The 144,179-nt window shown below is 34.9% G+C and overlaps 9 protein-coding genes and 1 long non-coding RNA gene across 10 annotated transcripts; 2 read left to right on the forward strand and 8 right to left on the reverse strand.

Moving 5' to 3' along the window:
• Positions 1-230: 230 nt before the first annotated feature.
• LOC130625514 (urocanate hydratase-like) lies at positions 231-30,835 on the reverse strand. Its single transcript, XM_057440617.1, has 24 exons — positions 30,643-30,835; positions 28,268-28,402; positions 27,920-28,050; positions 26,623-26,716; positions 26,272-26,331; positions 25,623-25,751; positions 24,797-24,925; positions 24,505-24,561; positions 24,341-24,427; positions 23,512-23,549; positions 23,265-23,315; positions 22,981-23,043; positions 22,398-22,506; positions 21,965-22,035; positions 21,461-21,558; positions 20,202-20,274; positions 19,715-19,747; positions 19,448-19,539; positions 18,391-18,461; positions 3,632-3,730; positions 3,071-3,170; positions 2,808-2,938; positions 1,164-1,214; positions 231-461 (listed from the first exon to the last, which is right to left on the reverse strand). The coding sequence occupies exons 2-24, from the start codon at positions 28,394-28,396 to the stop codon at positions 312-314; spliced, it is 2,046 nt and encodes a 681-aa protein (XP_057296600.1). The 5' UTR covers positions 28,397-28,402; positions 30,643-30,835; the 3' UTR covers positions 231-311.
• Positions 30,836-31,416: 581 nt separating this feature from the next.
• LOC130625779 (splicing factor 45-like) lies at positions 31,417-39,706 on the reverse strand. Its single transcript, XM_057440884.1, has 10 exons — positions 39,516-39,706; positions 36,478-36,557; positions 35,245-35,292; positions 34,719-34,948; positions 34,021-34,100; positions 33,818-33,929; positions 32,962-33,232; positions 32,771-32,872; positions 32,229-32,301; positions 31,417-32,119 (listed from the first exon to the last, which is right to left on the reverse strand). The coding sequence occupies exons 1-10, from the start codon at positions 39,595-39,597 to the stop codon at positions 32,022-32,024; spliced, it is 1,176 nt and encodes a 391-aa protein (XP_057296867.1). The 5' UTR covers positions 39,598-39,706; the 3' UTR covers positions 31,417-32,021.
• Positions 39,707-46,067: 6,361 nt separating this feature from the next.
• LOC130625222 (short-wave-sensitive opsin 1-like) lies at positions 46,068-47,087 on the forward strand. The gene has a single exon (XM_057440281.1). It carries the CDS (start codon positions 46,068-46,070, stop codon positions 47,085-47,087), a length of 1,020 nt encoding a protein of 339 aa, XP_057296264.1.
• A 10,241-nt stretch (positions 47,088-57,328) lies between these two features.
• LOC130625936 (zinc metalloproteinase nas-6-like) lies at positions 57,329-64,257 on the reverse strand. Its single transcript, XM_057441062.1, has 6 exons — positions 64,099-64,257; positions 60,434-60,595; positions 59,673-59,790; positions 59,289-59,464; positions 58,713-58,955; positions 57,329-58,007 (listed from the first exon to the last, which is right to left on the reverse strand). The coding sequence occupies exons 1-6, from the start codon at positions 64,157-64,159 to the stop codon at positions 57,898-57,900; spliced, it is 870 nt and encodes a 289-aa protein (XP_057297045.1). The 5' UTR covers positions 64,160-64,257; the 3' UTR covers positions 57,329-57,897.
• A 3,763-nt stretch (positions 64,258-68,020) lies between these two features.
• On the forward strand, positions 68,021-69,499 carry LOC130626053 (uncharacterized). Its single transcript, XR_008981800.1, has 2 exons — positions 68,021-68,145; positions 69,173-69,499. It is a non-coding gene; the product is annotated as an uncharacterized LOC130626053 (long non-coding RNA).
• A 4,314-nt stretch (positions 69,500-73,813) lies between these two features.
• LOC130625770 (uncharacterized) lies at positions 73,814-76,957 on the reverse strand. Its single transcript, XM_057440871.1, has one exon. It carries the CDS (start codon positions 76,469-76,471, stop codon positions 75,401-75,403), a length of 1,071 nt encoding a protein of 356 aa, XP_057296854.1. The 5' UTR covers positions 76,472-76,957; the 3' UTR covers positions 73,814-75,400.
• Positions 76,958-83,958: 7,001 nt separating this feature from the next.
• On the reverse strand, positions 83,959-84,660 carry LOC130625223 (uncharacterized). The gene has a single exon (XM_057440282.1). The coding sequence runs from the start codon at positions 84,658-84,660 to the stop codon at positions 83,959-83,961; it is 702 nt and encodes a 233-aa protein (XP_057296265.1).
• A 387-nt stretch (positions 84,661-85,047) lies between these two features.
• LOC130625224 (uncharacterized) lies at positions 85,048-86,986 on the reverse strand. Its single transcript, XM_057440283.1, has 3 exons — positions 86,021-86,986; positions 85,405-85,752; positions 85,048-85,269 (listed from the first exon to the last, which is right to left on the reverse strand). The coding sequence occupies exons 1-3, from the start codon at positions 86,984-86,986 to the stop codon at positions 85,048-85,050; spliced, it is 1,536 nt and encodes a 511-aa protein (XP_057296266.1).
• A 5,232-nt stretch (positions 86,987-92,218) lies between these two features.
• Positions 92,219-102,579, reverse strand: LOC130625711 (guanine nucleotide-binding protein-like 3 homolog). Its single transcript, XM_057440813.1, has 14 exons — positions 102,427-102,579; positions 97,603-97,652; positions 97,359-97,413; positions 97,085-97,167; positions 96,343-96,789; positions 95,853-96,085; positions 95,598-95,709; positions 95,328-95,481; positions 94,548-94,602; positions 94,383-94,479; positions 94,152-94,265; positions 93,877-93,960; positions 93,348-93,507; positions 92,219-92,425 (listed from the first exon to the last, which is right to left on the reverse strand). The coding sequence occupies exons 1-14, from the start codon at positions 102,440-102,442 to the stop codon at positions 92,343-92,345; spliced, it is 1,743 nt and encodes a 580-aa protein (XP_057296796.1). The 5' UTR covers positions 102,443-102,579; the 3' UTR covers positions 92,219-92,342.
• A 33,379-nt stretch (positions 102,580-135,958) lies between these two features.
• On the reverse strand, positions 135,959-143,652 carry LOC130625858 (pleckstrin homology domain-containing family A member 1-like). Its single transcript, XM_057440972.1, has 4 exons — positions 142,483-143,652; positions 140,393-140,607; positions 139,954-140,009; positions 135,959-139,766 (listed from the first exon to the last, which is right to left on the reverse strand). The coding sequence occupies exons 1-4, from the start codon at positions 142,739-142,741 to the stop codon at positions 139,322-139,324; spliced, it is 975 nt and encodes a 324-aa protein (XP_057296955.1). The 5' UTR covers positions 142,742-143,652; the 3' UTR covers positions 135,959-139,321.
• Positions 143,653-144,179: the final 527 nt, after the last annotated feature.

The following is a 144,179-nucleotide window of genomic DNA, read 5'->3' on the forward strand; positions in this document are numbered from 1 at the left end:
GAGCAGAAAATTGACAAACCTTTTCCACTAGAGTTAGCAAAACAAATTCTAATTTTAATAATTTTGATAATGTCACTGTTTGAATGGTCTACATTTGTCCTTAGTAACATGCTAAAAGCAAAATAACTGAAGTCATCACCTGGAACTGCTGTTTGCTTATTAAGAGAAATATCTAAAAAAGGACAATTTCCCTAAAGTCCAGAGGTACGCTTTGAAATAAAAATCCAAACTTTTTTCTGTTGATAATATTTTCGATTTTAATAATTTTAAAATATAAAAGTAAAAAAGAATTCGCGTTAAAAACATGGTGTTTACTTCCCAAGTGAGACAAAAGCTTTTGCCAGAACATCTAGATCTTCGACTTTATAAGCGTTTGTGACAACCAAGTTCTCATTTTCTCTCATTGCTCTACTAATAGCTTCCTGCGCATAAGAATTTCCACACCAAGCTCGACGTGCAACCTAAAAGACAAAAAAAGGAACTTATTGTTGTGATTAAAAGACCTGAAATGGAAATTTTGCAGATCAAATTACCTTAGAGGTAAAAAAAAAAGTCGGCAAAGTGACTAAATTTTGGTTAGGTGACTAATATGTTTTGGCGACTAAAACTAAAAGTCGGCTAAAGTCTTTAGCCGACTTTTTTATTACAGATCAAACTTTTTTCCGACCATTTTTTGCCGTTTTTTCTTTCTTGTTGCTAATTTTTATCAGTTTTATGCAGTTATTCTTTATTAATGATTAAATTCAAAAATTTAGTTATCAAAAAGTGACTAAATTCAAAAATTTAGTCGGCAAAGTGACTAAATTTTGTCCAAGTGACTAATATTTTTGCCGACTAATTTTTTTGCCCCCTTTTTTTTTACTGATAAGGTATGCAATAAGTTTTTATGTAAAATGCGAAAATTATTAATTTGCGATTGGTAGCTTTCACTAGGAAACTGCGAAACTAACTAATCTTTGTAAATGGTTTGCATATTTCCCAAGTAAAATGGTAACATTTTTTCGAATAATCAATCTTATTTTCCCGATTTTCTCTTTAAAATGACATTTTGCGAATAGCGTGCAAAATCACAAAAATAACTTCTGCAATAATTTCCCCTCTTGAGGAACGTTCTTTGTTTGTACTTGGACAAAACGCCGTTTTAATATCTTTCAACAACTTACACCATTGGAAACGTCCCATGCAAGCATTTTCTTCGCCCTCTCTCCTGCTCCCTAAAAAATAGAAAGCTACCATTGAACTTTTATTCTCCCTTATTAAATACACATAAATAAAGTGCTCTACAAATTTTTGGCAACTTTATGTTCTACGTCGTGTGTCGGGTCCACTTAGCCCAGTGCTAAATGAAGTCATTGCCAAATTCTTGGGTGTTGCATTGAACATATGCATGTGTATTTTTTTGATAAAAGCTTAAAATAACAAATAGGCAGGGAAGATTTTTCAACACACACTGCTTTATGAACCCGATGTACGTATTTTATACTACATATTAGAGCTGTAGTTTTGTGATTTTCCTACTTAGTCTACTAAGCTCTTCAGCCCTACTTACACTACAAAAATCATTCAGTTGCAATTTATGTGCTAAAATTCAAATATCAGGCATACTAGACCTTTCGAAAACATTTATTCCTATCTATGTCCCTTTCAGCGTGTTTAGGGCTGCATTGTTTCTGTGCAAGATTTTTGCCAAAAATTGGGCAAAAAATATATGCAGTGTAAAATTAGCTGTACTTGTACTTCATGTACTTCGTTATTCTCAGCAGTTCTTTTATTTTAATTGCTAGGCTAAAGGAACTCAGGATATTAAGACTTTTTTGAAATGGCTGTATCTCTCATATCTTTTATCAAACTCAGCATTTTTATGTCGCTCTAGACAACATTTTTAAGGCTTTGAGGGTTTTTATTCTTTTTAGCAACCATCTGTTTATGTCTGTATATTTTTTAACAATTTTGTAAAAAAGTTGTACAGCCTTCAGAAAATGTATAGGCTTTCATGTTATCTGTTATATCAATTTCGAGATATAAGGAAAGGGATCTATAATTTTTCTTAAAAATTGCCGAAATAATAAAGTACATAGAATCCCTAGGAGAATGTTAAACAGACCGAAAGGTTACATTGGCTAAACATTTAAAATTTTAGAAGGAGACCAAGCATAATTTTTCTTACCACCAGAAAATCGAAATAGCTAAGGTGGGAAAAATTACGCTGGGTCTCAAACGATTTTTCTGCGGTCAGAATACTAACAGCGCTTTTTGATTGGCTAATTTTATTGTTCTTTGCTGACGTGGTCAATATCGGGAAATTGTTTTAAGCGCGAATGGCCTCACTCACCCGAACAAATATAATTAGTTCTTATATTATTTAAAATGGTAATATGCGACCACGCCGACTTCGTGTTTAATGATTTGATTGTAATTCGGGGTTTACTATGACGGGGATTTGAATTTTAGGGATTTACTCTGCAATGTGTTTGCGCCTAAGCTTTTGTTTGAGAGAAACTGAATTTGATATCCTCGATGAAAGCTTAGTCAACTAGGCTAAAAAATGCGTTATGACGAGATAACATATGACAACCGAACAGAACTGTTTTTGTAAACATTCATATTTAGTTTTTCACGGTTTTTCTCCAGAGAATCAAAAATATTAGGATTTTCAGGGTTAAAAATGACGCTTTTCAAGGTCCGGCAGACATTCCGAAACTGAAGATGAGTAAAATAGGAACAGCCATACTACAGCTGATATATGAAAATATCCGAAATTTTAAAAGCATTGTCTTCTCCTATACACGGATTGAAATTTGACATACCTCCGAACCATCAAGGACAAGACCAAATCCACCGTTAATTACTTCACCCCAGCCACACCCACCGCCATTATGAAGTGCCACCCATGTGGCGCCACGAAATGCGTCTCCGATACAATTCTGCACAGCCATGTCTACATATAAATTATGTTACATCATAAGAGAGGCCTCATACGTCACCCAGAAAAGTGACCTTTTTCTTTTTTAGGGTGCTTGTTGATAATACTCATGACTTGAAAATGATTTTTTTCAAAATGTAATCTCACCTGCACAAAACGACGAGCCGTCATAAATATTTGACGTTTCGCGAAATGGGCTATCTGTGCCGCTGACGTCATGATGGTCACGGCTGATCACTATAGCACCCTAAATTAAAAACAGTGAAACATGTGGCAAGAATTGAAACACCTTAAGATCAATATTTCGTTAATAATTATTCGTGTGAATTGGTCCAATATCACACAGTCAACTCGCCGTAACTAGAATCTCCAAGAGATTGAGGAAAATGACTCCCGTGAAATTGAAATTTAAGGCGTTCGAGATACCGCAATTTTGGACTATTGTTTCTAGGAAAAGGTGAAATTTTGACGATCGAGAAGACAAGCAAACCCTTATATGTAGACAGTATATGTTTGGACACTATAACGACAAGAGTGAAAAATGGTAAAAATTGAAAAAAATGTAATTATTATTTACTTTCTCTATGAAATTTAATTATTGCGAAATATTAGGACTTGTTAACTTTACAAAAATTAGTTTTCGCGAACTCTTTTATTTTGCTAAAACAATTCCCAAACAACGAAAAAAGCTCCTTATCAAATTCTTACCTTAATTCTACCAGTAGCAATAGCTTTATTAAATGCATCAGCTACTTCGGAGCGTCCTTTTTGATCACAGTAAAGTATTCTCGCCTGCGAACCAACAACCTAGAATGAAACATGTATCAACAACTCAATAAACTTGATCAATGTATCAAACCAATTTAATTCTCTCTCCTTCAAAAGCACATGTTTAGATACTAAATGTCGGTTTGTCGTCAAAAGATGTCTGTCGTCTGGTTGTGCGTGAAAAAAAACGTCGTGCTTGTGGAGACACAAAGTCATTACACGAAATAACAATAGCGATATATTTTAACAAGTTTGTTGTAAACCAATCACTAATCAGGAAGTTTTTTCGCGCCAATTACATGCAAGCAAACGATCAAAGCTAGGGACGACAGCCATGTTGACAAACTTTTGTGTTTAGGTTTTTAAGTCTCTTGATGACTTTTTAAAGGGTTTGTATTTTAGGAATTTTTTTGTGTTTTATTTATTTACCTTTTTTGTATCTGTTTGAGAAAAGAAAAAGCAATAATTGTCTTTTGAGTTATAATTCTTTTCAAGTCATCTTAATTGACCCACTTTCTAGCATCTCTTTTACGCTATTACATGCAAAAATACCGTAAAAACACGGCCCTTTTTTTAAAAAATACACTAAGAATATTCAAGATGAAATTAGACCAAAGTTAAGAATATTCTAAGGCTATGCTGAACTTGAAATTTTACATGCACCCTTAATGAAATATAACCGAAAAACAACAAGTTTATGTATTGGTAACGGTATTGATATTGATGAAGAATTGATGCAGGAAAACATGAAAGACACTTACAACCTCATGCAAATGGTAATCTCTCCAACAAATGTTGGGCAACAACAGGCTACCTAATCAGTGCTGATGGTTCAAATGGCGACAAGATGAAACCAGAAGGCCTTCCATGCTATAAAGTACCCCCACCCAAAAAGTTCAGTATTCTCCGTCTTTCAACGATCTGTTCACACATGAAACAAACTATTTTCTGGACATATAGTAATGGAACTTCAGAACGGATAAAAAAAGTTCATTATACAACGACAACAAGGCGAAGAAAATTTGCAACTTCCAATACTTTTACAGAAATCCAACTGATGATGTTGATAGTCATCACACTGACAATTGCTTTTTCTCCCGCGGACAAATGTTTCATCTCTTTTTCAAAATGAAATGAATTACATCAACAATAACAAGCCAGATCATACAAAGAGTTTTTCTTAACTCACACTCTGTGACATTTGTGAAACATTTCCGAATCCACGCCTAGTATGTATGAATCAAGGTTAGTTGTCCGTTGAAATAGATCCTCAAAAGAAATAAGGGTTATCCTAGGAAATAGATCAGCAGATGGTGGAAAAGATGGCCTCGTTTTACAGATCTTGGCATAGACGTGTGTCTGTGCGTCCGTGCTTAGTGTTGATTCATGTATTGAGGGTGCAATTAAGAAAATCATTGACATTGACATAAAAAACAGTATATATAGTGTTGATATTAACTAAATAAAGCAGTATAACATAAGGGTCGCCAGCAATGTACTCGTCGACCATAACGGACATGCGTCCTTGATGGCAACATTAGGAACACTGGATATATTTAAACGTTCTGTACTAAAACGAAATCTTATGATGTACAAAACTTCTATTGGTGATGGCTTATTAATGATGACATTGAGCAGATCCATATCAATGTAAAACTATTGAAAAAGGCGAGTGCACTGACCATGTAAAGAAGCGAGTGGGAAGGAATTTATGTCTTACGTAAAGATTTGCCAAAGAATCAAACGAAGCTGATATTTAATCTTGCAAAATTAATCGATGGCGCAATAAAATATACCCAGATTTGCTATGGGAACTTTTAAATGAAGTAAAATACAAGCGTAGTTATGTCGAATTGTTCAAATATTAAACCAGCTTTAGAAAAACACAAATGGTGTTCTTGTGCAGCTGACTCCTAGTTTTTGTACTGCAATGCTTCAAAGAAAACAAAAAATAAATTCAAAATACCTAGTAATACTGAAGATAACCTGAGATGCAAACATCATTAGGCACCTTACACAAAGTAGGAGTTCTGTACGATAGAGAACGACATTATTTGTATCCACAACGCATGCGCATGGTAGGGAAAACCCCAGTTCGGCGTATTCCACAAAAACCCTGGACGTGGGAAGAGGTGTTTTGTCGTTGTGGCTAGTACGTGAGTATATCTTTTTTATTTCCCACAATATTTTTACCACACTGAAGTTTTAAGTGCAAGAGAAATGTTTTTTTAGTTTAATAGGACGTATTGTCATGGAAAGAAAAGAGGAAACAGCTAATCAAGATTTAACAAATACTTCTAGAAAAAGACAGAAATTCTAGCGAAAAAGCAAACATCAGTATAATTTTTTGTTCAGTTTAACCCCACAATAGTTTTCTTTCTGAATTAAAGAGTTTTCTAGTACCTAATAGTCCCTTGTTATGTGCATATAATATAGATATGTTTATTAGTGATTTTCAAAATCTTAAAACACAGTATTACATCACCAGCAAGTCAAACTTTGCTAAATTAGTTTATTTTTTACTATTTTATATTGTAGATGCCCTATGGAATGGACAAGTGAACACGACCAAACTTTGGTTCGTGAAATACTCACTGTTTAACCTTACCTGGTTAAACCTTTCACTCTGAAACGAGGTCAAACTTGGACAAAAATTGCAGATATATTATGTTCCATACCTAATCCTGTGTTTCGGGTAAACCAAAGATATGCGAGAGAACGATATAAGTTTCTAGAGAAAGCATTTATGCGGAAAAATGCAAATGAAGAAAAGTCCACAGGTACTAATGACCCTGAATTAACTTAGGTTAAAAATGGTATAGAGGAAATTTTCCAAAATGGCAAAAAAGCTGCTTGACATTATGACGATGAAACCCAAAATGTAGAAAATGAGAGGAAAAAAGCGCAATATGTGCAAGAAATGTGCTTAGAAAGATGTAGTGAAACCAGGAAACGTACAGATTCCATATATAGTGAAGAAAGTCCTCGTATCAAAAAATAGCTTAAAAGGATGGTGATATAAGGACGAAAGAGTTAGAGGTGCGTAAAGTAAAAATAGATCAAAGAACAAAGGCAGCTGAAGACCAACAGAAAGTACTTGTTGAATTGCTAACAATGCAGAAAAAACAAATCGATGACAAGATGCAGCAACAACAAACAACACAACAACAACAGCATGCCTTGTTATTAGCACAACAACAAGCTCAGCAACAACAAATGCAACCATTTGTTAAAATGATGGACAATTAAAAAAAAGATTAGACTGATTTACATGTGCATATATATATATTATCGTTACCATTACCTCGAAAAAAAATCTATAAATACTTGGAACTTGATGTTTTTGTTAGCTTTTATTTTTACAGGAAATACTGTTGTAATATTGAAGGATCACAGTTAAAATAATGATGTTGTTGATTTATACAGACGTGTGTGAATTTCTGATTATTGCACAAGAAACATACATTGCCCTCACAGCACGTAAGCCTATTTTTAAATCTTTTTTAAAATCCAAAAATGCAAAATAATTTACAACGTCTCCAAATACCCATTTTACGGCAAATTCGTACTTTGCTCATGGCTTTATTATATAAAACCTGGTTCCGAGTCAACGCTGGACCTCTAATGGTTGTTTGTGCACGTAAAGGGTAGGCTGGATCCCCATATATGCACAGTGAGTTGCCAAATCTGCCATAGGAGTGTTACTGCAACCGTTGCAAAAGTGTAGATTCATTCAGCATACCAGAGTCATGTTTTCTACCTTCATAGGACCAAATAGACTAGCACTTATCCCATCAGGTGGGACAACGGATTGGAATTTAATGCCATGAACCTTCTTATGTTCATTGTACACAACACGTTGGTTTTTATTTGGGCGACATATAGCCTGGACTTTCCCATCAATAAAGCCCCAGCAGTTATCCAGTGGGGAACCTTTACTATAAACAGCATTTGCATACGACTGTAGATGGTTGGGCGATAATCGTGGATGATAAAGGTCTTGCAATAGGTTTTTAAAATTTCCATAAATATGGTCCATTATTTGATTAGAAATATTGGACAGTTGAGGTATTGGACGACCAAATCGGGGCATGTCACGATACCTACAGGGATAAGCAAATCTTTCCAACTGATGATGTTGATAGTCATCACACTGATAATTGCTTTTTCTTCCGCGGACAAATGTTTCATCTTTTTTTCAAAATGAAATGAATAATATCAACAATAACAAGCCAGATCATACAAAGAGTTTTTCTTAACTCACACTTCTGATATTCTGTGACATTTGTGAAACATTTCCAAATCCATGCCTAGTATGTATGAATTAAGGTTAGTTGTCTGTTGAAATAGATCCTCAGAGAAAAAAGGGTTATCCTAGGAAATAGATCAGCAGATGGTGGAAAAGATGGCGTCGTTTGACAGATCTTGGCATAGACGTGTGTCTGTGCGTCCGTGCTTAGTGTTGATTCATGTATTGAGGGTGCAAATAGGAAAATCATTGACATTGTCATAAAAAACAGTGTAAGTCGTGTTTATACTAACTAAATAACGCAGTATGACGTAAGGGTCGCCAGCAATGTACTCGTTGAACATAACGGACATGCGTCCTCGATGGCAACATTAGGAACACTGGATATATTTAAACGTTCTGTACTAAAACGAAATCTTATGCTGTACAAAACTTCTATTGGTGATGGCTATTTAATGATGACATTGAGCAGATCCATATCAATGTAAAACTATTGAAAAAGTCGAGTGCATTGAACATGTAAAGAAGCGAGTGGGAAGGAATTTATGTCTTACGTAAAGATTTGCCAAAGGATCAAACGAAGCTGATATTTAATCTTTTAAAATTAATCGATGGCGCAATAAAATATACCCAGATTTCCTATGGCAACTTTTAAATGAAGTAAAAGACAAGCGTAATTATGTCGAATTGTTTAAATATTAAACCAGCTTTAGAAAAACACAAATGGTGTTCTCGTGCAGCTGACTCCTAGTTTTTGTACTGTAATGCTTCAAAGAAAACAAAAAATAAATTCAAAATACCTTGTTATACTGAAGATAACCTGAGATGCAAACATCATTAGGCACCTTACACAAAGTAGGACGGAGTTCTCTACGATAGAGAACAACATTATTTGTATCCACAACGCATGCGCATTATAGGAAAAACCCCAGCTCGGCGTATTCCACAAAATCCCTGGACGTAAGAAGAGGTGTTTTGTCGTTGTGGTTAGTGCGTGAGTATATTTTTTTTATTTCCCACATTATTTTTACCACGGTGAAGTTTTATGTGCAAGAGAAATGTTTTTTTAGTTAAATAGGACGTATTGTCATGGAAAGAAAAGAGGAAACAGCTATTCAAGATTTAACAAATACTTCTAGAAAAAGACAGAAATTCTAGCAAGATAGCAAACATCAGTATAATTTTTTGTTCAGTTTAACCCCACAATAGTTTTCTTTCTGAATTAAAGAGTTTTCTAGTACCTAATAGTCCCTTGATATGTGCATATAATATAGATATGTTTATTAGTGACTTTCAAAATCTTAAAACACAGTATTACATCACCAGCAAGTCAAACTTTGCTAAATTAGTTTATTTTTTACTATTTTATTTTGTAGATGCCCTATGGAATGGACAAGTGAACACGACCAAACTTTGGTTCGTGAAATACTCACTGTTTAACCTTACCTGGTTAAACCTTTCACTCTGAAACGAGGTCAAACTTGGACAAAAATTGCAGATATATTATGTTCCATACCTAATCCTGTGTTTCGGGTAAACCAAAGATATGTGAGAGAACGATATAAGTTTCTAGAGAAAGCAATTGTGCGGAAAAATGCAAATGAAGAAAAGTCCACAGGTACTAATGACCCTGAATTAACTGAGGTTAAAAATGGTATAGAGGAAATTTTCTAAAATGGCAAAAAAGCTGCTTGACATTATGACGATGAAACCCAAAATGTAGAAAATGAGAGGAAAAAAGCGCAATATGTGCAAGAAATGTGCTTAGAAAGATGAAACGTACAGATTCCATACATAGTGAAGAAATTTCTCGTATCAAAAAATAGCTTAAAAGGATGGTGATATAAGGACGAAAGAGTTAGAGGTGCGTAAAGTAAAAATAGATCAAAGAACAAAGGCAGCTGAAGACCAAAAAAAAGTACTTGTTGATTTGCTAACAATGCAGAAAAAACAAATCGATGACATGGTGCAGCAACAACTAACGACACAACAACAACAGCATGCCTTGTTATTAGCACAACAACAATCTCAGCAACAACAAATGCAACCATTTGTTAAAATGATGGACAATTAAAAAAAGATTAGACGGATTTACATGTGCATATATATATTATCGTTACCATTACCTCGAAAAAAAATCTATAAATACTTGGAACTTGATGTTTTTGTTAGCTATTTTTTTTTACTAGAAATACTGTTGTAATATTGAAGGATCACAGTTAAAATAATGGTGTTGTTGATTTATACAGACGTGTGTGAATTTCTGATTATTGCACAAGAAACATACATTGCCCTCACAACACGTAAGCCTATTTTTAAATCTTTTTTAAAATCCAAAAATGCAAAATAATTTACAACGTCTCCAAATACCCATTTTACGGCAAATTCGTACTTTGCTCGTGGCTTTATTATATAAAACCTGGTTCCGAGTCAACGCTGGACCTCTAATGGTTGTTTGTGCACGCAAAGGGTAGGCTGGATCCCCATATATGCACAGTGAGTTGCCAAATCTGCCATAGGAGTGTTACTGCAACCGTTGCAAAAGTGTAGATTCATTCAGCATACCAGAGTCATGTTTTCTACCTTCATAGGGACCAAATAGACTAGCAATCATCCCATCAGGTGGGACAACGGATTGGAATTTAATGCTATGAACCCTCTTATGTTCATTGTACACAACACGTTGGTTTTTATTTGGGCGACATATAGCCTGGACTTTCCCATCAATAAAGCCCCAGCAGTTATCCAGTGTGGAACCTTTATTATAAACAGCATTTGCATACGACTGTAGATGGTTAGCCGATAATCGTGGATGATTAAGGTCTTGCAATAGGTTTTTAAAATCTCTATAAATATGGTCCATTATTTGATTAGAAATATTGGACAATTGAGGTATTGGACGACCAAATCGGAGCATAATGTCACAATACCTGAAGGATAAGCAACTCTTTAAAGGAAAATGCACAGAACTTCTATACCACTTACTTTGATTCGATTGTACTTAGAAACGACTTCAGGTGTACGTAAAAGATTTCCAAGATAATAAATATCGTTTTTTAGAAAAGGAAATTTTGTTTTACATTCATCGTCTGTCAGATTTTCAAGTTCAAATTTATCATACGCCCAATAAGGTAAATCTATACTTTTCGATAAGTTGATATCGAAAAGCAACAAAAATTCCTCTTCATAAATTAAATCGTCTGAATGTGCTAATAACAAACATTCACGTGTATTTCTGTAGGTTGCCATTTTTCGACTTTGGCGCTTAAATTTTGGATTTGTTTACATCGCCGCCTGTAAAATTCTTGCGTAAGCTTCTGTCAGCATCGTAACGAAGACGTAAAAATTATTCCGAACCACGCCGTCGTGGAAAACTCTGTCCTACTTTGCGTAAGGTGCTATTAGACTGACTAAGAGACGACGATCTTTTTTGGGACAACGCAAGATGTAAATGAATCTCCTAACAAGTTTACAAGAGAAAAACTCTTGAAATTGGTTTGCATTCTGATGTTTCAGAGTTTAATGAAGAAAAAGAGAGATTGAGAATGTCACGCAGATAGCAGGCCTGGTAATAGAGAATTTACAATCTATGTTGAATGAAAAAAAAATCGATTAATGACATTTTATCGAGTCACTTCACTGATTTAGTAATGACGACCTACCACGTAAGTGATTCCACGAAAAAACAAAAAATGGATTACTAATGTAATCTTGTCTTGGCGCTCTTAAAATGTGTATCTGAAGAAAAATGGGAAAACAGCGGAGCTAAAAAGTTTTTTTCTGCGGTTTCTTATGACATACCTACCCAATAACGTCATGAGACGTTCGCTCGGAACGGAGATTACGATTATTCTTTTATTCTTTTTTATTAAGCCTACAAGAACTTTGCAATATTCGTGAAAGTGGAAAAAGCACCTCGCGAACTTTGTACTTTCCTAAATCCATTCCTTCTTAGCTTTAACAAGATTACGTCACGTTTTCTTCATTAACTTAGGGTAAAAAGAAAAAAATAATGCTGGATAAAATTCTTTTATTCTGTAGCCAAAAAAGGTCTGTGATTATGCATTTACAAGCTGCATATCGACAACTAATATGCTTCTCTCTTGCAGCCGCCATTTGTTTATAACATAGTGAAATTGCACAACACAGTTGTTTTTATCAGTACTTAATATATAGAAATTTTTAGCAGGAATCTCTGGTTTCACTCACATCGTATTAAATAGAGGCAATACGCACTACAATTTAAATTATCTTGTTCATTGCCTTACGCACAAGGATTTGTTCACCAAGATTGACATTTTCAAGTAAAGAAAATACTTTCATACCGAGCTAAATTTTTCTTTTGTTCATCGCTTTATACAAAATTTTCTCAAATTAGGTAAAGTTGCTTCGTTTGGGTTCGTTTTTCCATTTCATTTTACCTTTAGAATAGCTACGAAAGGAGCACCACCTCCATAATTTTAACAATGTTAGGTGGCATTATCTTATTTCAACGTTCTTAAGGTAGGCGCCCTTACCTTGCGGATGTATGGCGCATATAAAATTCACACAAAAAACCTCACACACGCACCAAAAATACACAGCAAGTTAATAGGAGAGAAGAGGTCCGCAAAACAAAGTCAACAAAAACAACAGCAACCTTAACTGATTTTGGTTAGAACCTTGCGTGCATCATTGTAGGTTGATTAACTAAACTATTGCGATGACAAACACACATCAAACAGCAGGTGGCGCGAATGAAAAAAACGCCTTGGTCTACTCGTAACTCTACTGCACGATTTTAAAATAAGTAGACAACAAGAACTTCTTACAGTTTTTAAATAACTTTCAGCGTTTTCTCATAGAACAGAGAAACAAATAATTAAGGCGAAATGTGCACTAAAGTGTAAGAAAGCGATAAAGAACTGATTAGCTTTCTAGACATCAGTGTCGCAGGGAGTGTGAAATGAAATCTATCGTAAAATCGAGCTTATTATGAGGATATTGATATATTCTAAGCACAGGAAACTCACATAAAGTATAAAATGTACTTAAAGTTTGCATAGCATTTCAGTTCTGCCACTCATCACAGTGCCTTTTATGCAAAATACCTTACCTGTAAATAAATGCACTTGTATAAGTTTACACGTTAGTTAATGCCGTGCCAGTGACCCTCACTCTAATCTCACTTGCATGGTTGTACAGTCAAGTTAATACCCTGGCAGTAACCCTCACTGTAATCACACACGCATGGGTTTACAGGTAAGTTAATACCGTGCCAGTGACCCTCACTCTAATCACACACGCATGAGTTTACGGGTAAGCTAATACCGTGGCAGTGACCCTCACTCTAATCACACACGCATGGGTTTACAGGTAAGCTAATACCGTGCCAGTGACCCTCACTCTAATCGCACACGCATGGGTTTACAGGTAAGTTAATACCGTGCCAGTGACTCTCACTATAATCACACACGCATGGGTTTACAGGTAAGTTAATTCCGTGCCAGTGACCCTCATTCTAATCACACACGCATGGGTTTACAGGTAAGTTAATACCGTGCCAGTGACCCTCACTCTAATCTCACTTGCATGGGTTTACAGGTAAGTTAATACCACGCCAGTGACCCTCACCCTAATCACACACGCATAGGTTTACAGGTAAGTTAATGCCGTGCCAGTGAACCTCACTCTAATCACAAACGCATGGGTTTACAGGTAAGTTAATACCGTAGCAGTGACCCTCAATCCAATCACACATGCATGGGTTTACAGGTAAGTTTATACCGTACCAGTGACCTCACCGTAATCGCACACGCATGGGTTTAGAGGTAAGTTAATACCGTGCCAGTGACCCTCACTCTAAAACACACGCATGTGTTTACAGGTAAGTTAATACCGCGCCAGTGACCCTCACTCTAATCACACACGCATGGGTTTACAGGTAAGCTAATACCGTGGCAGTGACCCTCACTCTAATCACACACGCATGGGTTTACAGGTAAGCTAATACTGTGCCAGTGACCCTCAGTCTAATAGCACAGGCATGGGTTTACAGGTACGTTAATACCGTGCCAGTGACGCTCACTCTAATCACAAACGCATGTGTTTACAGGTAAGGTAATACCGTGCCAGTGACCCTCACTCTAATAGCACACACATGGGTTTACAGGTAAGTTAATACCGTGCCAGTGACTCTCACTATAATCACACACGCATGGGTTTACAGGTAAGCTAATACCGTGCCAGTGACCCTCACTCTAAAACACACGCATGGGTTTACAGGTAAGTTAATTCCGTGCCAGTGACCCTCACTCTAATCACACACGCATGGGTTTACAGGTATGTTAATACCGTGCCAGTGACCCTCACTCTAATCTCACTTGCATGGGTTTACAGGTAAGTTAATACCATGCCAGTGACCCTCACCCTAATCACACACGCATGGGTTTACAGGTAAGCAAATACCGTGCCAGTGACCCTCACTTTAATCGCACACGCATGGGTTTACAGGTAAGTTAATGCCGTGCCAGTGAACCTCACTCTAATCACAAACGCATGGGTTTACAGGTAAGTTAATACCGTAGCAGTGACCCTCAATCCAATCACACATGTATGGGTTTACAGGTAAGTTTATACCGTACCAGTGACCTCACTGTAATCATACACGCATGGGTTTACAGGTAAGCTAATACCGTGCCAGTGACCCTCACTCTAATCACACACGCATGGGTTTACAGGTAAGTTTATGTCACACACGCATGGGTATAGGAGTAAGTTAATATGGTGCCAGTGACCCTTACTTCAACACACACACTTGGCTTACAGATTAAATAAGGAACATTAAATTAAATGAAATAGGGAACAATTAGGTCTTCAATCAAAATTATTGGATGAACAAAATAACAATAACTTGTGTATAGAGTGGCTTACACGTCATCATCAATGCTTTTTTACGTTTATTTTTTTTTGTGAGGGTTCATACAGTAAAGGGGACACCATTGGGCTAAAAAATGTGCAGTTAATAAAGATTGCACCTTCACCAAATCCAATTGAGACGAAATTTCGATTAAAAAAAAGAAGAATATTTCATACTTTCATTTATAATGAGGCGAAATTTTAAGTAAAAGAAAAAGAAGAAGATTTCATACTTTTATTTATAAGGATTGTAAATGAGAGAGTAGGTACATGTACATGTATAAGTATTCCTGGGCAAGGGATTGACTCTTTGTAACATAACAAGTCTCCATTCTTGTCATTGTTTGTCATCATCAAAAAAATTATTTGAATTTCTGGATTAATGTTGTCCTCTTTGACCAAATTCGCCAATCGATTTCAAATTCATTGTTCCTTGGCTCATACTCTGGAACATTGTTGACAAAACAGAGGTATTTTGTAGCATATAGTTATGACAATGGCTTCAAATTCCAAATTGCCAGCTTCTTTGACTTCCATCTGTTCGTTGCCTCCATGCCCAGTTTTCTTAAACAATTTGGTTTCGTTAGTTATATCTCTGCACTCTTCTTTGGGCCATTGAATAGCCACAAGAGTTTCCTTGATAATTTGTGTTGCAGATGCATGTACCTGGATCCCTGCAAGCGCATATGTATCCAGGCCTTTTCGGTATTTGACCTTGAAATATTGGATGCCAACATCCAGTGGATGTAGCCTCAAAGTTGTATTTTTTGGTAATAAAATAGTTTGAATTGCGAAAAAAATGACTAATTCATAGATTATAGATGATACGTAGTCTTATTGAGAAAAAGGATGGCTTTTCTGTCTTGATATACAAGTTTTTTGTTAAAACGTGACAGTGCAGCTTTTATTACTTTAGATATTAATTTAAAATTTTGAATATTACCTAGGTGTGACGAATCATGCAATTTCTTAAAATAGCGTGGGAGTTAACTTTTAAACTTTTCCCGAGCTGCATTAATAAAGAAGCAACATTTAATCGTTGTTTCGATTTTTGGCCACTCTCTGCTCGTTTTCCTTTTGTCTGGTAAAGCATTACAAAAGACAGCCAGATTCGTCTATCTTACAAATGTTTTCCAATGATTAGCCTTTAATCAATTCGTTTATCTCTTCCATCCAGGAAGTAACTATTTCTGTGAACATGCCTTTTTTTTGCAACAACAGGTTTTTCAGTGATTCAGCCCACTATCCGAGGCGCTAAAGTCAGCAAAGTCCCAATTCTTAAATTTCGTTTTTACAACATTTTTTTTTAATTGCGTAGATAATAAGAGGACATATGTTGTACCATTTGAATAAAATCTCGTGTAACTTGCAGTAACACGTGACAATTTCAAAACATTTCATGTTATTTACCAATTTCTTTATTCTTTAAAATATTCGCTGCCTTTTCGATATAAAATATATATGTTAAAATATGTAAATGCCATTTAACCAGCTGCTACCTCGACAGCCTCAACATTGCCGTGTTGCATGTCTTGCTTCTAAAAAACTTTTTAATTGGTTTTCAGTTCAAAACAGTAGAAAATTCGTAACACATTGAGGTCTTCATATACAAGAATAACCAGCATTCAAGCACAAACATGTCTGCCATTTAAAAGATGTTGTTTAAAAACATGTATCAACATATTGAAATATTTCTTACAAAACAGAAACAATGCGGTTTAGATTCCTTGGTCCAAGAATACCACTCTCACATGGACATATGGAAACCCAAAGCTGTTGAGGATGACAACTTCGCAGTTGCTAATAGTTTCAAATTAGATGTTTTATAACAGACGGCGGTAGTCTGCATTTCTTTTTTCATGCTGCTACGTTTATCAAAAAAATCACTTAATCCTACTGTTAAACTGTTAAATTGTACAAAGACAAGTTTTACCATTTGTCAGTAAAATATTTTGAGCTCCCGTGTGACTCAAAGTTTCCAATAAAATGCTTTTGTACTTTCGAGCAAACTTTCTACTCGTATTTCTGACACTATGGTTTACGGGTGCACAAACTACATCTTCTCGATTTGGACGTTTTCATGGATAATCGAGCAGAATTTATCAAAGAACAGCATAAATGCCTACAGAAAAAAAAATTAGAAAAGGAATTGGATTCATTTGCTGAGGACAGCGATGAAAACTTTAGCAGAGGAAGAAATAATTTTAAAGAAAATCATTCAAAAATTAATTCGGAAAACGAGCCGAAGGTAAGTTTGGTGGTAAAAAATACAAAATTGATCATAAAATGGTGGAAACTCATGGATAAGACCTTCATTATAGATGCCCCAAAAGAAACTGCAAAGACAATCCTGAACTCAGACCGAACAGTTTAAGAAATGAAATTGAATGTTAACCTTTGTCACAAAAAATTTATCCATTTTCAAACTGAATTATACAACAACAAATGTCAACACAGATTGTGAAAATTCAAAAAATGTAACTAAAAATGTTGTGGAATTGGCTACGCGCAGTATGAATTGGCACCTAGGCACCTAGGATTGGTTTTATTGACAATAGCATGAATGTAAACTTGTTTGCTAACATATTGGGTTATGTCTTTTAATGACAACTTCTATGTTTAGCCTTAGCATCATACGTAGCTTTATATTATCAGCAGATTTGAAGAGCTGACGATTTAGTGACAATTACCTTATTTGAATTGCTTATTTGCGGCAGTGGATAGTAACCATGGTCAAAATTATGAAAGTCGTTGTTGTGGTCAGGAACTTATACTTAATTTAAAGAAATTAGGATTTATACCATTCTGTTTGGAACCTCACAGGGAGAACACTCACGTATAGGTCTCGATATTTGCTACAATAGTACACCATTTGTGAGGGAATGTGTATACCTTGGAAATGTTACTGACTGTAGTCTCACACTTAATAACAACTTCTACTGGGCCTATAAACAGGAAAGTGTGCATTTATGGCTGTTACAGAACATTAAGTCTAACTGTAAATGCTGCAACAAAATTTCATTCAAAGATTATTCAACGTAGTTTAACTAACAAGATTGCTTTCACTGCAAAGCTAAGCTAAATAGGTGTCTAAAAACATAATGGATGTGATTCGAAAGTATGAAATGTCTTCGGAAGGAAGCAAATTTTAACCTTTGATACGTTTTTCGAAAAAAACAGGTTATATTAATTTTCAGAAAACTTCAAAGTTGAGAAACATCCAGGCTGAATCATAAAAGCAGGTTTTGTGATAAAAGAAGAGTTTGTTGTGAGAAGGGAGTTCTTATATAATTTTTACACGCCTTAACGAAAGATGCTTTCTGAATTTTCCTAAAGTTCAACCATTGACCCCTACCCTGAAAGATGCGGTTTGGCATTTGTCTGTTCAACATTTTAGAGCTGATGTTAATGGATGCTATGAACCTTTGAACGGCGAATATTTCCAGTGCATTTTTTATGTATATTAAAAAAGTTCAATTTTCTAAATATATTGTGCACTGGAATGGCTAACAGAGCCAACAGCGAACAAACATAATCAACAAAAGAGTCCTACTAATTTGTGTTTTCCGGCTTCTTCAATCCATTTCAAGTTGTCTCTAAACTGTCCTGCTACGCACTCTGGAACTAGAACAGTGAGAAGATAAAAATGATTATTTTTAACTATTTTAAAATCAAAGCAAAACATTGGCGACACGCTTGGATTTGGCCTACTCGAATACAAAAAAATAAATAAATAAGGTCCCATGAAAAACTTTTGCGATTAAGAGAAATAACATAAATTATAAATGAATACTTATTACTTAAAAAAAATTCAGAAACACCCTCATTAGACTTAACTTTCAGTACTTTACTTTGACAAAATGCCTAGCGTTAATGTAATGCCTACAACTGCATTAACGTTAAAGTTCGCTTTTATATATAAAAAAGAAGAATCAAAGTATCCGAACGGTAAAAATTTAAGGGTCTCAAAATTAGGCTGAAATGAATTAGCCAAAAAAAAATCTCTAACAATCTCACAAGGAAGAAAATTGACATGAATTGTTTACTATAAAATCATTCAGAATAAAAAGGAACAAAAGCTGAGGATGCAACTGATTTTTATAATGCATTAATCAGGGATAATGTTTAACATATAATCCTGAACGAAAATATTTGGAAAGCTTTTTTGGCTATTCTCTGAAATCCACATTTGCATTAATCGGCCAAATCATTAATGCTGCATATACATATAACAGGTACATACTGAAAAAAACACTAGCTGTATATTTTTACATGCGTGCATTGTGAAAAACTCTTTTTTTTCAAGCCTGCAAATGTAACCAAATAACCTAAGATCGTATCAAGTTCGAAATGTGGTTGTAACGTCACAAGCGCATTAATAGCCACTTGAAAGATAAACTTTTCAAATTTGCCACAATGTCCACTGATATTATTAATACGTTTGCAGTTTTTACATTTGTTGCTGTGTCAGGAAATGTGCAAGGCTTAAACCATTGTTAGTTAGCTGATAGTGCATTTGATTTCAACAGTCTTAGGCTGTAAAATTTGAGCAATTTTCACAGCTGTAAAATACCATCAAACTAATCACTGCAAGAAAGAAAGCTACTCACTTTTTTCGTCAGATGCCAATCTTTTCAAAATTTCGGCAGCAATTTTATCACTTTCAGCAAGATCAGATTCAAGGCAACTTGTGCAAACCCACCTAACAAAAACAGTTAATCCTTTGGATAGGTCTTTTCTGGTAAATTATTTGATCACAAATAATTTGATTAATATTGCCCAATCAAATTCTACACATCTCGCACAAAAACCTTTTTGGTAAAGTAAACAATTTTCTTTTCAACAATACACACAAAGCAAAATTGAAATTTTTTTACCTGAAAGGTCCAAAACCCATTGAAAAGATATCGCTAAAATAGATGAAATACTTGACAATTAATAGTTTTTATAACAACTACTATAAAAACTTAAAAAAAAAACTAGAAACTACACACAAGAGTGGTACACAGAAAATTTCCTATTTATAATTAATATTTTAACCATAAATTTAAAATTAACATTTTAAATAACACTATTTTTAATTTAGGGAGAAAATTTGCTACTGGTGTTAATTTATAGTTCAAAAATTAAGTTGACATTAATTGAATTTTGAATAATTATAAAAACCCATTAAAAAAGGGTGTGCTCGAGCACTAGCAACATTTAAATCATATGTTTAATGTTTGTATCAGACTGTGCTCGCTAACCTTATGGTTTCTTAAAGGCGATTTCTTTCTTAAGAAGAAAAAAGCTTAAAATTATCTGACGTAGTTAATATTAGCAGCCCCTTAATCAAAGTAGTAGTAAGTAAAAAATAAATCTCACCCCATTATATCTTGAACATATGTGGGATATTTAAAGACTCCAGTAGCTGCCCCAGGCTTCATCACATCAGCACCTAGAAGATGAGGTACACACATGCAAATTTCCGTTTGCTGGCAATGTAAACATTTTTACTAATTTATTAGAAAATTTCCCAGAAAAAAAACAAGAAACCGAATCAGTTTGAACACTAGCAGCACAAGGGAGAGAATTTTGTCACTAAAGCATTCACCTTAAAATTCACCCTGAGTATTTTCCCTAAACATTTGTGAATTATAGAAAAGACGTTATCAATTGCTTGCAGTTATGACATTCAAAATTTTGCCTTTGTTTTCATGGCTAGATATAGCTAAGGGTATAGCTAGCTAGAGAACAACCATTAAAACCACACTAACTATCTGAAAGTTCTAGGCATTATATACTTTCACTTTTTTATACTAAAATCGCAGGTAGTTAAACACCATAAAAATGAAACAATAAGCTAATAAAGTTACTTCTGAATCTCTTATTAAGTCAAATTTTCAGGTAGCTCAAAACTTCAAAATAAATATAATTAAGTATCAATAATCAATAAAACAGTTGGTTAAAAAACACTTGATAATGTAACTTAGATTACGAAAAGCTTCGTAAAAATAAAATTGTGTTTTAACCAAGCGTTTTATTGATTAATGATACTTATTTATGGCTGAAGACTTACACAAAATATAATTAAGATTTGTATGTAGCCAACGTATTAACAAAGATTTCACCATTGGTTAAAATTAAATAGAAATAAAAAGGAGGGAAAGAAAGAGCTGCAAAAAGACGAGAAATGGTCAAGCATAAACAAAAAGGCATTTGTTGTTACCTGACAATTTGCGCTGCGTTGCGTTTCAACACTCACTATTTTGTGTGTATATATGTATATATATTAATTAAAATAAATTAACAGTTAAAAGATGATACATGAGAACAGATATTTGTTATTTTTTTTCTGCAAAATTTCATCATCCAGAGGACATCTGGAAACTCACAGTTGTTAGTTATATACTGCAAAATGGGTGAAAAAATATATATTAGGAGTTCGGACTATGTTGTTAAATGAATGTTTAACCCCTCACTGTATTATATTATATTTTATTTATTATTATAATATTTATATTATTTATTATATTTATAGAGATGTTTTAAAATATCCTTCCGTTTGCACATTTCTGTGCAAGTCTTTACATAATCTTAGCTCATCTCAGGACAGAAAACGGTTTAAAAATATGAAATCTCACCAGCTCTGCTAGCTTGCAATAAAAATGCATTTCCATAATCCCAAAAATACATCCCGGCAGATGCGAGTGTGTTGATTGCATTTACTTGCCGACACAAGCTATAATGACGTTGATGAAATTGACATTAAAAATTATACTCAAAAGCTTACATCCAACTATTTCCTCAAAAAAGACTCACAGAAGTACTATTGTTAATATTTTTAGACTATTGCTTCCTATATTTCATTTTCTCTTTAAAAATTTTTATGGTTAAATTGTAAATCCTAATGCTGTCTAGTAGAGCAACAGGATTTACAAATTAAGTAATCACACAGAATGAGTTAGGCAACAGTTTTGGCATGTTTTTACTAATTGGAAGGATTAAATTTGTTTAATTGAAAGAATAGATTTCAATTCTGCAAATCAGGGAGAATTTCTGCACTTTTAAAAGCACATAAATCATACAAACAAAAACTTTCTAACAACAGCAAAAGGGAGTAGTTATGTGAATTGTGGAAAACCTACCTCTCACGAACTAAAGTTTTAAATTGATCTGGATCAGCATGCATCAACTTATTTGCTTCTTCAAATGATATCTTGGAAGAAAAGCAATAATAATGGTATAACAATTCACATTTATTTAGCATGTAAAACAACTTTTCAACTACACTTCAAATAAAAACAAGTTTTTCCGACTTGTGGGTATCAACACCCATTATCAAGTTACAACTGAATTAAAAAAAAATTGCAAAAATATAAACTGAAGACACTCAAATGCGTCGATAATTTTGTTGCTTTTTTTCATTCTTGTTGCTGTTACCACTTTAATAAGAGTATGTTTATTAGTAATGGGGCAGATTCAGTTTCAACAAAATGAAACAAAAAAACTATAATATCAATCATGTATCAGGTCTGTATCTTGGCGACAACAAATATTTATTCACAACAAACAACTAACCTGTACAGGGTAGTATCCGCCATTAAATGGATTGTGTAATGAAGTTTGATCTGAACCCAAATCAACCAATCTTTCTCCTGTTTCTTTATAGATTTTAGCCAGATATTCCCTAAAAAAAGTCATTCCCAACACAGATCAAGCAACATAATAACATACTAAAAGACTACTAGGTAAAGAATATACTTTGTTTTTTTTCAAGACAAAATAGTTTGAGATTCGAGGACAATTCTACGATGGCAAACCATGTCAAATTCCAGGAATGTTTTGCATTTATAACTTTTAAGCGCACTGTGATCGGAAGCCGCATTTTACTTGAGAGTAAAGTGTTTACAGGAAAATCTCACACAAATTCGCATCAGTAAATTTCGGCTAAGTGACACCACTAACCGAAGTTCATATATTGATAAAATTTCAGGATAATCCAGATTAATTTTTAGGAATCTTAAGGAATTTCTAGAAACGTGGTCTAAGGTGCGTTAGTTTTTAAAGTATTTGTTCCTATTTAAATGTTTTTGTTTGTTCGCTTTTTTGCTTGCAAATTTTATGTTTATAAAAAACAATTTAAACAAAGAAAAAAACCTACCACACTTCCACCACATTGCCATGGTAACCAATACTAACAGGTCTTTTCTGGTCTCTCGAGTTTCTGTAAAAACATTAAATACAAAATTTTATTTACAAATCAATGGAAAGCCAAAGAAAGCATGAATAGGAATAAATAAGAAAGACATTTGATTTTTGATGTAATAAAATTTTAAGAACAACAAATAAGTGTATTCTAAGTGTATTGTGCAATCTTTATAAGCCACTTTTACGTAGTAAGCGATGGACACAGTGTAGACGTTTAAACTGAATGTCACCTTTTACCTTATTCTTTTGACCAAATCATCAATATCATCTGCTATCTCAATCAACCAGCTAAAATGAAGTTAACAAAGATCATAGATTTATCCAATACAGTCGATTTGTTTTCTATTTAATTTAACACCCTTCACTTATTAATACCAACTCATTGCCAAACTTTTTAAGAAACAAATGAAAAAACTCCTAACAAAAGATGTGTGACAAAATTGACATATTTCAGGAATATGCACTAAAAAAATTATTACAGTACCCTTGTTTGTGTCTTTTCAAAAGAGCTTCCTCAGAAACCTATGATGAAACATGATGAGTAATAACACAATGTTTGGGAAGTACAGAATTAAAAATAACAGCAAGAACAACAATTACCACAACATAAATTTCTACATAACACCGCAAAGATTTCTTCCAAGAAAGGTTGTGCCACTAAACTTTATACAACAGTATTTTTAAAGTTTTTTAAACTTGACAAAATTGCATTTAACCTGTCATATAACAAATTCAGCAATGTTAAGGACTCACAAGTTATCTTTTAACAATTTCAAGGTAAAATATGGTGGTGTTAATGCATTGTATACAATACCGTTCAACAGTATTTTATAACAGCATGCAGTAAATTATAATTTTCCAGAGTAAATTATTACAACTGAAGTAAAAGCATATAGTTCAATATCAACAAAAACTAAAAAACATCACACAATCAGATAGATGTGGTCACAGAGTGTTATAAGAATTATCAGGAACAGGCAAAAACATTAGGGCTCACACCATTACAAAAGAAAAAGAAGAAGGTCTGAAGTCAAAATGCCTATAATTGCATGGAATTGATAAGGTGCCAACGTTATTGTTTTGGCCATGGCAGTAATCCATGTTTGTAAGCACTTTTGTGCAACTATGTATATCAGCCCCTACAGTGATGCTGTTATCTTTATCACTGTCATTGTTGCATTGGTGAGTATTGTGCCTGCTTGTTGCTGTTTATCGACAACAGAAGAAAACAAATAAGAAGTGCACTAAAAATAATTTGACGCCTGCAAAGTCAACAACAACAAGAAGTTTGAGACCAGTAAAACAAAACATACCTCTGCCACCACAGTTACACATCCACAAATCACGCCTGCTTTTGGTTGTGCACCACTCATCCCACCCAAACCAGAAGTTACAAAAACCTAGCAAGAAGTAGAAATGTTTTACATCTGATTAATCTTATGAGACAATATAACAATTAGGGTGAATATATTTTTACCTTGCCAGAAAGGTCGTTTGTTTTTAGGTACTTCCTACCAGCGTTCATTACAGTGATCTAAAAAGAAATGAAATGGATTTTACAAGTAAGAATAAAAGATTAAATTATTACATTCTTATACGTAACACATAGTAAGAGGTAAAAAAGGATTTTTCCAAGTTTACATTGTTATTGAAATAGTGAACAAAGCAATCCTTAACATTAATATTTAATCTGACAAGTAGATACAAGATACAAAGTAAATATAGTTTCAAAAAAGAAAAGGCAATAAGTATTGAACTATTTAACATACTGTGGTACCGTGAACAATTCCCTGTGGCCCAATGTAACAATAACTTCCTGCTGTCATTTGGCCATACATCGTCACACCAAGGGCAAACATACGCTCAAAATCGTTAATCGATGAGTAATTTGGGATGACCTATTATTTAAAAGTCTTGAGTAACAATATACATTTGATAAAAATATTAAGATCTGCATATCCTCCGCTGCTAAAAATCTTTACAATTACATTGTTTTCCCGTACAGGACCAATTTTTTATTGAAGTTACACATTTCACTGACTAATTAAACTTTTAAATTCGATACTCCAGTAAACACTGCCTGACCTCTGCCAATATAGCCACACAGCGAAGTATACTAATGAAATTAGTAATAATAATTTTGTTAGAAGAACACGTTTCCTTTCACAGGTTAGTAAAGATAAAAAGAAATATTGTATTGTATACATTTTTAGCTTTACTATGAAAATTTTCCTTACTCTCCGATGGTAAATTGCTTATTACTAAAACAACATTTGTAGGGTGTTATTTAATTTGAACTCAAAAGTTTGATGGCTGAAATTTTATATAACAAAATTGCCTTTTAAATAATTTACTAAATCTCTCAGGTTGCATGTAACCCTGTCCAAATTAACAGCACTCGACCCTCTTTAAAGTCAGTTTAACAATTGTTTAAAATTTCCAAGTCGTCACTACCCACCCTCAATAAATGCTACTATTCTGACCCTGAGAAATTCAACATTCCAGAATGAAATGTACCAGAAAACCTTAGCTCTAAATTAGGACTAGGGCACTGAAAGTGTGCATGCAGGAAAATATTTAGTAAACAAAACTCACCATGCCATTTGTTATCACAGCCCTGGGCGACGATGGTGAGCTGGGAAACAATCCCATTGGATGTCCTGAATACATGATCAAGGTTTGGTGCTCTGTCATAATGGATAAATAGTGCATAACAATCCAAAACTAGACAATAAAAAAAAAATACTTGAAAAGGTAAGTAGTAAAAACTCATTAATCAAGAATTTTATAAGCATGCAATTTTTAATAGTCTGTTTATTCTTAAACACACAATAAAGAGCATTACTATTTTTAGGTCATTTTTTTTCCATTTCACATCCATTTGTTTATTCCCAAAAGAAATGTTTCAACCCCGACCGAACGTCTGATCATAGCGTGCGAACATAATATGTGTGTATCATATTGACCTATTATTTATTTTTTCGGAAAATATCTAAACCTCATCGTAAACACCTAAAATTATAGTATATTGAAATATACAAAAGACTTTAAAAGAAGGATTAATGTCAAAAAATGGCCATACCATAAAGTTTAGAATCAATCTCTAATAAAATGATAACTATTAAAAATAAAGTGAATCCTGTACCAATTTTCTGTTCATAAAAAAACGATGATGTATTCAGCAGAACTACCATCTAAGTATGCCTGTCAATTTTCGCTCAAAGAACTTAATGTCAACACATACCTGTGCCCAGTTTGAGAACACATGACCATTTCCGCCATATGTAACAAGTTCATGTGGAAACTAAAAACAGAAATTCAATAAATAAGAAATCCAACCCGGATTTTCAAAAACATTGCAATTTTTTTACTGCATTAATTGCAATAAAACAATAATACCAGGTCACGCATGTCACATCACTATTTGCTTAAAATTAAACAAAGAATTTTTCTCCTATTTCTATAACTTTTTTAAACAGGTTTTTTTTATAGAGATACTTTTTGTCGATAATAAGAGTTTCATTTAACTGTATTTAAATTAATTGAGCATGTTACGTTTATAATCTAAAACAAAGCTGTCGTTAATATCAATCACCTGTGCTACTTTAGGGTCAAGATTATTCATTATCATTAACATGATTGCAGCGGCTTGTCTTGTTCTGCATGGATACTGCTCAATTGGGTAAGCTCTGAAATAAATAATCAGTATTACTATGTAATTTTGCACAATTTGTACAAAATGTTTTATACTGCTATTACTTTCTTTAATTTAACGTGGGAGACTTAGGGGCCTGCTGCTGATAATGCACAGAATATGGTTTGAGACTGTGGTCTGGAAATGTTAAAGGTTTAGAACACATTTAAACAGTTGCAGTTCCCTTTCAAAAATATTATCTTTATTGATAAAACAGTAAAATATACATCAACAGATTGCTCCTCGTAATGAACAGGCTAATGAACAACTTTCGTTGCAACACAAAGATTTAACTATGTGTTGAGAGCAAAACTTATTAACTTACTAGTCGATAGGGCCCGTGGAGTAATCCACTTAGGCAGAATGACAATGGAAAAATAGGTTGTTTTAGATTATTTGCTGATGTCAGCAGTGCAAATACACAATAAATAAATTGAGAAACTTGTTTTCATGTTTCCTCCATTGTGTAGAGCTTACACAGCTGATCAAGAAAATGTATATAATCGTGTGGTTTTGATGAGCGATTAATGAAATGTAAGGGTTTTAAAAGTTTGCCGACGTCAGCAATGGCCCGTCAAAACCTAAAATTTTATTTTAGAAATTTGTATACATGTTGCCTTCATCGCATAGATCTTGAAACACTGATCAAGAAAATGTATAGGATCGTGTACTTTTGATAAATGGTTGCAGAGATATTAGGGTTTGAAGGTTTTTTCATGACGTCATCAACCCGCCCATTCCGAAACGGATTCGTGGACCCAGGTTTGGGAAACTTACCCAAATTGGTCCCAGGTAGTCCCTAGTTACCCACGCAGGAGATGACGTCAGTTATTTCCACCCGTTTCCAAGTTATTTAGCCTTAAATTTAAAAGTGCAATGCAATGGCTTCACTAATCTTAATATACTTTCTTTGACGTCAATATTGCTCTAACGTCAAAGTTTGATAATCTACAGAACAAATTTATACACGATGTTTTATAGACTTTATCAAAGAAATTTTATCGACTTTGCAAAAGTCACAGACAGAAGCTCCGTATTATTATAAGAGATTCCTTTTGGTAGAAAATGTACCCAACAGATCACTGAACAACAGACTACTTTCTACCATACAGCACAGTATATCTGCTTTACGCTGGAGCACATCAATATATGTTCACAAAATTTGCTAGGAGACTAACTAAAAGAGATTATACCATACCTCATTTCTATAGGTGGTTGAAAACGGTACATGTAAATATGACCATACAAACGCAGCTCCTCTGCAAATTCAGTCGCAAGTTCAGGGTGTGTCGATGTTGGGAAATATCTTAAAGCATTCTGGAGTGCAACCTACGTACAGAAACTAATGTAAACAAAATAATGATGCTTCTTTGTCCAGTATATTTTTCATCAATAGGAACTTTAAAATAGTAGCTTGAAAAGTTACCACATGTGAAATTTTTCATCCACTGTGAAGTTTGTGCAAGTAAATATCAAAAAACATTTTCTAAAGTTTCCTGACCACTTAAAAAAAGTCGATATGTACAATAAAAGATACTACGCCTACCAATTCTTGATCAGAAGTTAGATTTGGGTTTCGAACAGGAGCGTGTGGAATAGAGTTGTCTCTTGGTCCAGGTCTTCTTGGCAATGGTTCTGTTGGTAAGCCGCTACAAATTTCTTTCAATGAACTCATATTTACCTAAAAATAGTCACACATCATGCTAATAAGCTGAAAAAACAAAAAACAAATCTGCATATGTGCGTTCTCATGCCTGTCAAGAATTGGTTTGAAGATAAGTCGGATATAATTCTATGTCTTCTTTTTGCAATCCTATTGAGTTTTAGTGTTTGTGTGCAAATGTGTGCTTCAGATAACATCTGTTTTAGCAACCATCAACAGTTAAGTTTCTTTTTAAATAGATTATGGGTGCTAAAGCAGGTGGTGGGGTGGGGGCAAAAAGGGAGGGGTTAAACAGTTAGGCTCAATCTACAAACCAGTGATTGTGACCAAGCTATGCCCTCTTCCGTCCCTTTTGGCGACTGCAAGGGATTCACTGCTACAACTACTTTCAAGCAAGTTTGGCTGTCATTAAAAAATAAATAGTCTGTTGTGTGTAGCGTGTTGTAAAAGTTCATATAAAAATTAATATTGATAAAAATGGTGTATATAATATACTTGTTAAATAAGTTAAAGTTATCGGTTAAAGAAAACAGAATGAAAAAGGCACAACAGAAGACTGGAATGATAAAAAATTAAATAAGAAACTAGAAATATAAAAATGTGCAAAAGATGAAGAAAGTTAAGTGTCTAAGAAAGTGATAGTGGCGTGATAAAAATTGATAAACAAATAAATTAATTTAACTATTATCAGACTTCTACTATCTTTGCATAGTAGTGCAACAATAATAGAACCTGAAAGTAATGTCATTGATTTCATAACGTATCACAAATCATTAAAATATTTGACACAAGTAAGTCTAGTTAGTCGTTTTACATATTTAGTTTTTGTCCAAAGAAGATTATTCATAAAACCATTGCTTCTTATAGATACATTTTATATACAGGTACATTTTCACCAGTCAACTATTTTTGTCATTTATTTTGTGAAAAAGATTTACTGATGGTATATATAGGCGAGTTAGGTGATAGTGCAATGATGGATTCTGCATGATTTCCCAGGATTTTTTTTTGTTTAAATATACATTTTTTAATTTTTTGGTTGAAGCTACAGTATATAAGAGATGGTATGATTATTGCGTTGTACATAGCTACAACTCATTTTTGCAGTTTAGTTAGTATCACAGGTTATAAGCAGATTGATTCGATTTTGGTGCAGTTAAAGATACTTTAGCTAATCTGGATCAGCAAACTTGATTAGGAAGTGCATCTGCCATCAAGAGTAAGAACCCCAATATGAGGGTCACTATATATTCTGCAGCTGGTAGGCTGCAAAGTTGCTAGGTAGACAGTTGTCAGGTAGAAAGCATGTGCAATTCTGTAGTAGCTTTCTTTTGGCACAATCACAACAAAATAATTTATGTTCTGGTGCACAAAGGGCGTAAAATTTCTGGAAAAATGGTGCAAACCTTATAAGTAGGTCTGCATAACTCAAAATGAGCAATAAATACTCTTTGACTCTAAGGCATGGCTACTCCTGGAAATAATAATTGCGCTTTATGTACCAAGGAAGTTTATTTTATGTTTTTAAACACCTTTTAAACCAAATAACTAACTTTAAAGCTGTGAATTTTTTTACAAAAGTGGTTTTGACTTTAAGGCTCAAATCTGTGTTGTTTTTTATCTCTCGTGTTGAGCATGATAATATGTATTACAAAATGTTTAAACCTCTAATACATTGGAACACAACTGATCAAAGAGTGAATTAATAGTTATTTAAAATTTGTTTTGAATTAACCAACAACACATTGTTCTTGGATGTTCATTGTTCTTTTATAAGTGCTGAATAATATTTTTTAAACTATGATAAGTAATAAGCCGGCCCGTCCTGATTATGTATTTTCCGGCCTGTTTTTAACCGGGGCAAGCTGTCATACATAATCAGGGCAGTGTTTATTATCCGGGCAGAACTGCCCTAACCTTAACCCTCTAACTATAAAATTTATAGAAAAAAAGTCTCTTTGTTATTTAAAATTTTAAAACTCTAACTTCAATAAATCTTGTTCTAATACTCATATGGTGTTTAAAATTTACTACCTAGATAATTTTTTGTTTATAAATCAAAAAAAGCTACTCATTTTGTCCAAAAGGTTTTTGTTTCAGCTTTTAAAATTTTATGTTGTTAACCCAGATCCGCGGGTTATGATGGCATTTTTGTGCAAATATAGCTAATTATTTGAAGAACACTGCTACATCGACCTCTCCAAGAAATTCTGTACTAACAGAAGATTAAGCTAACTAACTTGAAAAAACAAAAATACCTCAATACTTTTCTTCTCCGGGAAAATGTTTTTTCAGAAAGATACTGGCGGTGTGTCGAGGGTTGGTGATTGACAGGTTTCGCTTTCAGTTCCATACGGCTTCAGCTTTAATGGGGGAAAGCATAATGGCGGAAGCAGCTGCAACATAGAAAGAAAGGTTAAGGCAATGGTTAAGGTAAAGCCATTTAAAAATAAACTTCTTCCACAAGGCCGCTAATAAATTCTTGACACTTGTCCCATCAAGTGACAATACTTGACTAAAAAAATTTAACGCCAATTTTTTACCTGACTTTTTTTAGCGATAAGGAAACGGTGATTAAAAAAATCGTTGGGATTAATTAAATTTCTAGGCAGACGATTTCCAAAAGACGTCGGGCCATCGGGCCAAAACACAAGTTCGCCAACCCTCTTCTTTTATTTATTTTACAAATCGCAACATTTTTTTTAAACTTAGACCTATATTTAGCGGTAACCTCGTTCCTAAGACCTTTTTCGCTTGTTGAAATCATAGACGGCGTGAAGATATAGCGTGAAATCACTGAACTGCGTATTTGAAAACCATGGAGGTATCTTAAAACAGCTTGTCTATATCTTGATTGCTTTATCTGTTTAAAACTTGTTCGTATGATATGTGTGTTTCGTTCACTTGATCCAAAACTTAATTAGTCAAATATAATTGTTTTGTTGTGATGCCTTGGACTTTTGATTTACTTCCAAATGTCTCTACCTGGAATTTAATGTTAAATACTAGTTGCACGACATAAGAAAGACAAGTTTGTTTATATTTAGTATATTTAATTTCTCCTTTCTATAAAGACTTTCAAATAAAAAATCCTTTGGAAAAAGGTCAGCCGCAATAAATACAAAATATGTTCTCGCAGCGGTTTTGTACCCTTACTGCTTCAAATTCTATACATTGCCACATTTTTGTTTTCATAAATAGAACAAAAGAAATATAACTGTTGAGATTAGTAAAGAAAATAGTTTAAGAGCAAACGAAAAGACAATACTTTCGCACTTCCCGAAATTGTTGCGTATGTATTTAAGTGAAGTTTTACTTCCACATACGGATAAAGGTTAAACTCATTAAAGAAAACAATTCTTGAGGCTTTAGAATAAGAGATCTTTTTTGTACAACAAAATCCAATGCTTTACGTGAACAACATTTCGTAAGATAGAAAAAAAAATTGCATAACTTTCTACATCTAACAGCGTGGCTTCAATTTACTATCACGCTTGTCCACAAGAATATTAAATTCATGCTTTATATGACAATAAACTTTCCGATTATTTGTTTATGCCACATGTAAACGAATCACGAATTCCCCGCGTAAAAACGCCCTTATCCATTCGGTATACTATTGTCGTATCTAATATACTCAGCCAGCTAAATCCAGTCTTCTGAACTTTTCCTGGTTGTAAAAACCTGCCGTCACGGAACGACCACCGAAGAATCGACCATTTAAATCAACGATAGCTGAAAGAGGAAGGAAAGGACAATAATAATTAATCATCGGTGAAAAATGGAGCAACACTTTAACTATTTGCAATGACTGAAAATGTGAACATCTTATTTAACATCTTACCTTTTATTGCAGCTTCCATACGTTTGAATTCAACAAATATTCGCACTGCTTCTTCTTCTGCAGCACCTGGTATCTAAAAAAGTGATTATTCATCAGAAGAACCTAACCATGAACATTTATCCATACTCCATGTAAGTCGCGGTAAGTCTCTGTTAAAGGAGAAATAAAGAAATAATTGGCGATGTCAGTGGGAGCATAATAGGTACGAATAAAAGGGTTGTGTGCTGGGCCATATCAATTTAATCAAAAATGTAAAAATAAAAAAAGGAATATTGTTCATCTGGAAACTAATAGACGTTTCGGTGTTCTTTCACGCCATGTGAGAGAACATGGTGTGAGAGACACATGGAACCCATTAAACAATGAAAGACCCGTTTCAATGTTATTAGTTTACGTGAGGACACTAAAATTTATATACGATAATACACTCATAACAAAAAACTTTTTCAGGGTACCTATAAGATATGACGTAAGACACCGTTCCTATTCATAGTGTCGTATATTTTAAGACAGGATTTTGGTATTATATTAAAAATAGTTACCTCAAAAATAATAACTTTTACTATTTCTCCATATTTCGTTGCACACTCTTCTTCTATTTCCGGTTGCAGTTCATCGTCCACTTCTCCGGGACCGACCATATTCTACAACCACGACAAAGTAAAATACAAAATCGTTTCTGCAGATTCGCGCGTCACACGAAGCAACAATATTTTTTCTATATTCACCGTACCTTGAGTAATACAACTTTTGAGGGGTTTTTCATCATCTCCGTGATATTTGTTTCGTTCGATGCATCTTCTGTTGAAGCAGACGTTGGTGAATCATAGAGCGGTTTGTCTTTTTGTTGTTTCGCTTTCTCAACATCTTTATTGATAATTTTGCCGGCACGCTTGCCTGTTTTCTCGACCTGCAAACACGTTGAAAGGCCCTGCTCTTCACGGCCCAATCCTTGCCCTTCTTTCCAGCCATATTTAGCCATGATTTGTGATGCAATCACGTTGCTAAAAGATTAAGACGGAAAGAATATTTCAGCATAATGCCAACTAGAACACCTGATAGAAAATAATCATTTACAAATCAGCGAATAGCAAACACCAGACTAGCGCATCATCTAGAACACCTGATATACTAAAGTATTGTTTTTAGTGCATTCTCCTATTCTAAATATCATTTCTATTGATAAAGTGTTAAAAGTCGGAGTTAAACGTTCAAATCCCACTCTGTTCGAAAATTTAGTTAATACTTTGGATGTAGGACACGACGATGGACAACTCTGTTCAACTTTAAGTAGATAATGCGCTAGTGTAGTGTTCTCACTGCGCTCGTTCGTGAATGTACCGGACGGATTACTTTGTATCAAGTGTCCTAGATAATGTGCTAGCCTGGTGTTTGCCCTGCGCTGGTTTGACATTATTTCTAGGTTTTACGATGAGCATATTTGTATTAAATATATCCTATCCATGTTCAAGTTACACGCTTTTTTCTAATTCCATTTCTACATGAAAGATTTATAGCTAACACACTTCGGACACTTATTAAAAGATGCAGAAAAGAGTCGTGTTACAAGGAGATAAAAACTTACTTACCCAGTCGAGAATCCGCCTGTTCCTGCACCATCTTTCTTTTGAATCAATTCAGGATTAACAGGTGTTGTTTCCAGTAAGGATGCTGGAGGTGCAATTGCAGCACGGCCACGGTCTAAACAGCACACACATTAAATACGTAAGCAAAAAACGAAAAAGAAAACAAACAAACACGTCAACAACGCAGGATGAAACACAAACGATACCTCTTGGTCTATCCTCATCTCGTCTTCTTCTTCTGTCCCGATCGTCACGGTCATCGCGTTCACTGCTTCCAGCTCGTCGCCTGCGCAAAAACAACAACATAAACAACTTTTAGACAAAAGGATATTCTGACCAGCTCAAAATAAAATTATTTTACCTAACTGGTAAAAAAGGATTATAGTACGGAATTAACCTTCTCAAAGCCCTACTACAATATAATCATTTAAGAGAAAATTTAAAGACATTAATGATTAGAAATACGCTAAAAGTGATAGGGTATAGATGAATATGAAGAAACACTAAACTTATAATTATCACACTAGTTTCTTCGGAGAAAATATTTTTCCCCAAGATTCCCATGACTTTCCAAACATTACTGTTTCGATAAAGTTTCCGGACCTTTCAGACGCCTCGCTCTGCCTTCATCATTCCACAAATGTAACGCACATATCAAGAAAGTAGAAAAATCACTTACATGAGAAAAAAAAATTAAAAACGAAAAGAGACTATAATATAAGCTGTGGAAAAGTAACCACAGAAAACATAATCATAGAATCCAAAACTATGCGTGCGGAAAGTACATAATATCCCCGTTTAGAATATTGACATCGATAAAGGGTTAATATTTCAAGCAAGCTGATCCAGCGGCAGATAATACCATGTAACAATTCACAGTGCTAATTGGAAACACAAGATGTACCTTCGATCGCTTCTGTCATCTTTATCACGATCCTTGCTCCGATCATCTGACCGATCTCTTTCTCTTTCCCTCTCACGTCTTTCCCGCTCACGCTCTCTCTCCTTTTCGCGCTTTTCAGCGTCTTCTTTTACGCGTGCTCGTTCTTTGAAATCATCGTAGTCGTTCGGTCGTAGCGGATTATACTCGTCGATAAGCACAATTTTTGGTTCACTTGTACCAGTTAAATTAGCCTTAAAGAGAAATGGAGTAAAAAAAACGAGCACATGTTTAAAATAATAGTTCAGATACGTAAGAATGGGAGGAGAAGGGCATCGATCACGAAAAACTATTCATGGGAATAGAAGTAATACCCGTTCAAGAGAGAGGGTTCACTAAATTTTTGAAAATGAAAACCAATGCATACAAACATCAGTGCAAAAGGTGATTTTCTGAATATTCAATGGGTACTTAACATCCTTTATTAATAAAATAGGAGAAAAATTGCATCCGTATCACACAAATGGTAGAGTATCGAAAACATACTTACCAAAGTGACAGTTCCAGGACCAGAGTTTGTCAAAGTTTTGCCAGCTCTCTAACAAAAAAATATGACATAACAAAAATTGGTTAGATAAATAAAGATAAGGGTCTTGTGAGGTATAATAGAGGAGCCCTGGATGTAGTTGATAGGGTTAGTTAAGATGGAGAACAGTACAGGAAAAGAGCTTTGGATGTATTGTAGATAGTAAATTTATATTCAGAACACCTGAAGCTTACATCAGTACTTACGTTTTGTTAACATAAGAACATTTTAATGAATAAAAATAGTATATATACAACAAATAAAATCCAGCATGCTGATTTTAATAATTTAGAAGGAGACTTCACAAATGACTTTTGGTTCAAAAAAGAGTATTTTACCAAACCTTTTGCCACACAGTATGCATTTGTATATTGGTCAGGACTTTGTGATTTAATATTTTTTGACAAATTTTTATGTCCAGTTAATTTACATGAAAATGTACACAAATGGTGCACATAATTTCACCTAATTTAATTTCACATAAATTCACATAATTCATCCATGGTTACAACAAATTACTTTAACCTTTAGTGCATGTGCAACTTTGATTTATTACGTAACTTTTATTTTATGTTCTCCAGGCACAAAACAATAGTAATCGTAGCCTGGATGATTGAACTTCATTAAAAACTGTTACTTTTTTCTAAAATTCAATATTTGAGGATGTGCACAAGTTACAAAGTTTTATTTTTGTATTTTTTTACTTTTTCACAGCAAATATGGTGGTAAAAATTAGCCTAGGGTAAACATACAACATTTGTAAAATTGCAAAACATAAATATAGAAGAGAAACCTAAATACTTCAAGAGTACTGAAAAAAGGGTTTTTGAGTTTTTAATAAACATGTTCGAACACACACAAAAAGCAATTTTAACATGCTATGAGAACCAATTGATTAGATTATGCGACATATATCAAGATGAGTTAGAAAAAATTCCCTTGCAAGAAGTGTAAAGTTTTTTTTAAAAAATGAAGCCCTCATAAATAATCATGAACTGCATTGCACTATGCGTTTTATTATCAGATTTGATAACACAATCTGAAAAGTTAATTTTCAGATTGTGTTCCTAGTTTTGTTTAGAATTAACACTAAAAAACCTGCTTGATCAACAGATCAATTGTACGTAAAGTATTCTGAGCATGTTTGGGTACTTCCACATCAGGTTGAACATAAACACCAAGGCTGTTGTAACTTACCACTCCTGTAGTTGGTGCTTTAGATGCCTTTTTTAACTGCAGCTGTGTTTTCATGAACTGAAGATTATCTGACCATCCAGCTAAAATATGCGAGGAGTATATGTCAGGTAATAATTTCTTACATCAAAATTCACATGTATTTATATTATATATAAGCGGCGTCGTTATTCTCAAGGGATATATCATTAAATTCTAAAAGGACCTGTTAATGTACTGGAGTGTTGAACTCTGGAAATTTAGCAGAAATGATTGTGTCTATCCTGTGACATTTCCCCTAGAGGAAATGGTGGTAACGATGAATTGTTTACCCACTGTTATTTCTTCTTCTTATAACATCTTATGATAAATAATTTGTGCTCTAACTAGCTTCGCCAAGGTAGTCACTCTTGCAAAATATCAATAGGCTATGCATAGTTTAAAACCACATGATTGACTTTTCACAGATATTTATTAGTATCTGCATACTCAAAGCAACAATTTCCCCACTCATCTAAATGTAAATGCAACTCGTTTTGTTATACACACTGTGGTTGCTGAGATAAAAATGGGTAATAAAATTTCAAAAACATTAAAAAAATTTTTAATACAAGCAATTTGTTATAATTATAATGTCACTTTTGTGCCAAAACACTTGGTGGCATAATACTGATCGATCAATAAGGGCCAAGCATTGCCCTCACACATGCAAATACATGGTCAATTCTGAGGAATGGGATAATAGCTAAGCCATTAACTGCTCCCCCAGTTCCACAAAAAGATTTAATAGCTGAGCAATCTTGATTTCCGAGCTTGGTACTATTAATTTGTTTTTGTAATAATTCATCTTTTCATTTAGATTAACATGGAACATATTTTAGGTATAAAATTAAAATATTAGTTTTAAATAGAATAATGCCAACGACATATTGTTTGTTCTGCTGGTAAGTACAATTATGCAGACTTGTTTCATTTGTATCTCATTGGGGCTCAACATTGCACCAGTGGAGGATGGCATGGCTATTTTCAGCTGTAATCCGCAGTTAGCAACTATGAAAGGGCAGTGTTGATTTTATCTTAGTTTTCTCATTCTTTATCAGAGTCAAGAGTCGGTGGATTATTAGCTAGGATGTACAGGTTGGCTTTAAATGGGCTTTGGTTGGTTAATTTCTTTACAATAATAATGATTATTATTCCCATGGCCTGAGGTGTGTAATCATTGCATTTCTTAGGAAAGTATATTGGCCAGCAGGCTGTCAAATCCGACCCGAATCCGTGAATCTGATTCGTGTGTCGACTCTCGTAACCTCTGATACCACAAATCCATTTTATTTTTCCCTTTTTTGTTGTTGAATACTTTACAGAACGGTTATTGATCATCAAGCCCTTGCGCGCAGATCATCAGGAACCTAATTATTGGGATGAGTCTGGTTATGGACTTCAACTTTTTTGTATGAGATTTTTTTTTATTATCATCTTTTCAAAAGTTTATTAAATGAACGACGTCTTGTTTCGATGATATATGTTTACTATGTCTCTCCCAGGACCCCGTATTCAAAGGGTATTTCCGTAAGGTATAGTACCCCGATGTGGATTCGGTATTTTCCCTTTAATCCCAAAGCACAAACTATCAAAATGGCGCATTTCTTAAGAGCGAGTTTCTGCCAGCCAGTCAGCTGTGATGATGATCTTCCACTCACATAAAAGAAAATAAAGTGTTTCATATCATAATAATACTAGAGAAGGAAACTATAAAAATTGGATTCCAGTATTGAATTTATGAGAATCTAAATTGGATTCGTGAGAAGTAAGAACCACAAAAATCAAACTAGATTCAGTGAATCACAAAGTGGTAGTTGCAAAAATCCAAATGGATTGGCAATAGCTAAGGTCGGATTTGACAGCCTGGCCAGGATTATAAAAGTAAAGATACAATCGTCAGGTTGAAAATGTTATTTAAAGTGCTGGTATGGGTGTCTTTTGGAGCAAAATAAATAAGTGTAAAAAAGATAAAAGAATCTTTGACAATAAAGAAATATTATTTAAGTAATGATTTCTATGATCCATCATTAGCATTGTCATTATTAGCTACCATTCTGCTTTTCATAATATAATTTACATATAAATATTATTTGTTTCACAAGTACTCAGATAAATATTGTTTATTCCACAAGTAATCACAAAGTTTAATGAATGACTTGACATACAACATTTTGATATTTTATGGCAGTGAACATTGCTTGCACTTGTATTACACTTGCTCCCACACTAAAACAGCAACCCCTGTGCAGTGTACTTGGCAAAGGAATTTTGTTATTTCACATTTTCGACTTTTTTTCATAATTTTTACATCTCAGATATATATAAAAATATATAGGTGTCCTTTTAACTGATAGGCCTGTTGTTAGCATCAAAATACAGGGGCTTTTGAGACAAATTGACACTTCAACTCCAATTTTAAAAATAGAAAAACAAATTGTTTGGGGTAAACATACCCAACGGTATCAGAAACAAACTTTGTTGAAAGTTTGTTGCCATAGAGGTTTTAAAAAGGCTTTATTCGATTCAATTTGTTTGATAAATATATAAATATATATAAATAAATAACAATATATATATATACATTACAGCTGGATAGTTTGACCTCAACTTTTTAGCATTTTAGGGTCTTATTTGACAGCAAAAGAACACCAACCCTATTTTCATTCAGGGCTCAAGTGACTCTAACACCACATATTTGTGATGCTTGCCTGAACCACAGGTTATTAAAATTGAATGGAATAGATGTCATCTCAGAACACAGCCTGAAGGCACACCATGTCAGTTGCACAACCAGTAATTTGTAGAAAAAGTTGTGACAATATTGATCAAGTTGGATAGATGGTAAAAGACTTCTGTTGCTAGTCTAGTTTAGAATGAAAGTTATGGTTTTTACCTTTATGGTTCCTAGATCTAACAGATGGCTATAGCCATAGGTAGCAAGCTAGCTAAATCCTTTCAAACTACACACAACACACTAAAATAAAAAAAACAAGTCGTCTTGTATAGTTTTAAGTAGCTACCTATTTGAACAGCGTCCAAGCCTTTATCTTGTTCACGTGAGTCTCCAAATCCAACACCGTCATACAATGATGTTAACGACATCTTAATTTTTTAATGTCACAAAAAACTGTGAACAATACAAAACTTGAACTATCGCTAATTTTTCCCTGCTGTAACTGTTGTTACTGCATCTACCATTTTGATTGCGATTGTTTCCTCGCAAGTCGGGTTTTTTAAAACCAGGTGGAGGAGATTATTGCGTGTTTCACCTGAGATACTTTTATAAAATCTCCATTTTGATTTTCCCTAATCATCAGAGAATTACCAACTGAAACCAGTATATCCACTTCATTTTAAATTTTCTACAATAAAAGGTCACTTTCTGGTAAAACTGTTTCTCTAAAAGACCTTTTATGTGAACCTACTTCTCTGCTATGGAAATATTAAGATGGGAGGAGGTTAGAGTTCAACCTCGTGCCCATGGATTGTTATAGGATTTTTTTTAATGCAAAATACCTAAAAAGCACTGCAAACAAGGTTGGAAAGAGATTATGGGCTATCTTAGATACACCAAACACAGCTAGGGCCTATAGCGTTTGTTTTATATGGTAATAAAGCAAATACTAGAGGCTTGAGATCGAGGTTGGCATTAAAATTAAACAATGGTTAATTTTTCCTAGGGTGTGGTACGTAGTAACATAAATGAAATAAATGTTGTTTAAAGCAGCTAAACATGTTTAGGGCGCAATTTAAAACCGTCATTATCTTTATCATCAATATCCTCTTGAGGTTTTTTGTATTTGTGATAGTATAGAAATTATGGATGTCGTCTCTATTGTCAAAAGGTTTACAGAAATCGTAGATCCATTTCCTATTGAGAATGTTTCAATCAGTGTAAGTCAAATTCAAGTACGACAGTAATTTTGTGCATCGGTAACATACTGCCAGGCAGTGAGCCGCATTCGAATGGCGGTCTCCTGAAATGGGAACCGCATACGTACCCACCACACTAAGTGCAGGAATATGTTAGCGACACACGCCGATAACTTATCTGATTGGCGTGTACATGTGGATGAAGTTATATGATGGCAAGTACGTGTAAGATGATCACAAGTCTGTTCGAGGTTTTTTGCAAAAAACAAAAACAAAAAAACATTAACGGAAGAATGGAATAAAAAAGATAAGGAAAATATTTACATTCGCATGATGCTTAAAATCCAATTCCCATTTTTTGGTAATATCTATCCTATCAGCTGCTATAAGTATGTATTAGGTGGCCTGTATAGATGACCAAAAATCTCTATGCTTGGATTTTTTTAAGGTACACTGAGGTATCGTGACAAGTGAAAATTACACAAATACGTGATTACCAGATCTAAAACTCTAGCTTACAAGAGAACAAAAAGATAATGTCTTTCTAATAAAGTAAGGAAAGATATAACTCGATTTAATTTCCAGTGCAAATGCGTCATTCGTAATTTATTGTCACGTAAGGACATTTGAAATACAGGTTTCTGAAGCGTCTCTCACGTTTATTGTGCGTTATCTCCTTGTTTTTATTACAATCCCTTTTTATTACTTTTATCCACCCTCCAATATAAATAAGTAATGATTATTAACTAATTTATTAAAACTACAGCCACGATCTTATGCATTATAGCCAACTACGAAGTTTTGTTATTAGTATATATGACTAGATAATGAGCTTATCTATGTAAAAATGAACATATTGAACACGAAATAAGGAAGTATTTAATGGCAAATATAACCATATGGGTCATAAGTGAATATATTATAGCTAGGCTATTTTGCAATTTTACCATAAGCTTCCATCTGCTCTTGTTTAAACAGAAAAAAGAAATGGAAGAAAGTCAATGTACCTATAAGACAAGGACGATCACAAGATGAAGACCAAATATTTTTGTCCCACTATTGAGGCAGGTATTTAATATTTAGTGTGCTTGGGTGCGGAAGATTAAAAAGTACCTTTTTTGTCAAAAGAAATAATACGTATCTTTAATACTTTAACAAAAGACAGTTGCGTTTTATATAGTTATGTAAATAAGATTTATAAGAATTATAAGCATATAAGACTGCTCGGGTACTTGGGTAGCTTTATAGCAGTCTGCTAGTTTCCATTGCGAAAGGTCTTTGCTTAAATTCTGAACATATCATGCCAGAGGCTACAAAACTGCTGATCGATTTTTTCTGCTTAGCGTTTAGCGTTAGAACAATCAAGCGTTTGTATAGTGGATGGTGTTTTTGCACGAAATTTGAAGACCAAATGGGAGCTTGCACTAAGACACCTCTGAAGGACCTTCATTGATGACACTACCAATAGGAAATGATATAAATGATTGTAATAAGTAATATGCAAAAGAGTTAGATTCAGTTTTAATCTTTTTTTCTATCGACGAAAAGAGTAAGCTTCGCCATTGGATAAACTGGTTTCGATGCCATGAACTCATTTTGATTTTTATTGTAACTGTAGCTTCATTTTCTTTTTTGAAATTTTAGATCTCTCTCAGGCGCTTTATAGTGGCGTGTGACATCTAGTAAGCCTTTATTTAAGTACTGCAATCATGGATATAATACTTGTGCAAAATGCCTAGTTTTTTCTCGAAATAACCAAGCAACATCACTTGGCTAGTACGTTGCAGTCGCTAGATTGATAACGTTTTCCTTTAGCAGGGGAAAGGTCAAAAATATGCTAGCTGCACTTTTCTGAATTACTGCGTTATAAAACAATTCGCTCGATGACTTAAAACGTTCGAAAAAGTCGGAGAATTATGCCCTGTTGTTGTCAGCAAGAATTAGCACCATTTAAGAGCTATTATTAAATAACCTGACATCCTAAGTAAGGCTTTTCTAAATTCTTGTGGTTACGTTTGTTTGAAATTTCGTCCTTCGTTGCAATAATTTTGTCTGCAATTGTAGTCTTTAGTATATTGATTATTTAGATCAAAATATAAATCAGCAGAGATTCCTACAGGGTTACTTTATTTTATTGTATAAAAACCGAGCGATCATGCGAGAAACTACAAACGCTTTTTTTTAAGTAACGTCCAATACCAAGAGATTCCATTCCTTTAAAAATAAAAAAATGTAAGTAAAACTTAGCCTGCATGGATAAAAAAAGGAAAGACTCAAATCAAGGATTTTGAAAACAGCAGCCATAAGCTGTTCCAAAAGTTATCGGGCTCCATAAAAAAAACGTTATTAAACTTGAAATTTGATTTTGATTTGCGTGCTAACCTAAACTGAGTATATGTATTTTGTCTTTTTAAGTAAAAAGCCAACTAAGCAAAAAGTCAGCAAAAGTTGGAACTGTAAAAGAGAGAAAATTGAGCAACATTAAGCCTCAGTTAGCATTTTGTGTTGCTTTAAGAAAATTATATTCAGCGAAGGTGGGTACCCCAACGTACGAACTCAACACAGGAACATTTAGTCAATGTTACTTAACCTGCACAGTACAGAAATAAATATGTTTAGAAATTCGAGATTCCTAGTTGCAAAAATAGACAGAAGATAAATGGTTTGAGAGTTTGTTTACATATATCACGTAATAGCTTTGTATCAAAATATTAGTGGTTATCTAAATATTATGTTTTGTCTAAACGCTAATGCTCTTCTTGTCATCGGCAAAAAAAGTTGAAGCTGTGCTTCCTATAGAAAAGAAATTTAAATTTGTAAATATATTTCTCAAGGTACGATGAAAAGAAATTATAGAAAATGTTTTATTTGTTTTTTTCTTAGAGCTTGGCTTGGTTTGTTATATTTATTAGTAGTCTAAATTTCGGAACTAGTTCTGTCTACAAGAGAAATATAGAAGTTTTGTTAGTTAAGATTGACAATAAAAACAGAAGCGTGGCGATGTTTGCTGAGCTTATTGTAAACTGTTTAAATTTAGTATTTGGTTGTGTTTACATTGTTGTAAAATAAAAAATACTTTGCGAGATGGTAGCATATTTCATACCACATTGTGGAGAAGAAGAAAGTTTGGCATTTATCAGATGTGTGTTCGAATTTGATCGATATGCCATCTCAGTGAAATATGTTAATTGTCCAAGCGTGCCAAACTTTTGATATTTTGCACATTTAAACTGCTTTGTTGAGTTACTCTCAAGTTGTGGATTTTTTTTTATACTTTTTTTAGATTTACTTACAATTGTGGAGAAGATTATCAGTGTCTGCTTTTTACCTTTTCAAAATCTCATTTTTTCCATTATTTAAACGACAGAGTGAAAATTCGCTAAAATTAAGTTTTAGGCATCGAGGAGACAACAAATCAGAACCTCTCGAATTTTAAGCAAGCACTTCTGAGACCCCTTCATCAAACTTGAATTCGGTCAAGCTTAACCTTCAGTCTTTTGATGACTTTAAAATCTGTTATTTGAAAGTAAAATAACATCCTTTACAATCTTCAGTGAAAAACATAACCTGATGCTTTATTTAGACGCACTGGGAAAAACATATGCTACTTCTCGTTTTGCGCAAGAGGATCTTGTATGCAAGAGGGGTGGATTCGCTTGCTATTTGATCAAAGAAGGAACAATATTAAGACTTTTTGACTAACTCCTTTTATATTATTTTTGATATTATTAATTTAGAACTTAAAACGACGCGCTATTTAAATTTTGATTTTTCAGCAGTTTAGGCGAAATACTGAAACCGATGTCTCACATCATCCAATATTACAACATTACAGGTTTTGCGCCTTTTCGTCCCCAACGTCAGATTATTGGGATGTATCCGGAAAGGGTATTTTTGAAAAAGGTTGAATTTTTTTATTTTAAGAATCACCCTGAGGCTCAAGGTATGTAATTAGGGTGGCACACTGGAAAGATCAATTATCACAGCGACCATCTTAAAAAGATATCATATCATCCTCGATGGTGATGCGGAGGGTTGTATTGGGGAGAATGACATTGACATGGTTGAAGGGTGTGTCGTTTAATATATAATCTGATAAATTCTTTTTCCTAGCAAGAAGTTATTGTTGTCAAAGTTGTTCAAAACAAAACGGTGTGCCTTGTTTTTGATACTTGGAGATTACATACCATGCCCGTCGTGATAAAGAGACAAGGTACCTTTGAAATAATGTTGAGTTTTTTCCATTTAACTGGCAACTTACAACTACTATTAAATCTTCTAACTTTTAAATACACGCAATTTCGATTTCTCCTGAATCTTCCTACAAGCGATAGTTGACTAAATGGGGCGAATTGTGAATGGCTTATTCAACGGCTAATTAGTTGGAAAATATTTTTTTTAATTATCAGAGGCAATGGATATTAAAACAGTGACACAGAGACAATGTATATCAAAAACAAAACACTGACTGTGGTTTTTTGAATTCTTTTAAGAGATGAATTTTTACCAAAATAAAATTTGTGATTTGCGATCTGGTTAAAAGTGTACAGCAAATTAGTTCGCTGCTTAAAGTAGGGAGCTGTTTCCACTATTAAACAAACAAAACTATACATGTCCAAGCACATTTTACCGCCAAATTCGTTGTCCAATTCTCCTCGTGGAGATCCGCCTTCATAAACAAACCTTCTTACTCGACCTTGCAGGTCATTAGAGAGAAGTAATATCATTTTGTTATCTAACTCTCTAACATTTAGCTAAAACTTAAGTACGATCGAGATTAACACGTATGCTGAAATTGACACAAAAATAATAAGAAAATTTATGGGTCAAATAATGAGGTGTTTATATGGTTTGATTATGGATATATTGGTTTTTGAAATGATCATAACACATCACAACAAGGTAATGAACAGATGTGTGGACAGAAGTAAGAAAAGCATATTCGCTGTCGTGAACAATCTACATAAACTTTTGTTAGCAAAATTTGGCAGTTTTTATCGACTTAAGGTCTTTAGCAACTCCACTAAGAATATAATTTATGGAAATTACTTATTAAGAAATATTATATTTTCTTGGAATAATATAGGCTGGTGACTTAGTAAATTATTTGATGCTAAGAAAGTCTGGTATTAGTTTAGAATAAGGAAAGCGATGCTATTAATGTGTGAATAAATAGAGCTTTGTGTAATAGACTGGTTATAAAAATGTTATTTAAGTGCAGTCATGGTTTTGTTTCCATCATTCGGACTTCTGATACCTTCTAATAGACTAGGTACAACCTTGACTGAACAAATCTGCACATTAAGCTATAATTGGTCTAAATTCGAGCTCAGAGTTACCATTAGCAACCAATATAACACAATAGCGTTGTTTCTTTGCCGAAGCGATGCTACATGATAACGAGAACTAAACTGATTTTATATTACCTTAAAAGTATATGCAAGACACTAAACATCTTTAATCAACGCTTATATGCTTTATAAAGACGACATAATCAGCATTACATTTATGTTTTAGAGAGATGAAAACTAATGCATATTGTTGAATGATAAACAAGACTTTGCCAGTGTCATTATCAGTTTTCTATCTTAACATTCCCCCAACATGAAAGAACTGCTAGAAGAAAAAACAAAGACTGTAAAGGCAATAATTTGAAAGTGCCTTAAGAAATCAGCATCAAAGCAAAGTGGACATCAACGATGTATCTTCTTCGACTTTTTGTCCTTATGGGTTTCATTGCTTTGAATTCATCAGAAAACCAAAGTTCACACAAAGATCAAAGTTCCCCTATGAACATAACATTAAAGAGATGTGAACTTCCAAACACTGTTGAACTGCAACAGTATTTTGGCGTAACTTTAGAATTTATTGGAATTGCTGGGAATGCCTTGGTTGTTATAGTGACTCTAAGATACATTAAAAAATCAACATACTGTCAACGTTTGATAGGGTGTCTTGCATTTGCTGATTTCTGGTACTGCTTATTGAGCGCTAAAATACGTATCTTTCGTTTGCTTTCATGTATAAACATCTTAAATACCATATCCTGCAAAATAATTTACTTCGGTATATCTGCCAGTGAAGTATCAGCTCTTGGATTTATATTGTTGATTTTCCTGGAAAGGTACATTGGTATTGTGTACCCATTCAGGAAAGGTTTAAGTGGGAAAAGCATTGTACTTTTGACATTGTTAAATTTTACATTCTCGTTGATATTTTGGATACCAATTTTGATCTACACTTGGGAGAAAAATGGCCAATGCAAAACACGACCGTCAGCGCGGAATACGTTCAAAATATATGTCTGGTTGTGGATGATTTTCCACTTTTTATTGCCTGTTTCAGCAATGTGTTTCTTTTACTATCGAATAAGAAAAGTTCTAAAAGAAACATCATCTCTTGTTTCTGATGAATCATTTTCACTTCTTCAACGAAAACGACTCACCGACAACAAGAGGATTATGACTATTCTTTTCGGTATACTTTTGGCTTTCGTGGTGTTCGTATTTTCTCAGCGTTTAATATGGATTATATACATCAATCATGGGATATCAAATTTTAAAGGCATTCAGTGGTTGTTTTTCTTCGCAGAAATTTGTTATGAATTTCATGCGATTGTCAACCCAATAATATACTCAGTCATAGACAGTAAATTTCGCGCTCGAGTGAAACAGATTTGTCGGAAGAAACCGTCCAAAAACGAGAGCAGTTTGACGTAGCTTACAACGCAAGAACAGTCATCTTGGTGTAGATTGTATTGGTGCGATATAAAGGTAATGGTATGGTAATGGATAATGGTATAAGACTTGATGGTTAACTTTGATAATTTTATAATTTCGTTCTTGTAAAATATAGTCGTCCCGTGTTTTGCCCTACATAGATAGTCATAGTCAAGCGCTATAACTTGATATAACGAAAAAAAGCTACAATAGGTTTTTTTTCTTCTCTTATCAGAGCCTCAAAACCTTTCTTTTTATACAATAGGAGCTAGCTACTTTCCATTCACGACAAGTAGAATTTACAATGCAACTGCAAAATCTTAGTTATCTCTTTTATATTCCTGCAGATTTTAGGAATATGGAAAATGTTGGAAAACTGGCAGAAAATGAAACAAGAAATCTAAATAAGTTGGTAGGTTTTTGTATGTGGTGGCTTCCTCCGTTTAGACATCAATATAGAAAGGGTTGCGGAGCAGGGGACAGAATCTTCGTTCGCATGCGATAACCCTTCTTGTGATGAACTTCAACACTTTTGTTTAATATGGCATTTGTAAATTCCATTAATGAAATTGTTAACAGTATGTTATAAGCATAGACCTGTATGCAATTTTGCCCAAAGAGTCACTACTGCCCTCAAAACAGGGCCTCTATAACTATAGGTGCAAGATAATTTTATTTCTCCTAGCCCTGTCCAGGATTGGAACCCTGTTCTCTCACTTGCATGAGTACCATAGCCATTATACTAACAGGGCACCTATATGTATGGAAAACAGCGGAAATTTTATATACGCCCGCACTATTGACCCCGGAAAATGAGCTTAGTTGCGATCACTTCGCTTCTCAAAAATGTACGGTAACGGCTGGCAAGGAAAATGAAAAGCAACAAGAAACAGCAAAGGGTACATCAGACAATCACTGAAAAAGGCAAAGATCAATTAGGCAAGGCAGATACCAACGGACAAAGGTAAAGGCATTAGGCAGTGACGCGCCAGCAACGCGCTTCACTGGTCTTGACCATAGCATCTGGTCTGCATCATGACTTCCGCAATGCCCCGCCATTCTGCCTTTTTTACTTTTCATAACCACATTGAGCTTCGTGAGGAGCAAAAACAAGTTTTCAAAAGGCCAAGGTAAAAACTACCAAGGAACATTGTGGGATGTGCCTTTTCGGTCAAGGAAAGCTGACTGATGAGAAATTTTGTCGACATGTTAAGAGTTACTACCTCTATACGATGCAGAATGCTTTACCTTTGTCAGTACTGAATAGGCAAAAAACAAACAAACAAAAATATTTAAATTTTACAATTTCCGTCACTTTGAACATTTTTTTATTTCATTAAAAACTAATATTAATATTAATTATTTGGTACTGATACATATAACTACAACCCCCTTCAATGGACGTAGAGTTGTTCTGCAATTAAGAATAATTAAGTTTTTAAAAATTTATCAAATCAAAACAAATTTAATAGCTAAATTGGTAGTTTTTATACTGGCTAAATTGTTAGTTCTATGCTAGATAGAAGGTCAATTTTATGCTAACTAGCTTTAGGTGTCAGTGGGGCCAAAAAGGGGTTCACACAATTAAAAAATAGTGATACACTAGCTAGTTATTTTGTCCGATTAAACATTTTTTTATACAGTCTTTCTCTTGTGTATGTGCTTGCATTTCTGTTTGTGTCTTTCAAAGTTCTTTCAAATAAAGTGGTTAATAACAATTAGACTCGAAATAGAATTGCGGTAGTACTTGATATTCTGTTAGATTCCAAAACTTAGAATTGATCTAAGAAATGACCATACATTGTAAGTAATTCTAAACGGATTCCGCATACTTACTTTGAATCAGATTTTTAGAATTTTTTAAATAAGATTTACATGGGGATTAAATTTTCCGAAATTATTTTGAATTACAATTTTAATTATTTAATTCAATTATTTTTGCAAGAGATCGTTCTTTTTTAATTTCTCAAAATAGTCGAACGGCATCCTTTGGCCGATGTTCTGCAGTCAGTAGGCTGCAAAAGTTTTATTTTAGCAGGGTTGTAGACCAAGTAACCAACGTCCAAAATGCCCTAGGTTTACTTTTCACAAAGTCGGCATTATGGAATAATCCGTTTCACTACCTGGAAAGATACGAGAAATCGTGAAATCAAGACGTGCTGACGTCTGTACAAATAAGCACAAGAACTTGGATCTAAATAACGTAAGTCTATATGAAAATTGACAAGTCAGTCAGCTTGTTACCTACATAGAAACGGCTTTCTGAATTGCTTGTGATCACGAGGTTGGAAAAATCATCTTCTTTTGCAATAATTTATACCGCGATCAAATAATTTTTAAATTTTTTTGAATAATTCAGGACTTTTTGTTATTATAATATACAACAGTGCGACAAGCCTTTCCTTTTATTTACAACGCAGAAAGATTACGACACGAGGTCATACGCAGTATAAAAAAACAAAATGCTGTAGCTACAAACTTGCAGGGGGCATAAGTCAAGATGCTTCCGAACAATTTCATCTATGAACGTGAAAGTATGTCACATATGTGGCAAGGATTTTGTCTAGTTGATAATTGAAAATAAATTAACATTGTGAAGTGTTTTCACATAATACTCTCTTTTCAAGCACAATTCTCCGTCTATTTGCTTTTACAAGGAAACCAAACGGTTAGTTTAAATCTTTTTTAACACAAAGATAATATTTTTAAGGCTATAAAATGTAAACATTTGAAAAGTATGCAACTCATACACAGACACGTCGAGTAGTTATCGCCAGAAAAATAAAAAAAACAGTAAAATTTCGATATAACGAACCCCCAAGGGGAATGGGAAAAGGGTTTGTTATATCGCAGGTTCGTTATATCGAGGGATCAGACAAAATGTAAATTTTTCCCCAATTTTTCCAAAATTACTTAAATTTTAGATATTAGAAGAACTTGGATTAAAAACAATTTTGATCTTTATTTCACTATAGAACACCGTCAAATATATGTAGAATTAAATAAGGTTGAATCACACGAAATTCGAATAAAATACGTTCGTGTTTGTTTACAAAAAGCAACGCAAAGACTTCTATCATAAAATCATTTGGTCGGTTGTTGTGTAGACACGCGTTTCATATTTTCCAAAAATGGCTCTAAATTTGATTTACCAAACTGCTTTGCAGGACGAATTGCCTCTTATTGTGACTGTGGAAATGTTACTTAAGACAAATATAAAAGGACATGACGTTGATAATGACATAGGGTCGCCAAAATTGAGTGAAAACTTGAAAGTCCAATGCGAGCCTCAAAATCCAATTTTTGTGTTTTATTTAGTGTTTAGATTTGAACGTCGAATGTTATGGTTCAAATCACTCAATTTGGATGACATTGCATTGCATTTTCTTATTTTGGTACATAAAATGGTATCCACATGGTGTAAAAATATCGAAAACATTGCGTGTGTTTTGGTTTTATTTGTCGTATTTTGTAGCATTTGATACTTTGAGTTCGTTATATAGAGGTTTTATTGGTTCAGGGGATGGAAAATTTGTTCGGTAAATCGAGGGTTCGTTACATCGGGGGTTCGTTATATCGAGGGTCTATCGGGGGTTCGTAATATCGAGGGTCTACAGAATTAAGTTTAATCATGTATAAGATTCTGTTGTTCCTGCTTATCATTGGCTTTGCTGGACCCGGTGATAAAATTTATGTTACTAGTCGTTAGCCCGTAAGAATTCACGGGAATCCGCCTTCTTATTCACAGCTAATATTTTGGATGACAGACAGATATACGATTTATCGTGTTAGCAAGCTTGTGTTTTGTATACAACTAAATTCAGTTAATTTAAACCATCTGGAAGGTGTTAAAAACTTTTGTTAATGCTTTATTAGGTTGTGCTTTAACTTGTTTTAAATGTAAAGCCACGAATGAGAAAGACTGTGAAGCGCAGCAAGTTGCATTGCAGTGTTTACGCGAGAAGATTTTGTGTTTGAATATCAAGTATTTCTACACAAGAAGGAGGACGAATGAAACCCAAGTATTACTACATATCGGTGAGAAACGATGCATCAATTCACAGTTTGGCTGTCATTATTACTGCAAAGTATTCTTGTTATTTGGGTATGAAAAATGTCAGGTCAGAATATTGTCATCTTTGGGACCAATCTAGTGCACATCCTCTTGTAAATACCTTATCTAAAAATTGGAATAATATTCTCGCCCATAAAGAAAATAACGTAAAATGTTAAAACCATGCCTGCCTTAATTAGAAAAATTCTTACCGTTTCCAGTCAACCTAACGCTTTAAGCGCCAACATTCATAGGTAGACAGGAGAGGGCAACTTGACTTTTTCTCTGGTGAACATTTTTTATCGGAGAAAAGTGCTTACAAAAGGAAAGAAATCTGTTTTCCAACTAATAATTTCTTCTCACAATAAGGAATTTATAATTACTTTGAATACACGTTCATGATAAGAGCATCTGCCATGCCAGCTGAGTTCCACATATTTTTTATGATGTTTTGTCACTTCAGACTAAAGTATAGCTAAGCATCTGTTATCACCTTGGCGTTATATAACTTCAAAGGTGAGAGTCGTAGAATCTAATATTAAAAAATAAAAAACAAAAGAACCAATGCAGACTGTTTAAAAAGTTTATAATGAATTTAGGCAAGCTGATGCAAAGCTTCATCGTGCAACAAACATGAGCGAGCAGGAGTGACGACTACGGATTAAAAAACCTTCTCACACTAAAGTAGGCGATGTTACGTATACATAAAGTGTGAAAAAGGAAAAAACGAACTTTTATGAACGTATGGTGCTGACACAAAAAATATTATGTAAAGGATTGTCTTATGTTTTCATGTGGAGGTAACTATTTAAATACATAAAAAATAGAAGAAAAAAGTATTGTTTCCATTTTTTCTTATTAGTCTTAGACTCGTCAATAAGTGGCCACTATTCCTCCATACCTTTTTCCGACAAAGGGATTGAACTTATGTAGCTTTATAATTACGAGGTTTTTGGTAACACTTACAAATCGAACATTTAGGACACTTAAGTAAAATTGTGCTAAGAAGAAAGGTTAATGGGAACTAAAATAAGTTTCTGTAAAAATCATTGTGGGAAACCAGTCTATAAATCACCGCCCTCTTCAAGATGGGTATTAAAATGTACACAATAAACTCAGTCTGGAATGTGATAGAAACATTGATGAGCAAGAACGTCCATTGATGAGCAAGAACGTCCATTGATAAGTAAGAACGTCCATTGATGAGTAAGAACGTCCATTGATGAGTAAGAACGTCCATTGATGAGCAAGAACGTCCATTGATGAGTAAGAACGTCCATTGATGAGCAAGAACGACAACATCCATCATCAAAATTTTATGTATGGATATATGTAATATAAGCTAAAAATCCCTTAATTCTTGTATTATTAATTTAGAGTCGAGTTAAATTTGTCACTTATGTCCGACAAATTTGTTTTTGATATTTTTCCAGATTTGACATTGTACATATTTATGGTTGAGGATCAAGTGTAAATTCTAAGAAATATAAGTAGTTTATACAGATGATGTCCATTTTTTTTTGTATGTAAAAAGTAAAACCATTCAGCCTGTGCGTTGTTTTAAAATTTAAGATTTTAGGCTTTTCAGCCTTTTGGTAATGAAACAGGTTAGTCATAAAAAAAAACGTGGAAATCAGGTCAGAATATTTATCATGGTCCTAACAATCCCCTTCTGATCAAGAATCTTTCATAGTTGCAATTTTGGCGGCCATTTTTTGCACGGGTAAACAACATCGCCCGCCAAATGCTACGCAGCCGAAAGGCTGTCAGAGTTATACTTTGGCTGATGTATATGGCGGTTATAGACCGGAGTAATCGGTTACTATTGTTTTACTAATACCTTACTGGTGCTTTAAATATCGAGTATAACTTTATAAAAAATAAAGTAATAAAGTGAAAAAGTAGAACAAAAATCTTTAGGAAGATTTCGAGTAGATTATTGATGTCGAGGCAACCGTTTCACGGTGGTCTGCTGTATTTACCTATAATATTTTAAAATCTTTCTCTATAAATGAATTTAAAAGTGAAAGACTGGTTTCTGTAAGTTAGTTTTGTTCCTTCGTCACAAAAAAGGTATCATTTAGTTACTTTTTGCTACGTGGTCATAAATCCAGATCGAGTGATACTACCACCACATAATATACTTGCCATATTAATCCACAATATGTCATTTATTTTTCAAGTAAGGCCAGTTAAAAAAATCAAGTCTAATTCCTGAGTGAATAATTCTTTTATACATACAGTGCAATCTCTCGTTAGCAGACACCAACATAAACTTACAATATATATAAATACAATATATTGTAAATATATTACTAGTTCCCATTGTTCTGGTCCTGACAAAACTATGAACTAGATAGTAACAAATATAGAAGAAAAATTAATGTAAATCATTGCCGAAATTAAAATATTAAAAAAATTACTGCATTTATTGTTTGATACGACCTACATTATTGCGCATCCGCCATGTAAAGATCAGTCAGAGGAGTGAATATAAAAAGGGTTGCGAAGCGAGGGACAGGGTCCCCTAGGTTTGCAAGCGAAAATTTGGAGTGAGTCTTAATCTGAAAAGATGATTTGAGACGGCCCATTTAAGACAGGGCAAGAAGAACAAGTACAGCTGCCTTTTCTTGACAAAATTTTTGTATAAATGAAAGTGATGAATGTATGCAACACTACCCTCTACAAAGAATACCAATTGTCCTCAAAATAGCTATGTACATCCCATATACTTATTCTTACTTGGTTGTTGTAGATCCAAGATAATTATATTTTTCCCAGCCCTGTCCAGAATTTGAACCTGGATCTCTTGTTTGCACGAGTGTCATAGCCATTAGACCAACAGGGCATAAATATATATACAAAACTTTACAGGTGCATATATACACTTTTTATTATAATACTGAGGACGCGGCAATGAAATACGTTAAAATGCCTAACACAAGCAACTGTAATACCTGACGTTAAACGCTTTGTAGAGCGATTGATACGTTTTGTAAACTATGCCACACATTCAGGTGGAGCTCTTTAGTACAGGTATACAGTATTTCTTAAATCGAAGCAACTTTAGCGGAAATAAAAACACAGTTTACATGTTGTGTCCTGTCATAGTAAAAACATTTTGCTAACTTTTTTTTATATAAAATGTTTGTAGTAAAATATTAAAACTTATTATAATCCAAGGTGAGCGCTTAGTACAGACAAAACATGTCGTACATCCGCAGAGTAGGCGTAACAGTCTTTTGCCCTGTTAAATCAAAAACAAACCTGCAACATTTTTTTTATATTGTAAGAAAAGTTCCAGTAAAAAGATCAAAACTTAATTGTGACACCAGGCTGAGCTCTTATAGTACAGATAAATCATGTAGCATATCCGCATAGGCGTAATACCTTTTCCAAAACCCACTTCAGTTGAAATAAAAAGCCAGAAACAGGTCATTGTTTACACTGTCCAGCTAAAACATTCCGACAGCAGTTTTGTTTGTTGTAGACCGAGTTTTTATGACAGTAATATAAAAAGCTGTTATTCCAAACTGAATAGAAATTTCAAAATAATAACAATAAATCAGGCTAGCCAGGGCTGGACTAAAGCATGATATCTGGCATTAAAGTTCAGTTCAAGTTACAGAAACAGAAACAGAAATTATAGGGAGAATAATATCAATCCTTTTTTAAAGAGAATTATCTAAGATAAAAAATAGATATTTTCTGTAGAGAGTCGGTTTATACCTGAACTTTATTAGCGTCTCAAGCATGATTCGCAGATGTTTTAATCTGTTACAACCTGGTTAAAGTATGTTTAAAACACCTTTTAATGACTCAGTGTGCATTGAGAACAATAAACCTTGGTCAAGGATGGTCAAGGAAGATTTATTCTTTCGTACTGGTCAAAAATGAATATCATGGCTAATTATTTTAAAAATTTCTAAATTAACTTATAGGAAGAATAAGTTATCAATGTGAGAGATTTTAACGACGGTGTATTTACATGAAAATACATGATGTCAATGCGTAAGAGAAAATATCACAATCATCATTTTTTGCAAATAATGCTTTCACTCAACGGACAAAAAATCCTTCAGTCCATCCACACTAAGTTAAGGGAATCTATAGCCACTTCTTTCTATGTGTTATGCCATATATGCGATGCAAACTGAATTGTTAAGCAGTCACTTGGATGTAAAATTCATCAACCATATTTCCAGAGAAGAGACTTTCAAATAATTATTGCTCAACACTTTAATTGGAAGTTTTTATATGAGACTTTGACTAGACTAATGAAGCTGTTCATTAATTAGAGGTTCCCGCCTTTTGATTTGTCTGTCAATTAGAAATGCTACTAAATCTATATTTCCACCCACCCACCCACCCAAGCGCCAATAGCTGAACCATGATTTGCCCTATATTCGAAAGGAAACAAACAATGAACTTTATTCACTTTTTTTCAAAGACAATAACTAATTAAGCGAAGGCAGTGACTGTCTCATTATAGATATGTAATGAGTAGTGCTGAAAGATTGAAGAAAAAAAAACTTGATTTCGACAGGTTTATTACAAACATTTTCGAAAATATATCGAATTCGTCTACTTTGCTGCTCTTTTCCCAAAGTTTGTATCTACCACAAACACAACCGCAAACACGAACGCAAGCACAAACGCAAACACGACCGCAAACACGAACGCAAACACGATCGCAAAAATTTCAGCCTCCGATAAGTGGTCAGTAACAGAGTTAGAGTAGTTATCGAATGTTCAAGTTATCAGGGCATTCGAGAATTTTTGCAAAAATAATTCGACTAAAATGTTTTGTTTTTTTGTTATTTTTGTCTCTTTTACTCTGATGGCGTCTAGTCATGTGGTTTTGGAGTTTGCTTCGTAATTACAAGGTCCGTTGTTCGTTGCACAGCGCTGGCATGTTTAGCAAGTATCTTCACCCCAGCTACGGGTCAACCCATGCCATGTGAGGGAAATTGGGAGGCAATTCAGGTTTATAACCAATGCATATGTTCAGAACACAGGACCAACGTTGAGCAGTGTTTCCTCCACTGGAATGGCTATATCCAGTATAAATATTCGGAAATATAATAATAATACGGTTTACAAACTATTAAATGAACTTTTATAACAAATAAGTTAATTTTTTTTAGGCAAAAAGACTTCCCCCGGATTTTGTCTAGATCTTTTTTTCTTTGCAGATTGATTTATCATGGTGTTTTGTATCAGAGGAGAGCAATAATGGTTTGACATAATTATCAAGTGACTAGTGCGAGAAAATACAGTAGCCGCCGTTTAACTCAAGCTTCTAATTTGTTTACGTTACCGTGTGACTCAGCCTCGTCCCCAGGGCTTGTTCTATCTTTTCTTACACCTTGCTGTCCCGGCATAGCGGTAGTTTTTATTCACGCATCTGAAGCAGTGAAGAATGAAAAGAATAATTTAAAACCTATCGATCTCAAGTTGTTAGGAGGATGCGCGAGATAATTGTCCGTTAACATTCCAATACTTCAATAAAATTCGAGTTATTCGAAGAATAGATGTTAGTCATCAAGTTATACGGCTTTTAAGATAATCGGTGAGTTTTATAAAAATGTAGAATATATTATATTATAGAATATAATAAATATAGAATATTATTATATTAATGTAGAATACAAACGAACGGAGAAGCGGAGGCTACAGTTTAAAAGTGAGAATTTAAGAAAGGTTCAAAAACAGTAAAAATAACTAAAAATTCATGTTGATTACACTGTATTATCAATGAAGAAAAGAACCTAACTTTTAAAAGTAACCTCGAAGACGAAAACTTTAGTTTGAGGATGATTTTTATCTCGAATGTTGTTTGCTAAAAAGTGATAATTTGTTTATCGCTTGTGAATACTTCTTTTTTGAGTTTGTTTAGGCGGGTTGTGTTGTCATATAGAAGTTATAAACAACGGAAAACAAGAACACGTGGGCTCAAACATGAGCTTGCACTACAGCACCAAACTGAGAGATACTTTTACCGCCCTAGTTCAGCGCCGTGTAACGCCTGAAAATGAAATTTCTACAGAGTACGGTCAAGTCACCATTCGTTTAAACGTTTACTTTTGCATAGAACCAGAGATGTTTAGAACAGTTGTGACTTCTTATTTATCTTTCGTCGCTGTGTTACCAACAAAAATTATGACGTTGAAAATTAAAACCCGTATCAAAACTCTTTCTATTGCTCTTCACAAATTGAACATGTTTTATTTACAAGAGTTCGCAAAACTCTAAATGTCTAATACAAATTTAAAGGTATATACAAAATATACAACTACAAGTATCAAATTATAATAAATAAAACAGACCGTGAAAGATCTTTAAGATCAAATCCACTCCCTCTATTGCGCACATAAGAACAAATAAGCCTGGGAACGAGAATGGCAAATATTTGAATAAATACTGGAACATGCCCATAAATCAAAGCACTTGTGATACAGCTATTGCGCATGCGCTTCCTACAGTAATAATAAATATCTACGTACATATTAATTCTATGTGTTCAGGTAAATAATTAATCTCGATTATTCAAACTTTGTTTCGATTATTTTAAAAAATTTTAGTGCTTTATTCCAAAGCCTCTATAATTGACATGACTCTATGAGGTATGTCTTTTAGTCCATATTGATTGATGGAAATCAATACTCGGACTAGTTCGACTTAGCACAGCCATAGCTTGACTTCACCGCTCATTTTGCCTCATACGAAAACAGACCACCCTAGAGGATCTTTAGGTCACGTTAAACACGTTTTGCATGACTTTTGACAGTATTCTTCTGCAAACCATCTCGTGCTGCAATGTTGCGTGTAATGGGAACACCAAGACATCACATCTTTGCATGGTTCTACAAATAAAAAAAACAGTTTAAATCTGGTGTTAAAACCATTGCATGTCAACAAAACGTGCGGAGCCTAATCGCTTGTGTTGCTATGAGCATTCAAAACAATTCCATTATTTTGCTTTGATTACCATTCAAGATAAAGAACGAATGACGTTAAAATAAGACTGCTAATTGTTTTCAGAGAAGAAGATTAACCAATACTCGACTGTTATGACGGCAGACGAAGCTATTCATTAATAACCTGTTGCAACATGGTGTATTCTTCGTAATCTTTCCTTATCGTAAGCTGTTAAAAATTGATTTGTTTGGTAAGTATAGAATGTTTTGTTACTATAGCGATTATAAAAATTATCTCGTAGTTGCTTTCACATGCGTCGATAACATTTAAGCTTATTAATCTCTCAAATTACAAAGCTTTATAGAATTTGTAATGCGATAGACTATAAAATTTACGTATGATCGTCCAGCCTTATGACTTATTTGTCCGGCAATGTATATGCGACACGCTTTGTATGCTAACACTGCACGTAAGACAACGCATCGCCTTATTTGGTTCTGTGAAACATTAGGAAACTCCAAGCGAAAATAAAACATTGGTTTTATCTAAAAGAATTAGCCAACCTCGTTGCCAGTACTTGCTAGGGTTTTTATATTTGCACAAATACAGAAAGCCTAACAAGTCCTGGAACGAGGTGGAGAACTAGTTACCTTTTTGTGGCCTTTTTTTCTTTCTGTAGCATTTATAATACTTGTAAATCTTTTTTATGTCTAATTTGCTCATTCCTCTGTCACTTCCAAGTCTTTGAAATGGTTTTTCCAAAGATTGCAGAGTGTCAAGACCATTTTTTGAGAAGTCTTTGTTCGAATAATGCATCGCCGACTTGTAGTCGTAATGGTAATTTAACGCATCGATTATTCCGTGGTCATACGTGTCAAAGTTTTTCTTTGCAACTACAAAAATGATTTATTATGGTAAATAGGTTTTATTTTACGTTGGTAATGTAACTTTCTTTTACACACACAAAGCCTTTTTTAATTTTTTGCTAAGCTTAATTATCCCAGTTTTATAGCCTGAAAAGATATCTCCGACCCTTCCTTCTTTTTTTATAAAAGCTAACATCTAGATTATAATACTCGTATAAACCTGTCTGTCACGCAAAATGGTAACCGTATTAGCGAGATACAGGATATGCGGTAGATAAAGAACGGGCAAACACGTGGATTTATCCACTGGCCACCGGCTAGTTGTATTTATGTTTTAAGCAAGATCGACATTCTGCTTACCTTCCTCAACATTCCACCAAAGTACTTTCACATACAAATTTCGGTCCAATCTCGTTTGCTCATGAAACATGCCAAGTGCATGAAGGAGTTCATGAACAACCGTGGTAGTAAACTCGCATCCAGCCCCAATGGAAATCTTTTGTCGTCCCCCCTGACGACCAATACTAGAGAAGCATCTAATAATATAAACAGATAGCTAATGAAGTAACACGATAAACAAAGAAGTGATATTTTGTGGCTTGTAACGTGAAAATAAAGTTATCATATCGGCTATTTAAGTAAGACAATGTGACCAAATTCATCATGAAAATTCTTTTGTTGGACATTATGTTAATCAATTTTTTTCGCATTTGAAGTGCATTGAGAGTATTTATTATAACGTACCCTTCATCTTTGATAAATTCAACGAAATCATGTTCTTTGTTCCAAGGACTGAATTGAATACAAGTATATCGTTCTATTTGTTGAATGGCTTTCTCGATAGCTTTTCTTGCTTGCATTCCTGAAAAGATAGTGTTTAATTAATTCCATGCAAAACCGAAAATATTTTGTTGACAAAATTTCCTGTTTGAATATTATTTTAGCATTTTTCTGAGTTAAGGCTTCAAAAAAACTAAGTATTGGTGCGATAAGTAAAGCGATTCACGATTTACGAAACTAAGCTTTCTTTCGAGAGAAAAAACACGAAAAGATCGAGGTGTTTTGTCAATTGAGGTATTATATCTTCTGCATTTTTTGAGCATTGGAGAAAACAGCGAAAGCATTTAAGGGGGTCGATTTATCACATATCAATCAAATTCCTAACCATTCCACTCACTAAAAAAAATTCACTCAGTACGAAGTTTATCGTACCAGCTGCAGGAAATCAGTTCATCCCTTTTAAGTTAATTAACAAAGACCGCATTTATCATTAGCGGTTTGTAAATGCTGTTAACTTTGGCCCGTAGTAATCAGATAAATAATTGGAATTTGATTTTATTGAGGTCTACATTGTGAAAACATGGCAATTAACTGCCTGAAATAGCATAGGCAGTTAAAACGTCTTTTGCGGTGAAAGATCATCAATGATAAGACGACAATTTAAAAATTCAGCAATGTCGAAAGCACTAACACTCTAACGACAAATACGAGAAAGAGAGTCTTACCTAAATCAACTGAAATGACGTAGGGTACAAAACCATGCTTCCATTTGTGTTCATGTACGGGTTTTGTTTTCAAAAGACTTCGCTTCGTGCGTCCTGTTGCACCGTGGTGTGAACGAATAACTTCTAATTTCTTGTCTAAAACAATGTCGCCCTCTACCAATTCTAAAAGAAAACGGAAAATATTAGACACATAAGAATATTAAAAATATGTCACATAAATATAAAATTGCACGCTTAGCACAATTTTTGCGAAAAGTAGAAGCGCAAATAATAATTAAAACTTAGCTTCTTACAAAGTAAATTGAGGATCCTACCCAAATTTTCTATCCCAATTTCACCTACTTAACTGATTTGACAAACGAACGGAAATAAAATATGCGCAAAGACATATTGGATATTAGAGTTTGTTTTGCTATGTTTTAATGTTCTGTAATTTCATGCGGTTTAAACTAATTTCAAAGGCTAACACATTCAGCTAAATCTGGAAGGATATCAACAAGATATTATCAATGGTTTATTTGTGGTGTACGACAGTTATGTTTCTAGGCACAGTTAACGTCATACTGTGAGAACGTGTCTTTGCTGTTTCTAAACTTTGGATCACATTCTGAATTAATATGCTATGAATTGTCCTTTAGAAGTTTTCGGCAGGCAACCATTGACCGGATTAAAAATATTAGCCTATCCGATTAAAGAGATCATTAAAAAAATATACATTAAGGTCTGCATTTAATACACAATGTTGCTATGTATCAAGGCCTACGCAGGCAAAATAAACAGCCATGCTACTTGTTTATGAATGGCAAGCCCAACATTGGATGATCTGAGACAAAAACGGCCTAACATGTGGCAAATGTTTAGTGACAGCTCAAAGATATGCCATGATTTTCAGGAAAGTAACATCTGAATGTGCAACAGAGGTATATTTTGTAAATGAGACTTTTTAACTGTATTGTTTGTACTTTCATGAGAAAATGGTAGGGGGAGGCGGAAGGTGGAATTTTCTTTTACTTTCTATGAAGTTTAGGTATATCAATCCAACGTATTGTTATCCCTACAAATCTGCAGCTGATGCGGAATACCATGGTGTGAATCTTTATCAAAATGCATTGAATAAACGAGGCATTTAATTTGTTGTCTTGCCTAGTTCCGATCCTTTAATAAAGGTTAATACCAGAAGTTTTGATGTTTGCAGATTTTTAGATCAACTGCATGGTAAGAATTTAATGTACCGCTATGTTTTTTGTTGAGGTAAATTTGTTATGCATGAATTCATATTTTCATCATTCAATAAGTTTCCCACTGGTTTAGTTGCGTTTTGTTGGGATGTGGGAAGTTTGCAAAAGGTTATATTTAAGTAAAAACAAAACATCTTTGTCCATTTTTTTCTTCTCTTTTTGTAGCTATCAAAAGCACAGCGAATGAATTATATAATGAAGTCACACAACTAAAATTTGTTTGAACAGCGAACTGTTCTAAAATGGGAAATTTTCTTCAGTAATCGGAAGTCATTTAAATGCACGTAATTATCGGGTGCAACTTTTTAATAGCACTGGTTGTATATTTTTAGAATAAAGAGCTTAAATATTCTACATCTTACGTAAACTTTATAAGATGTAAAAATTAGAATGAATGAATCTATCTAAGAGAGCGATTATCACGAACTTCAGAGGTTATCTCTGTTTTAATACTTGCAAATTTTGCACCAGAAATGTAAGTAGGCGATAAATTTCTGGAATTCGTATTTAGCCAACCACATGATTGTGACTGCAAATATCATCAGTTCTTTCACTGTGAGAGTTGAGTGATAGAAGGCTTCCTAATGGGTAAGTGTTTGTCGAAGAATTGGTTGCCACCGAGTAACTGACAGCCATTTAATAGTGACATTGTACGCAGTGACAAACACATAAAAAAATCAACAGGTGACGTCAGAAAAGATGTGACAAGGATTAACAAAAGTTACTTCACAATAGTATAAGTTACCCTATTAAAAGTTACAAAACCAACATGTTCGTTTTTTATTTGTCAAACAGCTTAAGATAGGTAAATCTCACAAAATATCGCTTATCTTAAGGAGACAAGAAAAGCAAAATTTGTAACCCGTTACGCAACATTCGTTTCCTAATGAAACCGCGCATGCGCATCTCGAACATAACTCGCAGTCATTTGAGTATGACTTGTTGGTAAATATTGGCCATGCATTGCATAGCTGGATGGTTCTTAATGAATATATCGCTACTTGCCAAAATATCAAACGCTATAGTAAGTAGCATAATCTTGTAATATATTCCGATTGAATTACATACACTATTTCCAGAGAACATTATAACAGTTATTTTAATCAGAACTAATACAGAGATTAAAAAGACTGACATATATATTTTTTAAATAATGTAAACAACATAGTTATTTACGTAAACAAAATGTTTTCTTAAAATTGGTAATATTTTTGTTGGGTAAATTTAGTTATGAAATAAGCAAACAACCTTTGGAACGGAAATGTTTTTTTTAAAAAAAGACATCGTGCAAGTGGCGTGCATTGTGGAGAAATTGACGAATGAATAACATGAAATATACACCACTTGCCATCCGCAAACGAGGCATGTCCTATCAGGAAAGCGCCATGGCATTCATGCCATTAAATCTATTTTTTTTTAAAGATTATCAAGTTTATTTTATAATCAAACATGTTTTTAATGATTCTATGAGACGGAAGTAGATCTGAACCATCAACCGGGTTTTACCATTTGATCTGTTTTTTACTACGATCATTATATTATCAATGTTCCGACAGCCAAACCACGTCTTGTATACAAACATTCCACTGGCGGTCAAACCACGTGGCTAATGCGTGATTTAAAATCTATTTTAAGTCAAATGTTACATCGTTTTGTAACAGTTTTCACAAATTTAACCGCAACAGTTTTTGTACTTAGTGTTTCAGTGTGTTTTAATTGATTTTTCGGAGCTTTATGTATGGTAGGCATGTGGAGTGCTAAAAACGCAATGTTATATAAGATTTACCGTAAAAAGAATCATTTTGTTATTAGCCAGGATATTTCAAATCCTGTTTGCGGTCTGTCAAGACAAAAGAAATATTATTATATTGAATCTGGTCAACAGACCTTTTTGCTGTTCTGCTCAACAACAACAATAAGAATTATATTTTAATTATTCGTACAAACATTTTTTGCATTAACTTAATGCAACCAACGATAACTTATCAAAGCGTTCATAATTCACAATTCTTAGTTCAATAATTTTATCTTCGTAGCGACAATGTTTCTTTTAATCAATAGTATCTTTTAGCCATTATTCACGACTTGTCTGAATTTATGTCAAGTTTTAAATGTACATGAGTTATTATACATTAGGATAAATTTTTGCGCCACAGAAAAATTAATGTCTACGCGAACTCGTTAAACACCCCTGAAATTAAAGCTCGCGGAAATTTCAACGAATAAACGAGACGTAAGTTGAGATAGATCGAATCTACATGCAGACGTCGTTCTGTATGATAAGGAACTGGCAGTAAACATTTTGAGAGATTTAGTATCCCCTAAAATACCTTGCGTTTTCAAAAGCAATTGCTGAAATCAACATCAGAAAATTACCCGAGTTAGCATGTCATTATATGTAACAAGTATATGAAATAAAAGTCTTACTTGGTTTGCACTCTGTTAATGCCATAAGCGTAAAGAACATTACGAACCATGTTGTCTTCATGTCTTGTTTTGCTGATTCGCAGTACAGCTACAAAACTCTATAGCATTCCTTTTTTCTCCTATACTGTAAGAAATAAATCTTAGTTTAATTTTATTAACTCTTCAAATGCTCTTTTATACGTTTTATACGAACCAATCATCGATGAACGTTTTAATTGTTGTTTCATCACGTGGTATAAACCATTTTAATTAATAGCTCGTAGGTTTAAGGATATTTAATGCGCTCCATTATTTCACTCTCCTTCGCAGATATACTTTTTTATTTAACTTGATTGATCTTGTTAAGGAAATAGATAGAGCCTTGATAAATATCTGACTTGAGAACTGCCCACGTTCTCTTATGGAAATATTCGATAAATAAAAAGTCGAGAGAACATTTTAAGAAACTTTAGAAATCTATCATTTTTGGCTACCTATGACGTCATCAAGAGTGGGAATACAAGTGATCTTTTAAAATAGGTATTTTTTGTTTCTTCAAAATTAGTAATATCTTTAAATACCATCTTAAAATATACAATTGAAATTTATAACATGCCTAACATATCGTAATAGTTACTATGGCGCTATCGACCAATCAGAACAGTCTCTAAGACAACTTCAAAGTGTTCCCAGATAAGAGAAAATGTGTGAAAATGTGATTTGTGAGTAACATCGCATATATCATTGTGGTGTTGTATGTTTTGTGTTTTTTGAGCCTAGATTAAAAACCTTACTGATAAGGGGCCTGGTATCAAACAAGGTGGTCCTAATAAGCCAGAACGAGATTTTTTTAATTTTATACAAATTTTATTTCGGAGATCATGTCAGAAAAACACAATTGTATTTATTTGAGTAGCTTAAAAATAAGTGGTCCAAATTTGACCGACAACCCGAAAATCGTCCCGTTTAACTCGTTTTTTTTTCTGTATTTTCACATTTGATGGTCGTATGGTCTCCAAGATATCCCTTCTGAGACGTATTTAATTAAAACTACTCGTGAACCCCTTGAAAACTGCGAGGGGTTCGCCGGTCTTTAGACTTATTCCAATCGTACATATTTCCCGCATCGGTACTTCGTGCATTTTGTCCGCATGTTAGCATGAAATAGTGAAATTACTCAGACGGGGGTTGGAAATAAAGTTGCGGCACAGCTATTTTAAAAACACCGGCAAAATACGGCTATTTATAAAGAGCATCTTTTTCCTACGAATACAATGCGGAATCTCGATTAGGATAAAAGGAACAAATACAAAAATAAGAAAAAAAATAACAATAAAGAACACGGACGAAGGCAAATAAAAACACGCATAATAAAAAAACAATCCACTTCGCTCTTTCAGTATTATAAGTCATAAGTAACAAAACCGCAACTTGAAAATAACTTATGTCTGTAGATGTATTGCTCCGATATGGCAGACATATTCATCGAACAATACAAAAGACCTCTTCATGAAAACATGACATATTCGTTAAGTGGAATGCATGAGTAAAAAGTAAATAACGCCAAGAGAAACAAATAATGAAACAGAACAAGAATTTGTAGGCTAAAAATAAATGCAGAAGTTAAACTGTGTCGTGTGTTCATACTTCCTGTTCTTAAATGAAGGGCGAAAAATAGTTTTGTTGTGTAGATATTTCGATAAAATCATTTTCCAAAAGGAACGTAGAACATGTCTACTCATGCCATTAATGGTGGAGATACAACCACATTCAACCATAAATTCATTTTCCACCGTTAAAAGCTAGGGATTGTTTCTACAATATTTTTCAAGAATATGTATGTGTGTTTTCAGCCTTTTTCATGTATGTATTTGTGACATACCATAACATAACGTATATAACATAAATACATATTTTGCATTTCTTAACTGATACATCTAATTTTATAAAAACCTGGGTTACCCAATATGGGTTCAGACTTGTTTAGAATTCAAAAATGTTTTGGAAAATGCCCAACTTAACCAGGAGAGGATATTATAAAACCGCGACAAGCCATAAGGTTGCCAACAAAAAGTTGAAGGAAATACCAAAGAAACAAAATAAATATTTCTTTAATAGACGTCTTTGCGAGATCAACCATTTAAACTTTGTTCTTATACAGTGCACAAAATAGTTTCATGACCTTTGCTAAAGTTATAAAATTAAATAATATTTCATGTCAGTACATTCAGATAAGATAATTTAAAAGCATTTAGGCTTGATATAAAAACACAAGGTCAAGCATAGCCAAAACATTACACAGGCTTATAAAATTAGCAAACGTCATAAATATTAAAAGTTTGCCTCTAACACAGAATTTAACATATAGCTATCAAGAAACAAGTGACATAGGATAACATTAAAGAAGCGAGACACGTTAACTAGTCATATAGAAGTAGATAAGCGAGACAATACAAAACCCTTCTCATCTTTCCACAAGAACTCTGTGAACTGTATTACAAAGTACAAGCAACATATTTTAAATATATAGTTACTGCAAACCGCAATAAATGACTGTGTCACTGTTATGAAAACATAACTCGTTGTCACGCATTGAGAAAATTTTTCACAAATTTCTTTTGCATAGGTGATAATAGAAATATACAAGATCTTTTTTATATTTTTAAGTTTATAAAAATGCATTTTTTGGCGTAAAAACAACGAAAAGTTTCTAGTTTAAAAATTTTTACTACAAATTTAAAGATTTTTGATTTACCAAATAAACCTTCTATTTTATAAGGATTTAATCTAAAGATCAAATGAGATTTGAAAGAAACTTATTTATCAGTAAACTGTATTATATCTGTCAAAAAACGCAATATTTCGTCGAACTGTTTTTTTTTTAAGCTTTGTATAATAACGAATTACATCTTGTATTTTTAAAATTTATTAATTTCGAGCTGACGAAAACTAAGTATTATATCGCCAGTTCTTTATAAAATCAAATGCTTTTTCAGCTGTATGCCAACTAAATTGCTATTACATTCTCTCTATCGAAGTTTTATGATAGATCTTTGAGGAAAGAAAACAGGACCTATGAATGGGTTTGATTAAAACAGAAACACTTGTCAACATTAAGTGATAATAATTGATTTCAGTAATTCGTAACATTTAAATATCTGTTTGACTGTTTGTCTGTGAACCAGTTTATATTTACGGGGGTTTCGTAATTGAAAACGCAATTGTAATAACACATAAAATCATAGAAATAACCCCCGTCCGAGTAAATTTCATTACTTCATCTGGACAGGTGGGCATCGTTGCACGAAATAACGACGGGGGAAATATTTAGGACGGGCGATTATCCATGGTCTAACGGGTAGTACATGCAAATTATCATTTTTCATTCGGTTTTTTTACCTCCATGGTTTTCTTCTTTTTTTTACGTAATGACAATTCATACAATATAATGAACAAGCTCGTACAAGTTACGTGTAGGCAGTGTGTATTGAACTAAAAGTATGACCAAACATAATATTATTATTAAAAATGAGAGAATTCTTTGTTGTTACAAAAAACCTTGCGGAAACCAGTATATTGTGAGAAGAAAATCTCCAATTACGCGTGATTTCTGGATGCCATATATGTGATTGCCATATATGTCCGGCATTTTTAAGGTCGTTCCAATAATATTTTCACAGGCTTAAAAAGACACTGGGGACGTGGCTGACTTTTTAATGTAACTTTAACCGATGACATTATGACATTATGACATGGTCAAAATGATGAATTTGATGAATTTGCGTTCTTAATGACATTACGATCTTATCAAATCGTTCATACTGATAAAATCATTCAGTTTATTACATCAGAAGTTAAAGAACACTTCATCAATTTAATGCTTAATCAGCATTTTTAAATTCATGCATTCATGCGACAGCTCTCTTTCTTTGTGTCCTTTCACAGATGACACATTTTTTGTGACGTATGTTGTTTTTGGGAAAGATAGTTGCCAGTCATCCAAACATAATTGATTTATTGTTCTTTGTTGTTGTAAAAAAATATTCACTCTGCGCATGGGAAAGTCAGGTAATCGTACCTTCTTTTTTTAACTAAGATGGCGTCAAAACTACGCAAAATGATTAGTTTTTAAGTCGTGAAAGAAGTTTATGATTTGAATGTTTCTTGTAATAATATCCATGAAATTTTTTGCTACATTTAACGAATCTAGCTTTTTTAATGCCAAGTTTTACTGAATGATTGAAATCTAGGAAAACATCCAAATAATCAGAGTTGGGATTATGTAAAGCAAACTATTTCTATACAAAAGTTTTTCCCACAATTCTCGTCAAAATATTGAAGTAAGACGGGTTTTTTTTTTACAAAAGTATTGTTTTTCCTTTCTATAACAGGGTAGAAATCATCTTGACATATTCTATTTTTTACATCCTTGTCCCCAGGTTTGCTGCCTCTATCTACAAGTCACTAGTGCTTAGGGGATGAGGTTGATTTTAAGATAATCTGAGAAAAGAAATTTTACATCAGTGATAGGATACAAGTTTATATGAGTAAACAAAGAATAAAAAAAAAAAAAAACGTTCATAACCATGCAAGCAAAATTATGACCATATTCTTAATTTTTTGTTTAGTTTTCTCTTGAGTATTCTTATAGAGAATATTCTTATATAAATGTAACTAAATATTGCTGGCGCGCTAATTTTAAGGTGATAGGTTTGACTTGACAGAAAGTACACATACGAACTTTTTATAAGAAACTGTAAAATATGACCTGAGGCTGTCTGTTTTTATTTTGTTCTCATTTTTTAGCAAGTTGAAGACTTGTGTTGTTATAAAATTGTTTATATAAAAAAAAAGCGTTAAGAATAGTTTATGACGTCAGAATTATTAAAATCAACATTCTCGAATCTTAGTTTGGCAATTTTAAATGGTCAAACTGGCACGTGCTCCTCGATATCAAGAAATGCGTCCAACCGCCCTTCCTAAGTTACATCTCAATCGAGAATGTCTGCGGTGAAGAGTAGTCGGTGTAATCATGACTTGAATAAGAGGATTGGAACGGTGGAATATTTAATCTGTTGTTTTATTGCTCATTTAGATAAAAGAATGATAACAAGAACAGGTCGGTCAATAAAATGAATAGACACAAAGACTGTTATATTCATGCTAAATTGAATTAAAGACCGTTACATGCAATGTCATCATCCGTCTAACGGTTTTAAAATACACAAACCTGGTTTCCACATTCTGGTATGCTAAACTGTCAACTGACGATGCTAAACTGTCATCAAATTTATATAAATACGAACAAATATGTCACGAAAGTTATTTATCTCAAATATAACGTTATTGGTTATTTTACCATTACTGTCGATTGTACTTAAATGCTTTTTTTAAAACATAGTAAAGATCGAAAAGCATCAAACCAGGCGTTATTCAAGTTCGCGGGAAAAAATTCTTAACATTGTCCTGAGATTATGTTGCTTTCTTTACTAGCAGAAAATTAAAAACTTTTTTTTAACCAACACGGTATCTCTCTTCTTTTCCGCTTTTTCATTTGACTGCGTTTTCTTCTTCCATAGCGCAAAAGGTCACGAGTATAGCAAGTACGAACTTTGACATAATTAGATACTTTTCCCGCTCAAAGTTTTACTGATTAGAGTTTTCGTAATGAGCCACACATGTAAACAAAAATACAGCCTGAGTTTGAGAAAATATTATTAAGCAATACCAGGGTTGAACCAGAAAAATAGTTTTGCCTATTAAAAAATGGGTTTGTCATCTGATTTCACATTCGGACGAAATTGATGTGTCCATCAAAGATAAACGGTTTGTAAATAACTGTATATTTTAATAAGATAATTTTCAATACGCATGAAATTGTTGGCTCATCAAAAAGTACGCTTTACGTCATAGGTGATATCTTATCAAATTTTTATCGTATTTCAAGTCAAAAGAATAACCTGAGGTAGTGTATTAAGTCACGTGTTATTTTTCTAAATTTTAAAGTAAATCTTTTATCATCATTTACACTACACCGTTCTCCTGCCAAAAAGAACTTTTATGATTCTAATTTGTTTAGAAAAATTCAAAAAAAATGTCCCAACTTATTACTTTTATATTTTAATAAATCCTTTAGATTAATATTTTATGGATACAACAACATCAAAGAGCGATTGTATTATTCTCGCCCCCAGAGTTCTTTAAGAATAACAGTACATAAGGGCGTAGTCAATTTAGGCGGCTTAGAGTAGGCAACCATCTCCCACCCCCACCCCACCCTCAGATAAAGTTATCAAGAATGAAAAATGTCAACTTAAAGAAAAGCTTGATTGCTTCATACGCAATTATTTGTATATCTTAAACTTTTTTGAGGAAATTTCATGATGTATTCCTAAAATTGCGAGCGCACTTTATCAATCTAAAAAATCTCTGCTCACTAGAATTTAACCATCGAGGACTGCTTTGTCATTTAATACGAAAAGAAAGTCTATAGATGTTGCAATCCTGCCCCTTCAACTAAAAACCAGCGTCTGCACGTTTGGTTAACCTAAAAAAGAAGTCTGCGGACGAGAATAATTTTATTTCATAATTGCCACAATTTTTATTTAGTCATCATTGTCCAGTGCGGAAATTTCACCTGCTGTGTTTTATTCCTGAGTCATCCGCTTCTCACCACATCTGTTCGCTACGGTTTTTTTAAAGTACGCAGTTACGGACCCCTTACTAGGATTCGTAGTAAATCTTACGTAAAAGAGTAAACGTAAGCCATAAAACACTCTCTGCGATGGAAATTGTTCATCCTGTCTCGTAACTTGACGCATGAAATATGATAATAATTTTTGAAATTAAAATGAAGTGTTTATATCTTGCAAGAAATTAAATAAATACACGTTTTTATTTTATAAGAACATCTAAATTTCAGATGAGGCTAGATGTACTTATTATTTAGAAACTTTTTTATCTCCAAATGTTTTTTTTTTTATTTTTTACGAAGGTAGATATACGGATGATAATGATAAGGATTTCAAAAAATAGATGATGTTGAAACATGAAGAATTACACTCTCTTTCTAAGAGATCTATTTCAAAAGATAGAGTTTGACATTTCGTGTCATCCATGGCATTTTGAATCTTTTCGGACATCAACTAAACGAGGTTGATATGCGAGGTCTTCTAAAGCTAGTCTATTAAAAATTTGTCCATTTTTTTGTGTTCAAATTATTTCTTCACCATGTCAAAAGCACAGTATGGGGTAGTACGACTTTCAAAATTCATTAGCTTGACAAAACCTTTATCTAATCCTCCATCATTCATAGCTTATCCGCCATCTTTCCTTAATTAATGAAAAAATGAAATACTTTATCAGTAGAAACCGGATTTAGATTCTCAGACAATCTTTTATTCACGACAACTTTCTAACGGTTTTTACATGTTTGTTTTTTTTCCTTTGTAGCAGTCCATATGTCTCCACTATATGTTAACGTATATTTGTTAAATTTATATTTATTTGTACAGAGCAACAGCACTTTTCAATAAAATACTAAACTTGAAAGCTTCGATAGCTATTCTCGAATCCATGCTCTGTATTGTTCGCATGGATTCAAGAATCTTTGATTAAAATAAGATGAGTTTTTAGGTAAGGCTTCAAACAAGATTATCTTATCAAAGTAAATCAAATGACACTTGCGTACTTTTCTTTTTATATGAATGTATTTTTGTTTTTAAGTAGCTCTACATGTATTTTAAAAGCATTTGGTTATTAAACAAGTGCTAAAAAATTACTAAGCAACTTTATGTTATACGCTAGGAGGAAGTTGATGTTGCATATCAGCAACTAAATAGGCTCAAAGATTCCGATTTTTCTTCCAAAATCTCTTATACACATTCACGGAACACTTATTATCCATACCGAATTATTATTTGTTGAAATCCAACAAAACTGGTAATTATTCGCAGGTTTATTGACATCTAAGCTGTTTCTCTGTGTTAAGCAACTTTTCAACTAGCAGTCAAGAATTTAAAATTTGGTTACTTTAATAAAAATACATGAATAAATTTTTACAGACAGGTTTGAAAGAAATTCTTTTAAACCCCATGGTACAGATAGGCAATATATTGGCGCAATATTAGGTACAACAGTTAATGAAATACATTACATTTAGTATAGAATACCTTTAAGAAAATGTATTTCTGTCCTTTTTGCGTTTGGGAAATACACGCTTTTATAGTATACAAAAATTCTAATCATGTTCATTATTATTCTCATTTTCCTATAGTTTTAAACATTATTGTGTTAACCTAAAATCCCAGCCTGATATGCTTATAAAGTAAATTCTTAAAAAAAATTGCGTGTTTTTTTATCGTAACATTCAATTTGAGAATTCATTCTCAAACATGACTACAGTTTTCTTTTTTTTTTAATAAAAGAAACATGTTTAAGAGAAAAAATAAGGCTTTTTTGTTTTGAAAAGTCGCGCAAAAAGTAAACTGCACGAGATTCTAACTTTACAATATACCGCCTTCCTTTTTTTGTTGTTGATCGCTCTGCAGTCTTTCTATGCTTCTTTTTAATATCAATTCAAAACAAAATTTTATTGATTTTATACTATATTTGACATCAATATTGTTTTCTGAGACTTGTACTTAGTACTGCCGAGATTTACTTTGTGAAATCAAAACTTACAAAAGAGCGCGAAAAATGATAGCACGAAATTTAATTGAATTAAGTTACGTTTAGGTAAACAATGAAATTAAATTATATACATTTTAGACATTTCTAAATATTATTTATTTTAGGACGTTGCTTGTACTAGAGAGATGCATTATTTCATGTCCAATGTGTATCAGCTTGTTTTTTATCACGTTAAAACACGACATGGAGTAAAATCACGCATAAAAACTAATTATTTCAGTAAAGCGCTTATCGACTCCCCGACCATTTTATGGCTTATCTGTCATCCTTCTCAATAAGTATAAAAAAACTGTTAAACCGTAGAATTTATTTAGAAAATTAATTAACTCAGGTAATCCTTCATTCACCATAACTTTTTAACTCTTTCTACTTTTTGTGTATTCTCGTTGTTCCCTTGTAACAATCAAGATGTCTCCATATACAACCTTGTTTCCATGCTATTTTAACATCATGATTAGCTGTAAGTAACATACACTGGGAACAAGGATTCATCTACCGACGTAAAAAAAAACTAAAAAACTCTTGGGACGAGGTTGATTTTTGATTGAGTGTGCTTCATGTTAAAGACTACTATAACAGAATACTACATGTTTGAATGATGACAACAATAATCCTGATGATTCTTGTCCATCAAAATCAACATCCAAACTTTTAAAGTAAGTTTCGGTAAAGTGGATATGTCAACTATTTGAGATAGTCAAAAAATACACCGCCATTTTGATGGCCTAGACATCTGCTTGATACTTTACACATTAATAAAAAATAACTGAAAAGCAAGTTATAATTGAACTTTTCTGGGAAGATTATTGACAGAACTATCCGTTAATATTTTTTAGTTTTGAAGTTAGTTAAAATAAGAATAACAGTTCCACTACAGGCACCTGTATGTATTGTCGTCCCTGCTACTACTACTGAGAAAAAGTGGTCCTAAAAGATATAACCCCAAACAACAATTCTACTTACGGTCACGGTTGGTAAAAATACAATGCTTAATTTTTGACAAACATTGAGACAATGACCAAAAAACACACCAGACATGACGTCAATATTTCAACATTTTTTGACACCTAAATGCATTCTTGGTCAAAATTTATCTAAAATGATAGCTATTCCGTTTTTAACAAACATTTACCCAATGAACAAAAGAAGCATCAGAATTTTTATTTTTTAAGACAAATATATTTGAGTCAAAATTAAGCTTAAAATGAAAACATGTTCCGTACTTATCAAAAAGTATGCATCTGAACAAAAAAAGGGGAAACAGATTCGAGACTTCACACCCAGTCACCCTCTTGTTTTAGATTGTATCAAGAACCAATAACTTTTAAATAAAAAGTGACCGCGAGAATCTGGTGGACAAGAGAAGCAATTGATTTTTATAACAAATCCGTTGTCAAAGCTCAACAAAAAAGACTAAAGGCAATGCCACTATTAATGAAAAGCAAAAACAATTTTAAATTTAACGAAAAATACTGATTTCAAGGCTCAAATTTTGGCAATAAATTGAGGTGAAAACGAAATTAAAACTTGAAATTGTGTTTCTTCGATCTATTCAGATTTGTTCACTGTGCCACTTTTTTGGTAAAAAAAAATGCAGATTTTTTCCTTTTGGTACTAATTTGGGCCTATATTGTGATACCACTACCGTGGTAGGCTTGTTTTATTTGTTCTCTATATCAAAAACAGAACATACCGAACAAATGGCATGACACAAGGCGACTTGACTTTTTATCTAGTATAATAATAATAATGCAATACAATCAATGTAAAGTACTTGGACCTTTTTACAAAATTCAACCAAATAAAAAGGAAGATATCATCGGCTTTAGCAGCTTCTTACTTTTGCTTCGACAAAGAACACACAACAATTACTTTAATTTGCGATAATTCAGCAACAACAATTTTTCTCCATTTTAATTTCCGTTATCAAAAAATCAACTAGCTTTTAAGTCTTTTGTTTTACAACATTCCCGCTAAAATATTTCTAACCGCTATTATTATAACCTAAATTTCATTACCAATACCCTTTTTTATTAGACCTGCAGTTCTTTGGGTGATCAAAATTATATTCCACTACAGGTTATTCTTCATCGTTTCACATAAAAGCAAGCCGACATGTTGCAGTAATCTAAGACTTCCACTTAATCAAATGATATGAATTTCTGTTTTAAATTCGTCTGTTTTCATTTCTGTCGCTTGTGTATTCAAAGAAGTAACAGCAATCCAGCCAACAGAACCATGCTAGAAAAGGTTTTCGTAGTATTGAAACTTAACACTGCACAGGTCTGGGCATTAGCAAAAAGATAGCAGGACCAAATTATTAACTTTTTGTATTTTGCGTGGTTGATGGTCTAAAAAAAAATTATGGTTAATTTCGCAGTGGTTGATATGTACGAAAAGAAGCGAAAATGCTTAGTCAGGTCTGCTGTTTCGTCATTGCTAAGTTTTTAGTTTTTATCAGTACTAAATATTATTAATGTATCAAATTAGTTAAAGATTGCATGATTTATTACGTATTGGCCATGTTTTCCTCGCCTTATGCTGGCGCTTAGGTAAAGGTCCCAAATTCTGCCCTGCAAAGTACTTTACTAGTGTCCAGATCTGTGCGGTATAAAACTCTGCAATTTATGCTTCACGTACATCGCAGTATATTTCTCACTTCTTTATTTATCGTTTTTAAACGAAGAATAAAATTTAACGGCCTCCACAATGCACTCGATAAAATCGATAAGTAGGTTACATCTCGTAACGTGTGAATAAACATACAATTGCAATCTCGGCACAAATTCATGTATGCTGTCATAACAACCGACGGCGAGTACGTTACCAAAAACACGACAAGTAATATGATGAACGATTTGTTTACTCGTTGTTCCGACAGTGAAGAAGCTCTCAGTTTTCTCAGGTCGACGCATGCGGTGCTGTTACCAGTAGGGTTTTCATACTTCATCTGTTTGTGTTTCCATTGTCTATCTCGTGTGGTATTTTGTGGAATACTTCCATTTGAGTTGTAAATATCAAGTTTGATGTCAACATTCTCCATCTTTTCTTCTGTCGGATAATACCGCGCCGCTCTGTCTGGTTTTGTCACCTCCATAGTTACAGAGTGCGTTGGGAGTTTGGATGAACCGAAATATCTCTTGTAAACCATGGCTGCAAAAACCAAACTCAAAGCTGTAATAACCACAGTGAAATAAGAAAAGATTGCTAAATATCTTATGTAGCCTATTTTAAAATAAGGTATCACTAGCAAATTCGATAAAATCCAAGTTGATGATATCATTAAAGAGGATTGCCAAACGTTCAGTCCTTTTCGATATTTGAGTGGTTTCAGCAGTGCAACGATCCGGTCAATGCATAGTAATGACATTGTCAAAATGGACACTCCATTGATTGCAAACAAGCCAAAGTGGGTAATGTATATGTCTGGTTGAAGTATTGCTTTGTGTAAAGCTTCTTTGACATGGCCATAGACTGAAACAGTATCTGAGACGATTGCTGTCAGGAAATCTGCAATAGTTATATTCAGTAGCAGCTTATAGAATACTGATTTCTGTAGAAGTTTCTTGTTTCGAATGAACACCAATAATATAAGTGCATTCAGTGTTGCCGTGGTAACAAGAAGTACAGCTGATATGGTGACCGAGAAGTAGGACAGAACAGTTTTGCCATGATTATTACTGCACGAACTGGCCGAGCTCATTCCGGTGATTGAATAACTGGTAAAAAGAAATAAATATAAAAATGTCTATAGCCCTTGTTACGCTAAATTTCCTTTGTGATACGAAAGATGTCGTTTTTGGAATTAAAAATGATAGCTGGGTGTCCACTGCAAACTCCTTAAAAAATTTAAACTATTGCAATACTCGCATTGTCCGCCTTCCAAAAGGAATGCTAATTTGCATATTGAATCTTAAAAGCTGTTGTTAAAAAAGTGTAAAGTCCAACATTTAGACTATAGATAATATTTTCATCATAACGACTTATAATAACAACTTGTTACCCAAATTATCAGGCGGAATTTTTATTTACTCGTAAGCAAACACATAGAAATTCTTGTTTAGTGGTGTTTAATCCTGTATTTAACACGTAATTTTGCAGACGATTGGGGAAAGTTTGAGAAGTCCTCACGAAATACTTAGCTGGAAGAGGATCTAACCAACTGGGCAAAGTGTTGCTAGCAAGGAAGGAAAAACTGCAAAATCATTCGTACGCTCTGTTTTTCATATAAACCAAACAATACGTGCTGGACTTAAGGCTGAGAATTTTAAGCTATTTGATTATTTTATTTGATGTTAGAGAAAAATCACATGCATCGTGATGTGAATATAAAGTGGCGTAAGCTTATTTTATAAGCAGTGGCTCAATGTGCCTTTAAGCGTAAAATGTTCGCATCTGACTGGCTGTGATGTGTTTTTTAGGTGAAGCTAAAAATTTCTAGAAATGGCTAAAAATAATCATTTTTCTAAAGGTATGCACAAAAACAGAGGTCAACCTTTTTTCCTAAGAATTTAAAGAATACGGATTCCTTAACTTTATCCGGGTAAAAAACTTCGCGGGTAACGGAGTGATTCTGTGACGAAAATCCACGGCTCATATCTATATTAGGCAAATACCCCATTTCACTAAGGTGTTTCGCCAACTATTGCATTTGCATAACTAGATATCTTACCGTCCAGGGAAACTTAAACTTCACAATACCGATATAATTAACCTTTCACAAAGATATTTATTCACGGGGAACTAAAGACTGGGAAGTGTTATGTGCAGGAAATTTTTTAAATTATATGAAAGAGCGGAAATTGGGGGGGGATTAGGATTAGTGGTCAGTGTTATATATCGACTTTGTTTAGAAAGTCCAATAAGTAACCCCAAAAGGATGTAAGAACAATGTTGATGAAAGAAAGCATAATTTCGAGGAAATTGGAGCCAGTTCTACAGCTCAAAAAATGAAACATCACGAATTGTGCTTATGTTGTGTTTCATAATATTAGAGCAACCTCATCCCCAGGGCATCTTCTATCATTTCTAACATTGGAAGGCGATACGTGTCGCCGTGTCGGTTATAGAAAACAGACGACAGGCACTGGAAACAAGGTTGGGTATTAGAGATGAACCATCATATTTGAATACCACCGACAAAAAACGATGTTCATGCGCAAACCGAGTCAAATATGTGACTTGCCTTAAATGACATGGGTTTACCCGTGTTTGTGGTGAAGGCACTTGCTAAACATGCCGGCGCTATAAAGCGAACCACGTACCTAGCCAATACGAAATCCATAACCACTCTGTTGCCGGCCACTAATGTTTGTGAAGGAAAGTTTTCTATTAAAGTGCATATGGAATGCCTAAAAGCGAGCAAATTCAACGTCTTAACGTAAAACATCATGCTTACAAAAAATTTTAAAATACAATGCCACCATATTTAGAAAGTTGACGCCATTTTTGATGACGTTGTATGTATTCATTGACGTCAAATTTGAACCATATAAAGCTATGTGTTGCTGAGAAACATAATCATTTAAAGTTTGCTTGTGAAAGTTCATGATGGGTAAACGAAAGGTGAAAAAGAATCGGAAAAAAAAAGAATCAAATGAGAAACAGGTTGTACACAACCAGTGTATAGAAAATATATCTGCCGTTGACGTCAAGCAAAGCAGTGAGTCAGACGTCGACGTTATTAAAGAAAATGCAACAATAGTGGCAGATGAAGAAAAACTAAGCATTGCAACCAACCACGTGAGTTTAATATGATCCGCGGCTAATGTATGTCGCACAAAGGAATACTTTACTAGTGTAACTGTGACAATATATCAAGTAGTTCTTCAGACGCCCTGGCGTTGTGGTTATAACTCTTGTAGTTTGTGCGGGTGAGACTGGGGTTCGATTCCTCTTGGCGGCGATTAAATATGGTCGAGTGAATATTATCACAGCTCCGGGTTAACCCACGCCATGTGAGGGAAATTAGAAGGATGGCACAATATGGTATGAAGTTAGATGTGGAAGGGAGTTGTCTGATAGAGCGCGGACCCTAATTGGGTCTGCGTAGCTGAAAACAAACAGTAATTAAGTACTCTGGGACTTCCCAAATAAGCCTTCCGGAAATAATAGACAGGCATTTGTGAGGCTAGCCATGTAAATATGCACATCATCTATATATCTTCTGCATTAAAATATGTGTCTTTTATGACCCCTACTATTCTTAGGTTGCAGAAAGCGATGTTGCCATTAATGTTATGGAGAAACAGCTAAATGTTAACACACAGATTATCCTATCATTAAAAAATGATATCGCCAATCAAGCTATCGATATTGAAGCTAAGACAGCAACCATAGCCGCAATAAAAATCGATCAGCAAAGATTAAATGCAGTTTGTAATGCAATTTCAAAACAGAATGAAATTCTTGAGAAGGAGCTAGCTGAGATAAAGTTAGGAAATAAAACCATCAATGAAAAATTAAAGGAGATGAATCAACAAAATGCGTACTTGAATGCTACTGTTGAAGAATATGAAAAAGAGATTAATGTAGCCGAATCACGCAGCAAATTGTTGGAAATTCAACTTTTGGAATCAACACAAAAGACAAAAGGTTATGAAGACGAGCGTGCACGCCTGTTAAATGAAATTGCAACTCTGAAGAAGGAAAATGAGAAGCAGATTGAAGAAATCAAGAATGCTAAGCTGATAATATCAAGATATAAATGTGATATGGAAGAAAAGAATCAGGAATTAACCAATAGAAAAGAAAAGGAAGAGAAAATCCTTCAAGAGAATGAAAGCACCGTTGCGAAGTTGCTAGCACAGCATGCCATAGAAGTTTCTCTTTTGCAGTTGCGGCTTGAGAAAGAACGTGACCAAAAAGAGAATGAGATTTCAAATTTATCAAATAAAATAGACTTTAAGAAATCCGAAATTTCCAAACTTCAAGAACGGAAGTGCGATCTTAAAGCTAATCTAAAATCTTCAAAAGAAAGATTTTACAAATCATATGCGTGCACACAGGATATGGTTGGAGATTTCATAAATGACATCGGAAAAAAATACTCAACAAGATGTTTTTACAAACCCAGGATCAAATGTTCGACTGTTAGATCTCGTCTACGGTTGATAATGGACAAGACAGAAGACGAGTTCTCAATGCTTCATTAAGAAGCAGAGTTTAATAAACATTTTTAATTACTTATATATTATTATTATTGTGTTTTTTATTTACTTATTTATTATTATTTTATTATCAAAAATTGCTGAATTTTATTGCTAAACTGTTTATTGTTGAATTGTCAAAAATATGGACCAAAGGGACCAAACGAGAAGATGTTTATTCCGGTTTTGAACATAACAAGTCGAATGTTTTACGTCTTTAAGGGGGTTCACACTAGAATTTTAAAAGCATGCTATAAATTTCGAGCACAATTTAAAGCGTGCTTAATAATGTAAACGCATTTTTACTTTACTTAAAATGCCTTTCAGATTATGTTTACTTGCTTTAAACATGCTTTAAATAAAGCAAAAATGAAGAGTGCTTCAAGACACTTTATTTTTGCTTTAACTGCTATAAGTGCATAAAACAACAATATAAGAATTATGCACAGATATTATAGTATTAAAAGTAAGGATTTTGAGCGGGTATTATGAAAGTGAAAGTTCATTCGTATGTGAGAGAAATAACAACATGAACGTTTTAAATTTTGTTTACAGTTCTCCAATTGATGTTACCGGCAACTTGCTTTAGTCAAAGCATGGTTTATTTTTATACTAAGCATGCTCTATTCTAGTGTGACCCCCCCCCCCCCATAGGATATTTTGAAATTATAACACGCAGTGTTCAACATAACCTTTATCCTGTGGATCGTTTTGCTTCGCGCAGGCGAAGTGAAAACTTTATAGAGGAATCAAAAAAACCTACCAGACGAAATATTTAACATTTAAAACAGCTGTGTTGGCAAACCTTTAATGGAGATTGTACTTTAAAAAATATCATTATAATAATGCTAAATTTCTGTTATTTTATATTGGAATTCGTGAAATACAAACTTTTATTCTTTGCTAATAAGAAGACGTTTTAATGTTATATAAAAGTCATGTTATAGATGTAAATACCATAAAATCTGGAGATTGAAATTGAAATAATTTGTACAGTGGTAGATTAAGGACTTCATTTGGTGCAGATCAGTAGCCGCTCACGGGAAACATTGGAAACAAATTGATGTGTAATGTGCGAGAATGACAGGAATGACGCTAAATATGTTCTGAAACCAAAAGTTGACAAATAAAGAACTTTACAACGACTTATCAAAAGTGTGATAAATATCTAACAAAATGGAGTAAGAAACGCTGGTTACTGCATTAGAGGTTACGAAGAAAATGTACTACAACTAGTCTTATGTAAGTTTAGTGAAGAAAGAAAAAGCTACATTGATAATTTACTTTAAAACTATGGAATGGTCAATAAAGAAGGACTTAAAACTAGCGTGGTGAATCAAAACAGCCAGTGTAAACACGTTTTCACGAGTTAGCCTGTCCAGGATAACGGCCTTAGAAAGTCCATAAATTGTCTTTTTCTTGTTGTCAGGTTAATTATTCTTAGTTTTCGAGTTAAGAATAATGTAAACAAACTTTCTAAAAATAATATGCACAATTTGTCTGTATTGGGGCCTTTGCATAAAACAGGTCAATATAATTCCTAACAGCTATCCAATTGTTTGCCTCCGCTTAGAGAGATCCTACCATCTCGTCTTGCCTTGAGACCTGGCCCTATTCTTAATGTCTTGTCTTATCGTTTCTTGTAAAGAATACAATTTGAGAACATGAGTGTCGGGTGAAAATTCGTGGTTGTACAGTTTGCGCGCTCAGATTGGCTGAAAATGTCTATAATTATTTTATTAGACAGGAAAAATTGTGTGACTAATTTTATTAAAAAAGTGAAGGAGAGTTAAGCAAAGCAGCTTATGTTAGTCACTGGAATAATTCAAAACCTGTTAGACAAAAAAAAATTTACTCTTTAATAGTTTATAAACAGAATTGTTTACAAATTGAGAAGTTGTAAAAAAAAAACCTAGATTGAGCAATGCCATTAAAATAGAAGTGTTTTCAAGTGATGATGTTTACACGATACACGACCCTTTTTGCGTCAAGTCAAGATTCTTCAAACTGCAGTCATCATTTTTACAAAAAGGAGGATTTTTACGAAGTGGATTGGTATTTAGTACCTGAAAGAGTGCTACATTCAGTATTTTAAATTCACCATTTTTTAAAAAAAATTAAAATTGTTTTTTTTTACGTGACACGCCAAATTCGCCATTCACTTGCTCCGTGATAATCATCCTAGGTGTCCGTGCATTGCAAATAATTTTTGGCCGCAAATTTCACCTCATCTTTTGTTGAGCATTACGTTAAAAAAGTTGTGACCGCTATTGTAAAGTAAAAATTGATGGCAAACTGTTACTAACACTCTCATAAGCTTGGATATTAACCAATAAAATCGCTATAAAAGAAAAATTTTACAAAAATGTGCTATTTCACTACTGAACAAAAAAATTCCTTTTTTTTGCCTCTTTTATTACGACATATATTTCCAAGACTTTGCGTTACTTTTAGAAATCTGTGACATTAAAAATTCCTGCCTAATCTTTTTTATTTGTGTACATTCATTTTGCATCTTACATTGGTTGTGCTGTGACAATATATTTAGAACCAGAAACGGAATTAGGCGGCGGTAAAAAATATTGACGTGAACACAAAACAACCTGCTGCTACGTAGCCCCAATTTTCTACATACCTGTAAAGAATATATCTTCTTGGAATAAACAAACTTCTAAATAAAATATTTTTAAGAATCGCTGTAAAAACATAAATTTCAAACACTTCTTCCCATAGCCTTTATATTCCTTAGACAAGAGCTTCTCATATAGAAGACTGGAGGCAATATTGAACAAGTTTTCAAAGACAATTAAATTACCAATTTTATTGTTGACTTTTATAATGTCAACTTGCATCAAAAGCAAAACTCAATAGAAACTAAAAAATAAAATAAAAATATCAAATAGGAGAAGCTGATAAAACATAGCAGTTAAAAAAGGCAAGAAAGAAGAAAGTTATCTTACCACGCATGTGCAAATGACAACTTGATAATTTGCTTTCACATTAAAACACGAATTGTTTCTCGTGTTTTCTCACAAGCAACAGGTGGGCGTCTCCTTTAATAACAGTTGTTTTTATTGAGATAAAATAAACACGAAAAAAAAGTTTGTGCTTGAACAAATAAGTTTGAAAGGGAAAAATATTTATGTAATTACAAACCTGGATATTTTCACACAGTACTTCAGTAGAGCAGAACAGGAAGGTGTTAAATGTCAGGGTTATCCGGTGTCTTTACACCAATGTAATCTTGACGGAAAAAAGGCTTAGTAAGGAGATTTCTGCCTTTAATAGAAGCTGCTGGCAGGGCATGCATCATTAGCCCAGTTTAGAGATTTAATTATTTTTTTTATAATAACTTTGTGGACGCATATCATTTTACAGGAAGTTTAAGTTAGGTGAATTATTTTCTAATTCGCTGCGCTCAACCGAAAAAAACCTTATTTATTTTCTTATTTTTGCGACAGGGAAGACTCAAAGAACTTCGACTAGTAGTAGTAGTTATGTGTAGTGTCATCTTAGTTAGGAACCGTGTGCTATCGGTAGTCATAACACAATATAATACATCTATATCTCCTACGAACTAAATTACAACCACTAATTTACAATCGAAATGTTTCCGAAATCGTGGCTAAGCCGGATGCGAAAAACCCCATTCTATGGGGAAACATATCCTTAGACCCCAGTGGTACAGCCACTAACCCTCCAAGGTTAAGGGTATCATTAAAAATTACACTGTTATTAACAACAACATTATAAACTATTCAAAATAAAACTGCTTATCTTATAGGTAATCAAACAGTTTTAACGTGTAGGGTTCAAGAACTAAATGTGAGCGCTTCCATGCCTTGTACGCCCTTTAAACACTTAAAAAACCACGTGACCGGCCTTGGCCATACATACGAAATTAAATTCAATTATTTTCTAATTCGCTGTGCTCAACCGAAAATAACCTTATTTATTTTCTTATTTTTGCGACAGGGAAGACTCAAAGAACGTCGACTAGTAGTAGTAGTTATGTACGAAAAAGTTAGGGTTAGTAGGTGTTTCAAAGGCCTAGATTCCTTGTAACATATAGTAAATGCTCTGCGTCGTCCTCCACATAACCATCTTTGGCTGTCTCCGAACGCCATCTACCATGTCGTTTAAAAAGACGGTCTGGGATGTCTGCATTTGCCACTGCTGTTGCTCCTCCAGCACGTAGGCTGCGGAGTCCGAATCTTGTCCTATCCAATCCGATTGATGCCAGTGCATCGAGTGCATTTTCTCTTGTTGTTGTGTAGCTGATTGGGCGATTCATCTTTTTAAAACTTCCGAATTTGTTGTTTGATGTAACTGTAACCACTCTAAACAGATAGGAATCAGGCTCAGTAGGTACATACTTCATATACTCAGTTAAATTATATACTGGGCAGATCCCATTTCCGCAAGCGCTGATGTAAACCCAGTGTCCTTCTCTGTAGATATCTGTTTTGCTTTTCGCTATGAACAGTTTCATAAAGCTATTTTTGTAATTGACGTCACATCTTTTCAGATTACTAATTTCCGAAAACCTAAGAAAGCCACAGAATCCCAAGAGAAAGATATTAAAAGTTCTAAGTGTGTAAAGGTTAACAGCTTCGCTTTTAACAAGTTGTTTATGTAATGCGTGCAATTGTTCAACCGTAATTATGTCTCTCTTGCGAGTTTGATGTTGTAGTAGGCGTTTAGCGGCTTCGAGCATATTTTTTTTGGTAAAGTGTGGTCGCATGGGTTATTGTAGCCTGTCAAATTGTGAAAATACTGGATAGCGTAGAATGCGATTTCGCTTTCAGGATAAGAATTGTTCATTTGGGTTAGGTTAAGTATGTACAACGCAACTGTTTAGAGCTGGTAATTTTGATACAGAATATATTTGACACCATATATTCCATGAATTGAAAGAATAGTACGTTTTTCGCCCTGGAATTTAAGATATATTCTGGTAGATCTTCTGCTAAATGCCTCAAAGTTTCCTTTTCCAAATGTTGCGTAAAATGACTTGCAAAGAGTTCTAAAATATAAAAAACATTGCCTATTGATTTTAAGAGTTTTTGTTTGTCCAGTGACTGCATGTCTTAGTCCAGTGACGACACCGTCGCTGCCCTGTGGATTCGGTTTATGTAAATTGCAGTTTGAAAGCTATTATTTTGCTTTTAAAATGCTTTGAACCTATGGCGGATTTGTTGCACTCTCCTTGAGTAACGCATAAATTGGGATTGTCAAAGATCCTGAAGTTTTTAATAAATTTTTTGAAGTCCCCTGTTGAATCAGTTAAAAATGGCCAAAACGCTGCCGAAGGCCAGTATGGGGCCACCAGTGTGCCCAAAGCTTTACAGGTCTGCATGTGTTTTAAAACCTTTCATATAGTTCGAAACGGGGGCACGAGTAAATTATTTTCGTTTTCCCACGAAGTATTAAAGGCGTTTACGCATTCAGTTTCCGGACAATAATATTTTGAGTTGAACCTGCCCACCTTTTTGTTTTCGTCATTAGCAAACCTATCTACGGTGAATGGACCCCAGAGCCTGTTTAGGTATTCGAAAAAGCTTTTTGTGATTTCCCAATTGTCCGTGTCCGTATAACGACCTAATTTATCAGCGTATTGAATTTGGTTTCTTGGGACCCATTCGACATTTAAATCTATTTTTTGTTTCTTACAAATATCAAAAATATTTTCTGCCAATATCTGTAAGTTTTCCTTTGAGCTGCCTCTTTTTATTATACAATGGCTCGCGTAATTATCTGTCTTCCAAAGTACTGCTTTGTTGCATAAAACTGATTTTAATGATTGTAGCGAATATTGTATAGCGTATAGCTCTCTCTACGTGGAGTGCATTAGGCTTTCCGTTAGTGTGAAATTCTTAATAGAAATATGCATTCTATTCTTGTGCCACGTGTGTGCACCCAGCCCTGTATCGCTCGCATCAGAACAAACGATTAACCAGGGAGTATTTCCCCGTGTCATTGGTCTCTCAGTGTGTTTTAGCAGATTGTTCTTCCAAAGGAACAGTTCTTTCACAGCTTCTGAAGCGTATGACAAGTTCATTCGGGATTCCCATGATATTCGCAATTTCAATAAGTTAATAAACTCGTCTAATTTTTAGTTGGGCCAAATTGCCTATAACAAATTTCATGGATATGATTTTTCCGCAAAATTTTCCTAATTTTCGTGCTGACGTGTACGGTAGGGAATCAAGAATGAATTGTAAACTCGAAAGAGTAGAAATTAATCGCTGGGAAAGTATAGAAAAAAGTTTTTTCTTCAGATCTAGATTAATGCCGAGCCATGTCATGTTTTGAGTGGGACTCCACAGAGATTTGTCGTTGTTTGCGACAAACCCAGATTTCTTAAGCGAGTCTCGGACGAAGTTTGACGCCCTCAGAGTCGCTTCATAGGTTTTGCTTGTGCCAGCGCCGTCATCAATAAAACATGAAAATTTCATAGCATGTTCTCGCCAGTGTTTTACGAGGACTCGCATTGTTTTTGTGAAAATAAAGGGGGCAGAAGAGACACCAAACGGTAGGACTGTAAAAACAAAATACCTTTTTTCGCCATTTTTTACCCAAGAAAATCCTAAATATTTTTGATGCTCTGGAGCAATTTCTATGTGATGATAGCCTTGTTTTATGTCAAATTTAAACATGAAACCATTTCCCTCAACAAATTCTCCGAAAATCTTCCAATCATCGAATGTGGTTTTTTGTTTGTACACGTGTTTGTTTACATGTCTCAGGTCAAGAATAAGTCTCTTCTTATTTTTGGACGAACTAACGCTCAGTGGATTAACCACGTGTGGCTCAGTAGCCATCTCTTTTATTCTTCCGGTTTTAAGTAACTCGTGTAATTCCTTATTTACTAAATCTTCATTGTCAAAAGCCGAACAGTTGTTTTTGAAAGAAGCCTTTTTAGGGGTGGTGAAAAAGGGAATTTTGTATCCGTATTTTATAAGTTCTAAAATAGTTTTATTAGTGCCTATGTTCTCCCAGTAAGGTAGACGCCGCCTGAGATTGCCCTTCACGGTATGTGGAGGATTAGCTTGGCGCAAATAAGACATTCAGAAAAATTATATACAGTAGAAACAGTATCACACTTAACTTCCTTTTCTTTAGGGTTGCTTGAGGTCAGGGCAGTCCTTTCGCCAATGTCCTTGCTTTCCGCATCCGAAACACAGAGATCGCTGTTGTGGCGGTTGGTAACTTCGCTGGTATTGATTCGCGAATCTTGATTGCTGTTGAGATAGCCCGAAGATAGGCCTCCCCGGAGGTGCAGATTGTGAGCCGAAGGGGATAAAATTTTGATGCTGCGAAGGGTATGTGAATGAGGAAGACTGGTATGGGGGCCGACGTGGAACATGCTCGAAGGTTGACTTTCTCTTGGTCGCCTTTTTCTTGTTCAGAGCCCGATTTTCCGCAGCCTTCATCTTTTTGTCATCCTCTGAATCGCTGGCAAGATCGTCGGATAAGTATTCGTCGACAGCAGCCCATCCAGCCGGAGATTTATCTGCGAAACGGATACATTTGTTTCGCTTGTGGAGATCATCTATGACATTATCAATCTTTTTGTAAGATCTTGTAATCGAACCATCTTTTCCTAGTTGTTTTATTATTTCTAGACTTTGAATTAAATCGCTATTGAATTGATGTTGTATTTTATTACCTCTGAATTTAAATTCGGTTTTACTGATCTTGTGCTGCTCCAGAAGACGTTTTTCCAAGTTTTTCGATCCAGTGGTAAGCCTCTGTTCTAGATTTTCGTTCTGTTCTTGGAATTTACGGTCAAAGTAGTTTGTTAGATGTTGTAGTATGTCGGATTCAGCGTTATTTGTGTCCATTGACGCTTCTTTTTGCTCAGTCATTTTGAGTGAATTAAACAGTTTTAACGTGTACGGTTCAAGAACTAATTGACATGTGAGCGCTTCCATGCCTTGTACGCCCTTTAAACACTTGAAAAACCACGTGACCGGCCTTGGCTATACATACGAAATTAAATTCAATTTTCATCTCTTACATTGATACAAAAAAGTTTGTCCGTGACTTAAAATACCGAATCAAACCAAATGAGATATGTTTTCCTTTTGGAGGATGCGCAAATTTCTAATTTGTCTAGTTTGTTTATCGGTTACTTATACATTGCGTTATTGGAAAGACGTCAATGATATTATTAAAGTTGGTGAAGCCTTTGCGGTGCACCTTTAAGTTTGAGGCCAAATGACTTGGATACAGGTGTGGAAATAATCTCCTACGTGGGTAACTAGAGACCATTTGGGACCTAAATGGGAATAATCTCCTAAAGCTGGGTAAACCCATCCGATCCGAAACAGACAAATTGATGACGTCATGAAAATATTTTTAACACTTCAACATCTTTTTAAACGTTTGTCAAAAAGTACATGAGCATACACATTTTCTTGATCAACATTTTAAACTTTGCGAATTAGTCACTGCTGATGTCATCAAAATTCAAATGGCGCATCTTTGTTTTTTTGCCTAAGGGGATTTTTCCACGGACTTTATCATCATCGCTTCAATCTGTTCAAGAGAAAAGTTATAATAACAAATTACGGCTTGTACAAGTAATAAAAAATCAAATCAAGATCAGGATTATTTTAAGATTTTAACTGTCAGTTCACTCTATATTATAATACCCGGATACGTCCGTCCGTCACGCATAACCGTACTGCAACTAGCGAGACGCACGCGATGCGGTATAAAAAAGACGGGCGAACCCGTGGAATTTCCACGGGCAACCGACTAGTAATTTCAAAAAAAACTTTGTATGACGGCAAGTCTGTTGTCATGGCTAATCATAGAGGTTGTCTAAAAATAAATCATTTTTCTTCAAATATTCTGTCAGCAATACCAGTACAAGGTGGTTCCCCTAGAAAAAAATTCTAAATTTCAACAATTGTCAAATATCTGTTTTCTGAAAGCAAATTCATCTTAGAATGCCGTGGCAAGTAGTGCTTATGACAAATTTAGGTTTTTATTGCGCATTCTGCCACTTTTTCCAACCAACCGCAAATATAAGTGCATAGCAACGCCCATTTTCGCATTTTTAGACAGCTTTTTTGCCCCTCAAAAATACAGGAATTACACTTCCCCGTTGATGTTATTAAGATAGATTTTCTAAATTGAAATTATGCTGCAACAAATTATTCAGTCAAAAAAGATGTAATGTGAACACACGTGGACGACGTCGACATGCAACGATCCTTGTTTCATAACAGCATGAAAATCTATCCGGTATAATGTGAACATGGTCTTAAGGTCTTATGGATTTCGTGCTTTTCAGATCAAAATAATGCTGGCGTACACCTTATGTCAATCCACAAGTCAAGAATGTTGTTTTAGCCTTTATGTCGTCCAAAAAATACCGCATCAGTTCCCTGGAAGACAAGTCAGCCTTGCAAAAATGCGTTTCGCTCAATCCATACACGTGACCCTTAAGGAACAAAAGCGGCCAAAAAGGCGCTTAAAATAACGCATGTTATTCAGTTACTTGGCTAGGCGTCGAGCAGCAAAATGTCATATTTTGCATATAATTCTCCTAGCAACGGGTTATGGCAACCAATCAATGAAATTTTTGACTTAATTTTGTCGTACCGTCACATGCTATGATATCCTCATGGAGTATCTTCAGAAAAGACAATCCTCTGCGATATAGTTTCTTTCTAAGGGAACCGCCTTAATTAGCCTTCTCTTGCTTCTATCAATAACTTATTTAGCCAACAATTTTCTTATCCCAAGTTTGATGTTTCATGCTCTAAGCTTTTTACGGAATTAAAACATGACGTCATATTACACTATATGACGCCATGTAATTTTTTTATATACTAACGCTCCTCCAATGTGGTATCAAAAACTACTATTTATTTATAAAAAAATTATACTTTTTCTTTAAAAAAAGCAGAATTCAAAACGTAAGGTTCATAAAACTTTGTGTTATACTTCTTAAAATACCATACTTCTTAAAATACTATACTTCTTAAAAGGAAATCTATTTTTTGTTGTTGCTTTTGAGGCGAATTAATGATTTTTACATTCCTCTAAAAACCATATTATAAATTTACGTTAATAATAATAAACACTTACGCCTCTTGCTTCAAACACCCATTTACGCCCCAGGACATTTTCCTGAGGTTACAAGTAATTACGCCATTGAAAAATTATATCTTGGCCCAACAGTTAGAAAAGAATGTTTCCAATTAAAAATGCACAAATCCTTAAAATGCAAGTGATATTTTGGATTTTTTTGTCTAATTGGCACTTCATTAAGTTAAAATATTAAAATAATATTAAATTTTACTAAAGATATAAGAAACGAAAAATGCGGAAGTCATCGAAGATAATTTCTGACAGTACTTTTATTGGGATAAATTTTCGCGGGGATTAAATTTCGCGCATTTCGCGGATTTGGGTACTATCCGCAAAAATATGTCCATTCGAAAATTTTTGAATCAGGCCATCATCGGGAAAATTTTAAATTTTAGTTTTTCTTTATTTTCAAAGTCCCCGAGGCTTTCCTTTTTGTAGGCCTAATTTCTCAACCGAGTACTGAAGATGTTAAGAGAAAAAAAGGTTTAGAATCAGTTGACCCTTTTAAGGATATTGATCCTTTTCTCCCAGCTTTAATGCAAAAGATAAACCGAACTTGAGTTCTCTTTCTAGCCTCACGTCCCCCACGAAGTGAAATAGTAGTAGTGAATTTAACGCATGAAGAATCAGCTTATTTGAATTCAATTGTTTTGTTTTTTATCTAGTTGTGTTTATTCTACCCATAGTTGATATGTTCTACCTGATGTTATAGTTGTGTTGAAAGAGCTTTGAACTAAAATGCAAAACTACATTTTGTCTCGGTCGATGTATAAATGACAGGTGTAACGAGGGTCGATGAGACAGTGCCATTCGGCCCGGAATCCTCTTGATAACTTATTTTTTCAAAAATTGCTATTATGACCTCATCCACGAAATTAAGTTCCCGCCAAAAATTAAAACCTACCTTATCCGCAAAAATAAGTCCCCGTGAAATGCTAAAATTTCGCGGAAAAGCACAACCGCGAAATTTAATCCCCGCGAAAATTGATCCCATGAAAGTATTCAATTAAGGCATGATAGTTATGTGACGGGAAATTACCCGTAGCGAATTTTATGACTTAAAACCCAACATAAGGAAATTCTGGGGACAAAAAGGACCCCCTTACCCCTTTCGGCACCACTGCGAAGTTTTATACCACGCAGGTCTGCCCACTAGCTAAGTGCTTTGTGTAGGGACAAATTTTTGGCTTTTTTCTTTTGTCTCGATAGCCCAAATAATTTTCAAGGTCAGTTTTTCGTAGCTATTCAGGTTAGTGCTGCGAAAAGAGGCAGAAATACAAATTCCTGCCTGTTTCTTCAAAAAAATTATTTGCTTTTAACTGACGTTTCACCTTTTAACAACGCGTTTGAATGGAGTTGCTAGCCCTCTCTTTGTGGTATATCGACATGATAAGTATTGGAATCGCAGAACACTTAAACTACTGACTTTTACAGAGAGACAAGAGAAGAAATTGTTGATGTTGGTATAGTGTATTATTTCAGTGCGCCGGCGTGCTAGAAATTGTGACTAGGAACATTCCAACGCCGTCTTTCTGGCCTGCATGTATGAAGAAGCAACAAATTTGCAGCCTGCCTGCTGCATTATTGACACTTTTGTTCATATTTGAAAAATGAGGAAAAACTGCCTTGGTGTCAATAATTTTGTCCAAGATTGTGTGGTGAAACATCGGTGGGACCCACACAACTTTTTCTTTGTTTAAAAACCCTAAGTTGATATGTCAAATCAATAGCAATCTACGCGCGTGCATCTGTGTTACTTCCGCCGATACAAACTATCCACCAACGTGAGAACTCGTCGGTACATTCCGATGGAGATAGTTATTTTAAACATGCATGTTCGAGTTAGTGAAAATGATCTTCCTCATGCTAAGATTACCGTTGTTTCGCCTCGCGAAAACGATAGATAAAATGACACCGAAACTGCAACCCAAAATTCAACTCCATACAAAAAAAACCCCGAATAATATCGAGGAAATTATCGCGCCCTAAGCGATTAACAACTGACCGCCCTTAGGCGGTCGATCAACGCACCGATCCAAGCCTCTAGGAGAAACTTTTTGTAATTTTGATGTCCGCCACGTCAACTAGAAAACTGCAAAAAATACGCGTTGCTGTATTATCAAAATTTTTTGACAAAATTTAAAAAAATTCCTGACACAGAGTGAAAATAGCAGCCAGTAATTAGACGCGTCAACACATAACATTCTATTCGTACTTATAAACTCAAGCTTTAAAAATATATATTTTAGACAGTTTATATAGCCGCATTTATGGAGAGAGGATAATGAATAAAAATAAAATGTAACTGTAGAGTCACTATTTCAAAACTTCGTTAAAATCGTACGCATCATCATCATGATCTTCCATTTTATTGTCTTCCTCACTCAACAACTTGTTCACTAAAATAGAAAAAATAATACCATACAATACAAGAGTCAGACAGCTTACCCCAATTTCCGTAATTTTCGTGTTCCTCTTACTTTTTGCGCAATTTATCTTCGCGCACCTAAAACTATTTTCGCGCATCTAAAATTGATATGCTAATTTGAACGTCTATTGTTATTAAAAATAATTAAGACATGAAAAACTTGTTTTTTAATTTTTAAAACGATTGCACTCACAACAAGCCTTTTTAGCACGAGTGGAAATTAGAACAGCTTTCACTGTCACAATAAAACAGTACTTCCCCTTGTCAGGTTTAATAGAATTGCCATCTGTGCTGCTATTCTACCATTTTTGTCAATTGCTATGATAATTTATGTCACGTTTTATCATATATCTGCATAATTATGTAATTCATATGATAACAGAATTTAATTCCCTCTTTCGTTGGGCAGCCATATTTGTTTTTGTTGCACGCATAATTAATTCACAACAATATTTTCATAATAACAAAAAATGGTGGTAAGGTAGGTTGGCTATTTTTCAAGTACACATTTTGTTTGGAAGTACTGACAACCAGTTTAAAAGTATAAACAAGAAAATGCTGTGCACGTTAACAATCACGAAGGAGAAACAATGTTTCTGCGTAAAACAAACTCATATATTTCATAAATTGCACATTTTTCCGCACTTTGTGAATATAGTGCGTATAAAAGTAATTGTTTTAAACCACGTTAAAATACGTCAAATTGACGATGCACCTGAGCCGAAAACAAACCATCGCGCTATCGCGATTTAAAAAATAAGCCCTCACATCAGATTAATTTATTTGGGACGATTTAACAACACAACAACAAACGGATATATTAAGATTCCTTTGATAAACACTGTCTGTATTTTTTTTACCAAAAGCTAGAAAAAAACCAACTTCGTACTTACTTCTTTTCCTATCTTCTTTTTGTTTACTTTTAAAAGCCTTTTTTTTCTTTTTGTTGATTTGTACGTTGACTTCGTCATCGAATGTCACCTTCTTCTTCTCCTCTTTCTCTTTAACCTTTTCGTTTGTTTTACTTCTCGTCCTCATAGAAATTACTGTGTTCTAAATATTCGTACATAAAAATGTCAAGCGCTCAACGTGAAATCAAACCACATTACACCCTGGGTTTACGTTATTTACATTTACGACGGCTTCATAGAAACCACGGTGTTCTAAATATTCATGTATGAAAATGTCGTGATAATGCAAGCGTCGCGTGAAGTCAAAACCACATAATACACTCGGGGTTCACTTTAAAAACAATGCAAATAAATTTTTTCTGCATGCAACTCATCAAAATCAGGCATTTGTGCATAAAACCAATCAAAAGAAAAAATTCCTGCGTGCAACCAATCAAAATGATTTGTATCTGACTCGGCAAACATTATTTTGTATATAATAAATTAACATAGGTCGGTTTTGATCGTTTACCTGTATTGTGACCTCCTCATCACTGTTCACCATTTCTTCTTCTTCATCATCGTCGTTATCGCTAACCTCAGCGTCATCTCCGGACTATACAGAAAGAACAATTAAACACCTTCACAATTTAAAAGTTTTATTATCGCCCAAAGTCCTGACACTACCAAAACAAAGTCTAGAACGTAGAGCTTTTAACGCATAATCGTATTTATATGGCTAATTGCACTCAGGCGAGAACGAAGCGCAAATTTAAAAATTCGCAAAACAGCAAAATAAAAACAAGCCTCGATATCTTCAGCCTCCATGGCAACGGGTTTACCAGGGTCAAGAACAAGTGCAGTACCCATCGCACTTAAAAGCCCACTCAAATCATTTTTTTCTTCTTTCTCCAATGCTTTCTAAAAAGAAAAATAATTATGTTGACGAAACGCAAAAACTTTTGTTTTTGACAGGTTAGAAACTAAATACACTATTAGAGAGAGAGGTTAAAATGTATTTCACACAGATAGACTTACTATATCAAATCCAGCGCCCCAATATTGCACCACAGTGGTTTCAGCGCCATCTCCCAGAGAACGCTCCGGTGGATGAGTGTAAAATGTAATTTTTCCACTACAAAAGCAAAAGACAAGTCAGTAATGTTTATGGACAAACAAATAAATAAATAAATCAAAACATACTTGTTCCAATCCTGCAGGAGAGCTTTAGCTGCAGCAAGCTGATCTGGCACTCCACCTGCGATACAAAAATATACTCCAAAGTTGCAATGTTTACGGTGATTAGACATAAGGCGTAAGATTCAAAAAAAGATGGATGCCGTAGATTGGAGATTTTTTCCTGAACTATGGTGTGCTAGTTCTTAGGCGAAGGAAAGTTTATGTGTGTTGCGTTAATGCGTCATTAATTAATTGACAAAAAATTTGCAAATGCGCGAGGATTTTTATAGCTCAAAACACTGACAACCCTGTAAATAATAATTGGGAAATGGTCCGATTTTTTAGCATTTTTGAAATAATCAAACAGCATCACTTGACCATTGCTATGCAGCCAGTCGTTTGCTAAAGTTCGAGCAGGGGCAGGGGTGTAGGCCAAGAAATCTTCTATATTTCACTTTTCCGTCGTTCCAGCTAATTTAGCCATTTTATTTGTCGGACAAGGCTTCACGGATTATGCTATAAAAATTTGCGTCTCTCTGTTAAGAGAGACATAAGGCTAACGTCTTTGTTCTGAGGTCGAAAAACACGAGGAAAGAAAAGGAAGCGCTGAAATAGGAATGGCACTAACCAGAAGATCAATTTGCCTTGACTAATAGATACCTACGTTTAGGAATTCTGAATAATATATAGGTTCAACAAATAATATGTATATGTCTTAGATCTTAATTACAATACAACATGGTTCAAAATTCTAAAAAAATGTAGTATAAACAAAGCACATGTATACTGCGATTTTTTCCTCACCTTTCTTCAACTTTCCCAATCGTTTCGCAAACAACGTCAAGAATTCCACCGCATCACTGTAATCCCCCACGCAGTATTTTCGCATCACTTGCTCTTTGTTGCAACGACTCAAAATAGCCTCCACTGGTTGAATCGGATCTTCCAGAGTTTCAACCTAGAAAATATACAAAACAAATAACGTCAACATAAGGAAAAGGAAATTAAAGAAGAAAAGACAAAGAAATTAAAAAGAGAGGGGAAAAGACAAAAGCGCAGTTGCTGGTAAATTACCTTGACAGCGTTTCGAAGAATCGTTTGTGTATCTGATGATCCTGTTGCCATAACAATACCAGGACAATCCAACAATCTAACGTGGTGATCTAACTGGACTTCCTGCATGTTTCTAAAAAAATATTGTTCCAACTTATTACATATCATTTAAGTGCCTTCATTTATGTACACACGTCGAAAACCACATTGATAAAACATTTAAAATGGATCGTATTATACACAGCAATTCTAATCAACAATTTCAAATCCACCTACTTCGTGACACCTGGTGTAGATCCGACACTGCACGCTTTTGATCGCTTCAAGCTGTTAATGACACTGCTTTTGCCGACATTAGGGAAACCAACAATACCGACTGTGATGGTTGTTTTGATGTTGGCACTGCGACAGTAGTTACCGAGCAATTTAAGAAGAGTGCCAGCTCCTATACAACTGCTACTTTGCAATAAGTCACTAGATGCCATGCTGGTTGGAACTTTTGATTGTGCCTAAAAACATAAAAAATAATAAGATAAAATGTATGATACATAGTGTGGTCAATGTTGATTGGACAAACCAGAAAAACAAAAGATGAATTGCATCTAATTAATACAAATGATGATGTAAAAGATGCTTTATTTTTTTGAATAAGGCTCCATGCTTTAAAAAAGTTACACGCAAAAGTAAGTTAAATTTAACAACAGCAACAACACAGTGCTCTAGTGCACAAAAAGAAAACAAGAATCAAAATGTTTTCGTTATTTACCAATTTTTGCCGTTGTGTCTGGGTGGAAGCTTTAAACGCAACGGTTGGGAATTCACTTCGCAAGTACTTTAGCCATTTTTCAACAATATCTTTGGGAATCAAGTCTATTTTATTTAATAAAAGCACAATCTTCTTGTTTTTACCAGAGGTCATAACTAATTCCTCTAGTTGAGGACACCTGCAGCCTATCGGATCTCTTGCATCTAAAACTTGAATGACAACATCAGAAAGCTCAACCACTTTTTTGAACTCTTTATAAAAAGATTTACGGGATGATTCAATTGGACCAGACTTAGGGTCCCCAAATTGATCAGCAGAGTTATTGGCTTGTTTTTTGGCAAATAATTTGGCTCGTTTTTCTGCATCCTTTTGCAGATCTTCCAACTTTCGCTTTCGTGATACATCTTTCTTTTTGGATTCTTTCCTTTTCTTCTTCATCTCTTCTTCCTTAGCAATAAATGCAAAACAAACTTACAAAAGATATGTCATTTCTGATAATTTAGTTATATTTTTTTTCATCATTTCAAAGTAAAAAGTTATTTTCAAACTTTTTCAAAACATTGATGTTGTGTTGAGATCATAAAAGGTAAGACATTGTAAAACAAGAATCTTCAACCTGGTACTCATGCTGTAATAAAGTGCCTTTTCAAACAATTCATAAAATCTGCAATAATTTTTCGGTTTTCAGATTTATCAACATTTCAAGGAGACAAAAAAATAAACATCATTATTTAAGGCCAACCTTTCGTTTCTTCTCCTCAATTTGCTTCAACATTTGTTCTTTAAAAGGATACAGATTTGGAATGCCAGGATCTTTTGGTGCCCCTATAGATACAAAAGACACGCTAAACTTATTTTCACTAAAATAAAAAAAATCCATATTTGCACTTCAATTTTTCCTTACACAAGATCTCTATCACCATAAAAACTATGCAAATCTGAAAGTTAAGCACACATCATGCTCCAAACCCTGCGCAGACTACGTTATTTATTTATTTATCTATTTGAAAACTTACTTCTATTTGCATTAGCTTTTTCCTGCTTTCTAAGCTTTCTGTTATGTTCCTTGACCTGTGTGTAAAGTAAAATACAATAACAAAAATAAGTAAATGAAGATGTCACTCTGACACAGACATTAAAGTTGTTGAGTTTGACACGTCCTATAGAGGAAAACAACCACTGCATTTATAACTTTTTCGATTAATCATATTATTATATGAAATTTGCCTTGATGAAAATCATAATTAAAAAGAAATTTACCTTTTTAATGATTTTATACTTCTTTCGACAAGTCATTCTTTTGCTGGAATCTGAAATATAGAACAAGAAAATTAAACATAATGCAAAGCGTCAACTAAAGGACTTTAGTTTAGTTTTATATCCAAAAAGATTGAGAATGAGGTTTGTTAATGTGAAAAGTTTTCAAACATTTTCACAGATTTCATAGTGGTGGTATAATTCTAATATATATCTATATCCTTTGTCTATTGGCAGACATAGATGATGTGCCTCACTTTTTTTATAGTTACTTTTAGGTATAAACATCAGGGTTTGAATTAGGGATATATAGTAAGTTCGCAAAATTTGCAGGACTGTAGAGAACATCTTTGCAATGGTCTGGGAGAACTGTAGACCACTTGTTATTGATCATTCGATAATGGTTATTTTGTTGCAGCGACCATTAAAGAAATAGGTGAGGCAATGATTAATGAAGAAATCGGATTTACAATTTTGACATTTTCTTTTTGAAATAATTTGACATGCTAATTCAGACATGCTAATTGAAACATAAACGTTTAGCAACACATAAGATACCACATAAGATACCAAATTTCACAAACCGTCATCAATGTTTCACTAGACTCTAATCCCTTAACATCTTTGAGTAGGCTATTGTTGTAAAGGTCAGGTTGCGAAAAACTCTTTTACAAGGAAATTTAGATGTTCGTTTTCACGATGTATGCATGACTTTAAATGCCCAAAACTCCCCTCCACGATGGAGAAACTCAAGAAAACTTTGCACACATGCTCATCTATACCTGCTGCAAATGGCTTTGTGACATTATATGTATATTTTGATTATTTCAAAAAAAGAAAGGTTAAAACACAAAGGAGGGAGCAAAAATTCATTTTCTCACAAATTTTTATATAAAAAACGAACAAAGAGGTTTTTTCGAAAAAATGTAAAGCATTGTTGCTATGGTAATGCTAGAGTGATTGATAAATATGGCGCAAAAAAAATTAACAGAGGGGAGTTTCGAACGTTTTGATGAAAAACAACGATGTGGATTTATAGCTATACCTGGAAAAAAATTAAAATTCATATTTATGTTATCCTATAGACAATATAACTTGCTTTTATATTCAATAAATAATTTTGAAAAAAAAAAAATAATTTTTGAGAAATAATGAATATAAATATTAAATATGTGTCTCCTTACAGTATCCTTAAGCTATTAAAAATCTCCTAATTCAGCTAATAGCTTTTTAAAAGAAATGTTGTAATTTGCAGTTGCCCCTAAATGTATGCGTGACAAGGGTGCTGACTCGCCGAAAACTCCTTATTTGTGTGGGCGGCCGCAAGTGTTTTTAAGGGGGGGTTTTAGCTTTTTTGTCTGTAACCGCCCAAAAAAGCCTGGACCCGTCTGAAAACGCCCAAAATGCAACGCCGGCGATCTTATTGTTCTCATTTAAATTTTGTTAAGAAGAAGGTCGTATTTTTTTTTTAGTACAGTTTATTTTCTTGTGGGATTTTATTACAGCTATTTATCGAACAAATTATATAAAGAACAGTCTTCCACTACCACTGTTCGACATTAAAAGAATAAGTTAATGGAACGGAAATAAATGTTTCTTCGGGCAAAATTTTACGTTTTTTTAAAATGTTTGATGTCGTCCGACAGCGCCATGGTTTTTGCAGCGTTTCTGGTCACTCGGCACGCTCGTTATGGGTGGGGAATTATAGAAGAAACCCTCCTGCGCATTATGTTTGCAGAATAGAAATGGAATGTCCTTAAATGCCAAACCAGATTGAAAAAGTTAAACTGTTTGATCATGTCACCCTACTTTAACAATAATTGGTTAAATAAAAAAATAGTTCAGCCAATTCAGTCAGGTAAAAAAGCTATCATCTTCTAACTAAGCCATGCTGATAGTCTAATTATAGGATACGAAATCATATTTTTAACTTTTGCAAAAGAAATGCGCACATTGGCGTCGATAATACTTTTTTATTCTTACCAATGCTGCGTCTAACACATCAAAATTTCAACGAAAACTACCGACGGTCGACGAAATATTCACATTTATTTAAATTCCTGCGAAAATTACCTTATTAGGATATTAAATAGGCTAATAAGGATCTCAAAAGAAATGTGATTTCAAAACGACTGTAATTCCTGAAGTGACTAAGCTGTACAGCTTAATTTAGATGTCAGCTTAATTAGGGTGTATGATACAGCCTAATTGGGCGTTTTACAGGTTAGTAAGATGTACAAAACTTTGATCGTCTAAAACACTCATTTAACTGAATTTTAGCATTTTTCTAACTGAATAAATCCAATAATTACGTGCATATAAACATCTCCAATACATTAGTTGGCCACCATCAAAAAAATGTGTTTGGTTAGCGTCATTTCTAATTACAAAAGTGAGTTAGTCGGTGGGTCAGTCAGATAAAAACATTTTTATGGGCACCCTGGAAACATGGTTCTATCGACCGGCACTGTGCACTGTTCGTCTCGCAAACTATTAACTACTTAAATTTTAAGTTAAAGTCTTCTTTAGCCGCTAAAAAAGAGGAGAGAAAGTTGCCAAAGTGGTGCATGGCAATTTGATGTAGTGTGATCCATTTTCTGTCTAATTAAATAATTATCTAAAATTCTAAGCAAGTCACAGCGATGGTGTTTATTGTTTTGGTAGGTATGGTTTTTTCCAGCAAAATTACGGCAATCTGGTGTTTGCTTTGGACTTAATTGCTCGATCCAGGAATCCTAGTTCGAAACTGGGATTTTTTGAAAATGTTGGAATAAGCGAGACAACGGTGTCTTAGCAATTTTAGCTAAAGTTTGGCAGAGCACGAGGTAAGGGACAAAACAGTAAACTACTTTTCGCAGGGGTTTTAATTTTATTTTTTTGCCATAAGATCACCCTAGATTTTAAGAAATTGTTTTATAGCTTGTGAAACTTTAAACGTGTCTAATCGTTATCTTTTTTATTCTTTTTTCTTCTGTTTTGTATTTTTCTGTAAAGAGTAGCTATTTTTTGATCCTACAGTTTTGCATTTTGCATTGTGTTTTGTAGCTAAGTTACTTAATACTTCTTTTTTATATTTAGTTAAGACTTTGGTGGGCTTTCTCAAGATGAAATTGTTTAAATCAAAGATGTTTATGGCTAGCTAGCTAGCTAATCTTGGCTTTATCACAAGATTGGGTGCTTTTTTATAAAGAAACACAAAATGATTGATTTGTATATATTTAATGTATATAATAAATAAACTATTTATGCACAACTTGAGATAATTTCTACTAGCATGATAAACTAGAATGTTGAAACCGTCAACTCTGAATGACGTTTTATTTAATTTATGATGTCACATACTTGGACTGAAAACCCTTAGGACCTAAATTGACATTTTGGACAATTTCGGACAGTTAAATATTACATCTACATCATTTTTAATGGCCTCAGAATCCAAAGTAATGTTTTTTATTCAGTTAATAAATGAATTTTAAGCATACATTCAGGCTCTAAAGGCTGCTTTTCACATAATTTCTCACATTTGGCCCAAAAATAACCCATTGGGCAATTTTGGACAGACTAATATGTAATCTACATCATCTTTAATGGCCTTAGAATCCAAAGTAATGTTTTTTATTCAGTTAATAAACAAACTTTAAGCATACATTTAGGCTCTAAAGACTGTTTTTCACATAGGTCCCACATCTGGCCCCAAAATAACCCTTTGGACAATTTCGAACAGTAATAAAATCAAGTAATTTTCATTCCAGATCATTAACCTAACCTGTGGACCATAAAAACATGTTTCCTTAACTTTATTCCAGAGATATTGTGGAAGACATTCATCTCAATGATAATTTTTAAGTCATTTTTAGACATTTTGGCCTAAATATACCAATTTCGGACAGGTGCCCAAATTATTTTTTCTTTTAATGATATGAACAATTTATCTGAGATTATTATTCTTTTTACCGAATATAAAAATTTTAATTCGTTCTTGAGATATCCTGTTTTAACTGAGAGGGTAATTCAATTTTTTTTCTTAACATTTTTGTCCGCTTCGAAAACAGCTGTGCCCCGACTCCACTTCGCCTTTTAAAGTGAGTCGGTCAGGTGACGCTAACCAATTATATTTTTGAGGGTGGTTTTTTTCGTAGCAACTCGGAGATCGTTCTTCTTTTATAATATAGTGGTAAAACTGGCGAAGAAAGACCATCACCCTGCAGAGGGGCCGTCGACAAACAGTTTTCATTTCCGTTAACTGCAAATTGGACACTCGAATCGGACCCCCTCCCCCAGTTGCTTAACAGCAAGCCCATTTGCTGTTAAATAGAATTTTGCGCCCTCCGCGCTTTACGGAACAATCTCTGTGGAGACTTATACGAACACGAGATACATTTTTTTTAACAAATTCTAGATTATGGTGGATTTTTACTGTGGAAACATTTTCTAATTTGTTGATTTTTTTCATTTTCCCTAAAAGAAACAAAAAAGGTGAGAAAGTGAAATGCGTCTCCATTTATATATTTTTAACGGACAATGCATTACCCCCCCTACCCCTCCCTAACAGCCAATTTGCCCTTAACGGAGACGAAAACTGTTTGTTGACGGCCCCTAGCTGCAGCGTGATTCTGCTAAAATTTACATTTTTTGAGAAATTGGGGAAAAACTTTTTCTACCTCCTAATTTAGATGTACACCTAATTAAGCCGTATGATACAGGTTATTTCGAAGATCTCCAAATTAAGCTATACAGCTTAATTAAGAGGATTTCGCTGACTGGTGAAAGAAAGAAAGGCAAAGATTATTTGGAGTGTGGATAGCTAAGTAGTTCAAATATACTTACGCATAGGTTTAGCCATTCTAGTACAGATATTTTGTTACAATAAAATTGTAGCCGTTAATTCACTTTTGGTTGGTAATATTCTTTTTTTTTTAATAAAAACAATTCCTGCACCACGCGATCAAGCTGCCATTTTAGTTTACGTTAAGAGTACGGCAACGATAAAAAATAATCACCATTTTCGTTCTCAGACCTTCCTTTAAACCTGTGTCCTGTTTACCCTCTTACCCTCCCGCCACTATTTGACAAAGCGTGGAGGTAGGGTAAGCGTTACTACCGTGGCAAAGTTGGTCACTACGTCTACATGAAACCCCCGCGGTAACAGAGTCGGTCTCTTAAGCAACTGACCTAGTCACTTGTTAAGTTCCGCGTTGAGATAGGCGATAACTTAGGCGTCCCTATCATTAATGGTAGAACTTAACTCACCGCATGAGTGTATCCGGCGATAACACTAGCAGTAAGTCAAGCAGCCGCCCAAGCTGTTATTCAGCCCCTATGGTATAAGCAATAATCTGGTCTGTTAAATATCATTCTAAAGCTGCAAAATATAGCTATTTTTTAAAACTATAATCGTTATCCAATAAGCAGATCTTTTGTTTGATCACATACGCTGTTAACAATATAAATCCTATAATATTACCCAACAATTCTGTAATTAAATTATGTAGGGGAAGAAGGTTTGGTTAAATAATATTGCAGTAAGCCATTTAGAAAGAGAGAAATATGCGAGACTATAAAATATTTATGTTCTAACTTTGGCGTACAAAAGTCATCAATATCTGATACGTTATTATAAACGAGCTAAATAAATTGACCAGTTTAGTTGGATATCAACCAGTGCCTGAGATTATTACGCTAAAGCATGGTGTTAGTCTGTAGCTAAATAAAGAATGCGTCGCAGAAACGTCAAGAAACTGTATAAAACGACGAATCTACGAAACAATAGAACTAAACGATGTGTAATGGTAAAATTAAATGTCAAGGATTTTGCCCCATCATTTTAATATCGAGTTCCTTGAATTCATTGTCAACCACAAAGTGATCTCTCCTTATGTCGTGTCGTTCAATGTCATTAACTGTTATTCTATGACTAGTTAGCATTTTCTGTCCATGATGACTACCCTTTATAGGACTAACGACACACCATCCTAGCATGGTTCTGTAGGCATATGAACCAGAGTTTTGACTGGGAATGGCTTCGATTGGCTTTAAAGCTTTGTGGCAGATTGCTCCTATCAACAGATCATCTTTATGTCCATTTGATTTCAAATAAGTATGCAACGGTTCCAAATACTTTCAATTTAATAACTTATCGACAATGGCTATCTCTTCCGGATCTACCAGGAGCTCTGGTCTAGTGTACGTGTTTGGTAGCTTAATACTGCTGCAACAATCATAAAGTCCCTCAACGTATAACCCATTAATGATTTACGACTTTTTAACACTTACACCATTTACTGTCTTCACTGAAATTGAGGTGTTGATACCACTGACATTTAGTTTCTTGACTAATGCTTCTGTCACAAAGGTAGCTTGACTACAATTGTCTAACATGGCAAGATCATCGATACATTTACTAGACGATTTGCACGTGACTTTCACTGGTACTACACACATGTTGATGACTTCACCTAAGTTAGATGCAGAGCATGATAATTATGGGTTTGGTGTGATGTCTTTAAGAGAGAGTCATTTTTTCAATCTCCTTCTGTTTTTTATCTTTATTTTTCCTTTCGAATCTAAATCCGTGAAGACCAGTTGGGTGATTACCCTTGCATGTGCTGCACTTACGTCGGTTTTTACATGTTCTAGCACTGTGACTTGGTGTCATTGGTTGATAACAGAGTTTGTTCTTTCCCAAAAACTTGCTATGGTCGTCAACGTTATAACCGTGATATATCTCGCAATCTTCTAGATCATGATTACCCTTACAAAGAGGACATGGTGGTGTAACGGTTAAAAGACTCTTGTAACCTTTCCGGCCTTTTCCCTTTGCGTATTTTCCTTGCTGATAAACTGTATCTCAACATCACGCGAATACAGCGGATCATTTATCAGTGCAGTTTCCATTTTAACAAATTCGACAAAATTTCCAAAGGTTGTTGCACCTTTACCTGGTATCCGCTTTGAAGCAACTTGACGATTTCAACGGTCAATAAGTCCACCTGGTAATTTTGACACCAATGTGCCGATCATTTCCGGACTGTCAAGAACGTGTAAACATGCAGATACTTTCGCATTTTATGAAAAAATTATGAAAGACTATTCTTTTAAATCGCTGTATTTTAGAGGAGGCTAGCTCTTAATCCTTTTTTGATAGCTGGCTAGTATAGTATGGCCAATGTTATCAATTCTAGATTCCACCACTTCCCTAAAAATTGCAACGGAATAATGAAAATTCAGTGGGTTTCCACTAAGTTTCTCTATATTCCCTTTTGGAGCCCCTTGTTGCTTGGGAAGTTTACATAATGATGATCTATTCCTGGTGTTATCATGTTCTGCAGCTTGCTTTAACATTTGTAGCTCCTTGATCACCCCATGTTTAAAGATAAATAACTTTTCGACCTTTTCATCATACCGATGCTCCACGGTTTTATCGTCGTGGTCTGTTAATTGTATACATTGTGCGTTAACGTCATTAAATCTATTGGTCAGGTCGTTAAACTGATTCATGGCTTCCTTTATAGCAATGACGTTTCCTAACGTTAACAAGTCGTTCACTTCTCTACAGCGCCTTCTTTTATAAGTCCTTAATTTGTCATCTGTCAAGCACTGTAACTTATACACTCTCCATTTCTCTGTAGGTTTACGGACCTTCTGTGAGTTACATGGTCCATTTCAAGATCATCAGGGCCATCTCCTATTAACCCATCATCCTTGACTGACATCCTTCTAAACAAAGACTCGAACAAAACAATGTTGGTTGTATTTCTACTTTTGTGAATGTGGGGGAATTGACAAGGCTAATTTCGGGACAGAGTGTCTTGCAAATTGCTAAAACATTAATACATATAGCTTCAAATACGGTTACGGGTCGTCAACAGCACACGTTAGGGCTTCATCATGAAATTTGTGAGAAAAAACATATCATCGCCAGTACATACACACACGGTACCTTTTTTACTCTTCAAAGTAGGAGAAAAGGCCCTAGAATATTTATTAAATTAGCTTCAAGAGTTTTTAAAGGAATTTCGCTACAAGTTTCTTCATCAGTGTTTCGTCCGTTCATGCCAGCATCTCCAAAAAGAAATTCACACTGCGGACCAACCATACCCACCAGGATTAGGCTGCCTGTACCTTTGTAGTTATGGCAATGGAAGCCAGAGCTTCTAAACTGTTGGAAAACCACTTGCTTACCGTCTACGTCTATTAAGATATTTTCAAAACGATTATAACGTGGCAAGACAGACTTAAACAATAATGTAGAAAGTTGCTTTTCTGCTTATGCTAAATTGATACTCTAAAGATCTACTTGACTTGCCACTGGCAAGATACCTGAGCGTCAAGCAACACATTTCCTCAGTTTGATACATTCACACAATATCTTCTTTTGTTGAATGGGGTCTTAAACCTTCAACATGTTTATCATATTAAAATTTATCAATTCTTATGTAATCTCGAAAACCTTTAGAATCTTTCAAGATTAGTTGTTGGAAAATTTTATGGTATGCTTCATCCTCATTTCTTCGTTGCATCCACGGTCTAAAACGTTTATGCTTCTTTTCTCTTTTTTCTTGCCTCTTGTATATTCCCCATCTTTACTTTCAAGAGGAATTGAAATAGCTGTCAATAATATTAGTCTTTCTGTTTTTATGTTTTCAGAAATCGTTTTGCATTTTCCTCTGGCAAACTGTTGCCATGGAGATAAACAATGTTTCCGTTTAGTTTTCAATAATGGAGGTAATGTCATCCAAAAAATAAAAAAAGCTATCTCATTACTCTTTTTGCTACAAGGTCAGTGTATATATTGTGAACCTACTCTGCAACACAGTTGATCGTGAATTTATCACGACTTCGCATTTAATTTCAAGGCCCCCTTAAACTAAAGTTGAACGGCGGTAATGTCTTGAATCAAGTTTCAATACATTGAAATACCTCGATCTAGAAATTACTTTGTGCCATTGTATCTTCTCTTTCATCAATTGTTTTCATAGCACATTGATTAAACACATTTCTAATCAAGTTACTCATTTTCTTGTAACCTCGAAAGTCTACATTAACAATGGTACTCATCACAATTTACAGCTTAAAGTTAATATCTGCATTAAAGTTGGTTTACTGTTGAGCAAGATCAAACCAATACATGCTAGTTGGGTAGTCGAAGTCTGCAACCACATAACCACTTTAAAAAGTAAAGAAATCATCAATAATGCTAGGTTCAATAAAGTTGGGGAGCAATTGACACCTCATCCAATGCTTAGTAATGAAAGTGACACGGGTAATCAGCATTCTTTGCCAGGTAGCGATCTATCAGCGGAGAAATTCGAACTGCTCTGTTGAATAAAATCGGGAATAATTAATCATGATGATGCTGATGATGTTACTGACGAAGACAGCACAGATTCAGAATGGGAGAAGGAAGAGTTATAAAATGTATTTGTACACTTTGCAATATATATTGTAAAATTGCAACCCGCAAAAATTTCTGCCCCTAAAGCCTATTATAATACACTCCATGAAACACGTATACGTCTTTCTGTCACGCAAAATGGTAACTGCGGTATCAAAAAACACGAAATACGGTAAATAAAGGAGTGACAAGCCAGTGGATTTATCCACGGGCTACCAATTAGTATTACTAAATTACAAACCCTGCAAGTAATGCAATCAAGAAAAATAAATAAGGAACTGGGCATAACACTTAGTATAAGTTAACCATGTCGCAAATATGTAATATCCTTTGCAAAAAAACTTTATCGCAACTTCACCTGAAATAAAAACTCAACAAACAGTCGTTTTTAACACCAGGCTGTGCGCTTTACAGGTAAACCGTGTCACACATGAGTATATGCGTATTAGCATTTTCTTTATGGCATTTTGGTTAAAATGAATTCAGAAACCGCCTGTCGTTATCCTGTCCAGTTAAAAAAATTATTCAGCAATTTTATTTTGCAGCATAAGTTTCCATAACAGTAAACTATGTTGTAGCTGTATAACTGAATTTGGCGCCTTTTATTTTCAAGTCAGAGGAAGCCAAAGAGATAGCTAGATAGCCACAATCCCTTATAATCTACGTTTCAGCTAAAATCCTAAAAGAGGTTTTTCTAGAAATTATCTAAGGCTAGAAAACGTGTTAATATTGCAACTGATGACATTTCTCGGCAACATCGTGGCCGATGAGTGTCACAATTTTTTTCGGTATCGTCAAATTTTTCACAATAACAATTTGTTTTCATCTTACTGTTACCAGCTGTCCTCATGCTTTCGGTTTTTCACACCGGCTGACCTCGTGGTATAAATAAGAATAAATAAACACTGGGTAGGGGGGGGGGGGGGAGTAGTAATTTTTTATTGTGTTGTTTTTACTGAAAATAGTAAGCATATTCTATATATTAACCCCTTTTTTCTTCTTTTATGAAATAAAATAACGTCAAGTTAGCTAGCTACTTATACATTCTGCCTCTACTATGAATATTTTTATATGCGAGTATAATAATAAACGATAAGAAGTGACGATGTCTTGGAAAAACGATATATGCTTGAAGAATGATCTGGAAAAATATGTGAGACAAAACTATAAAAGCGCTAAAATATTAGACTTCGTAAACAGAGACTACGGCTTTTATTTTGATGATCGACCATGTAGTATGAGTACATTGGCTCGTATGGTGAAACATTTCTGATGAAATAAAAAATGCTGTTCAAGAAGAAATTGATAATGCTGGAAAAAGAGTTGGATATAGAGAATATAGAATATAGAATGGCAGAATTGGCGCAGACACTGGAGCAACATACAAGGAAGGCTGTTCAAATGACACATCTCTCAGATCATTTTGCATCAAAATTAGGTGATCTGAATGCTTCAACACCAAAATTCAGATATGTTAAAACGTATTTCGGTGAAATTAAAGATATAAACGAGTTTATAACTGTTGAGGAAAAGATAGAGGGCGACTTTGTCAAATATTTAAATAACGACGGTGACTGTTCAAATGTGCATCAATCAATTACAGCTTGGCAAGCAGAGTGCTTAGCACATTTTTCATTTGTAAAATCAAAAGAAACTTTCCTAACTGATATTCAAGGGCATGGAACCTTGTTAACTGATCCAGACCATCATCAGAATTTTCAAAGGACAAAGAAGCTCTTTTTTGCATTGGAAATTTTTGCAGAAAAGCTATTAAAAATTTGGGATGACGCATATTTGTAATGAGTATTGCAAGTTCGCAGAACTAGAAGATATTTATAAAAGAAAGTATGAACAATATGATGACACCATAACTTTTTTAGATGGAACTACCTCGAACTAAAACACTTTTATTTATTTTTGAAATATTTTTTTTCTTGTTTATTACGACATCTTATTTGAGTCCGTTTCTTTGTTCAAGTTGTCTTGTTTTTTCTTTAAGAGGAAAAAAATATTTTAGTGCATCTGAAGTACAATATTTTGTTCCATAGATTTTACAAAACGTTAAACTAGTTCGTTTTCACTTGAAAAAATAACCCATTCTTCTTCGTTTATTTTTTGTATATAAACGTTGTGTTGATTTGTTATGTTTTATTTTTGAAAATCTTTTGTTTTGTTTGATAAATATTTTGATACATGATGTACTTTTAGCTACTGTAATATATTTTAATTCAAATAATTCTTACTTCAACTATTCTTTTCTTCTGTTCAAAGTGCTTACTCGGGTTCTTTGAACTCTATTAAAAAGACGAAAAAAAAAGATGGTCCTTTAAAGTACACAACTATGAAATGAAACGAGAAATGAAAAATTTGAAGGATTATCTAGCATAGTTCATCAAATAATATAAAAATAACAATATTTGTGATCAAATTTGTAACGCGATCCTCTTTTTTCCTAATTTTACAAACATTATTGAGATACGCACACAAGCGGCGTAGAACTACGACGCGGGGCGAGGTTGGAATTTAAAAGTCGTGACGGTACGGCAATAAGCTAAAAAATCAGTCGAAGGAGAAGAAGGAAAAGAAAAAGACCGCTCTTTTTAATAAGATCTCAGATGTAATCAAAAATCTTAATAATTTAAACTTGTTAGAGAGGACGAAACTTAACACTTAAGACTTGGGTGTTGGGCTGACAAAGAAGTCATCGTACTGCCCCCCTCCTGCTACTTCTATAATAGTTTAAAAAAATCTTCAAATCTGCTCAAAATAGCATCATTCAGTGTAAGGTTTGCTAGTGGGTATACTCCACATTTACAACAGTTTAACTATCCAATTTCAAATTGGATAATTAGACCTAAACATTTTTACTTTCTTTTTAAACTTTCAGCATCTTCACGTATATTCTCCAAGACTCAACTTTAATACCAGGGCTTTTGTAATTTCTTTTAAATTTACGGTAACGACAAATTTTATCATTGCAAACTTATTAGACGATAAATTTGTATTTTCACTTTTTTTGCACCATGACACTGTCAGGCCACATCGCTGGCCGAATAGTGTCATCAGTTTTTAATGACTTTTACTTTGAACTTAAGTTTAGATTTTGTTTTCATTTTTAACTTAAATTTTATCCTTATTAAATCTTATTTTAGATTTTAATTCGTCTTTTCAAAATTCATTCTACCTCGGTCACCATAAACGTGCGATATGAAAAATTTGTGAACATAAAGGAGATGTTATTCGAGTTGTAAAACTACTTTAGAAATATAATCACTTATACTTTTGCAACAAATAAGAAAAGTGCAATTCAGTTCAGGCTACTTTTTTATTATTACATTATTACTGGATAGTACCTTTAAAAGAAGAACTTTATTCAATAATAAATTGTCTTATTTGTCATTGATAGTAGAGTCACTCTGCAGCTAAAGAAATACAGCTAGTGTTATACAATATCTAATACGGAATGTAATGTACAAATCGGTAGCATATGGATAAATCCACGGTTTCGCCAGTCCTTTTTTACCGCATTTTCTGTTCCTTTCGTTATCATAAGTTAATTCGATGCTTTTATTCATCTTTTTATTTAGAGTGAAAGAGTCTAATCTATCGATCACGAAGAAAGTAGGGGTCATAAGAAAGTCAAATTAACAAAAACAACAAGAGGGCAATGGAATTGAGGATTTCCCTTACCAGAAACATATATAAGGCAGGGTTTTAAATAACTTGTAAGCTCCTTTTTGCAGTGTAGATGTTCAAAGCCGTTAGGTATTTTAGTCATTGAATATCTTGAAATTTTAACAGTGTTTTTCAGTTACATACAGACAATAAAATTGAATAAATATATAAATAAAAATAACAAATACTCATGCAGTATTCTAAAGAATTCTATAATAATAATCTATAATAAAAATTAATAACTTATTAACAACTTTTATGAACCAAGTATTATTAGCTCTTAAAGACTATTCCATTAGTTTAAAAATTAAAATAGCAGCATCTCAGAGTCTGTCTATTATTGTGACGTTTTTTAGCTATGTATTAATCTTAAACAAACGAATTTTAAGATTTTGGCTACAAACGTAGAATTTCAGAGAGCATAACTATGTTCAGCTCTGGAAAGCTAGCCAGCCTAATTTTTTTCGAATCTTTTGAAGTTTTTGAAAGCAAATTAGTTTTTGGTAAACCATTATTATAAAATTTGTGTACGTACGAAAAAATTAAACACAAAATTGACGAGGCATGCCACATTTATACATATCACGCATTAATTATGCCTAAACTGTTCCATTTAGTGACTGTAGCATTAATCAAAAAATAAACACAACAGGAAAAAATTATTATTTGTGATATCATTCATTTTTTATTGTTTTTCTCTATTTTATTGCTTCGTTCATTTTTATTTTACAATTTAAAGGTTTTTATAATATACTCAACCGTTTTAGTACCAAGCAAAATTGTTAGTTTCGAAAATAACTTCAGTTATAATTTGTATACAGAATCAATTTTTTCACATTTAGTGACGAAAGCCAAATTACAGATATTCTTGGGGGTGTCAGCAATCCAAATAAATGAAAATAGATGTTTAAATTGTGGTTTGATGTAATGTTTTGATTCTGCAACGAGAATAATGGCGTGATGCATATAATGCATATGCACATGTAAAGGACAAACAATAGACTGCAACGATCAAGAATATTAATTACAAAAATATAGCTAAAATTTAAGTCTGCTCTTACTAAAAGAAGTAGTAGTAGGGAGTGAAATAAAGTACATTGTCGCTCCTTTGACACATTTACCCCGTCAAACCCCGCTTCCACCACCTCCACCCCCACCTCTACCTCCACCTTCCCAAAACCGGTAAATCCGACGTCATCCGAAAACAAATCCGATTCCGATAAAATCCAACGCATGCGCAATAGCGACTAACAGAAATAATGCTGACATCAACAAAAATAGAGATTGCGCAATTGAGTAGGGGAAAGTCCATAGAGTTATGACTGATAGTTGAGGCTAGGATGTAATATAAATATGAGCCGACATAATGCTAATGCAACTCGCGATTATTTCAAAACCCAAGAAATGTGGACATGGTCGGTTGAAGCAGCAGTTGAAGGAGAGCCCTAGGTGCTGCAGCGTGTTCCGGAACATTTCAAGGCCCAGGAAATGTGTACTCGAGCAGTTCAAGCATTGCCCCGAATGCTCGACTTTGTTCCGGAACATTTCAAGACCCAGGAAATGTGTACCAGGGCAACTGTGCAGTACCTTTTGATTCTCAATTAAGTTCCGGATCGTTTCATAACCCAAGAAATGTGTGCTGATGCCGTGGAACAGGAACCCACGACGATCGAGTATGTTCCGGAGAATTTCAAGACCCGGGAAATGTGTAACGAGGCGGTTCGAGATAGAACCCATCTACTCGAGTTTGTTCCGGACTGGTTCGTGACTCGGGACATGTGTAGTAGTAGCACTGATCCTCGATTGCTCGAAGCCTATCATCAGTGGAAAGCGAAGAAGGCAAGGATTAAGGAGGAGCTGCTTCCATTGGTCTGGCATCCCGACAGAGCAATAGACTGGTGTTTTTCAGAGGATGGAAAGGCGGAACTCGAGCTCTTGTGGAGTAAATAAACGATAAAGGAACAATGCGATGAGTGTGAATGAGTACTCGACACCTACGACAGATGCTCCTGTGGACGGAGGTTCTTCATAAAAGGTAAACTGCTTTGCTGGTACTGCTGGCATGAGTATATCACGTATAATGGTGGTAGCTGTCCGTGTGATGCTAGTTGAACTCCCTTATCACAAAACAAAAGGATGTTCAAATTCGGTAACGAGAATGTTAACCAAAGAGACTTTTATGCCAAAGCGACTCCACTAAATATTGAAGATGTAAACATTTAAAATATCGTGCTTAGCGACCCTATTCCAGCAAACAAGGGCAAAGATGAACGCTTCGTCATTGGCTATAAAAATAGTGACAACAAGTTATCCCTTCTATTGATCAAAACACCTAAAAAGCTCTATTCCAATGGTGCCTCGTGTTACGATCAGGGCTGCACTTTTTACCATATCATTCGACATCTAGAATCACCCAGAGTGGTTAGAGAAGTATGAGACTATCCTGACCAAGGTAGAGTCCTTGGAGGGTCATTGCTTCACCACTCCCCCTGTGAAAAAAGGTAAATATACACCACCAAGGTGAAGGAGTGGGAGGGCAAAGTCAGAACTGACTTCCATTCCAAAAAAGTACCACTAAAACAAAGCTACGAGTGCAAGGCCATCATCAAGCTATCTGGCTTCTATAGGCAAGGTTCAAATTACTACAAGCAAACCTACTTGGAGGAGTGTAAGTAGAAGGTTGTCGAGTTTTATGGCTCCCGCTACCTTAGCGATTCCAACTCTGATGACGAATCCTTCGGCGTAGTAGACTAGATGTAAGAGGTTTTGGTATGCTGTTGATCCAGCATACCAAAACAAACATGAACGTTAACGAACTGAAAAGAGCTGCGAAAGCACTGAAGTCCCGTAACTATTCCACTACAAATAAGGTCGACCTTCTCGAAGCGATCCGTAAGACCAAGTACAAGGACGCTTCAGCACAGACAGATGATCCCTATTGCAAACCTTGCGTCACGATCGCCTGGCAGAAGAATCTTGAACACCTTCTGGAAGATCTCGCTCAGAGGCAGCGAACTATCATACACGATGGTGACTTGCTGATCGATGGTGATACAGGTGAAGTGGTTGGCATAGCCTAGTAGAGTTTTGTGGGAGCTTATGCAGAAGCTACCTCCAACAAAACTTACACTGAGTAGGCAGGTGGTTGTTCTAAGTAGCACATAATTCCGTGCGCTCGTTATCGTTGATCATTGTCACAGCCTTCTTAGTCCTCTGGCGTATCTGCTCCTTGAGCATCATGTAGCGCTGTTTCTCTTGTATAATCATGGTGAACTTGCTATCAGAGATCACACTATCTTGTATCGCTTTGGAGATCTTGTCGAACACGGTGTCCAGCTTGGACTCCGCTAGGAGTTTGATACATTCATGTTTGTGGACCTTAACACTTGTGCGTTTGGACGCATTATTCAAACCTACTTGCCCCATGCCTACTGCAAGAGCCGCTGCTTCCAGACCTATGGCTATCGGAGCTCCGAACCCCGTTGCAAGTGTGACAAAGCCAGCTGTGGCGGTTATCATAGTTACTGCGATCATTCCATGATCTGCATATCTCAACCCTATCCCCCAGACTTTGAACTTTTTGTACAGCTTCTTCCGCTCTTTGATCTCATCACGGAAGAACGTTTTGATCTCTTCGATCTTTTTCAACCGATAGACCTTGCTCTCTTCTAGGGTATTATGCGTAGGCTCTTGCACAGGCGCACTTGGCGGCAAAGGCGGGAAAAGCTTAGCAATGTCAGTCATTTATTTTATGAGCAAATGCATAGCAATTCCAACGAACGAAACGTTCTTATCGTGGTGATACTCGTCCGTCAGCATGAACTCCAGCCTGTCTGTTAAATCTTTAAAAGGGAGGTATACAGAGTTATCGAAACTCCACGTAAGCATGTCTCCCCATGCGTTTATCTCTTTGGTAGGAATCATGGCAAGAATCTTGGATTTTTTTCCGTTAAGCAGGCAGTCATCCTCGTCTATTTGAGGGCAAACAAGTCGTAACTTATGGTATACGTCAGTCTTGTAGAATAAATCGTAGTCACCCTTCATATAGTATTTTTTACTGGGATCGTAGGGTAGACCCAAGAGCTCTTGCAGTTGTCGATGAATCACCAGCGTATAACCGTCATTGACACGGAGCCTGCAGAGTCCATTTTTCAGGACAAACAGTTTAATCTTGTCCTCTGCCTGACTGTTGACGATACTCGCTAAATCCTCGATCTTGTACAGCCCATTCATTATTTCAATTCGAGTAACTCTTTGATCAGGCCCAATCCTTACGGATGGTAAACTCGCTGTCACTGAAGAGGTTCAGCCAAGTAGGGCGGATACTGATCGACTTCAAAGCGATCCTCGTGTCCTGCCCTTGGTAGTCCTCAAATATCGTAGGTTTCTCTATATCTGTGACATACAGCTGTCTCATGTTTCTTTAAAGAAACATGAGCATTTACTCGTATAACCCAAAGGCAAAGTACAAGTCCAACAGAGGTGAGTGGCCTCTCGGTGTAACTAACTTGGAGCATCAGGACCTCTACGTGTCTACGACTCAGCACATTTCCGTAGCCTTCCCACAGTTCACCAAGTACCCCATCAAAGTTCCCACTGACCTGTTAAACGATCCTGTGAGTGTAAATTGGGAGGGGCAAGCCTTGGACTATTGGAACATCCTGGTGAATTTCGCTTCTCATTGCGCGACAACGGCGTCGGGGGTCTCTACCAAGCACATGAGTGGCTCCGTACCCCTCGTTCAATCCATTTTCAAATTCCATGTGTACTACCACATGAGACGTATTCTCGCGAGAATGAAGGTACTTATGCCCTACGAAAGAGGCTTTTCCCAGTACGAGAACCCCTACTGCACCTCGGGGTATGCGCAAATATGTCGTGAGTACGGTGCGGACCCCAAAGCTTTGTACAAGTTCAAAGCCCTGGTGTCATCGTTGACAAATGGTAGATGATGGCCGCAGGTTGATGGGGATTGGGCTAGGTTTATCATCCCCACTAGCCAGGGTCTGAAATCGGGGGTCCTGATGAAGCTTAGCGAGAGTATTCGCGTTTACGTGATCTTGCTACTAGGATTCCAAGCGAGTGCCAAGGCCTCAATCCTAGTCTCTAACGCCGATAACTTCACGGCTAGACAGATCCCCCTGCAAAAATTCGAGACCATGGTTCAACGTGAAAAAAACGTAGGTCAAGACATCACCGAGTTTCAAAAGGTGATCCAGTATGCACGGACTCCAGTAAACTTCGCCGTGGTGTCCAGCGTGTACATGCTCCCCTCTAACATGGACCTCCACATTGAAAAGATTGTGGGGTATAACAACAACGTTCTAATCGCGCCCTCTAACATAGGTGTCGGTGTGGAGCTAGATCTGAACACCAAAGCCATGGGCCATGCTGTCAAGCATGAGGCAGCCTTCAACACACCTCCTAGGCAGAGTATCAAGTCGAATAAAACCACGCCTCATCCTGACACCAAGGAAGCCCACAGGCAGCATGAGGATACCAAGGCCACTGTAATAACGGTGGGAGTAGGACTGATACTCGTTTACATCTGGATGAAGAAATAGGTCCAATGTGTTTATCAACATATTAGACTCTCTACGATCTCTTACCACCCTTACTCCTCCTGTTACCTACCTACGCAACAATAATACCGACAGCACTAGCAACAGCCATGTATAAGTGCTTTGCCGCGAACTCAACAACTCTTGCTGCTACTCTGAAAAAGAACGAGACCACGCTGCCAATGATGCTAGGAAGAGCTACCCCTGCTTTGCCTGCTAAGTACTTCAGGAATCTCCCGAGTCTTTCAAGCTGTTTTTGGACGAAACCCTTGCCACCAGTACTTCCTCCAGTTGCAGCAGCTCCTCTGCCACCTCCCACAGCGAGTACGATGGTGGATATGAGCAGACCGATAGCCGAGACGATACTCGCTATCGTCAAGCCTTGTTCCTTGAAGAGAATCTTGAGCTTTTCCACGAGTGACGTATCATCCCTGCGATCTTCATCAATGTCTCTTTGATGTGTAGCAGCTGGCTCTGAGTGTCGGATGATAGTAAACCGTGCGCTTTTGCCGTAGCCTCTTCTTGATCACATAGTCGTTCAAGGTCTTCCTTCGCTTGCTTTATGTCTTCGTTCCAGATGGCTAGCTGTTCCTTAGATGCCCCAGGCGTGGCCTTCTTGCTCTCGAGCCTTTTTACCTTGGCTTCTGCTTTGTTGATCTCACTGTCATAGAAGACCATCTTACCTTTCAGGTGCTTGAGGTTACCCCTTAGCGTTTGAAACTCGCGGTTTAACCCTCTTCTTTCACGCTCTGTGATATCTCCGCCAAAGGAAGTATCTTCAATCAGGCTCTCCGTGTCATCGAGCACGTTCTCGAGTAGCGGCAACATTTAGATGTCATCATCTTTTTCATTGACATTATCCAATTCGTTAAGGAGCCTCTGGGCCATAGTTTTACTACCCTTGTGTGGTGTAGTATAGTCGGTGAACCCCATGGCTTCTAGGCGGACCTCACCTAGAGTCCTCACTATCGCGGAAGCTTTCCTAATTTCACCATTCCTTTTCGTGAGCTCTACACCATTGTAAAGAAGCTGGTTTCCGTCGACCTCAAACTCGTTATAGTATCTCGCACTCGGCTCTCCAAGCTCCCCCCTAAGAGCTTCGTCAAGGGTATCAACTTTCGATCTTAGTAGCTCCTGCCTTGCCGTGAGCTGTTGTTGTCGCGTCGTTGTACCTCCCGAAGGTGTTGCGGGCGTAGTACTTAGTCCGGGAATATCCTCAGGCTAAAGGATCTCGCTCTCGCTACTAAACTTCTCAGGCTCGTCTGGAATGCCTTCCTCTGGCGTAAAGTCATCTCCTTCATATATTGGATTAATCGGCATTTATTCAACCCGCAATTGCCTACTAATATATGTACGGAACGAAGCTAGCTCCTCACAAGGAACTAAAGACTATGCTGGCAATGAAGGGGAAGAGGCAGCGTGTCAAGGTGAGCCATGTCCCCTCAACAATCAACCAGAACGAAGACTTGTACGTTGATGTACCAAACATGGGTCAGAATGATGTAATTTTCCCAGGCTCTCTCAAACTCCTCTTTGACCTGGAACTTACTGGTACCAATACCAAACCCCACATCGTCGGCAACATCGGCAAGACCCTGGTTCAAAACCTTGGCATCAGCTTGAACGGTAATGAAGTGCAGAACATCTCGGACTATAACACCCTAGCAGTATATCGGGATCTGTGGATCCCAAAGTTTGATCGAGAGAACAACCTAATTCCAGAAAGTATCAATCCCAATGATGGTACCATCAGAGCTCTACAGGTAAAAGCTAGCGACAATGTAGGAAATGATGAAGAAAAAGCGATCGTGGCAGCTTACGGCAACACCTTTTGCATCCCTATCGGTAAAATGTTCGAGCTTACGAGGGATTTACCATTCTATCAAGCAGGCTTTCACGACAGGCTGCAGTTCGTAATACATTTTGCACCCTATGACTAAGTCATCAAAGATGCCGGTACACCAAAATCAGGGTCTACCGAAGCTAAACCAGCTGATAGTGGGTATAAGATCACCAACATCTGCTTCGAGTTTGATAAAGTGACAAACGAGGGTCTCGCGAGTGCTATGATGTCACGCTACAGCCGTCTTGCCCTGCCCTATGAGCGTGTACTCCGCAGCAAGGTCATAACTATGAAGAAAGCTGATACCAGCTATAATCTCCAGATCGACACTCCTGCCAAGAGCTTGAAGGGCGTCTTACTACTATGTGTAGACCCGGGGAAAGTGAAACCTTATGCTGGTGCTAATGAGGTCTTTTACAACCCCATGATAGAGAAAATCACGATCACGGTAGAAGGTGAGCCGAATGAACTATATTCGCACGCGATGTTGCCGAATGATCATCTCGAGCAAATCGTTGAACTCTTCGGATCCCACAATAGTAAAGTGACCATCGGTCAGTTTTTTATGGAAAGATAGGCGTTTTTTGTCGACTTCAGAGGAAGTTCCGATCACAGTCTCCATAGTTCTGGCAGACCCTTGCCAATTCTTAGCGATAGCATCACTTTGCACATGACCAAGAAAGATACCAAGAAATCTAACGATACAAGTTAGGATATCTGCTGCTATGTGTACTTGCTCCAAGATGCGCAGTTGAATATTCTGGATGGGAGATGTCATAGCGTGGAATGTGCCAAGGGTTGTGTCTGCTGAATGTAGACACAACAACAAAAAATGGAAGAGGTCAAATGCTCGAAATGTAATCACTCTTTATCTTTAAACAATTTCAGGATCAAGGGGGATGGGCAACGGACGAAAAGATGCATAAGATGCCTCGATAGGGTGAAAGCATATCAAGAACGTAACAAATGCCCGCATGAAAAACGTAAATCAAGGTGGAAAGACTGCAAGGGTAGTCAGATATGCCCTCATGAAAGGGTGAGAAACCAATGTAAAGACTGCAAGGGTAGTCAGTATTGCGACCATGGAAAACTGAGATCCACCTGTAAAATTCATGATCCTGGAGGACATCTTGCTTCTGTTGTACGATGTCGTGCCCGCAAGGCTCTAAAGTGAAATAAGGAACTAAGATCCCAAGAATATTTGGGGTGCAATGTCGCGACGCTCCGGGTACATATCGAGGATCAGTTTTCCGAAGTCATGACATGGGAGAATTATGGAGAGTGGCATATTGACCACAAAATCCCGCTAATGTATCAAGAAAATGGGGCTGCTCCATCGCTTGATGAAGTAGCGAGACGGTTGCACTACACCAATACTCAGCCAATGTAGGCAAGTAAGAACATTGCAAAAGGCAACCGCTTTATCACGAAAATAAATGGCAACAATCGGCGTACTCGTGGCAGGCGCTGCTATTAATGCATTGGCGTTTTCGGGCAACAGTTTCCTATTTTCAAAACTTTCAGGGCATGGCAAGGCAGAACGTAAGAGGCACGATAAAGCGATCGAACAGCTCCAAAAAGCCCAAGCACAATGGGTACGTGACAGATAGGCAAAGATCGACTGGTATAACAAGCAACGAGAGCTTAAACACCAAGCTGGCGAAAGTCTGAAGAAGTTTGATGAGGGTATGAGAGACTATTACATCGCGACGATCGAGAAAGCTCCCAAACTCCCCGACTTTTATACCCCCAGCAAGCAGCAACAAGACGGTGAGCTGACGTTCATTCTTGGATCTTTGGCACTTCTTGGATTTGCAGCGTATAAGTGGGCCTAGATGCAACGCAAAACGTTTTCGATATGTAATAAACATGTCGAAAACAACAGCACATATCGTTACCCCTGAAGAGGAGGAAAACCTAAGTCAAATCTACTACTCTCCAGAACGTCTCTGGACAGGTTAAAAAGCGATCAAGTACTCGCTGAACACTCTGGCCTTTCTAAAAAGAGAGTTAAAAACGACTTATTTTGTATTAAAAAATCTGACGCGTTTCGCAATAATTTAACGGCTCGTTTTATGATTATGAGGTAACTAAACAACAAGCCGTGATGATTTAAATAGTCTAAAGAACGTTTTTTACTTAGATGTTAGAAGATACACCTTCTAATAAAGAAGCTGACACGTTTTGTAATAGAAATGACTCATTTTGCAGTAAAGCTACTTCTTGGCGAGTGCCCTAAAGAAACCAAATGTGGTTTTCGAATGTCACATCTTTGGTGAAATTGCATCTTTTGGTGGTGCTGATTGGAGAATTTGATCTTTAATCGTATACGTATGTTCCTGTTGTGTCCGTCCAAATGTAAAAGAGATAACGCGGAGGTTTTACAGGAGAAACTTTTTATTTGGATTCATGTTTGTATGGACCCATCAACATTGATCAATATTTTGTAGAAAATGAAGCCCAACATCTTTTATTTTTAAGATATCCTTAGGAATTATCACTAAAAAGGATGTTATTCTTTTCAGCATTGACAAGTAAACTTTGACAAGCTCAAAATGCGCGAATGTAATATGGAAACAACCAGGGTAATCACTTGTTGTATTAAAATTCGGAATTAACTGTCATCTGTGTGTGGGACAAGAACAAGAATCCGTTACAAATGTTTAACCTGAAATATATGAACAGGCTAGTGTGTTTCCATTACTGGCTGTATTCTATTAATCACCATGAGTAAACCATCTAAGACAGCAAAAGTTATAATAGCATTGTAAAGTTTCTGTTTCCTTAGAAACATTTTTCTGTGTTACAAAACAAACACAAACTCTTCATGATTGTAATGTGATACCTTATGAGAATATTTCTAGAAAGTTATTCAATGACGTCATTCATGGCAAACACACTACACATGGTTAGATACACATCATATCATATATAGAGTTAAAATTGGTACATATATAGAGATGTGGTGAATTCAAATATGGTAAAATACTCATCTTCTGTCAAAAGATTTATAGCAAGGTCAAACAAGATAATTAACAAAAAAGGAAAACCGATTCTGTTTCGACCACCCAAATCAAATAAAGCACTCCCTCTGCTATACAAAAAAAAATGAAATGTTTGAAAGAAGTGGGTAGGCTTCGATACTCTCTAAGTGAAGGAGTGTGTCTTATCTCATTTACTCAAATTTCTTTAATTAGAATTAAGTGTAAACCGTGGGAAGAATATCGGTGGGTATAAATGTTACGAAGGTGAACTAACATTTCATATGATATCCTTTGTGTTTTCTGAAAAACTAGGAAGATGAATATTTTAAAAAGAACTTTGATTTGCGCTGCAGTTTTTATTCTTTATTCGACTTTTTGTGAATCAATACCATGTCAGAGTCCAGGTGTCCGATGGAATGGATGCCACAATAAAGTAAGTATGCAGAAAGAATTTACCATTAAGGGGGATTTCCACTCAATAACGAATTGGAACGGATCTGTGTTGTGATTTCTAGAATTTCAGTGATTGATAAAAATATCCTCTGAACCGTTGCAATCCAAACTAATAGTTAAAATCACTTCAACTTTTCTTGCAAACAGGAGCAGAGAAAATTAAAAACAAGACAAAAGAATAATTGGCAGAAAGCCAATCAAATTGAGTTATTTTTCATGTTTTGTTTAAGATGTTAATTGCCCAGAACAAATTATGTGTTAAAATAAAGTAATTTCATTAGATGAGAATTTTATTGCATGCTAAATTAAATTTACCGTGACGAGTTTCTTTGTTGTAATTTTTTGTACAGGAAAAGTCACGGGCAATTAACGTAGTTATTATTGTTGTCCATTTCGTTCAAAAGTTTTAATTTATAGTTTGAGTCTTTTAAATGAAATTGACAACAAATTATTTTATGATAAGAAGCGTACAAAACATTTTAAATGCTTTTGAATAGATTCCTCAACGGGATTTCGTTTAAAACCTTTTCTTCTTTCAGTGATCCTAATGAAATTATCAACAAACCTTAATGTGATAAGCAACACAGTACATTCAGTGCATTCTTCCACGGGTTTTAATAACTAGTATTTTAACATTGTTTTAATCTCATCTGCATCCTGATCCCTGCGTTTATTGTATACGCCAAAACAGAGTGAATTTTAAAGCATATGTTACGAAAAATTTGATCGGAAATATTTGTAAAAAATAACGCCAATAAAGTTGTGAAATGGAGTGACATTAAATTAGGGCAGTGTAAGAAGGAAATGCATTTTATTGTCCTTACTTTTTTTCATTAGGTTGTGTTGGCAAGAACGGCAATCATTAACGGTCAAAGAGAAACATTATATCAATCGGTGAATATGAAGTCTCCTATTTCAGTACGCAGAACGCGAAGAAAACTGAAAATCACGAAAGCTCTGAGAAAAGTGATACCGACATAAGGTTAGCGAAAATTGACAATCAGAGAAAAGACATATCAAAATCCGTAAGAAAATGCTACGAATTATCGGGCAATGGCGATGGCTGGGTTCAGCTTAAACAAAAGAGATAAGCTGTGAAATATAATAAGTAACAGCTCTAAAACTACATTCAGCACAGAAAAAGCTAAACAAAAAGAGAACAATTGTGTTTGTTTAACTCATACACATATCCATAAACATTTCGCAACTTTTCGTGTGTTTGTTTGTTATTGTTTTGTAAATATAACATTTGTTATTTCCTATGGACAAACAACTTTGAAAATATTTGCAACTTACAACTGCTTTTTCAATGCGTTGACGAACGAGACTCACATTAAATCTTTATGTCATTTACATAGTAAATTATCTCACTATGCGCCTGCATTATGCAGGAGTTAAAGGCTAATACAACACAGTTTTTGAGTTGTGGTACAGATTTGTGACCGTCTGCAAGTACCCATCAAAAACAACTTTGAATCTATCAAAAAGATCTTGTTTTGTCGCGAAATACACATCATGCATGCTATTCTCCAAATTCTCTTCATTCCAAAAAATGCAGACTTGTGTGCCTAGCCTGTAATTGGTTAGTTGAGCGCCTGTCTTCATTTTTATTTCAGGGAAGTGTTTAGTTGAATAAGACAACATCTAATTTAGGGAAAGAGCATCTGAGAGGGAGAAGGATTATAGAAAACAATCGCAAAATTGAAAGCGCTCTACGCCCTTTCCTAGGAAAAGGAGGTCAAAGGTAATGGATACAGAATAGAAAGAGGTCTTAATCTTCACCATGGAGAGAAACATCTATGACGGAGTGTTGCAGATGTAGACGGGTCATGAGTTGAAGAAGGTTTTTACTATCTCGCCTGCGAGGAGTATTCAAATACAGCTGTCCGTCCCAAAATGGAAATTTTTGGCTCTCTGAGCACCGACACGGGAGTAGTCGTGTGTTCGAATCTCATCTTGGTAACTATTTTCACTTTTTTTTTTCTTTTTACTATCTCGCCTGCGAGGATAGGTTTCCAACTCGTAACTAACTAAATGTCCCAAATGGTCAATTGCAAAAAGGTATGCTGAACATAATAGTGACATCATAATTTTGATTTTTGTCACCTAAATGTCATTTTAGGCCAAAATTGGTCCAAAAATTAAAACTACTTTATTTTAGACAAAATTTGGCAAAGTTAACAAAAAACGTATGCTGAACATGATGGTGACATTAAAATTTTGATTTTTGTCACCTAAATGTCATTTTAGGCCAAAATTAGTCCGAAATTAAAACTACTTTATTTTCGACAAAATTTGGCACAGATAACAAAAAAAGTATGCTAACATGATGGTGACATCAAAATTTTGATTCTTTGTCACCTAAATGCCGTTTAAGACCATAAACGTTTCAATCGCGCGACTTTTAACCATGGATGATAGGCTGTATTTTTGTTAGCAGAAATTGTAGAATTGGGTCGCATTGTGGATGTTTCATAGTTGTGCATTTTTAATAGCGAGATAGTTTATGCAGCGCCTGTATCTTGTTTATTCTATGATACACAAATGTATTGTTTATTAGTTCCTCCCCTACAACATAAAACAGATTTGTATGTTAAATTCAAATTTTTTATTTTCAACATTCAGACTTTTATGATAATCATAAAAAATATTTCATCTTTGAATTTTTGTCTGACAAATGTGAATCAACAAATCTCTTTTTAATTCATCGACTTCGTCGACATAATATAAAAAGTGGCATGGCAGTTGCGATCTCGAATAACTAAGCAAATTGATGATACGATGATCTATCTTCACATGCGTTAAGTTTTTTTTACCATTTTTGATAATTTTTGTTTAAAATCGCTGTAAATCCTGCGCAACTTTAAATAGCGGTAGAAACTACAAAGTGTTTTGATAGAGATATACAGCCGCTTTGTGGATCATATAAAAAAATTTGTGCAAAGCGTTAAAGTTTTTATAATAATCATAAAAAATTATTTTGCTTTTTAATTCTTGCCTGAGAAACTTAAGAACTGTTACACTTTCTCTTAATCTGCACTAAAATCAACAAAATTCCTACTGGGACATCCATTTAGTTGAGATAATACAAAAAGTAAGATTGTCGTTGCAATACCGAACAATCAAGTAAATTTGTGATATGATTACAAATATCTTCTTCTGCATCCATATTTTACTATTTCTGCCAACATTAGGCACAAAAAAGCACAAAATGCAAAAACGTGACAGTTTAGTTGCAATTTTGGGTATTTTGTGCACTTTCGTCCATTTTCAAGCACATATTAAACAAAAATGGTAAAAATTCAGCAGTTTGAATCTTTCTACCTATTAGATGCGACAGAAATGCGCTAAGTTACGCAGACACGTACTTTCAAGTAATATTGCGTTCTGAAAACATAAATAATAGAACTTTTGCCAAACATGACAAAAATGCTATAAGTCACGTAATACATACTTTCTGGTGGCATAGCGTCCTGAAAACATGAATTACAAAAGTAATAAAAAACTCGACAAATATACTATAAATTAAAAGAACACGTATTTTTTGGTGATATTGCGTTCTGAAAACATAAATTGCAGAACTTTTACAAAATGCAAAAAAGTGGTATAAGGTAAAATACACAAACAAACAAACAAACAAACAAACAAACAAACAAACAAACAAACAAAAAAGTCACAGCAATTTAACTACACACTTTTTCAACATAATAAAATGTGTAAATACGAGTTCTCTACATAATTAGTTTTTATGCTCCAACCGAATTACAGGCACCAATAAGAGGGTAGTATTTTGGGCAATGGACATGTTTTTTTTATATGAAACACATCCTCGCCCCCAGGGTTTGTTGCCTATGCCAAAGCCGCTAGTGCTTACTTGACGGTTAAACATGACCCTGGTACATGCTACATTTCATAACCACTATATTGGTTGCTGTAAATAATTATTGTTTTTTCTCGTGATGAAATATTCCAAGAAGAAAGCATTATTTATCGACAAAATGTGGTAACGTGTGATTAGATAAAGCTGATTTTGTTGAGATATACTGTTACAAGAAGGCAACCGAGGCTCAATTTAGCTGGCTAGCTTTTATATTTTGCAAGTCTAGTAGTAGTGTAAGTTTTAGATTGTGCTATCTAGGTAGTTATATATTAAAAAAGGACGATTAAAATCAAGGTTAGCTAGCTAGCTAACCATAAAATATATTCTCAACGTCTTATAAATGTTGACTGAATAATTCTTTATAAGCAACTCTGTTTAAAAGATTAGGTTTAAAATTAGGTAAAAACGAAGTACTCCAGCGAAAAACTCCAGCATGATAAATTAACTACTGATGTACATCCGAAAGGTCAAAGGCTGGTTCACATTTCCCGAACTGTATTGGTAAAATAATTATAGGTGTAAAAACAACCAAACTTATACGTGATTAAAAAAGACCTTAGCAATCTAATGTCTGATCCAAGAGGTTAGAGATTAATCTTGTTTATTATTTGGTTAGTACGTGTTTAGGATCCTTAACAAAATGTTTTGTGGTTATTTTATTTTAGCTGTAAATCCTTTTTGTGGTCAAATAAAAATGAGGGGAGGGGGGGGGATACCGAGAATTTTTAACGCTGGCTTGAACGAATTACCGCTCCATGCAAAGTTATTTCAACGTTAAGAAATGGTCATGAAGAAAGAAATAAAGGAAAAGTAAAAGAGAGAGGAAATAAATTGTCAACCACAGGGTTTAAAGTGGGACCTCTCTCCTTTCAGAAAATTAAATAACTCGGCCACAAACCATTTTCCACCGGCATGCTGAATTTAAAACTTTACAGCGTTTCTTTTTTCTTTTCCAAATATCAATTTTTTGAGACTGGTTACCTATAGAATTATCCTTGGTACTTCTATTAAAACAATGAACAATGCTTAAACGTAGGTGATACATAAAAAAAAGGTTTTTTTATTTAAAATTATATTGAAGGAAGTGTTCAAGACTTTTTCACAGCTTTACAGGTTTTTTTGTGATAATAAAAGTAATAAAAGTAATAAAAGTAATAACGTAATAAAAGAAGCACCTGCGGCTACATGTTGGATTTTATTGTTAACAATTCTAAAAACAACATACAAAAAATGAAAGGGCAAGCAATAATTCAAAATGACTGCTACGATCTACTAAACAAGGCATTACATGCAGATTTAAAAAATTAAAAATTTGGAAATCAAGTTGGAGTTGCAGGATGCAAATTTGCGTAAAAGTCCTTGCTTGCATTTACCTTTTGAAGATATAAACGAGATGAAAATCAAAGCAAAACGGTTGCACAAAAACGTCACTTTTCCATGGTAATCAAAAATTGATATATTAAATCACTAAACTGACACTAGAATCGTTTAAAAATGCTTCAAGTCAGTTATTGTCTGTCCGCTTTTTAACCTGATTCTTTCATCATGAAGCAAAAACAGAATAGGGCGTTTAACTACGCCAGTTGTATGGAAAATGCTGCGCCTAAATCCCGTCCCTATTTTGGTGGTTTGGTTGCCGCGATCCTCCAAAACTTGCATGTCGCGTTTCAGCCTACTTCATCGAGCCCTAGACTTATACGTTTGCAGTTACACCAACGTCTGTGTTTTTCCACTTCAAACTTTCTAGGTTGTTTTAAGTATGCGTACCGTCAAAATTCTCCGCATCTTATAATAATGCGACTATATGATCAAACCGGATGGTTTTTCTGGCCATATAATAATTTTATCTGAAAAAAAGTAAAAAAAGGAAGAAAATATCCGAAGTTTGTATTCTCCCTATTCAGCTCTGGATTTTTCGAACATATTATAAACGTGAATATCTTTTGATAGCCTTCCCCATACTTACATACCTCATGAAAACGAACAAAATAGCATAAAAACGTTTTGGTTATCTCAGCACTTTTTCTTTAACGTCGTCGAAGCTTGAAATTTGTCCAAAATAGCTAAACTTTAATTCTTTTAGTTCTAGGAATACTTTAACATTCTATTTAAATTTCTGCCATGCAAGTAAAAGCTATGCAGCATATTTTCCGGTTTTTACATAACGCGCAGGAAAAAAAAATAGCCAAAAATTTCCTGGAAATCCGATTTTTCCAGATATTGAGGTAAAATAAGAAAAAATACGAAAATTGGATGATAACGTTGCCAAAATTTATGGAATAATTGTCCTTGATGAAATATAGTTGTGTTGTGAGTTTCAACTCCTAAGGTTAATTCTAACGAACGTTGTTATAGCTTACCTATTATAAGGACTTGATAGAAGTTTAAGGGGTAGTTCTAGTAATGGCAAGCATCTGAAGTTCTAAGATGTGTGGTACTTAAAAAATTGGCATGCAGGTGTGTAATAGATATATATAAAAACTCAGTAAATATCATAACCATTGAGAATAGGCAAAAAGAGTTATTAAACACATCCGACCTAAATAGGGTAAGGCATCGTGTTAATACACTATACAAAGGGAAAGCAAAACCGACAAAAAAACTAATCGACAAAAAAAGGTCGATATAAAGTATCAGGAACAGAGTCAAAATTTTGCTACTTCTTACTGACACCAAATAATGGCAGGGTAAATCACTAACAACCTGTTATGTTGTATTGTTAGAAGAAGCAAATATTTACAGAGGTACACACTCTGCCAAAATTATTAAATGTAGTTAAAATAGATAGAACACTGTCAGCTATTGTGCCGCATTTTGTAATAAAAACGATTAATTTTGTTATAAGAAAATCTGACGCTTTTCGAAATAATTTATCGGCTCGTTTTATGATTACAAGATGATAAAACAACAAGCTGTAATGATTTGAATAGTCTAACAAACGTTTGTTGTTTAGGTGTTATAAGATACACATTTCAATTTAGAAGCTGACGCGTTTTGTAACAAAAATGACTCATTTTGCAATAAATCTACCAAATGTGATTCTGGTGTTAAAACCGATGAATTTGGTGAATGTCACATCCTTGGTAAAATTACATGTTGTGGTGATCCTGATTGAAGAATTTCATTATCAACTGTATATGATGATGCTTTTGTTGTGTCCATCCCAAACTAAAAGGGATATTTCGGATGTTTTACAGGACGAACTTTTTGTTTGGATTCAAGTTTGTATAGACCAATCAGCATCGATCAAAATCTTATAGAAGAACCCATTGTCTTTAATTTTTAAGATAACCATAAAAGTTATCACTAAAATGAATATGAGATAACAAGACAACAAGCTGTAACGATTGAACTGGTCTAACGACCCTTGAAGTTAACATTGTAGAGGTTACACTCTCTAAAGATCAAAACGCAGTGCAGGATCTCCCTTTTTGCAAGGATAATCTGTAGATTCAAAGTAATTGAACCAAACAACTCTCTCTACACAATACAATACGTACAACTAACGGTCGGTATACAAAAAGTGACAACATGAAAACAGAAGACAGACATTACGACAACAATACAACAAAAAATTTACTATAAAAATAAATACACAAATAAATATAAAACTATAAATATGAGCAGACAACCACCCGAGCACCAGAACTTGTGAACCTGACAGTAGCTTTCCACATGTGTTACGGGATCCCAACACTCAGCCTTACACGGGTAGTTGTAACCTTGGACCAGCCATTTGCTTCGGACCAGCCGTAGGTCAGGACCAGCCTGAAGACAGTGGGGTAATCTTCGTGGATAAGAAGTCCTTAAAAAAGTAAAGTAGAAAGGAAAACGCCTTATACAGCTTCTTCCTAACATCAGGTATAGCAAGATCGTTAACCCTGCAGACTAAGTGAGCCAACTTAGCGTCCCCTTTTAGTGCGAATTCACACTATTTAAATTTTGACCAAATATAACACATACACTGTGGAGTTATTTAGATCAGATGGCTTGACACTAATCACTGCCCTATCATCACATTTTAACAGTGTATTAACACCCTGATTTCTTATGTAAGCCCAATAATGACCAGCCGCCAGTGTGCCTGAATGATTATTAGTGGCGGTTAATTTATATTGGTTTGTGAATGATATATCCTCCGCAGGATGGGATTAAACTTTTATGGTGCGTCACCTTGGGCGAGGCAAGTTTAGAAACAAATTTAGTATTTTTCACAGATCTTCCTTGGAGACAGTTAAACCTTTTCGGTTGGATGATCAGTATAACTTCACACTGGGTGAAGAGAGTTTCCCGGGTACTGTCTTAAAGGGAAGAGCCCTGTGGGTACATCCATCTGTTATTTCGAGACATATATTCTGGTTGCAAAAGCTTGAATGTAGCCCGTTATGTTGTTTGACACAGGGAGTGGCAGAATACTTTACTCCCTAAATTACAAGATATTGTTGTAGTTACTTTGTCAGTAATAATATTGTTAGCGATAACTGATGGCATAGTATGCAAGACAACAATGTAATATGTTTATTTTAGCAATATACTTCGAAGTATTACTTCATCATCAGGCTATAAGTAAAAGTATATAAACAGTAAAACTGCTAAATAAAAAGTATTCACATCACATATCAACATCTAACTACATACACTAAACACAAGTTAAAAGGTAATAAATGATTAAAACTCCCATGAGGGATAAGTCATAATTAAACTTTAATTACTAATTCACGGCTTTTAAACTCGTCCTTTGTGTTTATTTTAGGCTTTATTTCCCGAATGAAAAGTGCCTCCAGTGTCATTAAATGATATTCCGACTTAATCGATTTTGCCATTATTTCTGCATGATAGATTGATAGCTCCACATTACATGTTTTGAAATGACGTCCCACGGTAGTATATTTATGCTCTTTGATACGGGTTAGAAGATGTCGAGTAGTCTGCCCCACATAACACGATAGACATCGTGAACACGTTATTTTGTACACTAAACCGCTTTGCATAGGCTTCGCCACAGGTGCTTTCAATGATGGTAGAACTGATTTTATTTTCTTAATTGTAGAGACAATTCAAATTTCTCCGTCACCTTCCCTCAATTTTGAAGAAAAACAAGTTTTCTCTCTGCTTCATTGTCGTTACTTTCTTCTACCGTGGGTGGTTTCGGTCGGTATATCTTTTCCAGGGTCTTCTCGATAATTTCTTTATAAAACGATGGAGGGTACTGGTTATTCTCAAGGAGAGATTTTGTGTTCAAGAGACTTTGATGAAAATTCTCCCAGGTACCACATGCATAATGAATCCTATACACCAGACCGGTTACTACGGAACGTTTATACTTTATGGGAGCTAGTGAATGGAAGTTCATTGTTAATCCTGTGTCACTAGCTTTCCTATACCACGTTGATGTTAAATTTTCGACTCTGTGTATGATTCGCATGTCCAGAAATGGAACACTGCCTTTTTGTTCTCTTTCCACGGTAAACTTTAGGTTGGGATGGAAGTTGTTTATTTCTATAAGTTTGTCATTAATTTGTTCTCTATTGATATCTCTCAGGATATCATCCATGTACCGGGAGTATGCTAAGCCAGCCAGATATAGCCATTAGCTATATCTGGAAACAACATGTCAGCGCAGTAGTTAATCGCTTCTTCTACTGGGACATTGGTATATAAAGACTAAACGTCGAAGATTATCATTTCTTCGTTATCATCTAGATGTATATCTTTCAAACTTTGTGATATCGATTGTGTTGACGAATTTATTTGACATTCCTTCACTACTGAAAGCCAGTCAGCTACCTGTTTTGCCACGCGGTAGTACGCTGAACCGAGCATCGACAAAACGGGTCTAAGTGGTGTTGAGTGTTTGTGTGCCTTTGCAAAGCCGTAAAGTCTGGGTGATTGACTTCCAGTTGGTTTTAGTTTGTCAAAGAGTTTTTCACTTATTTATTCTGATCTTTGAGTTCGTTCAGCATGTGGACTATCTTTTCCTCTTCTTTTAGTACCGGATGTTTTTCGTTCTCTCGCGTTTTCGTATGCTTCTCAAATTGTGAAAGGTTTATAATTTCGTCAAGTTTTCGGTTGTATGTATCAGTTTTCATTAAGCAAATACCAATACCCTTATCAAAGGGAGCAGCTAGCAAATCATTTTCTTTAAGGTATTTACGAGTCATTTGGACGTTCCTGGGTGTTTTCTGTTTTTTGCAGTTTTTGATGTATGTCAACGTTTTAACATTAATATCTGTTATAACTTCTTCACTAAGCTCTTGTTTTCTGCAAAATCTCAATAAGTCATCTAACTCCGAGAGCACCTCATTTTTGTCAAAACTCTGCATCACTGCGTTTTTTGGACCCAAAGCTAAAGTTTCGATGACGTATTTTGGTGGTTGTTTAGTTAAACCATAACAAATAACCGTGTTTTGACATTAAAAAGCGGCCTTTCTCGGTCTTTTGACAGCCTGTATAACTTATCATTTAGTTTATTCGATTGACGTTTTCTTAAGGATTCATTACCAATGTAGTACCTGGAAGAATTTTCATCAAAGTCTCTTGAACGCAAAATCTCTCTTTGAGAATAACCAGTACCCTCCGTCGTTTTACGAAGAAATTATCGAGAAGACCCTGGAAAAGATATACCGACCGAAACCACCTACGGTAGAAGAAAGTAACGACGATGAGAAGAGAGAAAACCTGTTTTTCTTCAATATCGAGAGAAGGTGACGGAAAAATTTGAACGCTCGTTAAAACGCATCAATGCACCATGCAAAATTGTCTCCACAATTAAGAAAATAAAATCAGTTCTACCATCATTGAAAGCACCTGTGGCGAAGCCTATGCAAAGCGGTTTAATGTACAAAATAACGTGTTCACGATGTCTATCGTGTTATGTGGGGCAGACTACCCGACATCTTCTAACCCGCATCAAAGAGCATAAATATACTGCTGTGGGACGTCATTTCAAGACATGTAATGTGGAGCTATCAATCAATCATGCAGAAATAATGGCAAAATCGATTAAGTCGGAATATCATTTAATGACACTGGAGGCACTCTTCATTCGGAAAATAAAGCCTAACATAAACACAAAGGACGAGTTTAAAAGCCGTGAATTAGTAATAAAAGTTTAATTATGACTTATCCCTCATGGGAGTTTTAATCATTTAATACCTTTTAACTTGTGTATAGTTTATGTAGGTAGATGTTGATATGTGATGTGAATACTTTTTATTTAGCAGTTTTACTGTTTATATACTTTTACTTATAGCCTGGTGATAAAGTAATACAAATATATTGCTAAAATAAACATATTACATTGTTGTCTTGCATACTATGTTGACAAAAATTGCACAATGCTTTTACCAGATAACTGATGGCCCTGTCAACTCGTTTAATACATGAAATATAATCTCAGGAATATCCTGCTGTGTGTTAATATTGAATGGGTTGTTCCTAGCGTTGGACATCTTATGTTGTAACGCTCAGAGAAAGGCGGAAGGGTCTACAACTGAATTAGATTTAGACAACAGAGACATAGTCAGCAAGACGCACTTGGCCAGGGGGGGGGGACAAAAGAGGACTCCGATACACTTTGTGACTAAAGTGCAGGAGATACAGATACATAATCCTTGCAGGATAGAATTAGCATAGCATGTATTCCCTTTGTTAATCAGGCCAGCATGAGTTGGTTTTGCTGAAGTGCTGTTAGTAGGCGGTTCTTGGTCCCAGTGTAACTGACCTTTATCCACAGTCGGCCTTCGTTTTTGACGTTGTTGTCGTTGTTGCAGGCTTGTAACCTTTGGCAATAGAGGGGTAGGCACATATGTTGAGCCTGGCGCAAGATTGCGGCTGCCTTCGTTCCACGTAATTGAGTTCCTGGCTAGCAAAATGCAGAAGAATGCTTTCATACAATTGTCGCCTAATTTCAGGACGGCTTGGAAAGCTTTCTGTTTGGAAACCCAATCTTTTTAAACAAACTGCAACCGACCGAGAGCAATAGCAATGTGCACCCACTTCAATTGCGAACAGATTTACTTGCCATTCATTATTCTCGATGATATTTATCATAGCGATGTATTTAGAAAGCTTTTTGGAGTGCCAGGTTTCCATGTTTTCCTCACAAGGGCAACTAAGTTCAATTAAAATAACACGTTTGCGGTTGTTGAAATACAGGGAAAGATCTGGTCTAAGCGATATTATGGCAATATGATCAGGAAAAGTAAAATAACCATTTAAATCTGAAAGAAATAACTAATCAGTAGTAAGGTGCAAAAGGCCTACCAGTTTCGATTTTTTGCTAGATGGGTGCTGCTTTAACAAATTTTATATTTTTAGGTGCTTTACAGGAGAGGAAATAGATTTGAAAAACGTGATGATCAACTGTGAAAGTTTGCGCAAAACAGTGTCGTGACGAAACGTAAATCTACCCTGCGTTGGAGCCGTTCTGCAGGCCCCTAAAATGTGAGCTGTAGTGCAGACTTGTTTTCCGCACAAAAAACAGAAGGATTCGGTACATATGCATCAACGCCTTAAATTACTCGGAGAAGGAAGAACATCGTAAGTTGAGCTTAAACAGAACGACAACAGGTTTGGTGGCACAGCAAGCAAATGCTTCCAGGAGAGGTTGTTCTTAATATAGTTGTCCCATCTGGTGCAACGTCCTTGCACCTGCAGTTGCAAAGCTCTGCTCATATCATTTTTACCATCAATTTTTTTTGCAGTCACTGATACTAATTTCCTAGGAATGAGACTGTCTAAGAGAAGTTCCCTTAGGTTTAGGGCAGAGACCTAAACCGCCCTTACCGAAATGGGTGAACCCATAATTTCTTTAATCTTTAATTTTCCTTCAGCAGTTCTAACTGAATTGGACACGCTCCATCTACTGGCCTTTAATGTTAGTACAGCTGCCGAAACCAATGGATCTTTAGAATCCCTAATGTCCCCTGATGTTAGCGGACTTGAGTATGGAAGTTAGGCTTTTTATCGGTAGGGAGCAAGGTGAGCTTGGAGGCATAAAGACATAAATTAGTGGTAGAATGGTGAAGATTGAGCCATTTCCTTATAAATACTGACACCTTCCGTTCAAGGGTGCTGACACAAGACATTGAAACTTTGTATATCAGCGCTGGCCACTGAATGCGCGAGATTAATAGATGTTGTAAAATCCACAGCTTCTGAGGACCTTTATAAAACGACTTGTCAATAATAGAGACCCTGCAGATAACTTCTCATTAAGTTCATCAATAGCCTTCCTATTGGAGATAAAACCATCCATAATACAGCCTAGAAATCTCACAGGCATGAAATGGATAGAAGGAATGTAGGAAGAGAAGTCTGTGGGGTCAACAGGCTTTTGGACAGCAAAAGGAGTTGGATTGAGGGACTTACCTTTTATGATCATGATGCTGCGTGATTTGTTGGCACATTTGTTGCCAGCCCATTTAGTGCTGCAGCACACCTGGAAAAAAGCGTTTGGGTACCGGACACTGACGAAGACATAAGGTTGATATTGTCCATAAAGGCTCTGATCAAGGGGAGTGATGCTTTGCTTGATGTGATAAACCTAGGAGCGGAAGCACGTAATGTATACTCAAGAATAATATTGATGCCTGCTAGAAAAAGGATAATGGATAGTGTACAGCCCCCAAAAGTTCCCCGCAAATGTTTATGCAAATTAATTGGTGCACGCGAAGAGAATGATTTTGCTGTAGATGCCAATGTAATAACTTCTGATAAAAGAAATCCACAGTGGAGGAACACCATAGCGCTTCAGGGCAAAAAGGATTAGTCGATGAGGAATTGAAGCGTAAGCACTCGCTATATCTAGCCAGATAGTAGTTAGATACGACTTAGAAAAACGGGCATCTTTAAATGCTGATCAAACCATCTACATGTGTTCCCAGCAGCCTGGGACCTTTTCCACCCATCCCGTCTGAACAGATGTATTGATGAATTTTTATTTGTTATGATATGAGTTTCCAACCGCCTTGATCAAGGCTGAAAGAAGCTTACCTTCGACATTTAGAAGTGCAATTGGTCAGCGACGTTATTGTTTTTTTAGATGTTTCTAACCTGACAGCAAATACTTCATATAGAAGCGAAAAAGGTATAAAATCATTAAGAGTTTCATAATTTTGATACCACAACCATGCAGAAATTATTGAAATACAAGCAGTTTTTTCGTCATTTTTTAAACACCCTAAAAGGGTGAAATGGTCATAATTCTGCAATACGAGCCATGTGAACGCAACAACATAAAAAAGCTACCGTAAATCTCCAAAAAAACGCCTCTTTTAAACGCCTTCCTCTAATAAACGCCCCCTTAAAATCCGAAATATTTTATAAACGCCCCTCTTTTAAACGCCCCCTCTATTAAACGCCCCCTCGAAAGGGGTGTTTAATAGAAGCACTTTTAATAAACCCCTTAATAAATCCCTACTGGCAAACAGGTTAACCCTTATTATGTAATAGCTTATAGATGATACAAGAAAAGGAAGAGAAACCAATTAATGGTGAGAATATTTTTTTTAAGAAATTACAGGAAACTTCCGGTATAAAGACCTCTAATGGTGAATAAGTTCCAAGGTTTTGTAAGTGTCCTTTCGTTGATGTAGCTGCTCGTCCAACACACATGAAATCCGTTTGGTTTGTAAACATTAAACCCGTTAAACATTCGAAACTTTCTTTCTCAAAAATGGCTTCACAAGAAACATCCCACAAGGGAAAGGAACGTAATACATATTCTATGGAACTTAAAAAACTGTAAACGTTATAACTTATAACGTTTACAGAAATAAATTCAAACAGAAGTGCTGCATTGAAATTCAAGATGTAGGTAAAAAGAGTACGAGAATGGCGTCAAAACAAGGAAAAAATTGCTGTTATGAAAGGCAAACGTCAGAGGCTCGAGGGTGGTGGTAGAAAGTTAACTGAACAACAACTAGAGGATGATATTCTAAAATGGATACTAGAACGGCGTGGTAATATGCTTTGTGTTTCTCGTAAACTCATCATGTTTAAAGCAAAGTCTATGTTTGACGAGACATGCAGAGAAGATAACGAATTGAAAGATTCATTTATTGCAAGTCGTCGGTGGTTGCAGAAATTTATGACAAGAAATCATCTCTTGTGCAGGTGAGCTCTACTTTGAACCAAAACGTTAATTTAGAACGGGTTTGCTGCTCACTAATACCTTTGTACTCATGTAAAAACACAGTGTTTTTTACGGCATACTGTTTATATCAATTCCCTTCCCCGAAAAATTTTAAGCTGGGTTTTTTTTGTATTAACTTTTACATACCTTCTTTTACAGACGGCGAACAGCAATGGCCCAAGAAGACCCAGCGCAACTTATAAATAAGTTCAATAAGTTGGTAGCGTTCGTCATCCATATTCGTTGATTGAATATGAAAGCTGAATTTAACCCTTCCAATATCATAGCCATGGATGAAACACCAGTTTGGGCAGATATGGTAAGCAGTACTATAGTCAACAAAACTGGTCAAAAAGATGTTATGCTCAAAACAACTGGTCATGAAAAGGTTCGCACTACTGTCTGTCTAGCTGCCAAAGCAGACGGTATCAAATTGAAACCATATATCGTTTTTTCCGGAGCTAAACGAGAGTCAGCTGCATTAAATGAAAACAAAATGTATCGTTGCATCATTAGGCAATGGTTGGATGAACGAGGAACTTACACTACAGTGGTGCAAACAAGTTGTTGGATCTTTCTCCTTCGGTAAAAAACTTCTTGTGTGCGATACATTCGAAGCTCACATGACCGACAGGTTAAAGTTTCGTTGAAAAAAATGAAAGTCGAAAGTGCTCTAATTCCAGGTGGGTGTACAAAGTATATTCAGGCCCCAGATGTGTACTGGAATAAACCGTTTAAAGGGTTTAATTCTGATACGTACGATGAACGGGTGGCTAATGGTGTCCACCAATACACGGTAGGAGGAAACATGAAATAAGCCCCCCGATGCACAGTTGTAGAATGGATTATACGTGCCTGGGAAATGATAAAAAAAGATCTCATCATTGATTCATTTAAAGGTTGTGCCCTAAATCTAAAAAACGACGGAAGTGCAGACAACAAGATTCATTGCTTCAAAAGTATCCAACCTTGTTCTGCCGGTGCATCAGTTTTGGAAGACCAAACTAAGGTGGTAAATAATACCGATGCTAATGAAATTAACCCATTCGAACCTACCGATTCTGACATCGAGGATGCAAATGATCCTGGTAATCTTCTAGATGAAGATGAAGAAGATGATTTTTTAACTGTTGTGTAAAAGAAATATAACTGAAATTAAATAAACGCCTCCCTCTTTTAAACGCCTCCCTCTAATAAACGCCTCCCTCTAATAAACGCCCCCTCAAAACTCGGAAAATTAAATAGACGCCCCAGTCTTGGGTCAGGATCAGCCTAAAGCTATTGGTGTAATGTGCGTAAATGTATAACAAGGAAGACATGAAAAAGAAATATCACACTCACCTGCAAAGCTTGCTATCGAAGTAGCTATGGAAACAGCAGGTCTAGTGAGCAAACTTGACCTCTCTATTCGACTGGAGTCGTCATACCATCATAAATTGAAAAAAATATAATGAATTTAAACTTGTTAATTTCACTCGCCTAAAAGCTCGAAAAATATGAAAGGGAAAACGTCACAACTTAAAATATTATTTTCCATCCCTTTCTCGGCACTGTGCGGTAACTACTAAATACGTAAAAAATTACAAAAGAAAGACTTCACGCTTAATTCATTAAGATCAGCCCAAAAATTATTCAGTTACGTTCACCTGTGCCCCCTTTACGGTCCTGGGTCCCGATCCCTCCTTCCGAGTTCTGAGTTTTGTTTCTAAGTATTTCTTTAGGGTCCTGGGTCCTTCTTAGCCCGTAAAGTACCCTAATTGGAAAAGTCCTAAAATTTATTCAATAATCCACTGCCAATGTTTCTCTTATAACAAACACCAACGTACGATGCAGAAGCGGTTTAGCTGCCCAGTTATGCGCCAGAGGAACGTTGATCAACCTTGACACCAACCTGTATTGTGGCATCAAAACACTCTCTAATATAACTGAATCGTGATCTTATTAACCTCTCCCATTGTTATGATATCGTGAGGCTATTTCATAAAAGTAGTATGTGGTTTCAAGCTTTCAGACTTTTAATTTTCTAAAAGCACCAGGTAAACAAGCCCTGGCATTAATTCATAAATCCGCTGCTAATTGCGCTTTTATAAGAGCACAAGGCAGGAGCCATATTTATCTACTTGGTAATGCGCCAGAAGAACGTTGATCAACCTTGTCATCAACCTGAATTTTGACATGAAAACACTCTAATATAACTGATTTGTGATCTTATTACCCTCTCCCATTGTTATGATATCGTGAGGTTATTTCATAAATGCAGTATGAGGTTTCAAGCTTTCAGACTTTTAATTAGCTGGGATCCCAACGTGCAATATACGAGATGGTTAAAAAATCCTAAAATCTGCCAGTAATAAAACATACCTCACATTATAGTAGTAACATAATATTTAGTATTTATACTTGCATATACGGTGTTTACATGTGCCATTCTATATACATGTTTAAAGACAAAAAATAACTTTGTACAAAAATGGATTACAATTTTTTTTTTAAATATAATTTCAAATATTATAAAAATATTTAAATAAGATAATTACCATATATTTTTTATTCCACTTCTTCTTTCGCTATATTTAATTTTCATTTTAAGTTGACATTTCTTATAAAAAAGACGGACACAGGGTCAATATATCATCAAATGGCCCGGCTTTTGTGCTAACAACGAATTTAAAAATGTTTTATCTATTCGCCGTACTTAGTCCTGTCATTTCTTAAAACTACATCTTGTGTACAGACGCGCCGTTTTTCTATTTCTAATTTCTTCCCTTTTATTTTTTGGTGCCTTGTTCTAATTTTTATTCGATTTTTGAAAAAACACATTGGCAATCGGGTGTTGTCACCTTTAAGCCATCTTCTGAATATTCAATGGAAGTTGCATGTGGAACCTCCAATTTAATATCTAAAAAAACAATAGTTTCGAAGTCTTCGTTTGCTACAGTCTTTGACGCTGGGCTTCTGTTCGAGTGGTTGTTTTTGTCATGACCATTGTCAGTATAGTCATGCGCATTGTCATTCTTACTAATAGATTCGTCGATAACTAAACTTCGAGGACGTCGCAGTTGCTTTCCACTTTCTCTCGGAGGAACACGTGGAGGCCCCTCAGTGCGTGATCGCGGTCGTTGCTCTTTTTCTTTCCGTTCTACACAAGGACCCATTTCCTCGTACAAGCTGTACTCAGTTAATCTTCTACTTTGATCAAATTCGTCTGATGTTGAGGAACGACTTGATGCACTGCTTGAACTGCAAAATAAAAATAAAATATCATTATCAAACAATGTGTTCAGCTTATCCTTCTATTTGCCTTTCGGCTCATTCTTGAATTTGATACTTTACCCTTTAACACACAAAGTTCATATTATTTTATTATTTAATGCAAAATAAACAAAAATGAGGTCGAAAAAAAAACAGAACAATAAAAGATCCATACTTTCTACTTGCATTGTACGTCGGTTCGCTCATAATATTTTGAATCGCTTCATATATCTAAGGGAAAAAAGTTGACAATTAAACCTTAAGCTCTGCTTAGTAATATCTAATAAAAAATTTACTATGCAAACACACTGTTAACGGAATTAATAAATAGCTAGATTATAAGAAAATAATGACAATGAAAATTATTCGTGGGTGTGAATTTTTATGAAATGTACATTGCATAATCCTCTTATATTTTAACATCATGCATCAAATTTTTTCCTTTTCTTCAATTCTCTTCAACACTTTTGTTATGCTGCATGGTTTGCGAAAATTAGTCATGACAAAAAATCAGGGAGTAATTAATGCTCAATCGAGAGAATTAGCCTCCACGAAATTTAATATTGTTAAAGTAGCTACACCAGGCTGTAACAGAAATTTAATTAGATTCTTACAGGTTCTTTGGATGAATTTTTAGCATCTACGTGTAGTGTTGACTCGATTGCATTCGACAGTTCTTTAATCCATTTTTTTCTAGCTTTCTCTGTGTCAGCGCAAAGATAAAACTTTCTTTCAATAGTGTCCAGGAGTATAACATGATGATGTGTCTTTTCAAAATTTGGTGGTTTGCATTCGCTAACACTGTAGGTTTTAAAAATCGGTATTGTTCCTGAAACGCAAAAATTATATCCATATCAACGTTGATCCCAAAATTTACGTTTGTATTTTAAAGATTTATATAACTTCGTAAACGAATACCACGCAACTATCAATTTGTTTCATCAACTGGCAAATTTGCCTCAATTATCAAATTTTAACGAGGCTATAGACAACTCTCTGAGAGACAATTCATTCTCTACCATTCTGTAAAGTATCACTTCGCCTGAAGGTATCAATCCTGGCATTCCTCAACATATGGGGACTAACAGTATTACAGTGTAACAACGAATATCATATATTTTTTAGTAGTAGGCACTTAAGTCATGTGAATTATTAAAAATGGTGTGTTGCCAGCCAACTAGCTACCTAGACTTTAGCTACGTACGTTTTGGTATCACCAGTCTTGCCACAAGACAAGGTTCATAAATGCCACGTTATGCATTTTTATAGGTGCGAATAGCCTGGAACGCTACAAGGCTGTTGCATCATTCTTACAGAGGAAAATTAATAATTAAATAGGAATCATTTTTCGCAGCCTAGCTATAATACATTTATGTTCCATCAGACCAAGTAGTTTAATTAAACAGGTTTTTGTTTCCGACAGTGCAACAAAGTGCCGCATTGTGATAAGGGGTCATCAAAATCAATAAAAAACAATGTACATTTTAGTTATGTTTCAAGATTTCCTTTTTGTCCTATATTTCAATGCTCTTCTATCTAAATCTATTGTCCGTTTTTAGATGTACTGTTTATTATGTTTATTACAGTTTATTATTTATTATGAGTAATTTTTTTGAAATGTGTTCGAGATTTGCATTTTAGAGTACCTTGTCATTTCATAAATTTATCATCGTTTTATGCTACATTCTGAAAGCAAATCTACATAAATGACAGGCAACTGACGGATATTTAGTTTAACAGATATTCCAGGTTTCATAAATCTTTCCTCGTGCTTTTTGTTTGTATTTCTCTTACACGCAGTTGCTACTGCACGCAGTAATCCTTGTTTTAATTCATATTGTACTTTTAAAAAGCTTTTTATGTTTATATAGGTTGGCTGTTATTAATACTTTTCCTGTCAAAAAGCAATTAAGGACTTTCGAAAGCTGCGTATCAGCTTGTTGGATTAAAAAGGGAAAACCCTTGCAAGTTTGATCCGGTTTTAATTGATATCCAGTTTATAAGCTTTTGTTGTAACATGATACATATGAATTATCCAAATGTTTATTACAACTTTGCATTGAACTGAGAATTATTTGCATTTTGCACAGTAGATTAGGTGTTTTACGACTTTTTTAATTCATCTTTAGAATAATACTGGAATCTGAAGCGCAAAGCGTAAGAAATCTTCTACGGTAAAATGCTAACTATTTTAGTTACTTTGCAACTTTTAATTCCGCAAATTAGGCCTTTATTAGCTTCGTGCATTTCACTGATGACGTAATTCCGGTGGGGGACCCAAATTTAAAGAGAATGGCCATGCTGATGTCAGCAACAGTTTGTATATTTTAAGAGTTTAAGCTTAAGTAGCTTTAAGTCCATTCTGAATACGTATAACTTACTTGAAAAAGTTCAAAATGTGTGAATCTTATATAGAAATGCCTACGCAATTAGTTGTGGTGACGAACTTCGAAATTAGATGTGGTTCTAAGGAATGATAAACATAATACATATTCCAGTCCAGTACTTTTTTTCATTTCAGTCCTTTTATTGTTTTGCATTGTTAAACTTTGTATTTTAACTTCACAACGCATTGAAAGAAATAAAATTAAAAAAACAACAGCAAATAATAATAATAAAATGAATAATATAAAACAATAATAAAACATAAAAAATAGTAATAATGAATATATGCAAAAAAAATTTCTAACAAAAATAAACCGACCTATAGGTTTTACTCCATTCTTTCGATCCTTATCATCTTTCCAATAAACCAAATACACATCGTGCAAATTTTCTAACGATTTAGACCCCTTTTTTGACCATTTATGAGGCACAGTGTTTTTATGATTTATATGAAGCAAAGCAAAATATCGCCTTCGCCAAGATTGTAACTGATTAAGTTTCTCAACTGGAGGCGATTTGATCATCCAATCCTCCATCATCACATCTCCAAGTTTTCCTACGTTGTTCTTTCCGCTCATCGTTTTTATACTTTGATGCGTGTTATATTTTTGCTCTTTCAAGTATCACGTCTTCATGCGTTATGTCTTATTACATATGTTTTCTTTCTTTTAACTTACCACTGATTATTTAATTACCTTTCAGATTAATAAATCGTTTCAGCTCAATATCAAAGGAGTACAAAAATATGTTAATTATATTTGTTGTTACTTGAATCATTCGATATTGCCAATAATATTGACGCATTCGCAACTAATACCTAGCCTAAATGAACATCCTTTTGTACTGATACTTCTTAGCAATTTTGTTCGAACTCTAATAATCAAACATGGAAAAAGTGCGCATTTGTTCATCGGTTTTCATGTCCATATTTTAATAATGTATAGCAATTAATAGTTCATATTAATATAACATTATCTATTAACATTCAGTCTCATTGTTACACGTTATTCCGGAATGATTGGTTGTTATCATTACATTAAAACATAGTCACAAGGTTTGGATTTAAATCCTGGCAAGATATGTTTCAGCTTAGCTACTTCCATTGAAACTAAACAAACGCTGCTTTTTCATGACTGAAAGTCAATTGATCCAATGGAATGCAAAAAATAGAAATCTATAGGTATATAGTAATACGCCAGTTCTGTCTGTGACTTTGGCAAAATGGATAAAATTTCTTTGATAAAGTCTATAAAACATCGTCTATAAATTTGTTCTGTAAATTACCAAACTTTGACGTTAGAGCAATATTGACGTCAAAGGAAAGTCTCTATAATTATAGCCGTATTCCGTCTGTCTGTCTGTCTCTGCGCGGAACATGGCGGAGCAAGTAGCGAGACATACGCAAAATCCCCGCGGCCCTGCAGCTTTATTCAATCACGAGGCTCCATTTTTACTACTGACCAATCCAAGTGCTTCGCGGCCTCAACATGCCAACGGAGGAAACATGCTACCCCTACATAGGTCATTTTGTTCCTTTTTTCTTCTGAGTACTTTGTATCCTATAGGATTATTTAGTTTCTGTGTTTTCACATGTTCAGGTGAGTATAACATGACGTTTTCTAGCCATGTATAAATCTTAAAAAAAACAATTTTCGAAGTGGCTACAAGTACGTGACCGTATTTCTACATTTTTTTTGCTAGAAGTACGGCATCCACGTATTTTTACTATTTTTTGCTAGAAGTACGGCATTTACGTATTTTTACTTTCTTTTGCTGGAAGTACGGCACTCACGTATTTCTTTTTTTCTAGAAGTCGCTTGGCCAGCGGGTTGGTTGGAGAGTTGACGATGAAAAGATATTTTCTTTTTAGGTTCTCTGTACTAGGAGCTTTTATTTACATCTCTACAACTTTGACTACGTATGTTCAAAGGGTGATTATATGTTTTCATGCTACGGTCATGTTAAGAATATTATCAAGAAGATATGATGCTCATATTAGTAAAAAAAAAGAACATT

This window comes from Hydractinia symbiolongicarpus, chromosome 14 (assembly GCF_029227915.1).
Source record: "Hydractinia symbiolongicarpus strain clone_291-10 chromosome 14, HSymV2.1, whole genome shotgun sequence".
NCBI classification, from domain to species: domain Eukaryota; kingdom Metazoa; phylum Cnidaria; class Hydrozoa; order Anthoathecata; family Hydractiniidae; genus Hydractinia; species Hydractinia symbiolongicarpus.

Coding starts and splice junctions, on each gene's coding strand:
- LOC130625779 (XM_057440884.1), bottom strand. CDS start 39,597: ATGTCGTTAACATCATTGTATGACGGTGTTGGATTTGGAGACTCACGT. Junction 32,873..32,961: donor CAAAAGTTGTATTACTCAAG/GTACGGTGAATA, acceptor TCGTGGTTGTAG/AATATGGTCGGTCCCGGAGA. Junction 32,120..32,228: donor TATGGAAGCTGCAATAAAAG/GTAAGATGTTAA, acceptor TTCCTCTTTCAG/CTATCGTTGATTTAAATGGT.
- LOC130625858 (XM_057440972.1), bottom strand. CDS start 142,741: ATGAGCGGAAAGAACAACGTAGGAAAACTTGGAGATGTGATGATGGAG. Junction 140,608..142,482: donor GAATGGAGTAAAACCTATAG/GTCGGTTTATTT, acceptor TTTGCGTTTCAG/GAACAATACCGATTTTTAAA. Junction 139,767..139,953: donor ACGTACAATGCAAGTAGAAA/GTATGGATCTTT, acceptor TTTATTTTGCAG/TTCAAGCAGTGCATCAAGTC.
- LOC130625711 (XM_057440813.1), bottom strand. Junction 94,603..95,327: donor ATTGGGAAAGTTGAAGAAAG/GTGAGGAAAAAA, acceptor TTTGTATCGCAG/GTGGAGTGCCAGATCAGCTT. Junction 94,266..94,382: donor GGGGCGCTGGATTTGATATA/GTAAGTCTATCT, acceptor TTTTCTTTTTAG/AAAGCATTGGAGAAAGAAGA.
- LOC130625224 (XM_057440283.1), bottom strand. CDS start 86,986: ATGTCTTATTTGCGCCAAGCTAATCCTCCACATACCGTGAAGGGCAAT. Junction 85,753..86,020: donor CCCAACTAAAAATTAGACGA/GTTTATTAACTT, acceptor CACTCCACGTAG/AGAGAGCTATACGCTATACA. Junction 85,270..85,404: donor CTAATGACGAAAACAAAAAG/GTGGGCAGGTTC, acceptor AAACACATGCAG/ACCTGTAAAGCTTTGGGCAC.
- LOC130625770 (XM_057440871.1), bottom strand. CDS start 76,471: ATGAGCTCGGCCAGTTCGTGCAGTAATAATCATGGCAAAACTGTTCTG.
- LOC130625936 (XM_057441062.1), bottom strand. CDS start 64,159: ATGAAGACAACATGGTTCGTAATGTTCTTTACGCTTATGGCATTAACA. Junction 59,465..59,672: donor GAATTTATCAAAGATGAAGG/GTACGTTATAAT, acceptor TTATATTATTAG/ATGCTTCTCTAGTATTGGTC. Junction 58,008..58,712: donor GAAAAAAAGGCCACAAAAAG/GTAACTAGTTCT, acceptor TTTTATTTGTAG/AACCATGCAAAGATGTGATG.
- LOC130625222 (XM_057440281.1), top strand. CDS start 46,068: ATGTATCTTCTTCGACTTTTTGTCCTTATGGGTTTCATTGCTTTGAAT.
- LOC130625223 (XM_057440282.1), bottom strand. CDS start 84,660: ATGCGACCACACTTTACCAAAAAAAATATGCTCGAAGCCGCTAAACGC.
- LOC130625514 (XM_057440617.1), bottom strand. CDS start 28,396: ATGAGTTCATTGAAAGAAATTTGTAGCGGCTTACCAACAGAACCATTG. Junction 21,559..21,964: donor AAAACTTTAGTTCGTGAGAG/GTAGGTTTTCCA, acceptor ACGTCATTATAG/CTTGTGTCGGCAAGTAAATG. Junction 3,731..18,390: donor AAGCCGGAAAACACAAATTA/GTAGGACTCTTT, acceptor GTTTCATTCTAG/GTTGTTGGTTCGCAGGCGAG.